The 144,179-nt window shown below is 40.8% G+C and overlaps 3 protein-coding genes across 3 annotated transcripts in view; 1 reads left to right on the forward strand and 2 right to left on the reverse strand.

Moving 5' to 3' along the window:
• Positions 1–31, reverse strand: part of Akap4 (A-kinase anchoring protein 4) — a 13,041-nt gene extending 13,010 nt beyond the window's left edge. Inside the window, exon 1 of the mRNA XM_038317320.1 lies at positions 5–31. Coding sequence (XP_038173248.1) covers positions 5–31 — 27 coding nt within the window. The remainder of the gene's footprint in view (positions 1–4) is intronic.
• Positions 32–38,491: 38,460 nt separating this feature from the next.
• Positions 38,492–91,580, forward strand: Ccnb3 (cyclin B3). Its single transcript, XM_042054307.1, has 17 exons — positions 38,492–38,587; positions 41,945–42,010; positions 43,445–43,568; positions 45,963–46,117; positions 47,462–47,545; positions 48,573–48,722; positions 55,432–55,541; positions 58,246–58,374; positions 67,041–67,356; positions 67,469–69,751; positions 72,362–72,475; positions 77,648–77,740; positions 80,329–80,466; positions 84,266–84,421; positions 85,663–85,812; positions 91,138–91,268; positions 91,499–91,580. Exons 1-17 carry the CDS (start codon positions 38,492–38,494, stop codon positions 91,578–91,580), a joined length of 4,377 nt encoding a protein of 1,458 aa, XP_041910241.1.
• Positions 91,581–133,852: 42,272 nt separating this feature from the next.
• The window catches only part of Dgkk (diacylglycerol kinase kappa), a 119,904-nt gene continuing 109,577 nt past the window's right edge, over positions 133,853–144,179 (reverse strand). The window contains exons 24-29 of the mRNA XM_042054308.1: positions 143,719–143,879; positions 142,813–142,954; positions 141,196–141,282; positions 137,465–137,575; positions 134,825–134,952; positions 133,853–133,928 (exon numbers count right to left, since the gene is read on the reverse strand). Of these exons, the coding sequence (XP_041910242.1) occupies positions 133,853–133,928; positions 134,825–134,952; positions 137,465–137,575; positions 141,196–141,282; positions 142,813–142,954; positions 143,719–143,879 (705 nt within the window). The remainder of the gene's footprint in view (positions 133,929–134,824; positions 134,953–137,464; positions 137,576–141,195; positions 141,283–142,812; positions 142,955–143,718; positions 143,880–144,179) is intronic.

The following is a 144,179-nucleotide window of genomic DNA, read 5'->3' on the forward strand; positions in this document are numbered from 1 at the left end:
CTACCTTGATAGTACCGCAGTAGGCAATCATTTGGGACCGTTGGGAGAATTTGGATGCTGCGATGACACTTCCAGTCTGCCTCAAGATGGTGTGGCCTTCCTCAACCCTCCATGCTCTCCTAAAGCCTTACTTGCCAGCTGGTATTAGAACTTCAATTTCATGACATCACTGTTTCTATAGAGAATAGTGGCAGTATAAAATGATGGCCTTTATTCTTAGGATTCTACTTGCTCCAAGAGGTCCAGGAAGTTTTGATATTCACGTTTATATCCTCAAACTATGAAAAACACTTAAGCACCACTTACTGCTCCCCATTCTGGCCAGGGTTTCATTGCTGGCTACAGTATGTTTTAGAGATGAACCATTATCCATTAAGATACCTCCTGTTTCAGCCAGTTTAAAAATATTAGCACCCACCAAAGGGCTCTCTTTTGTGTCTAAATCATACTTTATATTAATTTGTCCTTTCTCCGTGTGTCCCTTATTTCACCAATTGAATGTGAATGTACTTAACTCAATATCATTTGAGATGCTCCCCTCGATAGTAGAGTTGTATATTGTAGCTGTGTCTTCACTTTTTTCTTATTGCATGATTTTTTTTTCCTGAAAAGAATCAAGCAAATTTCTATTCAGTGCAGATAGGGCACCCATGACAGATCAGGGAAACAAACTCACCAAAGTCTAGTTCAGTGAACCAATGAGTTTATTGGGGTTGCATTTAGGAACATAGACGAGAGGTTGCGTGCAGGAGCATAGATGGCTGCTTAATGGTGGTTGCATCACCAGGAAGCTTACCATAGCACGGAACATGACGAATGGGCACTGTATTCCTGGAGCACCCTGAACAATTTGCAGATATTTTGGACAGTTGGAGAGTATCCTCTTCTCAGAAATTGTGTCCCAGGCTTTCAGTCTTGGGGGTGGGGTGGGTGTCCTTATAAATCTTGGAACTTTCGTGGGATTTCCTGAGGCTTCTAAATTTTGTTAGCATCCTGAGTCATAGGCACTGCTTTCCTCCCTCCAAGAAGGTGTGTTTCAATGTGGTGCAAAGAGATGCATACTGGTCAGTTCCCTTCTCTGACTTTTATGTTCGTTCCACCCTCTCCTGTGATGTTTTCTCAGCTTTGGAGAGGGTGATGTAGATGTCTGGTGCCATGTTTTCATTTTTGTCTGAGCACTGGACACTACTTCACAGCAACAGCCACTCCATCTCGGGAACGTAACTGGTTATGAGTGTCTGTAAAACACAGCCTGTTTCAAAACAAATAAGTTTCTTTCTATGACAGACTAAACCTGACAGTAATAGTAATAATATAGTACCTGGAAGTAGCTTTTTAAAAACCTATATGTAGCTGGGTGGTGGTGGTACACGCCTTTAATCCCAGCACTTGGGAGGTAGAGGCAGGCCTGGTCTACAAGAGCTAGTTCCAGGACAGGCTCCAAAGCTACAGAGAAACCCTGTCTCGAAACAAAACAAAACAAAAACCTATATGGTTTCTTTGTTTAACATCCTTAACTGATGTTTTCATTGTCCCTCCAAATGTTTCTGTAGATATATAGGGCACTCAAGAGTTACTAGCATTTAAGGAAACATTTTTACAAAGGGTGATTAGGATAGCTAAAGGCCCAAGATGATGGGCCGCTGAAAGTACGTACCAGTCAGAACTGGGCAGCTAGGAACGTACAAAAAGGACCTGTTAAAATGTCCGATACAGCAGAAAATGCTCCTATACTGGTTAGGTTTGAACAGCTTGAAACAAACCTAGACATATCTGGGAAAAAGAAAGCTTGGTCAAGGTATTGCCTCCATCAGATTAACCTAGAGGCCTGTGTCTTAGTTCTTGTTCTATTGCTGTGAAGAGGTACCATGGCCAAGGTAGCCTTGAAAGGAAAACATTTCATTGGGGGTTTGCTTTCAGGGTTTTTTTTTTGTTGTTGTTGCTCTGCATTTTTTTGCTTTTATTTTATTTTTTTGATTACTTAAAAAAAATACCAATCCAAATTCCCACTCCCTCCCCTCTTCCAGTCCCTTCCCTCTCCCTCCACAGACCCTCCCACCCACCCCCTCCAATCCTAAGAGAGGGCCATGCACCCTGCTCTGTGAAAAGTCTAAGGCCCTCCCTACTACATCTAGATTGAGCAAGGTTTACATCCAAAGAGAATAGGATCCCAAAAAGCCAGTACATGAAGTAGAGACACATCCCAGTGTCACTATCAGTGGCCCCTCAGTCTGCCCCAACTGTCAACCCCCTTCAAAGGGGCTTTGTTGTTCCCATGCTTGTTCACTCCCAGTCCGGTTGGAGTTGATGAGCTCCCATTAGCTCAAGAAAACTGTCTCAGTGGGTGAACCCCTCATAGTCTTGAATTCCTTGCTCATATTCTCACTCCTTCCACTCTTCAACTGGATCTTGGGAGCTCAGTCCAGTGCTCTGATTTTCAGTTTTACAGGGTTATTTTTTTCCATCATGGTGGGGAGTATGGCAGCAGACATGGTGCCTGAGTGGCAGCTGTAAGTTTACATTTTATCAGCAAGTTGGAGGGGGTGTCCAGGGTATAGCAAAGGAAGGAAAGAGGGACGGGGAGGGAGGAGGGAGAGAGAAACTGGGCCTGGAATTGGCATTTGAAATGTCAAGCCCAGCCCTAGTGACACACCACCTCCAACAAAGCCACACCTCCTAATCATCCCAACAGTCCACCAACTGTCAACCAAACATTCAAATACATGAGGCTATGTGGGCCATGTTCATTCAAACCACCACAATAAGTCCATAATTTTAATGATTTTCTTGGTTAATAATTGATGTGGGAGGGCCTAGCCTACCATCGCTGGTTCCACTTCTGGGTAGGAGGTCTTGGGAAAAGCAAAAAAAGGTAGCTGAACATAAGCCCAGGAAGAAAGCCAATAATCAGTATTCTTTCCTGGGTTCTGCTTCAGTTCATGCCTCCAGGCTCCTGACTTGGCTTTCTTCGATGATGGGCTATGTGGGGATGTATAAGCCAAGTTATCCCCTTCCTTCTGAAGTTGCTTTTGGTCATCATTTATCAAAGTAAATGGAAAGCAAGATGGGACACATCCCACCACTTTTATCAATTATTTTGTCAAAAATCCTGTTTTGTGCAGTATCATGGCTAGGAGACACTATTCCAAATAGCCATCTATAATGCACAGTCATTTTCTATGCACTGTCCAGTCTCCTCATTCTGGGCTGCTACCGCTGCTCTAGGTTTCCTATACCTTTGTCTACCCTGACAGTTGCTATTGAGCTAACATTTGCCATTCAACCCAGCTCAGGCTCAAGGGGAAGCAGGGCCACACTCCAGCCTGCCATGCTTGCTTCCGGGACTAGCGTTTTGGTTTTGACAGGCTTTGAGCCAGTACCACGACCCTTCCCTTTTCAACAGTCCTAACTGGCTACTGAAAAGGCCTCAGACTGAGTTGACAGTGTTCACTCCAAGTATACTTTCTTTCAGGGGTGAAAATGTACACACAGCATTTTGGGGAGAATAACAACCCAGTCCTAGGACAAGTTTAATATTTACTTACAGTGTTTTGTCGTTTATGTCCTCTGGGAACTGTCGCTCATCTTCTAAGCCTTTCAGAAATGCACTAATGCAGCATTTAGCTTTCTATCATCAGTTTTGTTCCCCAGAAATTCCACCTCAACACAAATCTTGCCACATTTGTCTGTGAGTGGCATAGAAAACTGATTGCTTGATAGCTTTAGGAATCCAATTTCCATGTGATTTAAACCATTTAGATGTGTCTATAGCCATGCTTCCTTGTGAAGATCTCATCCCACTATGGGGCTCAGCAATACCACTCAGCCAAACCTCATGCCATATTCATGGTATCTGCTCAATTAGCACCAGTCTTTCAAAGTCATTCATTTTTAACGAGGTCTACATATGTGTATCTATGTGTAGGCATGTGCACATATGAGTGCAGTGTCTCCAGAGCTCAGCTAGATTCGCAGGTGGGTATAAGCTACCCGATTCAGGTCCTCTGGAAGGGAAGCAAGCTTTCTTAGTCATGAAGCCAGCTCTCCAGTTCTCACCCTTTTTCTTAACTCTCCTGGGAAGACAGTTCTATCAGGCCTGGTGATGTAGGTTTTAAGCACTGTCTCTATTGTACCCAGGTCTCTTAGTAATGCCGCTTTCCCCTTTACTGTCTTTTAATTCCTGATGAGGACCTCAACCAGAGAAAGCCAAGTACTCCTCAACAGTTTGTATAAGCCAGTCTGTCAGAAACATCGGGGAGTATGATTTCTCTCCTATTTGCCTCAAATTATGCAGCCTTTGTCTCAAGGGAAGATGGTTAGTTACATTACTCCATTTCGATGGCATCTGAACTGGACCCACCCATCCTCACGCCCTACAACCTCCTAAGCTAAGCTAAGCTGTAAGGGGCTTTTGGCTTAAAACTTGTACCCTGTTCAAGCAGTTCGGATGCTGACTATTTCTCCTGTTAACACAGTTTCCTGTACTGAGCCAGTAAGCCCTCTATCTACATGCCAAACCATGGATTTTATTAAAAGTTTGGCTTGAGGAATATCTTCTAAAACTTCTACCTCACTTTCTCCTTCCTTGCTGCCCAATTCTTCTCACAGATTTCAGATTTTTGGAGCCCAGGATCACTAACAAATATCCAACGTATCCTCTCTTTCTCTTACATTCCTCCAGTGGTAAGAAATGGTGTGTCATTGCCTCCATCTTATGTTCTAGTCCCCTCAACCATTTCCCTGCAAAATTAAAGAGTAATATAACGTGGGAGATACCATACATCTTTTGTTCACTGTAATCTTCCCCTTCCATGAGCAAGTTCTTTCTGGACGGACACACCTGCTTCAGTTGCATGTCTTACCACTTACAGCCGAGACCACACAACAGCTGCCACCGCCTGTTTATATGAGCCCATTTCATGTATGAGATTTTAAGGTTGGAATGTATTACTGAACCCATCAATTATTCAGAAGCATCATTGTGCTCACAAGGTGGACCTCACTCATCAAGGAGGCTTGCCTTTCCACCTTCCTTCCAGAGAGGAAGATGGTCACTCTGTGATTCTCACCAAAGGATGCTCCACTCTGCGATGGATTGGTCTTGGTTGCTGCAAGGGTGCAGTGAAGTAACTAAACTGAGCTACTCCACGGGCAGAAATAAATGTTTCTCGGGGGTCAAAATGCCAAAGTTATCTCTCAGGAGGGAAGAGGGAAGCAGTATGTTGAAAAGGCAATCAGATTTTGTATGACAGTCAGTAAGGTGGAAGTCTTTGAACTGTTTGCATTTACTAGGAACTAGATGTCCTTGCCTGAGGAAGTTGAAATTTGGCGGTTGATTAAGGGAAGTCCTTGTAAACAGAAACCTGTCTTAGCAGATCTGCTTTCATGGTAAACAGAAACCCATCTTTCATAAGATCACTGAGGGTACTGAATTTAGGCCTCTGTTTATCCAATATCAACCCTCCTGTTTACCTGGTCAAAGAACTGCCATTTTAGGGGCCTACTTTGGACCTAACATCCCAGCCTTTTGTTGATGATAGAGTGATGATAGTCCTCTGGCTACTTCCTGCTGATTGGGGTCTTAAAAGGGGGGTCTGGAATGTTGGTCCAAGGGGTTTAAGCTGGCAGGTGATGGTAGGAGACCCCATGAAATACCATTAGAAACATCTGGTTTGCTGATTGTTGGATTATTTCATTAATTCTCTCCTAAAGGAACCAGAAGAGACAAGGAACAATCATTATGAGAAGATAAAGAAAAATGGGCTGAGTAGGGGTAGAAGCCAAAGCCCCAGAGAAGACCATGGCAGTTGGTCCCGGAAGGCTGTAGTTTGTAAGACAGTTTGTGTAAGCTTTTAATCCTTTATTCCATTCGGCAGATTGATCCACATAGTAGCAACGTCATTGGCAGTTGCAGGGCCAGAGGTTGATTCCTGGCTGGTACCCGCCAGCTTGGTGAAAATCTGTTGAGACAGATATAGGCTATGGAAAGAAGATAAAGTTAAGGAGCTTAAGAGGATCTTTGTCTTGAAACAGTTTGGGTGATAGGATCAGTAGAGGGTTGAGGGAGGACGAGATCAGCATGCTCCCAGAGAAGATGCCTAAACAGAGTGAAAGAAGGTACATAGTCATGGGGCTGGCTCCAGAGGAGGTCACTTTCCCCAAAGAAAAGAATGGCTATACAGTAACCCAGGTGGGCTTGGATGTTCAGTGTGTGGTCTGAATGCAAATTAGGGCTAGAGGTAGGCCGTTAAGTCCAAGGAAGCTAAGGTTCAGAAGACAATTTAGATAGATGTGTCTTAGTAAGTCCAATAGCTCTTTCTACCTTTCCTGAAGATGAATAGAGATGAATGGTAGGCCATTATCCATTAGGAAGTCCAGATCTGATAAAAAAAAATCATTCATGAGATGGAAATGTTGTGGGGTATCCCCCAGAGAAGATTCAGACATGGGTTTAAGCCAATAGAAAGTTTTTATTAGCTGGCCAGCTGCAACACTAGGTATTCAGGATCCCAATGTAACCCCAAGCCTTCCTCAGGGTGAGCTTTCAAGCATAAAAACCATGTTCTGGCTTGACATACTTCAGTTAACAAGAACAGCTAGTGAGAAGCCAAAAAGCAAGTTAGTACATTTAGAGACTTTCCTAGAACTATGGACTTTGATGGATTAGTCTTTGTTTTAGTTTTGACAGATGGTTCTGTCTACATGATGCGTTTTATGGCCTGAATGACATGTCCATCATGGAGTCAGTTATGCTAAAGTCTGAGGCCCTGCTACATTATACTCCGGTCTTAATGAATGAGTCAAATCATGAACTCATCCTGTTCTAAAAAGGTGTATGTGGTTCTAAGGACCACCAATTTTACTGAACTCATACATAATTGTACATGTAGTTCAGGGGCTCTCTGTTGAACCAATCAGAATGAGAATTAAAGGCACAGTCAGTGCTGACAGAGGAGCCAGGGGGACCAAGGGAACAGAGACTGGCATCTGATTTCTGGCTGGGAGTGATAAACTCTATCCCCAGGGTCCCTTCCTGTGGCATGGAGTCTGTTTCCCCAGGTTTTTCCTGTTTCCCAAAGGTCAGAATCTTTTTAAAGGAATTTTCAGGAAGCCTCAGTTTTACAACCCCAGTTTTTACAATGGAAACTGCCTTGTTTCTGGAAACTAGGGAGCCCAGCCACAAGGAATGCAGAGATTTGTAAACTCTGTATTCCTAGCTCAAAAGATAAACTCCCACATTATCTCTTTCTCCAATACAACCAAACAGTTAAAGTGGGCATCAGTAAGTAAAGATCAAGATGGAATATGGGTTTCTGGTCTGTAATCACACCAGCTAATACCTTCTCTGTATCTGTTTTCCTCAGCTGGACCATGTTTTCCCGACTGGACCATTCCCCTGTATTCATACCCACAGGGCAAAGCACAAGACTCAGGAAGGGGTAGAGGGGCAGGGAGTGGAAGGGCCTGGACCCAGTGAAACCTTAATTTCAAGGGGTCCATAGTCCAGAGACAGTCCATTTGGCATAATGGTCCATGACCTCTGCTCTCTTGACCTGAGTGTGTTAGAACCATGGTGTAATGCCAGTTACCTTCACAGCCATAGGAGTGGAGAGAGTCACTGTGTAGAATCCTTTCCAATTTGTACTTTGTCTGCCTTTTTGACCCAGAAGGATTATTAGACTCAAACAAAAGGAAACTGACAGTGGACTCTGAGCTTTGCTAGGTCTCTCAAATAGTCCAGTGAATAGTTTTTGTGGAGGACTGGAGGTCCTTTAGTGACTTGAGAAAGGAAAGATTAAGAAAGTTCTATCAACTGTTGGTCTCTGAGCCTGGAAAACAGTTGGGGAGGTCTTTCAAACATCTCATAGGAGATAGATCCCTCACAAAATGGGGTGCAGCAGGTTAAGCAAAGCAAAGGAAGGAGGCCTATCCATCCTTTGCTGGACTCTAATAAGAGTTTTGTTCAAGTTTGTTTTAATGTCCTGTTTACTTTTTCTACCCGCCCAGAACTGTGAGGTCTAGATACACAATGTTTTTAATCTATATCTAAAGCTTTAGCCATTGAGAGGTTTTAGCTATGAAAGCTGGGCTGTTGTTGGACCTCATTGCTAGGGGGAGGCCATTTCGGGGGACCAGTTTCTGGAGGAGCTTTTAAGCTACTATTTGAGCAGTTTCACTCCAGGTGGGTGACAGTTATAACTACCTAGGAAGGCTATAACAACTAGCAAATACTTTTATCCTCCCCCAGCAGGCCGGATCTAGGTGAAGTCAGTTTTCCCAGTATTTGCTGGGGTGTTGATCTCTCATTTGGGCCTTTCCTGGGTAAGGGCTTTCTGTTTTCAGTTCACATGAGCACAGACCTGGCATCTGCCTGAGACATCCACACTAGGCTGTCCAGTCTAGGAGTAACATACCTTGGTCTGAGCAACTCGGAAAGTTTTGTGGGCCCCAACTGAGTAGGTTAAAGTCAGTTACCAGAATCCTGACATTTGTGGGGAGAATCATCTTTCCCTCTGGTGTCCTCCATCACCCTGTGGGTTTGAGCTGTTCATTTCTTCTTTACCACGGAATCTCAGGCAGCTCTGGGTTGGGGAATATCATCAAAATATCAATAGGTCTCTCTGGTCTTAGGGCTGTTATTGGGCAACCAGATCAGTGGCCTGGCAGTGGAGGACAGCAATTTGTAGGGGAAGCCAAATAACCTCGAAGAGGACCAAGATTGTTTTTCTTTGTTTTTAATGTCCTTTCTACCATGGGTGAGAAACCCTCTTTCTCTAGTGGTCATACCATGGTCATGCGCAGTAGTAAAAGCATGATGATTGTCTGTGTATGTGGTGGTGGACTTTCCTTTTCCCTATATAAGAGCATGGGTCAGTTGATAAGTTCTGTTCTCTGGGCTGGAATACCTGGTTTGGGCCCAAATTACTTTAGTTAAAGTAGCTACTATAGCTTTCACGTGGCTGGTTCCACCTTTCATTTTGTCACAGGCATGGATGAGCACCTGTGGGTTGTCATCAGGCGAAAGAGTAGAAGGATTGATGGAGGTGGGTTTCTCAAACTGGCCTCGAGGGTGGCTCTGGAGTATGGCCTGGTACTGGGTCACACGGTCATTAGACAACCGTATTCTGGTGCTCCTCAGAGGAGGAGGGCCTCAGCCGTGTCATGGGGTGTTGTGACTATAAGATTGTGACCCAGAGCTAACTTGTTAGTTTATTTCAATAGACTAGCAGTAGCTGCCACAGCTCTCAGACAGGTGGGCCACCCTGCGGCTACAGAGTCAAATCGTTTGGACGGGCATGTTCCAGGACATTTCCAAGGTCCCAAAGTTTGGGCTAAAGCCCCCTTTGTCTTTTGCTTTGTCGACAAATAGATGAAAAGGGTTTGAGACATCTGGAAGAGGTAGGGCTGGAGCTGAAGTCAGAGCTGTTTCTAAAGCCTCAAATAAATGTCTTTTGTGTAGTATCAGTCCAGGTTAGGGGCTTGGTGCCCTTCTTTGTGTTGGTGTGTAGAGGCCTTGCTATTTGCAGAAACTCTGGTGTCCAGAGGCAGCAATATCCAGGGGCACCTAGGAACTCTTGACCCTGTCTCTTAGTCTATGGAGTTGGGATCTGAAGGACGGCAGCAATCCTACTCTGAGACAGGCTCCTTTTGCCTCCCCTTGTTGCATCCACAGGGGTTGTGCGAAGATGGGAACAGACCACCAATGTCTAATAACCCAGAAACAAACTTCATTCCAGGAAAAAAATAAAAATTAAAAAAATAAATCTCCATGGCGCACAAAAAGCTTATCAGCTAACTGAGACCACAGCCAGAGATGGATTTGTAAGGCTGTAGCCAAGGCCGGTTTTTGAACTCCTTTTATAATAAGCATTAGGCAATAACAAAAGAATTTTTACAATCTCAAGGTAAAACTCAGATACAAACTGTCCTTCTTTGCAATTTCAATTAACAGAGTTTTTCAGTTAAACTACTGTTTGTATTCAGTTCATTGTTTCCCCCTGCGTTCCCTGACAGTGTTTACCAAGGCTCTGCACCTCCCCTGACTTGGCCAGTTTCACACAGCAGGGAAGGGTAGGGGACAATATAAAACCAAAAGGTCAAAAGTCACGTACATCCCATCATTGAAAAGTTAACTCAGCTCACATCAATTTCTGATCATGAGTGGCCAGGGGAGGGGGGTATCTAAAAGCTGATCCTCAGTTTACAGAGCCACCCTAAGTTTGCAGAAGGCTGCTTCAGCTTTGCAAATAGAGCAATGGGTTGTAAAGCCAAGTATCCCACTGTTAATAGTTTATCCTTAAGCTGCTGAGAAAGTTGCTGATAGTCTGCTCTCATTCTCCCAGGTTTACAACAATCCCTCAGTGGTCCTTTCTCCCACCCCTGGAAAACCTCTGACAGAAGGCCAGGAGGTCAGCATTTAGTGTCTCATTAGAAAGGGTTAGAGAACTTCTAAATCCTCGTGGCAACCTGGTCAATGTAGACTGCCCCCTGTTACCTCCTACTGGGTCTGTACATTTAAAAGCAAAGATGGGTTGACTCACTCTGCCAATGGGAGAATGAAGAATGTGTTTTCTAGGTCCAACACAATGTCCATCCTTTTCTCTGGAAGAATCAGAAGAAGCAGAGAAGCAGAAGAAGCAGAAGAAGCAGAAGAAGCAGAAGAAGCAGAAGAAGCAGAAGAAGCAGAAGCAGAAGAAGCAGAAGCAGAAGCAGAAGCAGAAGAAGAAGAAGAAGAAGAAGAAGAAGAAGAAGAAGAAGAAGAAGAAGAAGAAGAAGAAGAAGAAGAAGAAGAAGAAGAAGAAGAAGAAGCAGAGGTTCCAGATTTCTTCACAGGTAGAAGAGGAACTGGCAGGGCACCCAGGATGCCTGTCTCTTCAAGCCAGGCAGTTTGGAATCAGTTTCCCCCTTTGAGTTCAGGATCAATGGGTATTGTTTAATATGGACAGGGTAGGATGAACTGAACTGGTAGGATGAACAATTATAAGAAGTTGGTGTTGGGCCAGTCCTGGTGGCTTGATTTCTGTCCATACCCCCAGGAATCTTCGTTGTCAGTCTGAGAGAGAGAGTTCAGTTGTATCATTTGATTGTAGGCAGAACTTTCAGCTAGGAGATATTCCTCTGACAAAGGGTAAGGCACCAAAATTTTGATGGGTATCTGTAGGTCTAACTGTCTCTCATCAACAGAGAAGGTGACGGCGGCTTTCAGTTTAGGCAAAAGGTCTCATTCCAATCAGTTCTCTGCTGTTAAACATCTTTTGAGCTATCTCTAGCAGTATCTTTAAATTTTTTAAAAAATGTTTTTCTGGATCCTGGGGTAGGTTGATTCCCAATTTTCTGAGAAACTGCCACACTGATTTCCAAAGTGGTTGCACCAAAGAAAGCCACTGATCAACACATGAAAACAGAACTGACAGAGACACATAGAAAGACACATAGAGACACACATACGCACACAGACACATAGGGAAGACAACCAAGAGTGGCCACCACCCCACATTCATACAACTGAACATGCAGAAGGAATCTGGTGACACTCACACAGGTTTCAGATACTAGATCAGTGGCTATGTCTGACCTCTCCTATGTGTCCAAACAGACGGTGCCTTAACAAGACTACCTCCAGAGGTGACAGACCAGGTGACTTTCTAATTTGTTTCCTTTCGGGGTGGGAGTGTCAGAATCCTCTGAAATATTAGCTAACAATTGATCAAAGGGAGTCTTGGGGACCTGGAACATCTCAGGTTATGAACCCCCTAGGAGATCCTTGTCAATCACACTCTTCTCTGCTCTGAGGGGCTCTGAGACCCCTGATGTCTTGAGGTCTGGTCTCCAGGGATCTTGCCAGGGCTTTCAGAAATGTTGTGGGGTAACCACCAGAGAAGGTACTCAGACACAGGTTTAAGCCAATATCAAGTCGTTGTTAACGAGCTAGCAACTACACTGGGTGTTTGGGATCCTAGTGTAGCCCTGAGCCTTTTTATGGTGAGTTTTTAAACAACCTGGGTTGCCATACTTCAGTTAGCAAAAGCAATTAGCCACAAGCAGAACTATGGGAGCCAAAAAGCAAGACTGGTACATTTAGAAACTTTTCCAGAACTATGGGCTTTGATGAATTAGCCTCGTTTTAGTTTTGTCAGGTGGTGGTGTCAATCTGCTGAGATTTACAGTCTGAATGGCACTTCCATCATGGAGTCAGTTGTGCTAAGGTCTGGGATAGAGTAAGGTCTGGGACCCTATTACTGAATCAGATCACTTCTGAAGTCTCAACAATAGTAGGAAAAGCTTCTCCACTTTCTGAGAATGTGTCTACCCTATTAAGAAGATATTTAGGTTTCTTGTTCAGAGGCAAAGGTGAAAATCTCTTATCTGTCAGTCTTCCCTCAGAAGATAACCCTGAAATTGGTATTGGTTGAAGGAAGAAAGGAGTCACGATTCCTGGTATGGGGAGGTTTTTGTGCAGGTGGAATGAACCTTTCTGAGTGATAGCCTTAGGAAAGGCAGAAAGGATGTGGTAGAAGAATAGATATTGAAGAAAATGGGAAAGAGGTTGAGACCCAGTGTGAAAGGACGTGCGAATAACTGTCAGGAAGAGCTTTGCTTTAGCTTCAGGTAGACAGCTCCTGTCTTGTAATCCAACCCTGACAGCCCATAAGGACTCCCATAGCCTAGAGAGCCTGTCCCTGGGACTCAGAGTTAAGAGTGGAGGAGCTGCCCCAAAGGAAGAATAAAATGAGGGTAAGGTTTTTGGCTGGCCCCTTAAGCAGTCTTGACAGTAAAAGTATTTTCTAAGGCTATATCATTTGTTCAGGCCTGGTGACCTGACAGTGAATAACTGCCATCTGCTTGGGAAGATAAGCGGCTTCTAGCAGCTTTAATATTAGAAGCCCGTTGGTAATCTGCATGCCTTTGGTGGTAAGAAAGTCCCTTTTCTGCCAAATGGAGGCGTAACGGCATAAAATGTGGAATGCATGTTTAGTGTCTGTATGTATGTTGGCAGGTTCATACTGTGCTAAGGGGAAGGCTCTAGTGAAAGCTATGAGCTCTGCCTTCTGATGAGAAGCCTGGCGGTAAAGGGGCAGACTCTATAATATATTCAGGGGACAGCCAGAGCAGGAGCCAGCAGAGCTGGGTGATGAGCTTCCATCCACAAGCTAAGTATCATCAGGCTGTGCCAGATGAGAAATGGAAAGCTTCAGATTTTTGTAGGGTTTCAAGTGACTGTAGCCAAGAATGGGTGAGGGTTGTGGCTTTGGCGAGGCGTCACTATAGCTGGGTTGAGAGGAGGAAGGGAATCAAGTGAGATAGCAAGGATGTCCTAAGAAGGTGATGTGAAAAAAGTTGCAGCTTAGAAGGGGCCAAAGTCAAGAGACTCTCGCATGATAGGAGATCCTTGAGCCAGTGTGAAGAAAGGGCACCGGGAGAAGCAAAGGCAAACTCAGGACTCCTCAGCCAGCAGGGAGGCTGCCACTGGCACTATAGGCAAGGTTGCTATCTCCTAACTGTTCTAACTGTCTGGAAAGATCGGCAACAGGGACAACGGTGGCTCCTCTCATTTGTCCCCAAACCCCATTTTTGATAGTATACAGGATAAAGGGTTGGTCAAAGGGTCTCAGAGGTGAGAGAAAGCAGGTATGAGGAGTGAGTCTCAAACCTGAGGGTCATGACCCCTTTGGAGGTCAAACAATCCTTTCCCAGGGGTCATATATCAGATAGCCTGCATTATCAGGTATTTTCATTACAATTCGTAACAGTAGCAAAATGACAGTTATGAAGTAGCAATGAAAATAATTTTACAGTTAAGGTCACCACAGAGGGACTGTATTAAAGGGTCACAGCATTGGGAAGGTTGAGAGCCACTGCTCTATAGGCTCAGTTACTGGGCCTTCGGCCGCTTCCTAGATGGAATGAGCATGAAGAGCAAAGTTCCTTGGTGGTTGGGAGTGTGGGGGAACCACAGTTACTGTCTGGAGTCAAGAGTGAGTTCATAACTGCTAGGGCACAGCAGAAAACCTAAGTACTTTACCGGAAAGGCAGAATGTTGAGCTTGGAGGGGGGGGACTCCCTATCATTTGTTTCCCAGAAAGTTAAGAGGCTGAGAAGTATATTGTGAGAGCGAGAGTGAGGGGCTGCATAGCAGAACGCCATTTACACATTAGATTAAGCAGATGGGAGACAGGTCAAAAGAAAGGTCAGTGCCCAGGAATGAGGGCTATCTCAGAACCCCTGGGTGGGGGAGGGGCAATTCAAGTAAGTCAAGACATTGTTCTGATGTCCGGGTCCTCCCAGGACAAAGAGGTCATATGGATCTGGACAAACTGTCCTAGAGTCTGTGGCAGTAAAGTGAGAAACAGAGAAGGGAATCCGAGAATACAGAGCATAGGGGTTGGGTACTATCAGGAATATAAGAAGGAAAACCACGTCAATAATCCTGATGGACCAGACTAGGGAATAGGAGTCAGTACATTTGAGGACAGGCAAGATAGAGGTGTTATAGGATGAGGGAGTGACCTTTGAGAACACCTTTATTAAGCAGGCCTTGTTTAATAGTTTTTAGGTTGTATCTATGCTTTAAGGAGATGTGGTATTGAGAATGACAGGAGTGGGAGGACATTAATGGGTCATGATGAGAAGCCACCAAAGGAGAGGTGTCCCATACGTTCGGGTCAACAAGGGGGTCTGGAAGAGAATATGGTAAAACATTAGTGTCAGCTGGTGGATAAGAAGGTTCTTGAGAGGCTAGAAGGCGAGGGAACACTCTGGAAGGAGTTGAATGAAAAGACACAAAGGAAAGTGGTGTGTAGCCATGATGTCCCTGCCAATAACAGACTTGGGCAATTAGACAGAACGAGGAAGGAGTGAGCAGTCAGGTGACCCCAGAGGGACCAGAGGAGTGGACCTGTAGCCCTGGACTTCCGAGGCAGGGTGACAGCACCCATCACGGTGATCTGAGTACAATAAGTTTTACCAGAGTAAGCAGGAACTACAAACAGTGTAACTCGCAAATCTGTTCAAAATGACAGAGACTTACCCCTTACTCGGACAGTCATCCCAGGCTCCTCTGAGATTGTTGGGGCAACATCAGTCTTTGGCCACTATGCCAAGAAACTTAAAAAGTCTTTCCATGGAGGAGGAGCTTGAGGGCCTGGACTATCTTGATCTAAAGCAGAAAGGGACAGTTGCTCCTCCAGGGTCTTGCCGGTCCATAGTTTGTGCAGGGTCCTGGTGGCAGGTAAGGTGTGGAGCAGTTCTTTGCCCATGGTTGTCACACTCAAAGCAAGCTCCAGATGGAGTCTGTTGATGCCTGTCTTTGTAGGTGGCCTCAGGGTTGCTGCCAGTAGCTAGTGTCTGTATCTATCATAGGAAACCCCTTCCATCTTTTTTGGCTCCTTCCTTCCATGAAATCTCTTAAATGCCATATTCAACAGATCTCGCTAGGGTATTTGTGACCCATCATCCAGTCTCTTAAGTTTTTTTTTTTAATATACCTGATTTTGAAAATTCTTTTACATTAAATGAACTTTAAGTTTACTATAAACTTATTTTCAGTTACTTGCATTGAGCTTAAATTTATCAGCGTATACAGAAGACTATATGATGTGAGATACAAATTGGACTCTTCCTCCAGCCTTGCTTCTGTAAATGAATTTCATTTGTACTTGACATGACTATAGACATAGTTCTGAGCACTTTAAATAATCTGATCATTTGTAAGGTGACTAACCATTAGCTTTTATGTCTTCAAAATAAACTTTAAACCATAAATACAGTTCATAGAGAGACGAGAAACCTCATTTTTCTGATCCTTTTATACTGTACTTTTACAAAATATTACAGCTTTTTAAAAAATGCCTCACCTTTCCCAAAGAACTAAAGCTTAACAAAGTTAGCAAAGACATACGTGGTTAGACATGTATCCTTTTTTTATTATTTAAAAAAATTTCCATCTCCTCCCCTCTTCCTCCCCCTTTTCAGGCCAAGGAGCCATCGGGGTTCCCTACTCTAAGACCAAGGTCCTCCCAACTCCCCCCAGGTCCAGGAAGGTGATCAACCAAGCTGAGAAGGCTCCCACAGAGCCCGTCCATGCAGAAGAATCAGAGCCCAACGCCATTGTCCTTTGCTTCTCAGTCAGCCCCCGCTGTTGGCCACATTCAGAGAGACGGGTTTGGTCGCATGATCCATCAGTCCCATTCCAACTGGAGTTGGTGATCTCCCGTTATTTCTGTCCCACCGTCTCCATGGGTGAACGCACCCCTCACGGTCCTGACTTTCTTTCTCATGTTCTCTCTCCTTCTGTTCCTCATCAGGACCTGTATCTTTAAGTAAAGACAGCTTCTATTAGCCTGAATATGACATTATAGACTTAGGGATTCATCAGCTTTAATCAAACAGATGCTGTCAGTTCGTGAATCTTACCTTGTTCATGTTGTTTTCTACTCCTAGGACAAGAATCATCCTTATCTGAAACATCATAGAGTTCTGATGTTGCCTAATTAGTCTAGGGAAAGAAAAATCAAACCATCTTATAAAAATATCATTTTTTAAACAAAAGTTGAATCCAAGTTCTCTAAACATATGGTAGGCCACAGCATTAAGATTACTATACAGAGATTTTAAACTACCAACCCTTCACTGCAAGTTTTAAGCTACCTTCTTCTCTGCTTGAGATTTAACAATTTTTTTAACTACCCTCTCACAATCTTACAAATCCTGAGATAAGAAAGTTTATGTTTTAACAAAAGTTTCAGATGTATCTATAACCTTTAATGGACAGACTTTAGTAGACAAAACCAAGAAAGGGGACCAAACCAAGAAAGGGGACCCTAAGATAAGCAGTTCTGTTGGAAAGCACTTCCCAGCTGCTTTCAAGTACAAAGTGTCTTTTTTTTTTTCTGGGATGTTTTGTTTTGGTCTCCTCCCTTTTTATAGAATCCGGTGGTCATCGTGACGCAAAACAGAAGCTTTGGAGGAAACCTTTAAACAAGCATGCTAGGGTCTAGGGTAGGCCAAAAGCCCATCTCCAGAGCCGGCTGTTTAGTCAAGTAAAGGGACGTGAGACAAATTTTCAATCTTATCCATACCCAAAACACATTTGTATAGTTTGTGGAAGACTGAATCCAGTGATCAGAGTGAGGGATGGGAGTGGAAAATCAAGAAGTCTTAGAAGGAATGGAATTTCAGAACACAAAATAAAACAAAGAAACAAAAAGCTTAGAAATAACGGGATTTTCGATTATTTGCTTATACACTGGAAGTTTTCACAATATGTGAGAATTTGGAAATTGGGTGTGCCGTGTTTGGTCATGAAGGTACTCTCAAATTTGTACTGAGGCTAAGTCATACTGCTGCAAAACTTAAGGTGGCAAGACTTGATGGAATTCCTAAGTCTGAGAAGGGAGAGAGACTTAAGAAGACAGGGTGAGGGGGACTGAAGAGATCAGTTTTCAGTGGGAAAGGTCATGGTTAGTTTGAGGAAGGAATGGAGACACCCTTAAGAGGATTGTAATCAAGAATTTCCAGGAACAGAACCAGAAGAAGGAGGGAGAGACTTAAGAAAGGGATTCAGAATTAGGAATCTCACCAGAAGGAGGATTGCAATGGCATAGGAGTAGAGATACAGGAAGGGAAACATTTGGTGTCATGGACACAGACTCTAAATCCAAGGGCAACCCCAAAGGGAAATAAACTTGTCAGAGAGATGCCCAGGACCTACTTTTTGTTGAGGTTCCAGCAAGCAGGAGGGACAGAGAAGGTAACTCCAAGAGGCAAGGAGATATGAGTGGGTACAACAGCTGGAGGAGAGAAATGGCTGAAGAGACGAGCCCTAAATTTTTTATTATCCAATATGGTGTGTGGAATCCACCAGGGAAGACTGCTTGGACATGGGTTTAAGCCAATAGAAAGTCTTTATTAGCTGGCTAACAATTACACTGGGTGTTCAGGAACCCAGCATAAACCTGGGCCATTCTCAGGGTGAGCTTTAAAGCGCAAAAGCCATGTCCTGGACTGACATACTTCAGTTAACAAGAACAGTTAGCCAGAAGCAGAACTACAGAAGCTAAAAGCAAGGTTAGTACATTTAGAGACTTTCCCAGCACTATATGGACCTTGATGGATTAGGTCTTTGTTCTTCATTTTGCAACTGGTGTTGCTGTTGTGCTGAGTTTTACAGCCTGAATGGCACTTCCATCATGGAGTCAGTTGTGCTAAGGTCTGCGGCTCTGATACCATTCCCCATTAGTCTTAGAGAATGAGTCAAATCTTGGACTCATCCTGCTCTAAAGAGCTAGAGTTGGTTCTAAGGACCATTAATTTTACTGAGCTCATACATAATAATTGGACATACAGTTTGCGATTCAGGGGCTCTCTGTTGAACCAATCAGAATGAGAATTAAGGTGCTGACAGAGGAGCCACAGAGACCAAGGGAACAGAGACCGGTATTAATTATTTGATTTATGCCTTTGGGTTTTTTTTGAGATTTTCCTTAACTATGATAAGCTTTTTAAAATTACTTCTGATCAAGTGGAAGTGCCTGGGTTAAAGATTTTGGATATTAGACAAGTTTCAGCCCCTTGTAAGTCCTCGAACTTTAATTTGGACTGAACCCAGTCACAGTGAGTTTTGTCAGTCAAAGGGTTGACAATAAAGGGGCCAGTTGTCTAAGCATAACCAACAGTCCTGCCCGATTTTTGGCTACGAGTGATTAACTCTATTCTATTCCTGTAGCATGGAGTCTGGTTTACCAGGTTTTTCCTGTTTCCCAAAGGCCAGAATATTTTCTAAGGAATTTTCAGGAAGCCTCAGTTTTACAACCCCAGTTTCTACAATGGAAACTCATTTGTTTCTGGAAATCAGGGGGCATGCATTGTAAACTCTGTACTCTTATCTCAGAAGATAATCTCCAACATCATTCATTTCTCCAACACAACCAGACACTTAAAGTGGTCATCAGTAAGTAAAGGCCAAGATGGAATATGGGTTGTTGGTAGGTAGTCACACTAACTAATACCTTCCCTGTATCTGTCTTCTTCACTTTCCAGTTCAGGCCTGAGGGCAGTGGGAGGTTGGACCATTAGCCTCTATTCATATCCATAGTTTAGAACATAAGACTCTGAAGAGGTAGAGGGGCAGGGATTGGGAGGGCCTGGAGCCCAATGAAACCTTAATTTCAATGGGCCAAATAGTCCAGAGACAGTCCGTTTGTCAGCAACGTCTGTGGCTTCTGCTTTCTTGACCTGGGTGTGGTGGATCTGTGGTGTGATGCCAGCTCCCTTCGCTGCAGTGGAGTGGAGGGAGTCACTGTGTAGGGTCCTTTCCAGGATAGTTTCCCTGCCCCTTTGGCTACTTGCTTGACCTAGACAGTCAGAGATGGCTGGATCTCTCAGGTAGCCTGTATGGAGAACTGGGGGGCCTGTAGTGACTTGAGAAAGGAATGGTTAGAGAGTTCTACCAACTGCTGCTCTCTGAGCCTGGGAAGCAGTGGGGGAGGTCTTCCAAACATCTCATGGGAGGTAAATCCCTCCCTAATGGGGTGTTGCAGGCTAAGCAAAGCAAAGGAAGGAGGCCTATCCATCCTTTGCTGGACTCTAATGAGAGTTTAATGTCCTGTTTATTTTCGTTAACCTGCCCAGAACTATGAGGTCTATATATTCAGTGGTTTTAATCTATGTCTAAAACTTTAGCCATTAAGTGAGAGGTTTTGGCTATAAAATCTGGGCCATTGTTGCTAGGAGGAGGCCAATTCAGGGACCAGTTCCTGGAGGAGCTTTTAAGCTTCTCTTTGAGCAGTTTCAGTCTGGATGGGGAATGATTTCACCAACCCTGAAAACTTATCTTTAAAAACTAGCAAGTACTTTTATCCTCCCCCAGCAGGCCGGATCTTGGTGATGTCAGGTTTCCCAATGTTTGCAGGGGTGTTGGTCTCTCATTTGGGCCTTTCCTAGGTAAGCGCTCTCTGCTTTGGATTCACTTGAGCACAAACCTGGCATCTGGCTGAGACATTGGCACTAGAGTGTCTAGTCTAAGTATAATATACCTTAGTCTGAGCACCAAAGACAGTTTTGTGGGCCCCAGATGAGTAGCCTGGTGAAGGTCAGTTACCAGAGTCCTGCCAGTTGTTTCTGGAGCATGATCTTTCTCTCTGGTGTCCTACATTCATCTGTGGGTTTGAGCTGTTCATTTCTTTTTTACCATGGAGTCTCAGGCAGCGCTGTCATCAGAATAGCAATAGGCCCCACTGATCTTAGGGCTCTTTGTTGGGCATCCAAGACAGAAGCCCTATAGTGGAGGACATCAGTTTGTAGGGGAAGCCAAACAGCATCTAGGAGGGTCAATATTTTTTAAAGTCCCCTTTCCCTGCAGTGAGGAACCCTCTTTTTCAACAGACACGCCCAGTAGTAAAAGCATACTGATTAAAAGTTCATGTATATGGTGGCAGACTTCTCTTTTCCCCATCTGAGATCCTGTGTCAGATCAATCGGTTTTGCTCTCTGGGCTGAGCTACCTTGCTTGGGTCCAAATTATTTCAGTTGAAGTAGCTACTGTAGTTCCCACATACCTGGTTTCATCTTTTATCTCCTGACAGTCCTGGAGGAGCACCTGTGTCATCAGATGGGGGAGGGGTAGCCAAACTGATGGCGGTGGCAGTTGGTTTCTCAAATCAGACTCAAGGATGTACTAGGAGTAGGGCCTAGTAGTGGGTAATGCAGTCAGTGAAACAGCCATTAAACAGCCAGTGTTCTGGGGTTCCTCAGAGGAGGGTCTCAACCATGCCATGGGGTGCTATGACTATAGGATCCTGACCCAGAGCTAACTTGCTTTCTTTTACTAAACTAGTAGTAGCCATCACAGCTCTTAGGTGGGCCATCCTGTGGCGACAGGGTCCAGTCATTTGGATAGGTATTTCCCATAGTGTTTCCATGGCCCCAAAGTTTGAGTTAAAACCCCATTTATCTTTTGTTTCATGTACAAACAGATGAAAAAGCTTTTAAGGTATTTGGAAGTGTTAGAGCTAGAGCCAAAGTCAGCTGTTTTAAAATCTTGAACGCCTTTGTTTAGTCTCAGTCCAGATTAGGAGCTTAGTAGCCCCCTTTGTGCTAGTGTATAGAAGTCACGCTATTTCCACAAACTCTGGTATCCAGAGGCGGCACAATATCCAGCTGCACCTAGGAACTCTTGACCCTGTATTTTAGTCTTTGGAGTCGGGATCTGAAGGATGGCAGCAATCCTACTCTGAGACAGGCTCCTTTTGCCTCCCCTCAGCTGGTAGCCAAGACCCTCAGTGGCCCTTTTATAATCTATTTTTCTAGGAAACATCTGATAGAAGGGCAGGAAGCCTGCATTTAGTGTCTTTAAATCCAGGGACAACCTGGTCCAGGTATATTACCTGCTGTAACTTACCTCTGGGTCTGTCCATTTAAAAGTAAAGATGGATTGACTCACATCCGCCCATGGGAGACTGAAAAATGCATCTTTCTGGTCCAAGACAGTGTACAGCTGTTTCTCTGGGAAAATAAGACTCATGAGAATCAGAGGTCCCAGGTGTCTTCAGAGGCAGGAGAGCTGTAGTCCAGGGTGACTGGAAGGGCACCAGGATCCCTGCCTCTTCAAGCCAGGCAATATAGATTGTCATTTCCCCTTTTGCATGGATGGTCACTGGTATTATTTAATCTGGACAGGGATTGTTTAACTAGTTAGTTGAATTATTGGTGCTTGGTGTTTGGCCAGCCCTGGGGGTCTTGGTTTCTGTCCATACCCCTGGGAATTTTTGTTGTCAATTTAGGAAATAGCTTAACTGTATCTTTTGCATGGAGGCAGAACTTTCAGCTAGGAGATATTCTTCTGATAGAGGGCAGGACACCAACATTTTCCTGGGTATCTGTAAGTCTGTGTCTCATCAGAGAAGGTGATGATGACTTTCAATTTATGCAAAATATCTTGTCCTAATCAGTTCTCTGTTGTTAAACACCCTTTTAGGTACCTCTACCAACTGGGACCTAATTATTTCTTTAAAATTTTTAAATTTTTATAACTCTTTTCCTAATATCTGTGGCTGAGTGAGTGTCAAAAGAGATATTTTTGGCAGTTGCCTTTTAATTTCTTAAAAGGGACCTAGAAAAAGTTGCTTTTTTGGTCAGTGTTCAGTTCAACAGAAGGGAAACTCTATCCTGTCTGGGCTGCATTGCCTGGCAGTGATTGCCCTGTTCCACCCCGAAGGGAGCTTATTTTGAAACTTTTTTCAGAGAATGGTGGGTTGTTGCAAGGAGAGGCTGCTTGTTCATCCTGGCCACCTGGCTAGCTTAGCCCCGAAATAACAACACAGAAACAGTATTATTTAAATCACTGCTTGGCCCATTAGTTCTAGTTTCTTCTTGGCTAATTCTTACATTTTAATTTCACCCATTTCTATTAATCTGCATATCGCCACATGGCAGTGGCTTACTGGGTAAAATTCCCAGTGTCTGTCTCTGGTGGATCCATGGCGTCTCTCTGACTCTGCTTTCTTCTTCCCAGAGTTCAGTTCTGTCTTTCCTGCCTCCCTAAGTTCTGCCCTATCAGGTCAAGGCAGTTTATTTATTCATTAACCAATGAAAGCAACATATAAAAAGGAGGGCCTGCTATACCAGTGGGTTTCATGGATCACTGTTTAAAAAGAAGACATAACTCATGAAAGAAAAAGGAGTGGAAATTTCTTCTTTCCTTCAGGCTCAGTCAAGCAGAACTTTTTCCCTTCCTCGGGTCTGTTTAGAGCAGGCACAGAGTGAAGGGAATGCTCACCTAGGAGAACTATTTCCCTCTTCCTGTATGTATTCCACTTAGGTGAAAGTGGCCTTGGTTAAGAGGCCTGGTCTCTCCCCACCAACCCTGTTCATGAGCAGGAGCCGAACATAACCAAAAGAAGCTGGGTCTAGGGGAGGGTTTCTTATCAAAGGAAACCACTGGCCAACACAGGAAAACAAAACTAACAGAAACACACACACACACACACACACACACACACACACACACACTAAAAACAACCAGTGGTGGCCACTATACATTCATACACTTAAACAGACATGGGGAGCTCATGATGTCTCACATGGATCCATGATACAGGATCAACAGCTGTGTCCAACCTCTCTCCTATATGTCCAAATAGAGGGCACCTTAACCAGACTCACCTCTGGGGGTAGCAGACCAGGAGACTTTCTAATTTGTTTCCTATGGTGGTGGAGGTGTCAGACCCTTCTGTAGCATTAGGCAGCTATCGATCAAAGGGAGCCCTGGGGCCTGGAACATCTCAGGCTGTGCACCCCCAGGAGTCCCCTGATCATTGCACTCTTCCTCACTCCAAGGGACTGAGACCCCAGTGTCTTGAGGTCTGGTCTCTGGGATCTCGGTGGAACCTCCTGAAATGTTGTGCGGTATTCACCAGAGAAGATTGCTCTGACATGGGTTTAAGTCAATAGAAAGTCTTTATTAGGGTGCCAACTACACTGGGTGTTTGGAGTCTCAGTGCTGTCCTGAACCTTTCTCAGAGTGATCTTTAAAGCACAAAAAACCCATCCTGGGTTGACATACTTGACTTGACAAGAGCGGTTAGCCAGAAGCAGAACTACAGAAGCCAAAAGCAAGGTTAGTACATTTTGAGTCTTTCCCAGAACTATATGGACCTTGATGGATTAGGTTTTTGCTTTCATTTTGGCAGGTGGTACTGTCTACATGCTGACTTTTATGACCTGACTGGTACTTCCATCATGGAGTCAGTTGTGCTAAGGTCTTGGGGCCTATTAAGTCTGGGACCCTGTTACAGCAGGATCCAGTATAACTAAATGATCTGCACCTGGGAAGGCCAAATCAGCTGTTTGCTTAGGAGGGGCCCTTTGGAAGGGGTCCTAGTGTTCTGATCTGAATTTCAGCATCAAATGTAAGTGAGGGCATATTGAAACCACCAAACTGAACTACTGAATATAAAGAAAGGTTTATTGGGGGACCAAATTGCCAAGGCTATCTCTTGGGGGGAGGCAAATGGTGAAAAATCAAGCAGGCTTTGATGATAATTAGCAAGGTTGGGGTCTTTGAGCTGATGCAGGCTGTTTACATTGACCAGGAACTAGATGCTCTTGCCCAAGGTAGTTAACCATGGGAGTGGATTAAAGGAAGTCCTGGTAAACAGAAACCTGAACTTTGGATTCCTTAGGAATGTTGTATTTAGGCTTCTGTTTCCCCCAGTAACAATCTTTCCATTTCCCTGGCCAGAGTATTTCTGCTTAGGATATTGTTGTCAGCACTGCCATTTTGTGGGCTCACTTTGGACCTTAAAGTTGTATGTTTTACCATTTATTGAGGGAACAAACCACTGCCATTGTAACAAATAAAGCAATCACCTAACTAACACTCATTAGGAAGAGAGGTAGCTATATCAGAATGGCTCCTACAGACCCCTCACCCTTAGACATATTAGCTTCGATGGAGAGGCCATGCAACCGCTCTTTTCCTCTTAAATTCTTCTTTAGTTCTGTTAGTTTCTGTTTTAAGTGCCAATCATGTTGTGTGGTTTTCTAGAGATGTGGAACCGCTATTTATCATACCAAGATAGGGTACCAATGATAGACCAAAGAAATAATTCCATCTAAGTATAGCTTGCTGAGTGGTATGTTTATTTTGGTTACTTACAGGAGCATGGGTGACTGGTTGCTTACAGAAACATTGTTGACACAAAGGCATCTGCATCACCCCCAGACACATCAGAATTTACAAAATCTTCAACCCTGGTGTGCCCTGCAGGACATGAGACAGCTTGGCTAGCCAGAGAGTCCCCAGATTCAGCAATTATTACTGCTTATGTTACCTTGTGAATCTTAAAATTCTCACCTTGGGAGCTTTTTAGTTGTTGTAAATTTCATTAGCTTCCTGAGCCTTGAAAGGTTTGTTGTCCTTCTTGACTCACTTCCTCTTTTAAGCCTCTCTCCTCAATATTGAGGTGGATGTTTCAATTTAGGGGAAAGAACTACATAATATTCTGATTGCCCTCTCAGACTCCATGTCTGAACGAGTTTTTATCTTGTTAGTTCACAGTGTCAACGTGAATTATAGCCAGATGTTTGATCCAGGGTAGAAAGACAGATTTTATTCGGGCTAGCACAGCAGAAGAGAGATTTCAGACGAATGAATAGAGCACAGCATCACCAAGACAAAAGCCAGCCCATCTTAAAAGTACTAAGTAACTTTGGAGGTGAGGTCAACCAATATGATTAGCACGCCTTTGTTTGCTGACTGGGGATAATGAGTTTGGCTTTTCCCATCTGTCTTAGTTTAGGTTTCCATTGCTGTGAAGAGATGCCATGACCACAGCAACTCTTACAAGAAAAAATTTATGTGAGGTGGCTCGCTTACAATTTCAGAGGTTCAGTCCATTATCATCATGGCAGGGAGCATAGTGGCATGCGTGCAGGCAGACATGGTGCTGGAGCCGAGAGTCCATACATTTTGACAGAAGGGCAACAGGAAGTTGACTGACTGTCACATTGAGGGAAGTTTGAGCAAAAGAGGCCTCAAAGTCTGCACCCACAGTAATACAATTTCTTCAACAAGGCCACATCTCCTAATAGTGACACTCCCTTTGGGGGCTATTTTCTTTCAAACCACCACACTTTCTCAAGGAGTCTGGGAGACTTTACCTTTTTCAATGATTACAGTTCAAAGGCAATGACTCTCAGGTCCTTGAGAAAGACTTTGCTATATTGTAGAAGATAACATCTCAATGAGATAGAGAAAGATTTTATAACTATAGTTTTCTAAAGTATATATTCTTGGGAAAGGGAGTTAGTGTCTGTAGTAAGATACAGAAGGAAGAAACAGTAAATTCCTTTGGTAGTATTAAGCTTTCTTAGGCAGGATTTTAGGGGACTTTGGTTTTCATTAAATTAGGAACATAGCTTTGTGCTTATTATAACAAATTATTTGTTCAAGCATCTCTCTCTCTCTCTTTCTCTCTCTCTCTCTCTCTCTCTCTCTCTCTCTCTCTCTCTCTCTCTCTCTCTCTCTCTCTCTCTCTCTCTGTGTGTGTGTGTGTGTGGTGTAGTAGTGAAATAATTTGTCCTGAAAGTTTCAGTTCTTATATATCAATGTTGAGGCCTACTTGAGGAGAGGCCTCAAAGGAGCCTGACTAAAAATTTGATCATGAAGAGAATCAGTATTGGTCAGTCAACATCCACAAACAGAACTGCCCCACCCCAATGGCATTATTTTCTTAGAGGGATTATTTTCTTACTAATCATTTCTTTATGCTAAAAGTATGTAAATGTTTTCTTCTAGTTTACTGAAATATATAATGTATTGTTGCTATCCATAGCCACCCTGTTGTACAATGGCATATCGGATCATTTTATTCCTGTTTGACTCTAACTTACTCCCCTTTATTTAATCTTCTTTATTCTTACCTCATCTAGTCGCTATGGTCTCTACCCTGAATTTCTATGAGAACAATTTTTTGGATTCCACATTAATGGGATTATACGGCACTTGTATTTCTATGCTTGGATTAGTTCCCTTAAATTAATATTCCACAGTCCCATCCATATCATACCAAATGACAGGATTTCATCTTTTCATGGCTAAGTAGTATCTCATGGTATATATGTACTTCTAATTTCTTTATTCATTCATTACCTGATAGACAGAGGTTTGTTTTCCATATCTTGGCTACTGTAATCTACTTGCATCTAAGAGGGGAGTACAGACTGCTCATCAACATGATGAATTCATTTCCTGTGGATATATACCCAGTAGTGGAATATCTGGATCATGGAGTAGTTCAATTTTTTTATTTTTGAAAGACCCCCCCATATAAATTTCCATAGAGACTGAATTATTTTACATTCCTATCAGCAGTGTGCTCTTCACCAGCACTTTAGATTTTTGTATTTATTATGATAATTATTTTGATTTGTATTTCTTTGATGAGTACTGATGTGCATTTTTATATGCTTGTTGGCCATTTATATATCTTGTTTTGAGAAATGTCTGTTTTAAGCAATGGTGCTGGTAAAATTGCCTATGTTATGCAGAAGAATGAAACAAGAACATTATCTCACACCAACTAGAAGAATATATTCCAAATTGATTAAATAACTAAATATAAGTCTGAAAAAAATGAAGTTAGAAGAATATATAACTGTTTCACAATATTGGAGTGGATAGGGACTTTCTTAGAGAAAGCTCAGAAAAGAAAAGTCAGCATGGGATTTAAAGGTTTAATGTGTAAGGGGTAAAGATACAAGCTACATAATAGGAGGAAATATTTAAATTACATATGTAACAAGAGTTTAATATGTAGATATACAGTGACTCCAAACAGAGAACTTTTGGTGATTAAACACAAAATTGGGTCTCCTATGTCTGTTCTTCTTTGTGGGATAAGAAACAAAGGCAGAAAATATTTATATGCTCTCTACATACAGCTATATATATGCACACACACACACACACACACACACACACACATATCCCTAAGAATAAAAATTGATGTCTTTTGGACCAGAAGAGGGAACCATCAGTATCTTTGTGTGGGCAATGTCTTATCAATTCCGCAATTGACAAGGAGAAGTGTAGACAATAGAGCGCTGTCCAATGATACCCTGAATCTGTCATCCTGGAGTCTAACTAGAAACAGACAATAACAGTATTTGAATATGAGACCAATAATGAAAGGGTAAGAAAAGAATCAATGCAAGTACTGCTTCTTCTTGACTGCTTGTCTGAAGTTGCTCAAGTTCTCAAAAAGGCTTGTACTGAAGATGGGGGGGGGGGTGCAGAAGGAGAGGAGATCTATTCAAAGACTAAAAATAAAGAATATGCTGTGTTAATGAATGAATACATGTGGGTAATATATACTTAAATAATACATCTATAATGCAAGTCTGGAAATCAAATTATTTGTGTTGTCTCCCTTGTATGTACCACAATTATAGGCATAAAATTGAGGATCAAGAAATAAACACAAGTTTTGAAATTTAGTCAGGAAGCATAATTGCAAAGCTACAGAGTCATGGGATCTGCAAAAAGTGATAAAATAAAGTTTGTTCATTTACCCAAGTGGGAAAAATTGTTCCCAGAACAATGAATGTCATACTTTAGGGCATATTAGAGTCATCTGGCAGCCACTTAGAACAAGATATTTCAGCTCCATTCCTGGCTTTCTAATTTTTAAAAATAGGCTTGTAACATCTACAAAACATTTATGCACCTAAGGCTCAGGAAACGCTGTGGAAGAGGGTCTGGAAAGATTGCAAGAGCCGAAAGATCAGGAAGTTTGCTGTGAGAGTATGTCTCCTAGTGACAGCAGAAGCTCCATCTATAGAGTCTCACCAGCATGAGCACCAAATGTGAGCTGAATAAGAATGCCACCAATGAGCATGGAAAACTGGATGAGGAAAAGCCCAGGAGGCCTCAACCATACACAAAGAACTCTAGGCAACTGAGGAGCTGGGAGCAGGAGAAGGGGTCTTCCCCAGGAAAGAGTAGCACACCGATTGGTTATCAAGTGCCAGACCATCAGCCCTGAAAACATGCATCCAGGCAGAATTATAGGTATCGAACAAGTTTATATTTAGGAATATATATGTTTATTCAAATACATATATGTATGCAATAACAATTAGTAAAAAAGAATGTATGTTATTATGTTATACATTATATACATCTGTCCTTGTCCATAATCAAGAGTCGAAGAAAAAAAATAAAGACTTAAATATTGAAGTGACTAAGGTATTACCACCTTGTTCTGACTTTATTTTGTGTCTATTTAGACACATCTAGGTCTCGCATCCCCCAGTAGTCACATCCGCCTTGGCAAGGATTTTGAGACTGTCTAGGACCCTGGTTATGGTCCTTCTGTGTTAGCCAAAGTAATTAATGCTTGTGTGAGCTAAAACAGAAAATAAAAATAATTAGAGAAAACGTAAATCAAAAATAATTGTCATGCTGTGTCTGGAAAATACTGCTAATCTTTGCAAAAAGACAGATGTCACAAGGTTGCTCCAGCCCCCTGGAACACTAATGTAATTGTGCTCTTAAAGGTTTTGTTTTGTTTTTGTCTTTTCAAGTGCTCAGAGCATTAACCTACTCTTGGTCTGGTCATTATTAAAGGGCTCTTATACTCTTAATTGACTTAATTAGCATGGTTGTCAGTAACTATCTAGCATGGGTCATTTCAATATCTCTAAACATTCTCATTTATAGTTTCAATTTTATAGGGAAACTGTTAAAGATAAACATAAATTCTCCATAGTCAGAGGCTCAATTAAACAACTAAGGACTGTTCTATTCCCTTGTAGACTTACAACTATTTTGGAGAGGCAGCTTTGGTTTGGCAGTAGAATTTGAAAGAGTGTGTCGAGGAGTATATGACAAGGTTTGCAGGGAGGAAAGGCAAAGGAAAATATTGTAATTATATTATAATTTCAAATAAATTGAGGCTTAGACCATTAATAAAGTAATAAACTCCTTATAAGAAAGAAAAAAGGAAGTCTTCTGGCCTAGGCTAAGGTTATGGGCTAGTTGTTGACCATCCTGGGATATTTAGGAAGACCTTGCCTTGAAAAAAATAAGTGTCATTTAAAAAAAAACCCACTCCCGAATGGTCTTGACAAGCTGTCTCATCTAGTCACGTGATTGTTCCAAAAAGTCATCTCTTGTAGTCACCTTCTTACTCAATATCATGCTATGATTTATTCTTCCTAATTGTAAATTGGCTAAAACAGCTATTATTTTATTCTGAAATATAGTCTGTCCCTTGGTAGTGTTGGGATTCGAAGCACGTCTCTCCTGGAGTTACGTCATCAGAGGCTTAACCTCCATTTTAAAACTGGAGGGCTAGCACGCTGACGGGGCGTGGGGGGGCGTGGTTTGTTTCTGGGCGCGTCCATTTTGTTGAAGCTGGCAGGAGTGTACTGGTGCGTTCGGAGATTCGTAAGTCTTTTATTTCCTCTTTTATTTCCTCTAGACTTTGGAGATTCCAGCCATAAATAATTTGACGAAACTTTAAAAACTCCCTGCTACGATCTTTTGACCCCATGGCTTGGTTTAAAGCCCTTGTGAGGGAAGCACGGACTCTGTGTTCCCCCCCCAAATCCCCGCGCCCTGGTTGCGCTGAAAATGGCGGGTAGTCGGCAGCTTTTCTTCGCGCCTCTTAGCAGTTGGTGACAGTTGGTGCCGGTTCCGCCGGTGCCACCATTGGTACCAGAAGGTCATCGAGGCGGTGATTCTCCCTGTCCAGGTAACCCCCCAACGTATTTTTAATTTCGGTTGAGGGTTCTCTCCCGCCATTTTCAATTTGTAGATGACGTGGGGTTTTTTTTTCTCCTCTACAGATTGGAACGTTCGCAGTGTTCCAGCGATCTATAGTTCTTTACCGTAGTAAAAATACTTGTCTTATTGTCTGTTAAAATCCCCTTACCTCACATTTTTATGAGTATATTTTGGTATCAGGGATTAAGACGCTGGAGGAGATTTTGGCTGACAGAACTAGCGATTTCATGGGTACGTTTTTCTGTCAGACCATCAAATTTGAACACCTGATAGGAGAAAAGGTTTTAAAAAGTACTTAGATGTGTTATTACTTGGTGTTAAAACCTTTATTTTCAGTCTATATAATGTCGTCTTTGTTAGCCGTAAGCGAGATCTTTAAGGGTAAAGCGTTTCGGGGGGGGGGGGGGGGGGGGGGAGGGGGGCTTAGTACTTCTGTCAGGCTCCATGGAACGTGGGCCCGGAAGATGGCCGCCAGGAAGATGGCCGCCAGCTTGCCTCAGGCCTTGACTGGTACTCCAATGGCGAGGTGACCTGTCAGCCATAGACCGCCCGGTGCTTGGCGCCCACAAATCAGGATCCTGGGTAGAGGCCTATGTGGTTACTAGAGTTAGCAGCTTTTAGAAAAATGTTTCCTCAAAGAGTACATTTTGAGGCGTTGCTCCTCGACGGGGTATTTGGTAATTCCTTCCTAATAGTATTTCCTATCCAGAAAACCGTAAATGTTGTATTTGCTAAATTTTCTTCGTTTTTCATTTTTTTAAAAAGAAATACAGATGGTTGAGTGAAGGCGTAATTTATCCAGCTTTGTAATAGAATTTAGCGCACCCTTAGTCCCCCAGCGATTCCTTATGGTAAGCTTTGAATGTACTTCATTGGCTAAGTTGATTCTTAATGATGCCATTGTAAATAGATTTTTTTTCTTAATTTAATTTTCAGATAATTCCCTGTAAGAGTATAGACATTTAATTGATGTGTTTGTTGACACTGTATCCCAAAACCTTAAACTTATTTGCTAGCGCTAATCATCTTTTCTGTGGGTTTCTTTTTAACCTATCTGTATATGTAGTAGTTTATATATATTTAATTTTTGGAATAAGTCTCATGTCCTTGTAATAAGCTCATTTGTTAGTGGTATTTTTGTTGTTGTATTTTTTGAGACAGGGTCTCTCTGTGTAACAGTCCTGGCTGTCCTGGAACTCACTTTGCAGACCAGGCCAGCCTGAACTCATGGAAATTGACCTGCCTCTGCCTCCAGAGTGCTGGGATTAAAGGCGAGTGTCACCACTGCCTGGCCAGTGGTATTTTTTAAATATATTGCTAAAATATATTTGCTACTATCTTAGGGATTTTGCTTCAATCACATGTTGGCCTGTAATTTTCTTTTGTGTGTTGTCTTTGAATTGTTTCAGTACCACCAAGTTGGGATGTTACCTCCTGAGGTTTTGTTTTTTTGAGATAAGCATAGAACTAATGTTAAATATTCTTTAAATGCTTAGTTTACCTCTCCATTTAAACTACCTGGGTCTGAAGATTAATTTTTAGAGTAATTATAAATTAAAATTTTAATTTTTAACTTGGGCTTACAGCCCTGTGCACATATTAAATATTTGCTTCTATTGTATGAGTGATGTTGGCCTGAAGTTTTCCTATTTTGTGCTTGTCTTTGGGTGGTTTTTGTATCGTTGAATTGTCATGTTACTTCCTGAGGGTGTTTTTTTTTTTATAGACATAGAACTAATGTTAACATAGGCAGCAGTAATTGGACTCAGGGAGTTATTAATAATAAAATTTAAAAACAGGATTTGGAACTTGCAGGGATAACAGATAGAAGAAGGACACTGGGGAGAGTTGGAAGGAGGTAGTGACAGGTTGGTCTGATCAGTAAACATTGTATAAATGTATTGAAATTTTCAAAAGGAAAATTGCTTTTAAAACTTCATTCAAATTGTTTCATATTGGGTATACTGTGGATATTTGTGATTTCCAAGGAATTGCTATGTTTTATTTGAGTTGACAGACTGTTTTCAAGTATTCACTGATACTTTTGATGTCAGTAGAGACTGTTGTGATATGCTCTGTTTGGTATCCCATTTTAAATAGTTTTATTAAAACATAATTAAAATGCAGGACCTTCAAATATTTAATATGCATTATTTGATAATTTAGTTATATGTAATATCTGTGATGACATCACTGCAATTTAGGTATTCTTTTTATTCTGGATGTTTTTATTTATTTTGTCTCTATCTCTCTTCTTCAACCCCTTGTTTATTTTTTGAGACAGGGTGCTATATATGTAGCCCAGCCTGGCTTTGAACTAACTATTCATTATAAGTGTACCCCACCATACCCTGGGCCACTGAGATCTACTTTCTTAAATTGGGAAGTTAGCAATATCTACCACATTATTGATTCTAGTCACTGTTGTATAGAATACCTCTATAATTTATGCCTGTCTCTACTTTTATTAAGTGTGAGAGTGCACACATGTGCACGTGTGCATTGCATGTATGCCATGTGAATACCTCTGGAGTCCAAAAGAGGGATGGATCCCTTGTAACTGGAATTACAGGCATTGTGAGCTGCCCAATATAGGGGCTGGAAACTGAGCGTGAGTTCTCTGTGAGAGCAACAGGTGCTCCTAACTGCTGTGCCATCTCTCTAGCGTGCCTCTGTGTCTTTTTAAATATTAAGTCCCCTTCTTCCTTGTCTGTCTTGCTAGAGCTTGTCAAATGTTTCAACTATCGAAGTTCAGCTTTTTGCTTTATATTTTTGCTAATTTGTTTTGTTTTGTTTTTCCTTTTTATTGTCAGGCACCCTGGAACTGGAGTTGCAAGCGGCTGTGAACTGCCATGTGCCTGTGTGCTCAGAACTGAACCCGGGTCCTCTGCGAGAGTAGTAAGCGCCCTTAACCCCCAAGCTAGCTCCCTAGCCCTGCATTAGTGCTCGCTCTCGTCATTGTTTTTCTTGGTGTTCCCGTACTCCCACTTTTACCTTTCTTGTTTTAAAAATTGTTTGTTTATTTGTTTTGCTATTCTATGAACATTCTGTTTGTAGATTATTGGTGACAGATTCTCTTGGTTTCCCATACTCTGAGAAACACTTGATTTTTCCCTTACTCCTAAAGTAGATTGTCTCTACCTATATATTTCTAAATTGGCAGACCTCTACCTTCAGTTATTGGGAAATGCTATGTCACTCCTTCTGGCCTCGTGGTTCCTGATGAGAAATCCATGGTCATTCACAAATTTTGACTTCCACTTGAAAGGTGCTAGTTCTCCTTTGGGGATTCTTTGCTGTTAATTTTAGAATTTTTCTCTAAAGTTATAAAAATATTCTTTCATTTTTATCTATACTCCCATGGCTTCATTTTCACATTTAAATCGTGGATCCATCCAGAATACATTTTAATGTGAAATAGATAATAGCTTTTTCTACTGGGCTTTAATGTAGCGTGTAGGGAGGGAAAGAAAGGACAGCTCATATTGCATGCCTGGGAGTGGTCTATTGGAAGATGAGGGAGTTAAGGGATATGGCCTCTTCCTCAATGTTCTTTTTGCTTACTCCCCTAAGGGAAGGTTAAATGAACTTGAGGCATGAGGCTAAGAGAAAAATTAATTTTTATGTTTCAGAAAGAGTCAATCATGGTGGTTCATTCCATTTTCATTTGAAAATGAGGTATGACTATCTTGAATTTGAAGCCAACTCAGGCTTTATAGTAAAGTTTTATGTCAAAACCAAAATGATATTTTTAAAAACACCTTTTACTAAGTTACTGTTTGTTTTGTTTTGTCTTATGATGAGCTAGAAGGCAATAGGTAAACCTGAATTACTTCTTTTGTGATTTTTATGTTGCTTTTGATCGGTGAGCCTTTTCTTCTGGTGACTGAGAACAGTGACTCATATGAATTTTTAATCCTTGTGGGACACAGTTATGCAGTGATGATGCTTGCAGGCTGTCATATGAATGGGAGATTATAAAAAGGAGAGGGCCTGGGATCATATTGATATTTTTAATGTGGACACTGAGAGAGGCTGTCAGGAATACTAATGAGGGTAGGGATGTGGTTCTGTGGTAGTATATACTTCCTGTATGCAGGTGAAGTCCAAGATTTGTCCCTAACATCCCTGTTTTCTCTTTGTCTCCTCAGAGGATTAGGTAGATGATAAATTCCATAAACTTTTTGTCAATTCCTCCTCCATACTTTCCAGTTTGGGGAATGAAGTCCCTGCTCTTTAAGTAATTTGTTAAGCAGCTACGTTAATATATAAATGAAATAAATGAGAACATCTGTATTGTAGATTGCCATGCCTCAGTGTAGCTTTGTGATACTGGGCACTTAGCAAGCTGCATTTTGTCATCTGTAAAATGGAAATAATAAAAATACCTATCTTTTTGTCCAGTAGTTAAAGCAATTAAAATTTTTCTAGCTGGTATAGCACTAGGACTGAATTAATTTTAATTTCTATTAGCTTTCTGCACTTTAGGTGCTCCTTCATAAAATAGGGGACACACTTTGTGTCCTGTTTCTCCTACAGAGGCATTTGTAAAGCCTCAGGTCTTTAATACTGCACTCTGTAAAGGTTGCTAAGTGTTTGAATTACCATGACACTACACTATTCAGGAGTTCTTTCCCCATCATCCAGGAGGACTGAAATATGTCTTTGCAGAGACACATTACTCCCTAAGCCTGATCTAACACAAAACCACAACCCAATGACAGGTCCATTAGCCCAGGAGTTCTTGTTTCCAGGGGATCATAGTAGCTGAGTATGCTGATTGGCACCCGGTTAACCAATCAGCATTTTGTTTCCTCCTGAAGCAAACCCTAGGTGGGCCCTATTAAAGGAAAGCTCAGGTCTGGTTGAGACAGGCTGGGTAGGTAAGGACACTTATCTTTATTCTTTCTAGTCTTCTTTCTTAATTTTTTAGAGACAGGGTTTCTCTGTAGCTTTGAAGCCTGTCCTGGAACTCACTCTGTAGACCAGGCTGGCCTCGAACTCACAGAGATCTGCCTGCCTCCCCAGTGCTAGGATTAAAGGCATGCACCACCACTGCCTGGCTCTTTATTACTTTTTCGTAGTCCTTCTTGCTATGTCTTTAATCATTGTGTGAGATAGATAGATACCTTTGGTTTACACTGTCAGTACAAGTATCTGGCACTGTTACCTGCTACTCTAACTACTTGTTACACCCTGTCTTTGCTTGTTGGAATGTACAGTATCCCTGTAAGGAAATATTGGTTTCCTGTCAGTTAAAACTCTTTGGAGTGAACCCTGCACAAAGTTGGGCAAGGAATGTTTAATGGGGAGTAGGTAGAAAAGCAGAAGTGCTATAAGATCTGCTGGATTCCTAAAACAGAATGATTCTTGAAAATGTGTTTGGAATTATAGATTACAGGGCAGAACTTGCCCCGGTACTGCCTCTTCCTCAGCCCTCTTCAACGCTGGTTTTCCTATGGATGTCTTCTGCTGAGATTCACTTAGAGTCTTTGAAGGTGAGAGGCCCAGGAACTGCAGAGTAGTGCCTCTTAAACTTTAAAATGCATGCCCGACACCTGGAGATGCTTAGTTGCATATGGGATTTTTTAACTCTCCCGGTTTTTGTTAATGCTGCATATCATCGATGACACTTTGAATAAGGAGACAGCCGTGGTCATGTTACCTTGTTTTATGAGTTGGAAAATCAAAGTTCAGATTGCCCAGTGTCATCCAAACAGTTACTGACAGGGTCAAAGCTACATTCAGCATTTTCCTACCCCAGTGCTGCTTTCACTGATACTGTGCTGTGCCCTTTCCAGTGTTTTGCTGCATCTAGCCACCTTTTATGTGAAATGATGCTGATACTCATTCCTGTAATCTGTTTAAATCAGACTCATTCTGCTACCCTTGTGTGGGTTAGAATATACAGTATAGAATCCAACAATTAGCAGCATAAAATTGGGGAGATGGACAATCTGGAAAGGGGAAAGTATTCGATTTTATTTTCCTCTAAAGAAGGTTTGAGGTTTTGTAGTTGGTAGAAATCAAGAGTACCCTTTCATGTTTTTATTTTATTTTCTGTACATACACATACACACACACACAAGTAAGAACAGAGATCAAAGTGCAAGTGCCTTCCTTAAGTAATCGCTGCTTTATTTTTTTGCAACAAGCTACTGAACATGGAACTCACAGACTGTTTAGACTGAATGGCCAAGGAGTGCCTAAGCTCTGGTTCCACCCTTCTCTTCCAGTTATGGGGTTATGGGCACGTGCCATTATGCCAGGCTTTTCCATGAGTAATATGGATCCAAACTCAGGTCTTGATACTTGTAGAACAAGTCCTTTACCCACTGAAGTATCTTCCCAGCCCCAAAGCATCCATTTATAAAAGAATGTTTTAGAGAATGTTGCTCCCTCTTTCTCTGTCTCTTGTGGGCTGGGGAATTAGTTTACTTAAGTGCATGTATGTAGCCCTCCAAGCAGATGCTTTGTATTCAGATAATGAGTATAGCCATCATCTGCATAGTTTTATTTTCCCTGGGGTTTAGTGTGTAGTAATCAACTGAGAATTTTTTAGTCTCTTGACTCCCTGTGTCTTCTTTCCTTTTGATGGGTTAAAGGTTTCATATCATAGGTCTCTTCTACGTGATAAATAATGCATTTGAAACAAGAATGATGATAGTGGTATAAGTGATTTCATACAGCATACTAAATAATAGGTGCTTCCAATATAACTTTATTGCTGCTTGGCTGAGTTTTTTTTTTGGGGGGGGGGTTGAGATAAAAATTGGTTTAGATTTGAGAAGAGAGTAGGATTTAACGTTTATCGACCACCTACCATCCATGCTTTATACGTATGGATTTCTATTTGAGCTGCATGATTCCCCTTTATGTAAGTAGCATTATAGATGTTTTGCAAACGAGGTCCCTGAGACTCACGGATAGTAAATTAGCTGATTTAGAAGCCTGATTACTCAAACTCTAAAACCTGTGTCTGTTCTACCTCTTTAATACTGCAACTTTTCAATTTTTTGAAATGCTTTTTAAACATGATCAGAAAGGCTTGATAGTACTTTAGAAAGTGCTTGGTTATCTGTGTTGCTTAATATTTTCCTTGGGGGTAGTCATTCACTTAACTCATTTGGTACTGTGAAATGGAAATTGAGTGTGAGTGGGTTTGCTAGGGCAGCTCTGTCAGAGTCTAAAGGATCTCTTGTGTAGCAAAGCAACAATTAATTTTAATAATAATGTACCCTCTTGTAAGGTTCATATGGGTATCTATTTTTTTTTAAAATTGATACAGTTTCTCTGTGTAGCCCTGGCTGTTCTGGAACTCACTCTGTAGACCAGGCTAGCCTCGAACTCAGAGATTTGCCTGCCTCTGCCTCCCTAGTGCTGGGATTAAAGCTGTGTGCCACCATTGTCCAGTTTATGTGTATCGTAACTACTGAGGATTCACAAACTAAAAGAACCTTCTAAACTATAAACTAAAATCCCATACTGATATTGGCAAAGCTAGAACTCTCCTAAGGGACTGTTAAATTCTTATCACAAATTATTTCCAATAATCCATTTCCTTCTGCTCTTATCTTTTCTATTTATTTTCTTACCTAGGTTCTAGACAAGATACCTAGATACAGAGTTATAGTGTCTTCTAATTAAATGCCAGCTTTGGCTACAGTCCTGCCTGTCATGCATACATGGCTATATGCAGTCATTCTCCTGTATTTTTGAGTAGTGTCATAATTCTGTGGCCAGGACTTTAAAAATATCATCAAGTCCACCAGGTAGTAACTATGCTGTATGAGCTGTCATGTATTTGATTGTTTCAGTGTGCAACTCTTATGTAAATTTGTGTATAGTATTCCCGAGTTTAAACTAGGGACTAAGCCACAGCCATGGCACTTATAGAAGGTGTCATGTCTCAGTTAAAAGATCCTGTAGCTAGAAATAAGTATAATTGCATCTTTTATAGGCAAGGCAGCTGAAGCCCAGGTTAAGTCATTTCCTCAGGGTTAATTGCGGTAGAACCAAGCTTTCTACCCAGATCTACTCAATCGTAAGGTATACATTTTCCTGGAGATGGCTATAGAAAAACAAAGTTTTCTTAGGAGTGTCTACAAAATTTTGTGGTACTTCTGGTGAGTGATATTATAAAGAATTTTTCTTCTGATTGCAGCTCTGCCGTGGATGAAACTCTGCTGAATCTGTACTAAGATGCCACGACCACCACTACCCAAAGGCTCCAGACTGGAGAGTAAGAAAGCCCAGGCTAGCATGATCATGCCCAGCGAGGAAGACCAACCTGAAAAGGTTCAAGCAAATTATCTCTTCCAATTGTGTCTCATGTAGTCTCTTTAGGTGCTTTGGTGCTTATCCTGACCTCTGAATATTTTATGGTGCTTGTCTTATTCTGAGAAAGTGGGTATTTCTAGCAATCTTTGTAGTTGAAGAATACCAGAAGTTGGAACATGGGGCTAGGAATTAAAATTTGGTTCAGGGTTAAACCCTTGCCTAACATGTGCAAGACCTTAGGTTTTGTTCCAACCATCAACCCTAAGTAACTTGAGCAAAAGGTATAAATTTCACCCATACTTCAATATATATGGACGAAGTCAAGGCCATTTTCTACATCTTTCAAAGCCAAACAATAGTTGAGTTTCCATTAGTGATCATGTCTATACTTTTATATTCTTTTAGAAGCTCCAGGAGGCTGTAGTACATTCTTGGTAGTACATTTTGTCAGTAAGAATATTATCACACTTTTTAAATATTCAGATTGAGAATCCCTAATTTGAAAATCCAATATTAAAAATTTTCAAAGTCTTTAAACTCTTCGAGTGCTGACCTAATTCTGCAAGCAGAAAATTCCATATTTAATCCCAGTCAATGGAGTTTACAGTCAGACTGCAGGCGATACTAATGGCCAGTGAGATTGTGCAGTGATGGAAGGAGTTGCAAGCACAAGGACCAGTTTGAAGACCTAGCATTCATGTAAATGCTGAGTGGGTATGACAGCTTGCCTGTAATTCTAGTACTCAGAAGGCAAAAACGGGGTCCATGGAGCAAGCTGGCTAGTCACACCAGATGTATAGGCTGGAGATGATGGTGACTTTGTCACTTGTGTGGGTGAGACCACAGGGGGTTGTCCTCCCAGGGCACACATCTGAGCCTCAGCCTCCTTGTGCATGTCCCATGGTCACAGCTCCTCCTGCCTCTTGCTCATCCTCACCTGAGCAACTTGCTTCATGAATCCCATGCCTCTGGTCTCCATGGGCACATGCAGTCATGTGCACATACCAAAGCATATGCAATACATATACATAATTAAAGTAGTAATAAATGTTTCAAAAAAGAATTCAAAAGAAAGATCCCTAGGTCTCATCCTGAAAATATTTAATTATGTATATGTCACTACTTCAAATGTGAAAAAACTAAAAACTAAGAAACATCTAGTCCCAAACATGTTAGATATAGGATACTCAAACAGTATTAAATTTTAAGAATGTACTGGTACACTTAAATTTTCCTGATTTAACATTGACATTCTGACCCTATTGTGTGCTATATTCATCACCATATATTTTAACAAGAGTTATATTAACAGTCGTAAATTTTCATCAAGAGAGAGTTTCTTGAAGCAGATAGCATTAGGCCTTATGCTTTCTTTGACTGTGCCAGCGCTTTTCTGTGTTCGACCTCTACCACTGCAGACTCTGGTGTTCTATATGTGCAGTGTTGGGAGCAGTGAACCCCCAGATCCTGAAACAACTTGTTTTCCCCTGATCTGAGTGCCCACAGCTGCTCTGAGCACGAGACGCTCAGAAGTTCCTGATGGCAGGAGAGTGGTTTCTGGTGGGTTTGGCTGGGGCGTGGCTATCAGTTAAGGATCCCTGTATAAGCTGCCCTGGAACACAATAAAGGGGGCATTCTTGGGGCGTTCCTATTTCAAGGATGATCCGTGTCTCTGTCTATGTGTGTGTGTTTCAATCTCCAGCCCCTTGCACAGCTCGGAAACTGTATGGCGGTGCATAGACGGGCGTCATGCGCTACACTGCAGATAAACAGTTTCTATTAATTTTTACTTTGTCTGAGTAAAATGATTTTTATGAGGGAATCATGGATTTTTCTCATGTTAATTTATCAGGAAAGATTTAATACCTTGATTGAGCTTTCATTTGCATCAAATGTTCTGATTGTAGTTATGACGTTGTATGTTTTCTTTTGTGGCTATTATTTTTTCCAACCCCAACTTTCTTTGGCCACAGTTTGTAAGGATGAGTTTTATTGAGTTCAGTTTCCATTGTTAATTTTATATGGAGGAGATTATTTCTAACAGTAATACTAAGTAAGAACTAGAAGACAAACTGACAATTTAAAAAAAACAGTTTGAAAGCCGGGCGGTGGTGGCGCAGGCCTTTAATCCCAGCACTTGGGAGGCAGAGGCAGGCGGATCTCTGAGTTCGAGGCCAGCCTGGTCTACAAGAGCTAGTTCCAGGACAGGCTCTAGAAACTACAGGGAAACCCTGTCTCGAAAAAAAAAAAAAAACAGCTTGAAAGAAAAGTACTGTTTTATTATTTGCTAATTATTTGTACTAGGATTATTTATCACAAGATAAAGATGAATGGTTTATTTTTTAACTGAAGTAATTCCTAGCTCCCCTAGACTTGCAGTCTTTTTCTGGAATGGTGTGTTGTGTCATGTATACAGTTCTCCAAGGTTTTGAACACTTATAGCATCATATACTGTTAATGATGTAGCTAGCACAAAGCAAGTGGTCCTATCCCAGTGTTCTGTTTAATAATTGTAAGAAATTTCTTCTATGGGTAAGACAGAGTTTGTTCTTAGAATTCTAAGAGAGAAATCTGACATTTGATAAATATTCACCAAATAGGAACTGTTAAAGGATAGAAAAAATTGCTACAAGAGTAATTTCTCTCAACTTCTAACTCCATGTTTAAGGGGACCCCCACACAGCAGGGACTTCCTCCTGGGCCCTGGATTAGGCACAAACCACGCCCAAACAAACACCTGTTTTCACAGAGCGATCCCTTATTAAAGCAGGGAAGAAAAGCTAAAGTGGCTGCTTTCTGACTCAGGCAGAAAAGAGCAGCCAATGACCTTGCAAGTGGAATTTTAAGAGGAGAAGGGGAGGTCTGTGTTAGAAGGGCCAGGATGCTGTGGTAAAGGAGATAGGGATGAGGGAGAAGGGAAAGGGCACAAGGGAAAGGGAGAAGTAGTATTTGTCTCAGAGGACAAAGGACTGCCTCTGGACAGAGGGGAGACAGACATGGCACATAGGCAAAAGGTGATTTATAAAGGTAAAGGGGGAAAGCCCGTGTTAGGATGAGGTATTTAATTGGGCATGTTAATTAGGTGAGCCAAAGGGGGCTTTTGATTGCTGGACTTTGGTAGTTAGCCTCGGGAGGAAGAAGTGGCCAAATAAGGGAATAGACCTTGGTGACTAGCTTCAGGAATATAATCTAATAGTATTTTAGCAAGGTAGAGGGAATGGGGGAGAAGGGAAAGACCTGCTGGAGTCACATGTTTAAGTGGACTAGTGTCCCTTCATTTCACCTTTTTGTTTTATTATTGGGTGGCTGGGTGTTGGGTAAATGGATGTCGTTCTCTCTAGCTGCTTCCTGCTGGCATTGGTGTGTCATTCTTAGGGAACCCAAGGAAGCTGGACTGTTGACCAAGGTCAGGAAGTTCAGGCTTTATCAGTTGATGTCCAGGTACTGTGGGAGCATCTGAGGCTAGGGAAGTGTAATCTGTGAGGCTGGACCAGGATGTAGGTGCCAAGGGAACAGCTGGTGCTAGTAATGGGGTGACTGGAGTACTCTGTAGTTGATTTGAAATCTGTTGGGACAGACAGACTAGGGACAGAAGTGAAGTTAAGGAGTTTAGAAAAAGAATTTCTCTTGGATGTACATTAGAAACTGTTAGGTTCGTGGTCCTTAGAAAAAATTTGTCTTGGCTGTTCATTAGAAACTGTTAGGTTCATGGTCCTGGTAGTTGGGGAGTCCCAAGACCAGGGCAAGGGGGTGAGGATCAATGAAATGTGGAGAGATAAAGGACTAGGGAAATGGGGAGAGATCCCACCCTTAGGAATAGGCAATAGGCAGGAAAACTTAGGTTGTTGGTTGGCAGGAGTACTTGCCTGGAGTTTGAGAGTTCTTGAGAGGAGCTGGGAAGATTTAGGTCGGCTGTATAAGGTTGGTCAGGTAACAACTGTTGTCTGAATGCAGGGTCTACTTTTGGAGGGGAGAATAAAACTGGAGAAGCTTTTGTCAAATGGAGAGAAGGATAGTCTAGAGCAGATTTTTGAAATTGGGTAGAGATGTTAGAGGATCTGTATTTGGGTCTCGAAGGGGAGTTCAGATGGCTGACCTGGGACAAATAATCACTAGTTGGGGAGGTTGGGCCTTGGTGACAGGAGCATCACCTGTGAGAGAAACTGTGGCCAGGGGAGAGGGTATTGGAGGGAGGCACTAAGAAAAACAGTGGGAGACACCGAAGGAGGTATCAATGAAATTGAGGAGAGAGTTTGATCAAGTGAAGCTTTGTCCATGAGTGTTTGTTGGAGAGGAGATAACTTGGGTTTAACCATGCCAAATTTGCAATTGGGAGTGTAGTATTTGTTCAGAGTGTTTGGTGTCTGAGGACACCTTGACCGTTAATGAATTTTTAGGGGAGTCAGTTGGTGGTATGTATTTGGCAATCATTTGAAGAGAAGAAAAATATGAGTATGAGAAGAGAGATAAGATTTATGGGGAATAGGTGATCTTGAGGGAACAGGAACCAGAGCATAAAGATGAATATCAATAATGATATTATAATTAATACTATTAATTATATTATATTATTTTAATTAAATAAATATAATATACTATTAATGGTCAATATGATGTGGCCATCTGACAGGAAGGGGCTGCCATCCACATAAAAAGTGTAAGCAGAAGCAGCTAGAGGACTCTCTTGTGTATCAGAGGGATGGGGGAGGAGGTCTTTGAGAGTTTTAGAGAGGTACGTGACAGGGGCAATGGTCAGTCCTAGAAAGAATTTATGTATTTTGGAAGTGTAAGGATGGAAAGCTTTGCCTCTTGGAGGCAGAGAGCTGGAGCTAAAAGGTGATGTTTTTGAGTTTAAGAAATGTCTGTTAATGGGAGGGAGAGGCTAGTGGGGAAGCAGAAGCAGCTAGGTATAGAGAATGTCCTAAGATTGAGTACTCAGGGATCCATGGGCGGAGGAAATTAGCCACGAGGGCAGAGATAAGAAGTGGAGATGGGCAAGGTTGTCTAAAGTGAGGTGTCTATGGGTTGGCATGAAAGAGAACTTAAGATCACTATCACTTGGGAGAGCAGAGTTGAGATTTGGAAGGTGAGAGCCTGGAAGTTTTGGAACTGGGGAAATTGAGAAGTGAGGCAGTGTTAGATCGACTGTTAGAGAGGGAAGGAGTGCAAAGGAGGTTATCTACATACTGAAGCAGGCAGGAGAGAAAGGGAGAAGGCAGGCCTGGTTTGTAATGAATGCCTGGCCAAAAAGGTGGGGACTGTCTCTGAACCCTGGAGAATGACGGTCTAGGTTAGTTGGGATTGTTGAGTGTCAGGATCTGTCTATACAAAGGCAAAAAGGTCTTGGAGTAGACATCCAGGGGTATTGAGAAGGAAGATTTAGTATTGAAAAAGTGAGTGGTGTTGTCAGGGATAATGGAGAGTATAGTCTAAGTGTTAGAGACTTAAGAGTATAAAGGGACAAGTTAATGGAGCTAAGGTCCTGGACTAGGTGGAAGTTTTCTTCAGTTTTTTTTTCTGTCAATATGGGAATATTGGAGGGTGAGGAGGGTGAGGAAGGGTGGCATAGAAATGATTGGTTTGAGGCCTCGGCAGAGAGGCTGGTTAAGAGTTTGGAGATGTGGGCAGATAAGTCTTTGAGCATGATAGAGAGGATTTACGATGTGCATCAAGAGAAGGAGACATGGTATCCCCTACAGTGAAATGGATTAGAGGGCAAGAAAGGTTTGGGGATTTTTGAGAGAGGGAAGAGGAGGGATGCAGGAATGTCCTGGGAGTTGTTGTCAGGATAAAAAGCAAAATTCATGTCAATTCTGGAGAAGACATCCTTTCCTAGTAAAGGAACAGGGCATGAGGGAATGAGGAGAAAAAAACCTTGAAAGGACCAAGTTAAGGGAGGAGTCTGGGAGGGTCTGGAGGACTGGGTGTGTATTCTGACTATGGGTGAGGAAGAGGGATTAGCATAGAGAGAAGGAAAGAAATCTAAAACAACTTTCTTTATATCTTAAATTATTTATTTGGACTTATATGTCCGAAAATGACTTATTTAAACCTTCATGACTTACTTCAAGTTTCATATCTTCAGAACTTAACACATTTTGAACTGTTGTAGCTTCTATTGTTTATTTTCCCTGACCTATAGAACTTACTTGTCTGTCCGTCATAACCTTTGGAAACTTTAAATCTTTGTTAGTGGAAAGCTTGTCAGCAAGGCAGACTGTACATATGAAATGGACTGACCAGGCAGCTGGGTGTTTGCTGTTAAAACTACAGTTAATCATCAGTGGCCTCAGAGAAAGATCATTTGAGTAGGACGTATAATTTAAATGGTTTCTCTATCAATTGAAATGACAGAGAGACGTACTGGCTACCTGGACAGTCACCTAGGTTCCTGCATGGTCACTGGGGGCAGAGGTCTCAGGGCAGCAGCAGTCTTTGGCTACTAGGTTCAGAGTGTCCAACAGACCTTCCTGTGGAGTAGGAGCTAGTGGGGGAGAGGAAACGGACCTACTTTGTCTAGGCAAAGAGGGGAGATGAACTCCCCAGTGTCCTGTTTGTCCAGAGTTTGGACAGGGTCATGGCAGCTGTTGAGGTGAAGGGCAGTTTTTCACCCAATGGTGGGCTGGCTTTGTCACATTTAATGTAAGCTCCAGGTGGAGTTCTTCTGTGCCCAAAGATTTCTTTGGAGGAGGTTAGGGGTACTGTCAGGAGCTGGCATGTTTATTACAAAAGCCTTTTTTAAGTTAAGTATTTTAAATGCCATATTTAGTAAATCTCTGAAGAGTTTGAGGACCATTATCTATTAAGTGTACCTGGATTAGCCAAAATTTGTTTGTAGTTACTTGTTTCAAAGGCTTAACTTTGAAAACATTATATATATATATATATATATATATATATATATATGTATCTCATATATATGAGACTAATTGAAGCTTATTTATATAATTAATCATGACTATCAATATAGTTATAAATATATTAAAGAATGATTATTTATGAGGTAACTGGCAATTAACTTGTATATTTTAATTATCTTTAACAATTTATAGGCAATGTCAGGACAGGAAAGGGTTAAAGTGAAAAGTGGCAGCAGCAGTAAACAGGTGCTATATAGCAAGGTCATGAATTGTATTGTAGCTCGGTTATCAACAGTGGAGAATTTGGCTCTAAGAAGGGAAGGGGAGTGTGGCTGAAATAGGTAAGGAGCTTTTTGGGTGAGAGGCTATTGGAGCATCAGTACAGCTGGAACAAGTGGTGAAGGAAGCAGGGGAAGGAGGTTTGTGGGGGTTACAGTATCCCTATATAGGCCTAGGAAACCTGTAGTTCTTTCCAGAGAAGCTGAGGGACATCGCAGCGGTCCAGAGGCTCTAAGGGAGTCTCTGTGGCCTAGACTTGGGACTAAGGGAACTGCAGCTCCTGGAGGGAGGAGAGTGGCCTGAGGTTAAGGGTTTTGGAGAGACTGATGTGCCCTGTGCAGGAGCACCAAGGAGCTCAGGTGGAATGGAAGAGAGTGGGGACTTGCAGCACCTGTGGGCAAAGGGGACTGTAACAGCTGCTGAAGTTCAGGCCTGAGGGCTGTGACCTGGAAAGCCCTGGGTTTGAGCTGGCTCATGCAGAGAAAGTGGGGGAGGGGGAAGTGGGAGCCAAGGATATAGAGGCTGGTCTGTCTAACCTTGGTGAAGTCTAGGTGGATGGAGGAGATTGTTGGGAAGGCAGCTGATGATGAGAAGCAGGGCTGGCTGCATGGGCAGCACAGCATTTGGTTGGCACAGAGTGCCTGACATACAGGGCTGGTGTCCCTTCACTTGTAGTCTTAATCACTTGGTAGTTGGGTAAGGCATGTACAGATATACATATCTAGAATGAAAACCCTTGTTGCTTAAAGTATGCAGCTCCCTCCTCTCTGTAGTCACATCTCTTCTCCCCCGTAAGTCTCACAGTTCAGATAACAGAGGTAATCTGGATTAACAAACTGTTTTCCTAAAATAAAAATTTTCTTGGGATGTTTAAAAAGCTTTCAGGATTACATAGTTGTGGTTTTTATTTTTCCGAGTCAGTAGCTTTGGAGCCTGTCCTAGAACTAGCTCTTGTAGCCCAGTCTGGCCTCGAACTCACAGAGATTCGTCTGCCTCTGCCTCCTGAGTGCTGGGATTAAAGGCGTGCGCCACCACCACCTGACTAGAACTACATGGTTTTAAAGTGATATTTCTTTCTATTTACAATTTATACAGACTGAAAAATGTATTTTATTGTAGAAAATTTACTTATGATATACAGGACTCTGGGTTTCATCGTTAGCACAGTTACAGCAAAACACTTTCAAAAGTATGTTCTCTTTTGTAATCCATAAAGTCTCTGTAATGTGGGTTATCATTCTAATTTCATTGATAATAAAATTGAGTCTCATAGATTGAATGACTTTTCCAAGGTCAATATTTACTAGAGAGCTGATTGTACACTATTGTCCTTATTGAATAAATATTAAACAAGTGCATTTAGTATAAGAGGCACTTACTTGGTTTATTTAACTAACTTACTTGGAAGTAGCCCTTTTGAAAGAAACACTTAGTAGTGTTGATAGTTAAACTTGAATTGTATAACCATAACTACAGGAAGAGAAAGAGAATAAATTAGCTTCACCAAGCTGTTTTACCCATTTTGAAATTTTTGCTGAGGCTCATCTAGTCTCTTTGTCGTTTGTCCCTATCATCAATGACTATATTCTTCAGTGACTGTGTAAACATCTTCATGTACCCAAAATAAACTTTCATTGTACATCATAAGATTTAGTATACATATTGTGGAGTTTATTCAAGCCCTGAATATGACCTAAAGTTCCAAAGGGATTATATACACTTGGCCATGCTTATTTGCCTCTTATTTTTACAGAGTGGGGAGGATGACCATACAACATTTTCACCTTCATCTCCAGACACAGAAAAAAAGAGATCAGCTTTTGAAGACCTCACTAATGTGAGTATGCTATTCCCATTCTTTTCTGTAGTTTTACATATTTTTACATAAAATTACATGTTTACATAAAATACATATTCTTTATTTTGAGCGATCTTTCTTGTTTACCGGCAGACCTTGACACTCTCAGAATGTTGACAGCAGAATTTATTTAGACACACAGTGACACAATTTCACAAACTATAGAAGCTCTTTTTACTCGAACATACCATTTAGGTCAATTTATATGTTCCCTGGAGACATTAAGCAGTGACTAGTATATGAATTGTAAATAACTATCAAAACTATGGGAGATTATATTTACCTAAAATCCAGAGATGGCTCCCTCGACTTTGGAAGTGTTATAATAGAATAATTGTAGTTCAGAGTAGCTTTACAAATTCAAGCACTGTGAAAGTTTTGGGTAAGACCATTTTTTCTTTTCTGTAAGGTTGACCTCACCCATCACTTCTGTATCCCAGGATTTAAATTCTATAATTAGCCTAGTCATAGTGACAATCAAAATTACCTCATGTCTATCAAACTTCAAAGGGTCAGACCTGTAGCTGCAGACTGGTGGAGCCAGCCATCAATACCCATCACAGAGATATGAGGAGGATAACTTATTGGAGTAAATTGAAAATATGGACCAAATGGCTTCCATAGCAATTAAAATGAGTCTTGCCCACTGTTGCACGAGTTCTAATTGGTCTTAATAATAAAAACCTGGAGCCAGATATCGAGGTAAATGCTGAAAGATCAGAGAGAGAAAGGAGCAAGCCACAGCTAACTCTTACCTTGCTAACTCCCCAGCTGAAAAAGGGCCAAACTACTGTCTCCTCCCACATTATATTTTTCTCTCTGCCCAGCCATATCACTTTCTGTCTGTCTGTACAGACCTCCAGACCTTTACGGTTAACTAGTGGCTAGCTCTGTCTTCTGATCTCCAGGCAAGCTTTATTTGTTAGAATATAAACAAGATATACCCACAGCCCACTATCTAACCAGTTACCCTAGGCTCCTCCATGGTAATTTTGATGATTTCCAGGGTATTACCAGTTTTCAGCCACCAGGCCCAGAAAACCTGAGAGATCTTCCTGTGGAGGAGGAGCTTGGAGGACTAACCTACTTTGATGAGACAAAGAGAGACAGTGTCCTGCATGTCCACAGTTTGGGGAGGGTTCTGGCAGAGGGTGAGGTGAGGTGCCAGTCTTCATCCAGTGACTGGTGTTGCCACATTTGAACCAGGTCTTGGGTGAAGGCTGTTGGTGCCAGTTTTTTTAGAAGTGGCCCCAGGGCTGCTTCCAGAAGCAGTTATTTCCATCTATGATTGGAAGCTTTCGGGGTCTTTCTTGCTCCTCCCTTTCATTAAACACCTTAAATGCCATATTTAGCCTATCTCTGGGAGGTTTGAGGACCATTTAAAAAATTTAAAATTTATTTTAAATTTATTTTCAGTTACTTGCTTCAGGCTTAACTTTGACAATATATATACAGAAGATTATATAATGGGAGCTAAAAATTGGTTTCTCCTTCCATGCTTGTGCTTGTAAACAAATTACATTTGTATTTAGCATGACTACAAACATGACTTTGAGCACATTAAAGAATTTAATCATTGGGCTGGAGAGATGGCTCAGTGGTAAGAGCACTGACTGCTCTTTCAGAAGTCCTGAGTTCAATTCCCAGCAACCACATGGTGGCTCACAACCATCTGTAATGAGGTCTGGTGCCCTCTTCTGGCAAGTAGGCATATATGCAGGCAGAACAGTGTATACATAATAAAAATTAAAAAAAGAATTTGATCATTTATAAGGTGATTGATCATTAATTTGTAAGTTTTAATTATCTTTGACAGTTTACAATATGTATCTTTTATAAGATTAGGATTTCATAATCTTTTCTTTATCAAGTTTGAGCCTTAAAATTTATAACATTTTAAAATGAAGATCCTTTAGTATGAAAATAAACTTTAAACAATAAATACATTTCAAAGAGAGACTAAGAACCTTGTTTTCCTGATACTTTTATAATGTATATTTACAAAATATTAGTTTTTTTTTGTTTTTCGAGACAGGGTTTCCCTGTAGTTTCTAGAGCCTGTCCTGGAACTAGCTCTTGTAGACCAGGCTGGTCTCAAACTCACAGAGATCCGCCTGCCTCTGCCTCCCGGGTGCTGGGATTAACGGCGTGCGCCACCACCGCCCGGCAAAATATTAGTTTTTATTACATGGTTTTTCTAAATAGCAAAAGCCTAACAAAGTTAGCAAAGATATAAGTAATTAGATGTATGTTTTTAAATCAGTTTCTGTTAAACTGAATAGACCATTATAATCTTAGGAAATTATAAACCTTAATCATCAAACATACGTTGTTCCTAAATCCTATTTTCTGTAACTCTAGTTCATGGTTTTGTCCTCATGTGTTGTTTTCCACTCTTAGGACAAAAATCATCATACAAAGTTCATCCTTAGCTGGGCAGTGGTGGCGCATGCCTTTAATACTGGAACTTTGGAGGCAGAGGCAGAGGGATCTCTGAGTTCAAGGCTAGCCTGGTCTACAGAACAAGTTCCAGGACAGCCAGGGTTACATAGAAAAACCCTGTCTCAAAAAAAACCCAAAAGGTTCATCCTTATGCAAAATATCTTAGAACCTGGTGTTGCCTCCTTAACCTAAGGAAAATAAAATAAAAACAAACCATCTTGGAGGCCTGGTATTGTCTCCTTAGTCTAATTTAAAAATCATTTTTCCTAAATAAAAGTTGAGTCTAAGTAACATCTGTGGTATGGTATAGCAAATTAAGATTACCTATACATAGATTTTTAATTATCAACCCTTTTTTGTTATAAGATTTAAGATACCTTTTGCTCTGCTGGGATTTTTACAGACTTTTAAAACCATACTCCCAATGATCTTACAGATCCCAGGATAAAGAAAGCTTACATTTCTGCAGAAGCTTCAAAGATATCCATGACTTTGCAGAACATTTTAAACAAAACCAAGAAAAGGGGAGTGGTATTCAGAGAGCTAAACGTGATTACATTTAATCATATTAATTTACAAATAAATTTATCTTGAGTAAAACATTTAAATACCATGGGATAAACAACAGTAACCTCTGCTGAATATAGTTTTTTTTTCTATTCTCAAGCACATAGTATCTCAGTTTTCCTGGTCTGTCCTGTTGTGGCTCTTTTCCCTGTCACAGGGTCAGAGGGCAGCCTGACCCAGGACAGGCCTTGGAGACAAACATGCTTGGTCTAAAGTGTGCGGGCCAAATCCGATTCCCACAGCCAGCTTATTAGTAGAGTAAAGCAGCATGTGAAACTATTTCAATATTATCCATACCCCAAAGGCATTCGAATCTCTGTAAGACTGAACCCAGTGATCAGAAGGAGAGAGGAGAGGGGGAAGCAAAGAAGACTTAGAGATAAATTATTTCAGACCAGCTGCTTGTTCCATGGTAGAAATTGTCACAATCTGTGAGAATTTAGAAATCCATTGTGCCATTTTCTTGCCATTGAGACTGGTATCCTGGTAAATAATGGCTCTAGGAATTTGGCTGAAACAAGGTCGGTACACAAATTAGAAAAGCATTCTGTCTTAGTGTAACTTCCCTTGGTCCTTTTCATTCAGAATCCCTAATGGGAATGTGTGGAATGGAACAATGTAGTTTTTTTTTCTCTTTGCTCTTTGGGGGCCCCACTGGTCAACTCCCAAATAAATACATGGAGACTTATATTTAGTAGTATTCCAGGCTACTTCTGGCTGGTTGGGGGCGCTGATAATCTTATGGGAACCTAAAGAAAATTTAGAATTATCAAGTCCTGACTGGAGTATCCAGTGAGTCTTGATTGATGGAGGAGAGTTATCTGTCTATATTACTTTCATTGGTTAATTAATAAAGAAAACTGCCTTGGCCCTTTAAGAGAACAGAAAATTAGGTAGGCGGAATAGACAGAACAGAATTCTGGGAGAGTTGGGGAGACGCTTCAGGCAGTCGCCATAATGAGTCTCCATGATTCTCCTCTCCGAGATGGACACAGGTTAAGATCTCTTCTGGTAAGCCACACCTCGTGGTGCTACACGGATTTCTAAATATGGGTTAAAAAAAGATGTGAGAATTAACCAATAAGAGGCTACAGATAATGGGCCAGGCAGTGTTTAAAAGAATACAGTTTCCGTGTAATTAGCTAGCCGGGTGGCGGGACACAGCCCGCCATTCCTTCTACACTTGATCACCTCAGGCAGCAGTCTTGAATCTGTTTTGGATGTAGAACTCTGATATTGGGCCATCTGTTCCTACCGGAGATTTCTCAGGTAGTCTTCCTTTATGAAACCTGATTTTTCTTAACTCAGAATGAATCCACAGCCTCTCATTTCCTGTGGAAACAAAAGCAAACTCTCTTCTCCAAGGTAACATATCTTCTGACTTCAATTTTGAAGTCAAGGTATTTTCAAAATATCTATCTTGGATTAATTCAGCACCATTTATAAGCAAATATCTTTTAGCAGCTGTTGCTCCTTCTTCAGCATTCAAAGAATCCAAAGAGAGCATAATAGCATACAGTATCAAGATTCTCTATGTATTTTCCATCTTTATGTGGCTTTACTTTAACCTCTATTTCTTTTATTTTTACTTTTAACTTTTGGCATTTTGAGACAGGTTCTCTGTGTATTTTTGTCCTGGAATTCATTCTATAGACCAGGCTGTCCTTGAACTCATAGAGGCCCGTCTGTCTCTGCCACCCCAGTGCTGGGATTAAAAGTGTCTGCCACCACTCCTTGAATTTACAGAGGTCTGTCTGCCTCTGCCTCCCAAGCTTTGGGATTAAAGGCCTGTGTGCTACCACACCTTGAACTCACAGAGATCTGTCTGCCTCTGCCTCCCAGGCATTGGGATTAAAGGTATGTACCACCACACCCAACAACTCTCGTTTTTTTTAAGGACTTTAACCTTTAGCCTGCATATATTTTTAACACATAGTAAACCATTTAGAGGTTTTCTTCATCTTTGAATCTATCTTTACTGTATCTCTCTCTCTTTTTCTGACCACATGAGCCTTTAATTTACTAAGCAATATCGGTAGGATTAAAGCCATGGCTTTGCCGGCTGGATCCAGCCCATTCCTTAGTTTTCTGTGATTCCAGCCTTGTGGCTGAGGTACCGGCCAGAGCTGTGTTCATTGCTACAACTCTACAGTGTTTCAAGGTCCCTGCCAGCAAGCAAGCTGCAGCATTCTGCTCACAGACCACACACATTCGAACTGCCTGCCTGAAAGAGTCAGAGTTTGCCCTGGCAGGATGGCCCAGAAAGCCGGCATTTTAAAACGGTGCAGCTTTTTTCCTTCTATGGTTGAAAACCGAAAAGCATGTGGTCAGATTTTCATCAACACTATTTAAGTGTTTCTTGGCAGGACCTCTTAAAAGCTAAAGCTGAGTCAGGAAGCTTCTCTTAGATTAGAGCGCTTGCTTGCCTCTAGCAAGCAGAGCAGACCTGAGAAATTTCTGCTACCAAGAAAACATGCTTTACTCTATTCTTTCCTAAGTTTTCTCAGGCTTTCTGTGGATGCAGTTATCCATGTGGGCGCCATTCTGAAGATGGATGCCCCAAAGGTACAAAAGAACTTTGGGTGATTGTACAGGTAACTAGTCTCTGTCATTTCTAGAGTTTTGGAAGTTGCTTACTTCTTGTTTACTTAGGTACTATTATATCCTTCTGGAGTCTTTGATGGAGTTGAAGAATGGTTAGTTACAGTTTTTTTGTTATGATTAAAGATAAAATAGATATAAATATTATAACTGTAATTCTTGCTTTATAACTGTTTTTGCTATATGTAATTTTACTATGTTAAAGTTAAAGCCTTTCTTTTTTGTTTAAACAGAAAAAGGGGAAATGGAGTAGGAGGGTTTTCTGTCTATGTATTACTTTCATTAGTTAAATAAAGAAACTGCCTAGGCCTTTTGATAGGACAGCAGCTTAGATAGGTGGAGTAGACAGAACAGAATGCTGGGAGAAAAAAGCAGAGTCAGGCAGACGCCATGGCTCTTCTCTCCGAGACAGATGTAGCTTAGACTCATCCAGGTAAGCCACAGTCACGTGGTGATATACAGATTATTAGAAATGGGTTAATTAAGATGTGAGAGTTAGCCAAGAAGAGGCTGGATATAATGGGCCAGGTAGTGTTTAAATGAATACAGTTTCCATGTAATTATTTTGGGAAAAGCTAGCAGGAAGCAGGGCAGCGGGAAGTGGCCCACTGCTCTTTTTACAACAGTGTATAGGTGTTTCATTTTCATGGTTATGTGGTGCCTGCAGAGGCCAGAAGAGGTTGTCACATACCCTGGAACTGGAGTTCAAACAGTATGAGCTGCCATGTGGGTACTGAGGATCTAACCCAGGTGCTCTGGAGAGCAGCATATGTTTTTACTCACTAATCCATCTCTCCAGCCCCAACATTAGAAATTCATTATGTACAGTTATAGAAGCTAGGAAATCCAAAATGAAGATGCCAGTAGATTTGGTATTGGGTTGGGGGCCATTCCTCATAGATGCTATTTTCTATTTGTGTCCTCGTATAGCAGAAAGGCAAGAAAATTCCCTATGATATCACAAATAAGGGCACTAATCCCAGTCATGAGTTCAGATCATCAAGACATTTACTCAACATTGTAATGCAGCAGTTTCAAAGCAGCACTTTCATATTTATGTCACAAAACAAAGCTAATAAACAGTTTTTCCTATTTATTCATTATATCCACTCCTTGGATATCCATCTTGACTGAGGATATATAGTCAAGAAATGTACTTATAAATTACTTGGATTAGTTGATTCTTGTATTTTTTTGTTTTTTTTCATTTAATGTAATTATAATAATAGTATTTATTTGAAATATAATTAGGCTCATTTGTAGATGGAAGTTTCTGTTCTGCCTGGCCCCACAGCCATTCAGTCCTAAATAAACAAATTAATATGAGTCTTATATTAATTATATAATTAATATAATTATTATTATATTATATAGGACAGCAGCTTATTATAAGCCTGTTGCTCAGGCTTATTATTAACTAGCTCTTACAACTCAAATTAACTCTTAATTCTTATATATGTTCAACCACGTGTCTTGGTACCTTTTCTCAGTCAGGCATTCTCATCTTGCTTCCTCTGTATGCATCTGCTTCTCTGCCTATCCTCTTCATAGAATTCTTCTATTCTTGTTGCCCCACCTATATTTCCTGCCTTGCTACTGGCCAATCAGGGTATTATTAAACCAATATGAGTGACAAATCTTTACAGTGCACAAGAGCATTATCCCACAGCACTTATTTTAAAGGCATAACCTTTAAGTTGACTTTTTACTGACATTATTCAGATTAATGATTTCTCCTACTGTTTAATAGAGTAGTCGAGATTAGTATAGGGCATATTCTTGAGAGACAAATATTAAATAAATTCCATTTGACAAAATAGAATGGTGGTATCATAAGTAGATGTGTGTTAAAGGTCTAGCCTGAGTAGCTAGTTGTTTTTGGCAAAACTAGACAATAAAATTAGTTGTATTTCTTGTGTCCTCTATACATTTTAAGTGAAAACATAAGACAAACTAAACTATCTTGTCAGTTATTCATGAGCCAGTATGCCTGGCATGGAAATCAGAATTGTGTTCTACATCTCTTGGGAACACTTGGGGGCTGCTATTTTTTATGTGTACCAGTATTATTGTACTTAGTGTAGCTCCCACTGTGGTTGGTTGGTTCAGTGCCATATGTTTTATGAAAATTTTAGATTGTGACTCCTGGGACTATCCAAATAAGCTGTCTAGGATGGCGAACCTGCCTTGAGTTTCTTATAAAAATCAATTATTTGATGATATGTGATTCTCTTAATTTGCTGTCTTTTTTGTAGACTTCTCAAAGTCAAACTGTGCAGTCAAAGAAGGAAGATGATACAGAGCATGGGAGCCATGTTTCCATGAGGATAAGCAAGAAAGTTGATAAAATTTCTCTGAGAAAAAGGTAAGATTCAACTGGCATTGTCTCATATTATAAAGGAGAGACTGTGACATCATTTTGTCTCCATTAAGAATATTTTTAGTGAGGCACAGTAGTGACTGCCACATTACCTCTTGGTGATGGTGGAAGACCATCTGTGGTTGAAGGAGTTATAGGCCTCTTCTTTCTTTCTTTTTCCATGGATTGCGTGTGTTAGTGCATAAATTGAAAATGCTATCATCATTGCAGAATTGAACAAAATCATATATTTGATTTAGCCCCTGTTTGAGATAGTCTCTGTGGGGGGAACATGGAATCAGCCTAACTTTTCATGAAATCTAAGCAGCTAGCTAATAGCACACAAGTTTGCTTATCCAATTAGAAACTTTGGGAGATATTCCTCTTGCTACTGGAGGGAAATTACTATCTCCTTGCACCCCAAACCTGTGCCTTCCAGCTATTAGAGGTTTTACAACTAGATTATAAAAAATAATTTACTTTTAGGAAAGCTTTGACTCAAAGAAGACTGAAAAGTCACTGTGAGGCCTTTCTACATTCTCTTCTTAGTCCTTCTTAATGTGGCTAGCAATAAAAATTTATTAAACACATATAGCTCCACTCCTGACTTTATACAATGTATCTTGTTTGTTTACACTGCCAGGACAGAGTTGATTATCAATTTTTCTTTGAAACTTGGGTTTTACTATGTTGCCCACACTTGAAGTCATGATCCTCCTGCCTCAGCCTCCCATATGTTGGCATTGCCAGTGTGGGCCACCATATCTGATATATATATGTATATATGTGTGTGTATGTATGTATGTATGTATATATGATATATATATATTCTTTGTTACTTACAGAAAAACTGTTGACTCCTTCCTATCAAAATTATTTGTTCTTGCTCTCTCCTAAATCTTCAAATGTGGTTGGGAATTTACAGTTATCATTTCACTGTTCTTTAATTTTATTTTTTAAGTAAACATACAAAGTAATTAGATTTCCTATGGTTTATTTATGCCTATGTGAGTATATTTTGTTCTAATTCATCAGCCTTACCCATTACCTTCCTTTGTGTCTCATGTGGTTTCAGGCTGCTTCTTTCCCTAACCAAGTAGGTCTCCCCTTCTGCTTTCATGTCACATATATTCATTACCCTTTCTTTCCTCCCCTCTCTTTAAGGGTTTCTCTTTATTCTAATTACATCTTTAGGGCTTGACAAATATGTACTTAAATAAATTAGACAGAGGACTGTAACAGAGCTAAGCATAATGAGTAAGGTAAAAAGCTGGACATTTCAGAAATTAACCAGCATAACACATGGGCACATTGTCATTCAACCAGTAAGGAGAAATAAAACTAATAGATTCACATTTATTCTTACTTAGTTTGTGGCTTAAATTAAATTCCTTGGGTGTGCCTACAATATTTGACCTTAATTCATTATGTCATTTTCTCTTGACTATCTTTTATTATTCCAACTTTACCAGGAAACAAACATTCTTCTTTTTCTTCAGGGGCTAGTGGAACAGACCTAATAATGATACTAGAATGTGTAATACCATTTGCTGAGACTTCCCTATAATCACATAGCATTCTATGTCTTTTATTTTTTTTATTTTAAGTAGAATATAATTATATCATTTCCCTCTTTCTCTCCCCCAAACCTTTCTATGCTCCACCTTTTCTTAAATTCATATCCTATTTTTCTTTGATTAGTATTGTTACATATATGCTGAACCCATGTAGTGTTGCTTATGTGTATGTAATTTGAGGGCTGACCACTTGGTATTGGATAACCAGTTAGGGGGCTCATCTCTGAGAAAGACGAATTCTCCCTCTCCCAGCGGTTAGTAATTGCCTGTAGTTCTTTGTGTAGGAGCGGGGCTTGTGAGATCCCCACTTCCACATTCGCATGTGTGTTGGCATTGCCATTGTTCAGGTTTTGTTGAAACAGCCACCACTGTTGAGATTTCATGGACACAGGTTTCCTGTCATTTCTAGGAGACACATCTCACAGCAGCTTTCCTGGTCCTCTGTCTCTTACAGCCTTTCTTTCCCTCCTCCCACAATATTCCCCAAACCTTATGTGCAGGATATATAGCTTTGTGCTATAGATATATCAGCTGGGGGTAGGCACCCTGTGATCATTTGATTTCTGCATCTTGACCTTTTATGGTTTTCTCTAATGCTCTCCACATGCTGCAAAGAGAAGCTTCTTAGATGGAAGGTGATAATTACACTGATCTGTGGGCATAAGGATAAGTTTTAGAGTGCAGTTAGGAATTATGCCAGTCTAGCAAAGCAGCATAGGTTCTTAGGTTCTTCTCTAAGATCAGTAACCTCGCTAGCTCTGGGAAGTTGGCTGGCTTTCCAGTAGCAGACATTATGTTCTTCCTGTTGAAGGGCCTTAAGTCTAATTAAACAGCTGTTGCTTACCACCAAGATAGGACTGCCTCTACTGTACTTTTAGGGATCTCATGCCATGCTGGTTGTTGTTTTGATTTACAGAAATCCTAGCTGGGTAGACTGTTGGGTGCTTCCCTCCTTTGGCAGTTTTCATGACACTTTCTAGTACCAGGAAAGCTAGACATGGGGAAGAAAGCTTTCAGTTCAGGCCCAGCTTGAATCCTTCAAGTCTTTGTCCAAGGTATGTGGTGTCTTCAGTGTAATGATTATTAAAAATTGCTGCGGATCCCCGAGTAGCTTGCTGCAGGATCTCCTGCAGGAAGGGGACAGCAGGTCCTGAGAGCAGCCAGTCCCAGGCAGGGCCAGGGCATGTGACCACACAGCAGGTCTCCGAAGGTGGTTGGTCCCTTGCAGCATTCCCAGTGATAGCCATGTGGGCGGCAGGTGGGTGAGAGACATTTAGGCACACCATGCAAAGTGAAATTGGATATTTATTAGATGGGTTATGGAGGGGAAGGGAAAGGGGGAGAAGAGGAGAGAGGAGTGAAGGGGAGAAAGAGGGAGAAGCTGTCTCCTCCAGAGGAAGATGGAGAAGAGAGACCAAGACTGCAAGCAGTGAGGGGGTGGGTGTGGCTTGCCTCTTAAAGAGACAGAACAACTATTACATTCCCATCTCTTTTTTATAATACAAGGGTGAGAGGTTAGGCACCCCAGGTTAAAGGAATTGGGGCAACAGATTCTCAAGGCTTCTTCCTGCTTATTTGTGGGTGTCGTCTTTGGGAGGAACCTGAGAAGGCTGGGTGCTGGTCACATCCTGGCATAGTCAGTCTCTTTGCTCCTGTCTGGTGTTTGTGGTATTGAAATGTCTGGTGTCTCTTATACCTGTTTAAGATATTGTCAGAACAGAGGACAAAGTTAAGGGAAAAAAATTAGGACCAGGGAATTGAGGGGGATGTATCATCTGACCTGTTTAAGGTGGATCCTTCAATTTGGCTCTCTGGAACTCACAAGAATTCTTTGGGTTTGTGAAAACAGAAGTTTTAGACACATACATTGTATAAACAGTAGCATATTTATGTCAGAATGACTGTGACAGATTTTTTGTGTACAATGAAAATTATTTTTAAGACTGTGGAAGGCAGCATGAGAAATATGTTAGATAACTTGTATTTGCCCTCATACCTTTATAACTTGCAGGTCTTGTATTTGTATTTTACTGAAATTTAAATTTGTTTGGTGAGGTTGTCCTTTTAACTGACAAAACCTTTCAGCTGTCAAACTGCATCAGAGATCTTTGAGAAGGATAAAATTTTACTTGAGTTACTGATTAAAAAAGACAGACAGCTTATTTGGTTGGCACCCAGAGCTACTCCTCCAGGCCCTCCATGGTTGCTGAAGGTCGCATTTGCCTTGTGCTGTTTAGTGCAGGGCCTGCCAGTCTCTAGAAGATCCTGTGGGCTGAGAAATCTGTGGGAAGACAAGCCTACCTTGACATGAGCAGCTGGGCTGTCAGTTCCAATGATTTTTGTCCATGTCAGGTGATCTTCAGTTTAAATAAAAGGCAGTTTTCCCCAGTGGTCAGCACTTGGCAGTTGAAGCGAATTGCAGATGGACCTTGTTCTGTGCCCATTTGTCTTCTTTGGAGGAAATAGAGTGCTGCTGCTAGGAGCCAACCTGTCTTATTGTTATGAAAAGTTTTTTTAATAATTAAATATTTAAATATCACATTACCCAGATCTCTGAGCAGTTGAGGGCTGTTTATCAGGTATAACTACAGTATAGAATCTGCCTGGAGAGCTGGCTCTGAGCTTGACCATACTGGCTCTCAACTTAACAGGTAAGATTTACACTCGTAAAAAGACAGAAAGAAGAAAAATCTGCTTGCAATAGAAGGTTAATGGCAGAACTAACAATAGCAGAGAACAGCTTAATATATTCTAAATGAGGGTTGGATTAAATATAAAGTATTTTTGCAAGAAACTTAAAAGTACATACCAGTTTAAAACATGATACTTGTTTTTGTAGTCTGAAATGAGATGCAATGAACAATTATAACATTAAGCATAGGTGCATTTAAGTTACATGTATGAATACATACACACAGAGTGAACAGGAATTGGGCAAAGTGGATGCTCTTGATGGGCCCTACCAAAGGCATGCCACTGCGCAAAACACATGTAACTAAGCCAACAAGAGGAATTTAATGAAAACTGGGGGACAAGGCAGGTATACTTCAGTAAAGATGGGAGAACCTGGTCACCTGACCTGGCTCGGCAGTAAGGTCACCCATGTAACAGAGTTAACACTGGAGAACCAGGCAGGGAATACCTCAGTAAAGATGGTGGAACTTGGTCACCTGACCTTTCTCTCAGCCGAGATAGTGGTGAAGTCACCTTACCCCAGTCAAAATGGCAGTGGTCACATGTTGTATGAAAAAGTCACAATTTTTGAGCTGCAGGGATTTTAAGCTTAATAAGGAGAGACCTAGAGGTGTGATCCACCCTGTGGCTGAGCCACCATGCCATAAGCCGCAGAGGGGAGCAAAAGGCTGGAACTGAAAAAGCTGCACCATGCCACAAACCAAGGTTGGGAGCAAAAGGCTGACATTGAATAAAGTCGCCTCGTGGATCCGACCAACCTTGTTGGCAGCAGTAACCATGGCAGGGTCCATTTGCCTGTGTGCTGACAGTAGTTAGAAAGCTCCCACTGACAGTAGTCAGAAAGCTCCCATAAAAGTGGAGCTGGTAGGACACCAGTGGAGTGAGGGTAAGAGCTGAAAAAGTAGGCTTGGGGTTTTTGGACCTCTAAAAGGCTTCCATCTCAGGGGGGACAGACATGGATGGCTTGCTACTTACTCAGCTGAAATTGTGAAAACCTGCCAAACACCAAAAGGCCTATAATGGGACATCTCCCCCTATAGGCAGGGTGCAAATAGGCATGAACACTGCATGACCCATGGCCGGGCGTCTCTTGATCCCAAGTGGGGTGCTATGGCCTGGCTGGATCCTGTCGGGGTGACTCAGAAGCCAGAGAGGCCAGAGGCAGTTCCGAGCAGCCTTTTACAGCAAGGGAAAAAAAGAAAAGAAAAAAAATGGAAAAAGAAGAATCTGAGGGACCTTGGGCCCCCAGTTGAATGCACTGCACAGAGTGTGCAGTGCTAGCATGGGCAGACTGACCCCCCCCCCCCCGGGTCAGTCCAAACACAATTTTAGCTAAGAGAAGCAACCATAGCAGAATGGGGAAAACTCACCACTCGAAGCCGGTGGTGTGAGTAGAAATCACACTGTAGAAATCTCACTCAGGCATATGGAACACATGGTTGTGGAGAAAAAAAAATATCTGGTTAAGGAGCCTGACCCTGGGAAGGGGTTTGAGCCAGGAGAGCCTCCCAAGTCTTGCCACACCAATGTAATGATTATTAAAAATTGCTGCGGATCCCCGAGTAGCTTGCTGTGGGATCCCCTGCAGGCAGGGGGCAGTGGGTCCTGAGAGCAGCCCAGCCAAGGCAGGGACGGGGCACAAGACCACACGGCAGGTCTCTGAAGGTGGCTGGTCCCCGGTAGCTAGCCATGTGGGCAGTGGGCAGTCGAGAGACAGACAGATAAGCACACCATGCAGAATGAAGTTGAATATTTATTAGGTTGGTTATAGAGGGGAAGGGAAAAGGGGAGAAGATGGATGGGGGATGGAGGCAGAAACTGCCTCCTCCAGAGGAAGATGGAGAAGAGAGACCAAGGCTGCAAGCAAAGAGGGAGTGGCCATGGCTTGTCTCCTAAAGAGACAGAACAACCATTACATTCAGCAATAGGGACTTACCATCAACCTCTGGGAGGCAGCCAAGGGTAAGAGCAGTAGCTTATATTGTTTGGGAGCATCTCTGCAGCTACCCTGACCAACATCTTGAAAGAAGGTTTCTCATACCTGGTTCTGTGTGGGTTTGTGGTTGTTGTTAGATAGTCTACAGCTTTGTCAGGGAGGAGGGGAACATCATAAGCCCAAGTGGCTTAACTTTAAGTAAATAGAAATTTTAGGTAAACATAAAATAATATGATTCCTCAAGGCTTTTGTAAATATCCTTAGTGGCATTTGCCTCTCCTCCCTCTTTTTCTTCTGTATTGATCTCCTTCTCCACTCCCAAACTCAAGACCCCTCCCCATTTTTCCTTTATCTCCTTCATATCACCTGTGTCCTGATATTTCCCTCTTTAACCTCACCGACAATGGGTTTTTCTCCCTTTTCTTGTTTCTGTGGTTACTTCAGGTTATTTATTCACATCTGATGATTTGGAGACATGAAGCACAGATGATAGAAAAGATACAGCATTGTTCTTTATGTGTCTGAGTTGCCTCAATCATCATAATATTTTCCAGTCTTGTCCATTTACCTCCAAATTTTCTGTACCATTATGTACATGTACTACATTTTCATCATTCATCTGTTGAAAGGCATTTAAGTTGCTTGTATTTCCTACTTATTGTGAACTAAGAACAAACATAACTGAGAAAGATCTGTGCAGTAGGATGTTGAGTCCTTTGGGTAAAGGAGTGGTACAACTGAGTTATATGGTGTACTTATTCTTTTTTTTATTTTTATTAAAAATTTCTGCCTCCTCCCCGCCTCCCATTTACCCGCCTCCCTTAGTACCATATTATTTGTAGCACTATAGCTGTACAATAGATCTTCATATCTGGAATGGTAAGTCCTCTAATCTTTATGTATTGTCCTGAAATCTCGCTTAACTTATCTATTAGTTACAACTTTTGTATTATTAATTTTGATAATTTGCTTCTAGTAGGGATATCTTTATTTATTTAATTTGATATATAATTGCCTTAGCGAGGATACTGGCAAAATAAGACTTGGTCATTCTTGCCGTTTTGACCAATGTTAGGAGGAAGGCATTATTGTGTCACTATTAAATATGATAACTTTAGAGTTTATATTTGTCTTTTATCAGGTTCAAGAATCTCATTTCCTCTTTTAAATGTATTTTTGAGAATTTAATGCATAAGTGTACCATATTTGCATCTTTTCTAGCCCTTCTATCAAACTCCTTATGAATTCCATCTTCCCAACTATCTAGAATTCATGATCTTTTTATCTGTCTGTCTGTTACCTATCTATCCATCTATTCATTGGTCCATCCATCTGTCTTCTTTCAGTCTGTGTCTATTGGTCAGTCTATCTTTCCCTATGTTTGTCTAGATAAACACACACATAAACACACACAAACAATTGCACACAAAAACCTTTTGATTCCAATTAGTGTTTGCTCTTTCCCTTAATTTTTTCACATTTGCACAAGTATGTATGTATGTGTGTATATATTCATCCCAGTGATTAAACTCAGGTCATCAGGCTGAGAAGCAAGCACCTTTACCTATTTAGCCATCTTGCCAGCTCAAGAATCTCATTTCTGTTTACAGTTTGCGGAATGGTTTTTATTATGAAAAGTGTTGAGTTTTGTCAAATGATTTTTATGGATCTATTGATAATAATATCATTGTTTTTGTACTATTAGTACAGTATAATATTTGAATTTTGGATGTTAAAATAACTTTGCACTACTAGGGTATCTACTTGATTATGTTGGATGATCCTTTAAAATGCATTTCTGTATTTGTTATTCTAGTATTTTGTTGGGGGATTTTTACATCTATAGCCATAAAAGGTAATAGTTTATAGTTTTCTTGTCCTGCAATACTATTGTTCTTTGGGTGTCATAATACCTCTGCCCTTAAAGTGTGAGTTGGAAATTTCACCTTTCTTATTTTTTAAGAAAGTTTATGAGGAACTGGTTTCCATCTCTCTTTAATCTTTTGGTAGAATTCACCAGTGAAGCCATCTGAGCCTGAACTCTTTTTTGTGGTTAGTTTATTTAGTTGCTAATTCAATTCCTTTACGTGATAGAAGTCTAATTAAATTTTTATTTTCTTCTTTAATGAACTTTGATAGTTTATTACTTTCTACAAATTTGTTCATTTTATCTAAATTATATAATTCCAGTGATCTGTTATGCAATTCTGTTGAGCTGTTCTTAACATTTCCTTAAGTATCATTAGCATACTATTTTGTCAAATCTTCACAACAAGCTTATTAAAGAGATATTACTTTTATCCTCAGTTTATAGGTAGGAAACCTAAAACACTGACTTAATTTGCCCAAGATTACCTAGGTCCTAAATGAGGATACAGGATTTGAATCTTGACAAGCTAGCTCTTGACAATGTATGTTCTTATTGTACCTAGATTATCTGAAGACCTGGAGATAACTTCTAAATGTCCTCATTAGAAAAGCCTGTTTTTGTTTTTGTTTGTTAAGACCGGTTTCTCTGTTTAACAGCCCTAGCTGTCCTGAAACTCACTCTGTAGGCCAGGCTGGCCTCCAACCCACAGAGATCCACCTACCTTTGTCTCCCGAGTGCTGGGATTAAAAGGCGTGTGTCACCACCTCCCTACATGAAAACCTGTTTTGTCAAACAGAATCTTTTTTTATTTTTTTATTTTATTATTTTATTTTTTTAAATAATTTCTGCCTCCTCCCCGCCTCCCATTTACCTCCCCATCCCCACTTCTACTCCCCCCATCTCCTGTCCAAAGAGCAGTAAGGGTTCCTTGCCCTGTAGGAAGTTCAAGGTCCTCCCCCTCCATCCAGGTCTAGGAAGGTGAGCATCCAAACAGGCTAGGCCTCCCCAAAGCCAGTATATGTAGTAGGATCTAAATCCAGTGCCATTGTCCTTGGCTTCTCAGCAGCCCTCAATGTCCGCCATGTTCAGGGAGTCCGGTTTTATCCCATGCTTTTTCAGTTCCAGTCCAGCTGGCCTTGGTGAGCTCCAATTAGATCAGCCCCATCATCTCGGTGGGTGGGTGCACCCCTCGTGGTCCTGACTTCGTTGCTCATGATCTCCCTCCTTTTGCTCCTCATTTGGACCTTGGGAGCTCAGTCCGGTGCTCCAATGTGGGGCTCTGTCTTCATCTCCATCCATTGCCAGATGAAGGTTCTATGGTGATATGTAAGATATTCATCAGTATCGCTATAGGATCTGGCCATTTCTGGCTCCCTCTCCTCAGCTGCCCAAGGAACTAGCTGGGGGCATCTTCCTGGACACCTGAGAACCCCTCTAGAGTCAAGTCTCTGCCAACCCTAGAATGGCTCCCTTAATTAAAATATATATTTCCATGTTCCCACATCCACCCTTCCTATATCCCAACCATCCCATTCCCCCAAGCTCTCCCCATCCTCCCCTTCACACTTTTCTCTCCCCATCCCCCCACATCCCCATCCCACCCTACCCCCAAGTTCCCAATTTTTGCCCAGCAATCTTGTCTACTTCCAATATCCAGGAGGATAACTATATGTTTTTCTTTGGATTCACCTTCTTATTTAGCTTCTCTAGGATCACGAATTATAGGCTCAATGTCCTTTATTATGGCTAGAAACCAATTATGAGTGAGTACATCCCATGTTCATTTATTTGGGCCTGGGTTACCTCACTCAGGTTCAAGATGTCATTGTTTTTTACCGCTTAGTAGTACTCTAATATGTATATATTCCACACTTTCTTCATCCATTCTTCCACTGAAGGGCATCTAGGTTGTTTCCAGGTTCTGGCTATTACAAATAATGCTGCTATGAACATAGTTGAACAAATGCTTTTGTAATATGCTAGGGCATCTCTTGGGTATATTCCAAAGAGTGGAATTGCTGGGTCCTGGGGTAAGTTAATCCTGAATTTCCTGAGAAACCGCCACACTGCTTTCCAAAGTGGTTGCACAAGTTTGCATTCCCACCAGCAATGGATGAGTGTACCCCTTACTCCACAACCTCTCCAGCAAAGGCTATCATTGGTGTTTTTGATTTTAGCTAATCTGACAGGTGTAAGATGGTATCTCAAAGTTGTTTTGATTTGCATTTCCCTGATTGCTAAGGAGGTTGAGCATGCCCTTAAGTGTCTTTTGGCCATTTGAACTTCTTCTGTTGAGAATTCTCTCAAAAAGAATTTTATAAGATATTTCTTTTTAATTAATTGTTATCTTTTATAATACAGTGGTTTAAAAAATGATTCTAGAGCAGAGCTATTACCACTTTGTAACTTTAAAAGGTGTCAACACCTTCAAGACAAACAATATCTAGAAGTTTACTTTCTAACTCTTCCTACACCAGTGGTTTGCAGCCTTCCTAATGCCATGACCATTTAATACAGTTCCTCATGTTGTGGGCACCCCAAACCATGCAACTGTTTTGTTGCTACTCTATAACTGTAATTTTGTTACTGTTATGAATAATAATGTAAATATCTATGTTTTCTAATGGTCTTAGGTGACCCCCGTCAAACAATTGTTCAATACCCAAAGAGGCCAACCAATGAGTTGAGAATCACTGCCCTACAGCCTAGAATCCTATTTCATGTGAATTGAATTGTATGATATGTAATCTTTGGAAGCATTTATATCTGGTGTTCAGGATGGTGGTTTTACCTCCCTTTAGTTCTTATTTTTACTTGTATTCTTTGAATGACTTGATTATGCTGAGTTAATCACTGTCATTAATCATGAAGCCCTATTCAAAGCAGAGCTTTAGATCTGACATCCGTGACATGTTTCTGTTTTGATCTTACTATTCCCTTCTTTGAGAAAACATCTTCTGAATACTCCTTGGCACAGAGAATGTTGTTATATATCATCAATGTTAATTACCAGCTTTCATCTCTCATTAACCTTCAAACAATAATAATTTCAACCTGCATTTTGTCAAAGGCATGGTGCTGATAGACAAAGAGAAATAACTAGTGAGAGTGATCATGCATGTGCAGGTAACTCATCCAATAAGCATTATAATAGAAACTTTGTATATGAATAATGATAGTAAATCATATGTGAGAAAGTATGACATGGATCTTATGGGAAAAGTAGAAAAGTGTAGGAATGTAGGCATAGGAAATATATGGTGTGCTATTAACTTGATTTCGTATGGTGTGCATCTTTTTGGTACCCTCTGTGCAATCTTGGGGTTGAATGTCTTTGTCTTTCTTTAGTTAATGGGGCAGCAGAATGGAATGATGTGTGAGGACTTAGGAGTTGTATTCTTCTTACCCACACTTTGTTTCCTTTACAGTTCCAAAGTTGGACTTGTCACCTCACTGTCAAACGTGGAGAAACAGTTTATTCTGGATATACCCACCAAGTCTAAAACACTAACTACTAAGGAACCATCTGTCTTTCAAAAGACATTAGTTTTAAATAAGGAACCTGTTACCGAGGAGACAAGATTTTTAAAGAAGACATTACAGAGCCGTGCATGCCATCAGAAGACATTTCTAGCGGAGAAGCCACTAATCTTGCTGGAGGAGACTGAAGACTACAATGAGTTTGATGCAGAGCCCATGACGACTTCTAAAAAGAATCCAGAAGAAGCAGACATCACTGAGAAGGTAGTATCCTTAGGAAATCAGATCTTTTTTTAGATAAATATTTTTAGAAATGCAGCTTCACCAGAAGGTATTGTTTAGGAAAGACTAAAATTTTAATTATTTCCATTTACAGATGATTGATTTAAATATGCCTCTCAGGAAGTTGACTGTCACCTTGAGTCCATTGCCTTTAAAGAATAAATATATTATACAAGAGAAGTATACTGTTCAGGGGAAGAGTTCAGTCAGGGAGAAATCATTAGCATTAAAGGTGCCGGCTACTAGAGAGAAGTCAGTAATTAGAAAACCATTTTTCAAGAAAAAGAATCCTACCACCGAGATGAAGTCTTTGTTACAGGAGCCGTCTTTACTGCAAGAGAAATGTAACGCTCAAGGAGGGGAGTCAAGCATCTTGAAGAAGCCATGGGTGTTGCGAGAGAATACAAATAATAAAGATGATGCTTTAGCAGAGCCAGTTACTTCTAAGGGAAAACATAGTACCAAAGAAGCAACCAACACAAAACAGCTATCCTCTTTTAAAAATAACCATGACACTCAGGGGAAAGGCACCCGTGAACATGAGCCATTGTCCTATAAGAACTCCAACACCAAGAAAGATTCCCATTTCCAGGGGCCATCTGCATTGCAAAAGAGGCACAGTAGTCCTGGGGTATTGTCCAAGTCGAAGAAGCTCTGTGGTTCACAAAAGCGGCACATTGAGAAGTCACATGTTCAGTTAGCTTCAGCCTTTAAGAAACAGCGCATCATGGAGGAACCAGCCTCCACTCTGAAGCCTTTAACTTCAGAGATGCAGCAGACTTTTACTCAAGGGACAGTGTTCCATTTTCAAAACCCACGAGTATTATTGACAGACATTTTAAGATCAGAGTCACTAAGAAAGGAGCTACTGCCCTTTAAGAAAGAAAATATAGCTTTACCGAAAAAAAAGTGCACTACTCCTATAATCCCCCTCTGGCCAGCACAGTCAGAGTGGCTGGAAAAAATTGATGAAACTAGGAACTTTCTCCCTAAAAAGCCTAGATCACTTAGGAATGAAACCATAACTAGGTTCCAACAGAATCCATCTTCACCAAATGAAAAGTACTCCATTCCTCAGAAACTATGCCCTGCAATGCCATCTGTCTCAGAGGAGAAGACCACCAGTCAAGAAGGGGCACATAGTACTGAATCAGTGACTTTAAATGATGATAAGGAATTCTTCTCCCCAGAGCTATTTTCTCCTTATGGTTCTGCTGATGAAGATACATTGAAAGTCCAGAAGTCTTTGGACTTTCAAGAAAAGACTGATAGAAAAAATGACACACACACAAACCTGCTTGCCTCCCAGGACAGTGTTTCAGATGAAGAGTTGTTTTTAAGAAAGCTCTTTTGTAAGGATAGATACCCTTCCTCTACGGAATTGAGCCAACAGAAGGCTGCTGCTCTAGAGCAGGAATTTGTCTTAAGGCAAGTGTTGGATGAGAGCAGCAGTGGTGGCGTTGACAAGTCTCTTAGTAATCAGTCACTGTGCTTTCCAAACTATTCCAGCACTAAGGAGGAGGCCTCTGAGGAACCTTTAAACATGCCGGAAAATATGGCTGTCCATATGGAGTCATCGATCACACAAGGTAATTCTATTCAAGAGGCTGCTGTCAAGAAGCACACCACTGATGCAGAAACTCAGTCCAAAAAGTTCTTGACCTTGCAGGAGACAACCAGCATTGAGGAGGTAACTCTGAAAGAGCTCGTAGCTTCACAGGAGAAGCCCAGAGCTGAGATGGTAACTGTTCTGAAGGAGCTACTGGTCGTTGTGAAGAATCCCAGTGTAGAGAAGATATCCTTGATCACTCAGGAGAAACAACTCAGTAATGTAGAGGATCTCTTGAGTGAAGTATTGGAATTGGTGGAGAAACCTACTGTAAAAGAATCTACTCTGGAGGAGCCCTTGGTCTTGCAGGAGAACCCTAGCACTAAAACAGAGGCTAGCCTGAAGGAAGCATTGGCCTTGAAAGAGAATCCCAGCATTGAGAAGGCAAACTGTAAGGCGTCTTTGACCTTTGATCATAAGCCTGACATTGAGAAGGATGATGTAACCAGAGAGACACTAACTGTTGAGGAGTCCGCAGTGCCATTGGCATTGAATGAGGGACTCACTGCTGCAGACGAATTGTCCTTCTCGGATCTACCAGCTTTGGAAGACACTACTGTTATTGACAGCGAGGATTTTTCCAAATCATTCCTTATCTTTCCACCTGACACTAGCCCTAATATGTCCAGCAATGCTTTAGCATCCAAACAAGACAATTCCAGTGCTGCCATGGCCTGTGTAGAGAACTTCATTCCTCTCATGAATTCCAGTCCATATGACTCTGACTCCGAAGACTTTCAGTCAGCTCAGGGCATAAGACTTCCTGAGGTATTTATTTCTCTATTTCCTTAAATTAGATAAGGTATTTTATCTAATTTAGGTAAGGTGCTTTATATAATTTGAGAAAAACTATCTTTTTGAAAGATAGTATTTTATTTGGTTTTGGATATTGAAACTAGGACAAAGCACATGCTCTGCCATAAGTTCACAACCCTAACCCCCAAAGGGATTATTTTTTTTTCTTTTTTTTTCTTTTTTTGGTTTTTCGAGACAGGGTTTCTCTGCAGCTTTTTTAGAGCCTGTCCTGGAACTAGCTCTTGTAGACCAGGCTGGCCTCGAACTCACAGAGATCCGCCTGCCTCTGCCTCCCGAGTGCTGGGATTAAAGGCGTGCACCACCACCGCCCGGCTCCCAAAGGGATTATTTAAGAAAATATTCTAATAAAGTGTATGTGTGTATGTGTCTGTCTGTCTGTCTGTCTATGCATGTGACCTCACTTGCCTGTATAAGCCAGAGGCATTGAAAACCCCTCGAGTTGGAGTTATAGTCAGTTGTGAACTGCCCAGAATGGGTGCTGAGAACTGAACTCGGGTTCTTTGCAAGAGCAGTGGATGCTTTTAGCCACTGTGCCATCATTCAAATACCTCAAAAGTCTTCTTTTTAAGTGCTGCTTAAGCAGCTAAGCAGTGTGTACTGTGTTGGGGAAGGAGCCTCTGCTCACTGAGAGATGATATTTCTTTGATTACCTTCTGATTTTATTTAATGAGAGGTAATACATAATCTCCTATTTCTCATCTTTCATACCCTGAGGTTACTCATGAAATGGAAAAAAATTGCTAGGCACTTTGAAATTTTCCTCTTATATGAAATTGATATTGTAGAATATCTTTAATTTCCAATTTTATAGTTATGAAGCTTAGCAGTAAGAAAGTACTTATGCTTATTAAGACCAAGAATATTGAAATATATATCCCAAGGAAGGAAATATTTAAGTTATAAATTACAAGAAAGAAAGAAAGTTGATGGAGAAACATCCCCTATTTAGAAGCAAAGCAACTTAGATAAAGGTTTAGATGCAGGAAAAAAGCTATTAAGATGAGTCAGAGGAGATCAAAGTATTGGGGCATAACATGAGATGTTAAAAGGCAGTTGACATAGCTGAAATAATAAAACTGTCATAAGAGAGGCTTGCATTGGGGCTAGAGAGGTGGCTCAGTAGTTAAGAGTACTTGCTGCTTCTGTAGAGGACTCAGGTTTGGTTCCCAGCACCTACATGGCTTGCTTCTTACAACTGTTATCCCAAGTCCAGGAAGATCTAATGCCTTCTGGCCTCCACAGACACTGCATGTACATGGTGCACATACACAGCATTCAGGTAAAACCCAGATATAAAATAAATAAGAGACTCGAAGCCATATGTAAAGAGGATACATATGCCTGTGGAGAACAGGCATATACTAGGCAAATATTGATTGCTGGACAGTATGCAGATTGCAGGGCTAAGACATGATCTGTGATAGTCCAAAACACTTGGAACTTGGGGAACAATGGTAGAAGACAGTGAAGCAAAATGAGTATATATGAACTAAGCTTTCTTTTAACTCTTTCCTAATGTCCTTTAGAGGATTTCTTCTTTTTAAAAATTATTTATTATTATTATGTATACCCTAACTGCTGTCTCCTCTCCCCTCTTTCCTCCCAGTTTCTGCTCCCACCTCCCCTATACCCCCTTATCCACTCCTCCTCAGTTTCTATTCAGAAAATATCAGGCCTCCCAAAAATATCAATGAGACATACTATATCATGTTGCATGTCAACTAGGCACCTCGTCTCCTGTTGAGGCTGAACAAGGCAACACAGTAGAAAGGAAGGGTCCCAAAAGCAAGCAAAAGAGTCAGAGACAGCCCCTGCTTCCACTGTTAGAAGTCCCACAAGAAGACCAAGGTACACAACTGTAACATGTGCAGAGGGCCTAGGTCAGACCCGCGCAGGCTCCGTGGTTGTTGGTTCAGTCTCTGTGAACCCAGGTTAGTTGATTCTGTGGGTTTTCTTGTGATGTCCTTGATCCCTCTGGCTCCCATAATCCTTCCTCCGCTCTTCTGCAGGATTCCCCCCAGCTCTGCCTAGTGTTTGGCTGTGAATCTCTGCTTCTGTTTCCATTAGTTGCTGGGTAAAGCCTCTCTGATGACAGTTGGGTTAGGCACCAATCTATGAGTATAGCAAAATATCATTAGGCATCATTACATTGACATTTTTTCTAGTCATGTTTGATTCTATCCTAGGTCTCTGGGTCACCCAGCCTCTGGGTCCTGGTACTCCAGGCAGTGTCAGAAGTGGGTTCTCTCTCATGGCATGGGTATCTGGCTGGACCAGTCACTGGTTATCCACTCCCAGAATTTCTGTGCCATCTTTACTCCAGCACATCTTGTAGGCAGGGATGAAGGAGAGCATTTTTAAGCTAAAATTGATATAGAGTAAAAATGCACAAATCATCAATACAAACAAATACATTAACATACACAAAACATTTTCACTATCTACCCCTAGAAAGTTCCCTCTGACCCTTTTTAGTCTCCTGCCAAAATAATCATGGTTGAATGCCTGATAGATGGAACCATAGAACATGTGCTCAAAATGTTTGCCTTTTGTTCTAAATAGATAATCACATTGGATGACAGTGACTCATTGGAAAGTATTGAAAGGGAAGACAGGAATCCGGCATGCAACTCTGTATATATCAAGGAAATCTTCTCTTACTTGAAGAAGAGAGAGGTGGGTCTGTAGGTTTCTGGAGGTGGACAGTGATTTCTATTTCTCATTTCCTTCTCATTCTCCCCTTCAGCATATAAATTGAAGTGGGGGCTGATAATGATGTTGAAAATGACAATATCTGTGAATAACATCTATTGGTAGCTTATTGTAAGTTGATCATTACAGTAAAGAATTTGTAGACATTATCTTAACTCTTCCAAAATTTCTTGATGGTAGAGATTATTATCTCCTTTTAGAAATTTAAGAGAAACAACCCAGAGTCATCCATATTACATAGTAGAATTGAAATAGAAACAAATGTCTGATTACCATGAAGACCATGACCTTGCAACATCTAACTGCTGATCAGTCTAAGATAAAAATCATAAGTAGCTTATCTCTGAGTAACTTCTGTAAGAGATCTTTTTTCCTTGTTTGTCCGTGTTTCTGACATTATATGTAATAATCACACCCCTCATTTACACAGTAATGCACCAACTCCATACGTCAAATGTAGACAAGGTATGCAGGATGCCCATATTTCTACCCATTTGATAACAAATTTCACATTTCCCAGGATTTCTCATACTATTTATTGGATCTAGAATGCTCCACAAAAGGTTCAGTCCCTAACTTGAAATGATACTGTGAGGTAGCATAACCTTTAGGAGATTCATTCTAAGATGAGATTCAGTGTCTAACACAAATGCCTCTTCTTATGGGAAACTTGCCCCATGATGCAAAAGAACACAGGTCTCACTTTGCTGTTGCTTTGTAGAATTATCAGTCTTTCCTGGGACCCTGTAGGTTCTATGAAAGCAATGAAAAGTCTGTCTTATTTTTGTTCTCTGTGATAGGGCCCAGCATATTGTGTTGCTGAGCAAATGTTGGTTGAATGAGCCTCATTTCCGTGTATCTAAGGCTTATGAAGCTAAGTAAAAAGACATTAGTAAGACCTGACTGCTGAAACTGAGAGGGAGGAAAGCATCCTTGCAAAGGGAATAGGATGGATGGAAGTCAAGAAAAATCCTAAAGACTAAAGCTGGAAAGCATAAAGGAAAGGACTGGGCATGATACTAATGCTGTGTGGTATGATGATGTCACTGCTGTGACACTAGCCACAGACAGTGGTTAAGATAGATACAGTATACTATATGTAAGTCTCGGAATGATCTCTCTAGTTATAACACACTTTCCTGTCCTTTAATGGTCAGTTTCCATATTTCATTCCATGAGGGGCTGTTATCCAATTGGGAGATGTGCATTATTTATAATTTTTTTATTTTTGTTTTATTGGTGTAACTGTTTGCATGCATGCAAGTGCATGGTGTGTGTGCAGTGCCTGCCAAGCCAGAAGCAGGCGTTGGATCCCTTGGAGCTGGACTTATTTATAGGATTGTGAGCCACCATCACGCAGGTGCTGAGAATGGAACCTGAGTCTTCTGCAAGAGTAATAATTGCTCTTAAACACTGACAATAGCTCCAACCTCAAGATCCAAACTGTCTATTGTTTTTTTCATTGGATATTGCTGTAGGCTGTTACCAGAACCTGGTATTGTACTATCTTTTCATTGTTCCTAATTGTAAAAAATCATACATTAAAAAATCCTTCAGTTACACTTTCTGCTCTTTATACAACTCATAAGCTTTTTTCTTTTTTAAAAAAGAACACTTAGCAATGATGATTCATTTAGAATTATGATGCAGTGGAAAAAGTACAAATTTCTCGGTGTTTTCAAATTCTTAGTATGTTATTCTGAGATTGCGGGACAATAAATAAGTATTCTAAGATTAAAAAAAGAAGATGAGATTCAGTTATCAAAAGAATGCTTGTAGAGGGCATTTTGGGACCATAGCCCCTTGGGTCTCTGTGCTTCCAGGCTGCGATATGTTCCTGGCATCATGGACTACTTTACCATGTCAACCATACTTCTTACAGTATATTCTGGTCATGGTTTTCCCTCCATCATTTACTCCCAGGTCCTTCCTGCCTCCCTACCAACTCCATGCCTTCTTTCTCTTTCTCTGGATTTTTTTAAATTTTAGATATTTTATTATTTGAGAATTTCTTTTTTTCTGTTTTAAAGGTTTTTATTATTTCAGAATTCCATGCATGCTATAATGTATTTTTTAAAACAATCTTTTCTAATTTTACATACCAATCTCAGTTTCCCCTCACCTCCTCCCATTCCCCCCACTTTCTCCCCACCACACATCCATCCACTCCTCAGAGAGGGTAAAGCTTCCCATGGGGAGTCAACAAAGTCTGGTACATCACTTTGAGGCAGGACCGAGACCCTCCTTCCTATATTTGGAGCCAAAGAGAATGAGCTCCAAAAAGCCAGTTCAAGCACTAGGGATAAATGGCCCCACTGCTAGTGTGGCCCCACAGACTACCTAAGCCACACAACTGTCACCCACATTCAGAGGACCTAGTTGGGTCCTATGCAGGGTCCCCCGCTGTCAGTCCAGAGTCAGTCAGTGCGTTTTGATCATATTCACACTCCTTCCCAGCTCCTCCTAGATCCGTCCCTACCTCCATAAGCACCAACTTTGTGTCTTCTTTTTCTGAGCCCATCAAGTCCCGTATGTGTTGCCCTAATATTATTTCTTGACCACTCGTGGAGCGTAGTTGATATACCAAGAATCACATTCTTAAGAAAATTGACATTCCCTCCTCCAGAAGCTATAGGTTGTCAATAGTTCCTCAGCTGAGGTGGAATTTCATGCCCACTTCCTGCCTCCATGCTGGGGTTTTATCTGGGTAGAGCTTGTGCAGGCCTTCTGCATGCCACCACAACCACTATGAATAGCTATTAGGCCAGGAAAACACTGTTTCAATCATCTCTGAGTCTTACAGTCTTTCTACCCTCTTTCCCTCCCTCCCTCCCTCCCTCCCTCCCTCCCTCCCTCCCTCCTCTCTGTCTGTTCGTCTTCTTTTTTCTTCTTCTTTCTTTCTTTCTTTCTTTCTTTCTTTCTTTCTTTCTTTCTTTCTGTCCATCTGTCCTCCCTCCCTCCTTCCTTCCTTCCTTCCTTCCTTCCTTCCTTCCTCTCTCTCTCTCTCTCTCTTTCTTTCTCTCTTTCTCTCTCTTTTTCTTTCTCTCTCTCCCTTCCTTCCTTCCTTCCTTCCTTCCTTCCTTCCTTTCTCTCTCTTTCTCTCTCTTTCTTTTTCTCTCTCTTTCTCTTTCTTTCTTTCTTTCTTTCTTTCTTTCTTTCTTTCTTTCTTTCTTTCTTTCTTTCTTTCTTTCTTTCTTTCGACAAGGTTTCTCTGTAGTTTTTGGAGCCTGTCCTGGAACTAGCTCTTGTAGACCAGGCAGTCCTCGAACACATAGAGATCTGCCTGCCTCTGCCTCCTAAGTGCTGGAATTAAAGGCATGTGCCACCACCACTTGGCTTCTACCCCCTTTTCACCAAGTATCTCTGAGCCATTTGGGACTGAGTATTCCACGGTGTTTTATTTTGGGCACATTGACCAGTTGTGGGTTTCAGTTAATTGCCTTCTACTAAAGGAAGAAACTTCTCTGATGAGGGTTGAGAGATGTATATAATCTATGGATGTAGTAGTAAGTCCATCCCCTGGTTTTTGGCCCCAAATAATGGTGCCAAGTATGGCTTCTGACTTGTGGAGCAGGTTTTAAAACCAATCAGAGTATGTTTGGTTACTTCCATAACATCCAGTTCACTATTGGGCCAGGTGAGATATCTTGCTATTATTATTATGGCTTGCAAGGTTCTCAGCTGGGTAAGACTGATGATTAATTTTCTTCCCTGGTAATAGGCACACCACTTTCCAGAACTAGGAAAGCTGGCCAGTAGGGATTAAGCTTTAAGGTCACGATTTTTTCATCTTCTATTATTACAGTGTGAGGTTTTTTGTTTGTTTGTTTTTGTGATGTGACCTAGGTATCTGGAATTAAATGTTGGTGGTTTTTCTTTGTAGAGATAACAGGCTCTTACCTTTGTTGTGTGGGTATTTATTGCTACTACAATTTATCAGGTTATGGTTCAGCTGAGTGGTGTTTGGAGCTCAGTATTGGAGCAACTCTGTTGATGTTTAAATGGGATGTCATAAGCAGTCCCATTTAAAGTAGCATAGGTATAACTTCTGAGCCCAGGAGAAGACCATCTGTAGCTAGAAGATTCTTATGGCTGATCTTTAGAAGTCTATGAGAGCTCACTCATCCAGTTCTACATGTTGTCCTTGGGTAGAAGAAACTGGGATCTCAATGGTAGTGGAAGGTGCTCCCTGAAGGTAGGATACAGAATGTTATGCCATCTTTGCGTGGAGGTGGGTAGGATGTAGGCTGGACTAAAGTTCTATACCTGGGGCTGTACTCACAGGAGTCATGACATCTCTAGGTAGCACAGTGGGCAGGGTGGCTCATAGACTAGCTCTGTGGTTCATGCCTGAGTTTGAGCTCATAGGGTACCACATAATCCACAGAATTGCCAGTGGGGTGGCTGAGGGGTCAGGCAGGTAGGTAGATTGGCTCTGGTGGGTTTCATTGGAAATCTTGACATAAATGTAGACACCAAGCTTAGTTTTCTAAATTAAAATATGGAGCTTTACAAGACATTTGAGTAAGTCCTACATATGTATATCAAAGTTGAAAAGCATTGGTCTGCACGACATGGTATTGTGTTTTAGACTGAATTGCAAAGAAGTGTTGCAACTCTTTTAGTATTCCTTGGCAACCAAGGGTGGGTTCCTCTTTATCTCTTCTGACACTTAATATCTTTTTATTTTATTTTATTTTTCTTTATTTTACATTCTAACCACAGTTATACCTCCTACTTCTCCTCCCGCCCACTCCCATCCACTCCTCCCAACAGGTAAGGGCTCCCATGGGTGGTGAAGCTTGGACAATCTGAGGGGCCCCTGGCAGTAGGACCAGGAACTATTCCTAGTGCATGAACTAGCCTGTTGGAGCCCATTCCCTATGGTGGAAGGCCATATTCAGCCTTAATGCAGTAGGGAGGTGGTGGTCCTACCTTGACTTAATGTGCTAGACACTTAAATATCTTATATGTCCATTTCCCAAAGATAGCTTGAACTTGTTCAGAAAAGAATACTCTAATGTGCTCACATCTGATACCAGTTGAAAGTAGTGCATTAGAATCATGAAAATGAGTTAATTGTTAAAATTTTGAAATATAAGAATAGTTTATTAACAATTTTTTCAACAATGCCAGGAAAAGTTCATAGTTGGAAAATACATGGAGCAGCAGATGGAGCTCACCAGTACGATGAGAGCCATTGTTGTGGACTGGCTGGTGGAAGTACAGGTACGCCTGATAGCTGCTGCCTTGAGAAGCTGCTGTTCTCTTTTTCAGTTCAAATCAAACATGCTAAAAACTTACTGCATCTGTAGAGCTGAAGAAACCGTAGTTCCTGAGTTCTAGAAATTTATTATGTAGATGCAAAATAAGACACAAAAACAAGTAAATACAATATAAAATCTGATAGCTGCTACTAGTATTTGGCTTATATGTTCATGATTTGGTAGATCAGCTTCTGATTGACTGTAAATTCAGCATCTTTGATTGACTGATACTCAGTTTGGTTACAAGGTGGGGTTACAACATTTACAGGTTGTAGTTCACTATACAGAGAGTCTGCTTTAGCTAAACATGTTCAAATACAGAGGCTGGATTAAGGCCAATTACTTTGTTTCAGTAGTCTCTAGGAGTAACAAGTATATGTTATTTGAAGTGTATCTTTCTAGACCATTTTCTGTATATTTTGTGGTTAAGGTTCTGCTGTCTCTTGTTTATGTCAATAATACACATTCAGCCTCAAACCTTAAATCCTTCTGCCTCAGCTTTCTGAGTATTGAGATCACAGGCCTGTGCTACTATATATACACCTGTGTTTCTTAAAAACAAGCACATCCCACGCTTAATGTTGTGGTACAAGCCTGTGGTCCCTATATTTGGGAGGTGGAGGCAGCACATCAAGAGAGTAATGCCATCCTCAGCTTCACAGCAAGTTTGAAGTTAGTGTGTGCTATATAAGACCCCACCTCAAAACAGTTTCTCTCTCTCCCTCTCTCTCTCTCTCTCTCTCTCTCTCTCTCACACACACACACACACACACACACACACACGTAATCCAAGTAATCTTTTCCTATAAATATAGATCTATTGTGCTCTTTTTAAAGGCTCTATGATTCTCCCATCTATATAAAATCTTCATTTAGCTAACTAGTCTTTTAACATAACTGATCTAATAACTTCTCCTAAGATAGGATTAAATAGTTAATATGTTTTAATTCACTTCTTTCTGCTTCTAATTTTAAAAATCTAAATGTTTAGGTCTATATTAGTCTTATCTAGTGTGTTGTATTACTTTTGAATTAAAAAGTCTCTGTATAGCTCTTAATTCTATAATTATCTTGTAATATTGCAAGACCTTTAAGTCTAAATGTTTAGTCTTTGGCTCCAAGAATTTTTATCTTTTTTTCTACCTTTTTTCTTTTGCTTTCTTGTTTAAAACCCTTGCATTAATATCTGACTTTGAAGAAGCTGAAGAAAGCAATCAGCTCTGCTACCTATTAAACTCTATCAGAAGCAGATTATCTGCAAATGGCTTAGCACCAGGTTTCATGGTGGAGCCAGCAGGAACTGAGCAGGAAAGAACTTGCTTTCACCTTCTGTTACACCCCATTTCCTGAGATAGAAGGCTAGTAAATCCAAACATGAGCACCCAAGTGGAACCCCAGCCTGCACACAAAAGGCTGAGCACAATAGTATAGAATGTCTGTAATCCCAGCACCAAAAGGGTAAGGAATGACAGATCTCTGTAGCTCACTGGTTACCTGGCCTAGCAGAATCAGCGAGCTGCAAATCCCATTGAGAGATTGTCTGAAAGACTAAGGTAGATGGCACCTGAGGACAATACCTGAGGTTGACCTCTGTCCTCTACATGTGTACACATTGCACTACCTACATATGCACTCATGCATATATGTGAAAACACACAGGACTATCATTCATATATTACCCATGTATTTATTTGTTGCCATTTAATACCAGCATGCAGGAACAGGTATGTACACAGGGAAGCATTGGCTGTGCCTTTTTCTCACAGAGACATTATCTTTAGATACTGCTTCCCATTTCTGTCATCATTTATTTATTTGTGATTATCTGGTTTCAGTTTGCTACTTAAGAATGTAGCCATTACTTTTCACCTAGATGAGCTCTTCCCATACCTATCTTAAGACATTCATTTGGATACTGTGGACAGCAAAATAAAATGCTCATGTCAAAATCCCTAGAATATGTGAAAATGTTAAAGTTGCTAATCAGTTGAATTTAAGATAGGCTGATGATCTCAGATTATTAGAGTGAACCTAATGTATTTTCGGGTGCCCTTAAACATGGAACAGGGAGATTGGGTGATATAATATGAGAAAGATTTGTCTGGTTATTCATAGGTTTGGGAGATAAAGGGGGCAACAGACCAAAAATTGTGAGTTGCTTCTACAAACTAGAAAAGAAAGACAATATATTCTTTACTAGAACTAATAGAAAGAAAGATAGACCTGTTACAAACTTGACTTTTAGCCCTGTATGTGTATTAGAGATCAAGTAAGAAGAGGGTATTTGGAGTCAAGACACTCACAGCCACTGTCTAGCTTCTTAGGTTTATTATCTATCTGAAGGATAATTACAGATAATTGCAAGGTCCTTAAAGAGGTTAGACAGCAGTATATGTCAGTACCTTTCTAAAGTAGTTTCCACATTCCTAGCAGAGTACAAACTGGCTAGGGCTGTCCTTGATGCTCCAGACAGTCAAGGTTTCTAGATCTATCTGGAGATGGCTGTTTGTTTGGAAAATATGCAAATTCCTATCTTATTTGTTCCTTCAGACATCCTTTCAGATGAGTAATGAGACCCTGTATTTGGCAGTGAAGCTAATGGATTGCTACCTAATGAAGGCACAATGCAAGAAGAATAGACTACAGTTCCTTGCTTCCACTGTCTACATGATTGCAACCAAATTTGAGGTGACTCTGAATCTTTAAGGTCTGAGGGGGAACTTATCAAATATCCATCCTAAACAGAGAATGAGTATGTATGTATGTATGTATATATATGTATACATATATATGTGTGTGTGTACATACATAAGTAAACTTGTGTATATGCATCTCTATAAATTTATTTATATGTGTATATAAATTATATGTGTGTATGTATGCAGATACTTTTCTTACCAAATGTTTATCTCTTTCCTCAACTCTGGAAAGTTCTTGGTTGTCTCTGGTGGTATATTTGCCCTGGGAGCAGCAAGGTTCACTTGTTTAGGCTTTAAAGATACCTTATGGGCACAGGTACCTAATTTAATAGATAGTTCTGTTACAAACTTCCTGCTCAGTCATGATTTTCTGCCCTCTTCCCAAGCTTTTCTTGTTCTACCAGCTATATCCTTGTCTAGGGAAATCTATCTGCATCTCTAATAAAACAAAGTAGAGTTTTATTAGACTAGTCTAGGAAGCAATCAATGTAAAATGGTTTGGTATAGATTATAGTGAGTCTAAAATGGTTTAGGTGAAATAGTTATTTTTGAAGTAACAGTATAAAGATAACTGGCCTTTTCTTCATGACCATAATACATCTAGTTAACCTCACTAATTCTTTCTTTTATTTTGGAGGTAGCAATTTCTGTTAAAAGGTTCAAAACTTTGGAACTATTTTTTTTTTCTTTTGGTGTGTCTGTTGCCCCCCTTTCATTTTTGTGCATCTGCTCCCTCTCCTTCATTTTCCTAGCTACCTACTTCCTTTTCTTCCTTCTCTGTCCCTCCCTCCCTATCTCATTTCTTTCCTGCTATAAGCACCCCTTAGTACTTACCATTAGAGATACTGTCCTGCACCTTATTTTCAAAGCCTGGGCCTAGGTAGAGTAAGAATAAAGGCAAAGGGGAACAGCTTACTTTACCAAGCTTTGGAACCAGAAGTACCCCTCTTCCTGTTGTCAGAACAGAAGGCATCAACTAAGGCCAATGGAAGAAGGGTGTCTTCCTCTTAAAGCATTTAGAAATATTGGAAGATTTTTACAAAGGATTTATTTCTATTTCCTAATAATCTATATATGTCTGTATGGGAGGCTGCACATGTGAGACAGGAATCCAGGGAATCAATGGTGTCATATGTCTTTGAAACTGAGTTTACACGCAACTGTGAGCTGGTTGATGTGAATACTAAGAACCAAACCTGGATCTTCTGGAATAGCAGTTGGCACTCTTAACTGCTGTGCCATTTTTTTTCTACCCCTGAAAGTGTTTTCAATTATAAAAATTGAATTGAAATGTAACATTATTTATCCACTCCCTTTTCTTCCTTAATCCCTCCAAACCCCTTTACTCCATTTCAAATTCATGTTATCTTTTCCTTTGATTATTATTCTTTATATGCATATATGCACAAATATAAAAATACAGCCTGCTGATTCCATTTAATATTGTTTGTATGCATGTGATTTCAGAGCTGACCACTTGGTATTGGATAACCAGTTAGGGGGCTCATCTCTGAGAAAGACGAATTCTCCCTCTCCCAGGGGTTAGTAATTGCCTGTAGTTCTTTGTGTAGGAGTGGGGCTTGTGAGATTCCCACTTCCACATTTGCATGTGTGTTGGCATTGCCATTGTTCAGGTTTTGTTGAGGCAGCCACCACTGTTGAGATTTCATGGACACAGGTTTCCTGTCATTTCTAGGAGACACATCTCACAGCAGCTTTCCTGGTCCTCTGTCTCTTACAGCCTTTCTTTCCCTCCTCCCACAATATTCCCCAAACCTTATGTGCAGGATATATAGCTTTGTGCTATAGATATATCAGCTGGGGGTAGGCACCCCGTGATCATTTGATTTCTGCATCTTGACCATTTGGTGATAATTATACTGATCTGTGAGCATAAGGATAAGTTTTAGAGTGCAGTTAGGAATTATGCCAGTCTAGCAAAGCAGCATAGGTTCTTAGGTTCTTCTCTAAGATCAGTAACCTCGCTAGCTCTGGGAAGTTGGCTGGCTTTCCAGTAGCAGACATTATGTTTTTCCTGTTGAAGGGCCTTAAGTCTAATTAAACAGCTGTTGCTTACCACCAAGATAGGACTGCCACTGCTGTACTTTTAGGGATCTCATGCCATGCTGGTTGTTGTTTTGGTTTACAGAAATCCTAACTGGGTAGACTGTTGGGTGCTTCCCTCCTTTGGCAGCTTGCATACCTCCTAGTACTATGAAAGCTCGACCTCAGGGAGGAAGCTTTCGGGTCAAATACAGCTCAGATTCTTCCTCCAGAGTTGTGTGTGTCCAAAATATGTGGTGTCTTCAGCAACAGGGATGTTATTTCAGTCTCTGGGAGGCGGCCAAGGTTAACAGCAGTAGTTTGTGTTGACTTGGGAGTTTTCTGGATTACCCTGACCAACAGCTTGATGAAAGGTGGTTCTGGGAGATTTGATAGATGGTCTGTGGCTGTCGGGGAAGCATTACAAAACCACTGACAATAAATGCTAGTAAGGATGTGGAAAGGGGAACCCCAGTTCACTGTTAATGAGAAGGCAAACTAGTACAACAATTCTAGAATTAAGCTGGGACAATCCTCAAATTGCTAAAAATAAGTGAACCATATGACTCACCTATAATGCTCCTTGGCATATATGCAAAGAAATTTACATTCCTACTTCACAAATAATGTGTTCTGCAACATATATTGTGTCTCTATTCAAAATAGTTAAGAAATGGAAACAACCTAAATGTCTTTCAATAGATGAATAGATACTGAAAATATAGTATGTATACACAATGGAATACTATTCAGCTGTAAAGAAAAAGTGAAATCATGAAATTTGAGGGTAAACAGATGGGACTAGAAAATAGTAAATTGAGTGAGGTAATCCACACCAAGAAAGATGAATGCCACATATTCTCCGATTTGTGAGTTTCAGCTCTAAATCTTCAACTGTGAGCATATCCTGGAGTAACTGCAAAAATCAGGAATGTAAAAATTGACCATGGGAGGAGGGAATATCATGATACAGGTGACCTGAAGGAGTTTTTAAGGGAGATGTGGGAATGAGATAGTTGTGGAAGAAAGGGACAAGTGACATGGGAATATGCAAACCTGATGAAGTCATAAGCGGAGGAGGAATAGAGGGAACAGGAAAAAAACAGGAGGGAAGGACAGTAAGGAGGTAGAGAGGATAGTATGTCTGGAGTGGACAGTGAGCTCTAGGTTAAGTAAAAACATTGAAGCGTCTTTCTATATACTCATGATTTTCCAAACCATTGTTCAACCTTTAGAGAACAGATGGCGGGAGGTATTGCTCTAGAGAACAGATGGCGGGAGGTATTCCCAGCACAGCATTTCGAACTCTTAGCTCCTCTTCATCCTACTATGAATATTTTCTCTAGCTCTAGCTCATTTTTCTTTGACTTCCTTCTGTTCCTTTCCCATAGCAAGATTTAGATATCTCTATTCTCATTCCTGATTCCTACCCATCCTGATCTCAGAAGTTGTGTCATGTTAGGCTGCTTTTCGCATTGTAAGAGATCATAACATTTAGCCCCATCATCTGCCTAATGTTGATACAGTTTAGGGACAAGCAACTATTCTCACTTTTTATATTTGTTTTTTCTTTCTGTTGAGAAATTCAAATAAACACTGAGTCTCAGATCTGCCCTGAAGGTCTCTGTCTGGAAATGTGACTCCTACTTCTCCTTCCTTCACTTTCCTCCCCGCCATCCTTTTTATCATAAGCAGAGATGAAACAGATGTCCACATGGATGATTGTGTCTCCTTTTTATTTGCAGGAATCCTATCCACCTACTCTGCCAGAGTTCCTTTATCTTTGTGAAGATGTTTATGAGCCGTGTGATATGGCTTCCTTGGAAATGAACATCCTAGAAACTCTCGACTTTGACATCAATATTCCCACTGCATATCATTTTCTTCGTAGATATACTACGGTAACAGGACTGGGGTGGGGGAACATAGCTTAGTTATTTTAACTTCTGGATTAATCTTTTATCCAGAGTAGCTGACAGACTTCTTGGTGAAAGGTTGTTTATCAGATACCTGAGGTGGGACAAGCTATAAATTTCTGTGGTATACCTTTAAGATTTGGGGATAAGGGTGACATAGGGATGAGGTAAAAATATTCTTTGATCAGGAGAAGATGCATATGCTTTGGGGAAATGTCAAATATTCTTTTTCTTAGTTATGGTTATGCTGGAAATCACATTTTAATCATTCATTGTTCCCTACAATTGTTTTATATATGTTTTATGTGTGTTTTAAGTTAACTTTTTGAACATAAGAAAGAAGGGAATGTTTTGGAACATGAAGCATCTCCTAGAGTAGGACTATGTGCAGATCACGGTTGGGAGACTTTGACCCTTCCAAGGATGATTACTCCAGTGAAGAGAGTCAAAGGGTACACACTTGGTAAGTTAGGAGACCTGAAGATGGCCAGTCTCCATGCCAGTATCATAATCTTCTCTCCGAGTGCCTGCACCTTTTGTAGGCAGTGTAAGTGGTGGAGCTCTTAAGGGAAAGGCTTCTTCCATGTAAGTGCCACAGCTCTGAGGGGAAAGGCTTCTTCCACGTAAGTGTCAAAGCTCTGAGGGGAAAAGCTTCCTCAGTAAAAGCTCTACTCTAGTTGGGGAAGGGTTTCCTCAAAGTGTTACAGTTCTGAAGGAAAAGGTATCCTGGCAGTCTGGAGCCAAGGAATACTGAAAAGTCACACCATACAACAAACCTCACACAAGAGATTTATTGGGAGGGAAAAACCCAGGAGGGTGGCCGCCTCTACTCAGGTGAGAAGCAGCAGCATATGGAGCAGAAGGTAGGGTTTATATAACGTTTCTTGGGCAGGGGAAGTTTTCCAGGGTGGGTATTGGTGGGTTTTCAAGTACAGAGCTTGGGTTTTTTACTCCATAGTGCGGGGGCTGAGACTGGCTATTAGGGCAATTAAGAGTGTTCTGTGGGTTAGAACCTGGCAGTTGGAGGTCCTCAAGGGAGGGACCTAGCTACTTGTGTGCCTCAAGGGGCTTACAGGCAGGAGTCTGTAAAAGGGGTCATGAAAGCAGAAGTACTTTGTTTAAGCAGAGAACCATGTGGATTAGGGATGAGACAGCTTGAAAGGGATTCTTCTGCCTGATACTCTTTTTCTGAATTGATTGTTAACCTGTCTTCTTATTTCCTTTAGTGCACCCATGCTAGCATGAAGACACTAACTTTGTCCCGCTTCATCTGTGAGATAACCCTGCTGGACTACGAATTTATCCAAGAGAGGCCATCAAAGCTAGCTGCAGCCTGCCTTGCCTTGGCCCTCTATATGAGGAATCTCGACAATTGTGTAAATGGATGGGGATGGGGTTGCTCAGTTGCTAAGAGCATGATGTTCTAAGTTCATATCCCCAGTACTCATGTAAAAATCTACTCATAGCCATTTTTGATTGTACCGCTAGTCTGTGGACTGGCTGGGAGAGGTCGGAGTTATCAACACAAGAGAATCATTGGGAACTTGCTGGCTGCCAACATGACTCTAGGTTCAGTGAGAAACTCTGCCTCAAAGAATAAGGTAGACAGTGTAGCACAAGACAACCAGACATTTTCCTCTGGCCTGTGCATGTACATGCACAGGTACATACATACATACATACATACATACATACATACATACATACATGTAAATGAATGTGCGCACACCCCAAAACTACTCATGATGGGTGGAGATGGAAATTAGCACTGTAGGAAGTTCTTGTAACAAAACTGCTATGTTCCTGTAGCTATGGTTTCTTGATCACTTGCACAATGTATGGACAAGATTTTCTACAGTGATTGCTTAGTTTTTCTTAGCCACAATACTGTAGCACTTTTTGTTTTTAAAGAAAGCCTCCCAGAAAAGCCAAAATTGCAAAACAGACCAATATGAAGTCACTTTGATTATCATAAGTGCTATTGTGGGCTCACTTCCTATCCTTTACCCATTCCATTCCTGTTCCTTGCAGTCTCCTTAGTAGAACTGACCTCTTAAGGATCTTGTTGGACTAGGGTTTGAGAAACACTGACCCAGAAACTACAGACTAGTGAAAGGATCTGTTTGTGTGTGTGTAACAGGGCATGCCTGTAGTGCTATCATCTGAAGTAAAGTTTCCTATAATTAAAATTCATATTTGATACTTTCCTCAATTTTATAAGATATTGTAGAGAAAAGCAACTGTAGAGAACATTTAATTCTTACTGATGTGTAACATATAATCAAATTAGAGACAATGTGGTAACAATGCCCTTGTTAAGCCATTTCTAAGGCCTCTTTATCTAGAAATTCTGAGCCACCCTTGGTGAGCAAACCTGAATATTGAGGAAGTACCACACAGACACTTAGGTGAACCTGTGCTAATTGTGTTTATTTTTTCTAGCAGTTTCAGTATTTCAGGTTTATGTTGATCTTTTGCATTCTGTCTTGGATAAGATGGAATCTCAAAGTTTTATGTGCATTTTCCTAATGACTAGGGATGCTGAGCATTTTTGGAAGCATTCCTTACCCATGTTTTTTTCTTTTGAGAACTCTCTGTTCAGGTCCTAAGTGCAATTTGTGAATGAGTCATTTGTTTTTTACTATTTGTTTTTTTTTTTTGCTTCTTTATATATTCTGGATATTAATCTGTTAGATGTATAGCCGGCAAAGATTCTCTCCCATTCTGTAGATTTCCTCTCCTTCCAGGTGATTATTTCTTTAGCTGTGCAGAAGCTTTTTAGCTTTCTGAACCACCACTTGTCAATTGTTGGCCTTAATTCTTGGGCAAATGCAGTCCTATTTAGGAAGTCCTTTCCTACACACCTATAACATGTAAGGCATTACATATGTTTTCTTCTAGAAGTTTCAGTGTTCTAGGTTTCATGTTTAGATCTTTGATCCATTTGGAGTTAGCTTTTGGTCAAGGTGGTGGGTGGTGTCTTTACCTAGGGTTCCTAGATTCAACTTGGCCACTGGTAGTCTTCCAAAGTAGTAGGCTGGGATATGGAACCCGGGATGGGGAGTGCAATCTAGGGTTCTTGGATCACTTAAAGAGGTTTAGCAGGTGGTGTTCAGTGTCTTACCTGGGGTCCCTAGGACCATTGTGGCCTCCAGTAAGCTGCTGGAGCTGTGGAAATTTTAAGTTTTATTCCATTGTGATCAGATAGGCTACAAGGAATGATTCCAGTCTTTTTGAAGTTTTAAAGATTTGTGTTGTGTTTCAGGATGTGGCCTATTTCAGAGAAGCTTCCGTGTGCTGCTGAGTAGAATGGATATTCTTTTGTGTTTGGGTAGAGTATTCTGTAGATAACTGTATTTGATGTGTGATGTCACTTATTTCTAATGATTTTCTATTTAATTTTTGTCCAGATGATTAGTCTATTAGAGAAAGTGTAATATTGAAGACACATATTATTATTAGGTTGAAGTTAATCTGTGTCTTTACATACAATAGTATTTTTTAATGAAGTTGTACAGCCCAGAGTTTGGTGCATATATTTTTAGGAAAGTAATGCCTTTGTAGTTAACTATTCCCTTAATTAGAATGAATTGTTCCCCTTTATCTCCTTTGATTACTTTTAGTGTGGAGTCTGTTTTCTTAGCTATTAGGAGAGCGATGTCTCCTTGCTTTATGGTCCAACTTGATTAGAGTACTTTTGTCCATCTTTACTTTAAGGTGGTGACTGTCTTTCAATATAAAATGTGTTTCTTGAAAACAACAGATGGGTGGAGTTTCTTGTTCTGTTCAGCAAGCCAGTTTCTTTTAATTGGAAAATTGAAGCCATTAATATTTAAACTTATTTTTGAAATGTGTATGAGTTAATTATGGTTTATCGTTGATTTTGGCATTGTTGTTTGTATTCTAAGTGCTACTTTGTATCTATCTTATTATTTATTCCTTTCTATTTGTTTTCTTGGTTTCTTGGCTATGCTCATTATTCTCTTCACCCCAAAGCATTGCTTCCTAGGTTTTCTTTAGATTTTGTTTGTTGAAAAAAAGATTAAGACACTTATATCTTGGAAATTCTATCTCGCTCCTTAAACTATAGCAGATATTTTTGCTGGGTATATTAATCAAGATTGGTCATGGTCTTTCAGGAACTGCAATGTATTACTCCAGGCTCTTCTTGTTTTCAAATTTTCATTGAGAAGTCAGCTGTTACTCTCATGGGTTTTCCTTTATATATGACTTTAGCTTTTGTTTTCCTTGCAGCTTTTAATATTCATTCTTCGTACTTTATACTTAGTATTTTAGCTATGATAACTGTAAGGATTTTCTTTTCTGGTATTGTCTATTTGCTGTTATGTGTGTTTCTTATATCTATGAGAACATATTTCCTTATTTGGGGAGTGTTTTCTTCTGTGATCTTGCTGAAGAGCTAGCCTATGCCATTGACTTGGGATTCTTCTCCTTTATTATGCCTGTAATTCAAAGGTTTTATTTTTCATGTTGTTTCACATTTTCTGTCTCTTCCTTTCCTGTGTTCAAAGTATTTTTTCATATTCCTTGTTTATTTGGTTTACGTGTTCTACTTTATCTTAAAGTCCGATACTTTATTTTTCTGCTTTATTCATTGTATTTCTAAGGCTTTCCTTTGAATTTTCTAGTGGATTTATTGAGCTTTTTCAATTCTATCTTCATTTCAGCTTGGGTCTTCTTCAGTATTTCTATATCTTTGTTGAAGTCCATTTTTAAATCTTGGATTGTCTTTGTCATTTCTCTAAGTTTTGTGTTTTTATTTTCTTGGGAATTACTTGGTGAAACATCTCAATAAAATTAGTATCTTTAAGCTCTTTGAATTCTTTGATGAAGACTATGATTTGTTCTTTTAATTCTGTGTCCTGAAGTTCTCCTAGATAATTCTCAATAGCAACATTTCTACAGGATTGCTAAGTTTTGGAGGGGAGATAATGGCCTGATCTTTCATATTGTTTGCATTTTTCCTATAAGATATAATCATGTGAATTTCTTTTGCTAGTGTTGTGTCTAATACAGGGACTGCAGGTTGGGGAAGAAGAGAAGATGTGGGGGTGGATTTGTCCTAGAGGTTGGAAATGGCTTAGATGAGATGAGGTTAGATGGGCATAGAGGAATGAACTGTTTTGCTGGGTGTGCTTCCCTGTTCAAGTCTGGAGGATAGGGGTATATCCGGCTGGGTGAAAAGATTGGATGTGTATGGTAGGAGCCTATGGTTTGGAGGGCAGTCAGGGCAGGTCCTGGCAAAAGCTTAGGTGCTTGTTTTTGATCAGACAGGAGTGGGCAGACTAAGCAAGAGCACTGGATGTTGGATTTAGGCTATATCTAGAAAGCTGGGTAGGTTGTGTAGAGGGGAGGGTCAAACAGATTCACTGTTAGACCCTGGAAAAGTATATGCAGGATCTGGCTAGGTGGAGCGATTGGATGCCAAAACATAAATATTTAGAAGGCAATTTAACATTGCATTTATTTAGCAAACAATAGTAGCAAGTTTCCCACTAGGGCCTTTAACCTCCCCATCAATGGACTTTTGACCAGGGTTATAGTGGTGGTTTGTGGAGCCTCAAATTTAATAGGAAAGTAGTTCATTTTTACCTCTATAACAATCATGTCACTAATATACCAGTAGGTACATCTTGATGGCAGATCACTATTATAACATTCAGGGTCCTCTACTGGGTGAGTCTGCTGATATTTTTTCTTCCTAATTAGCCTGTGCAGTACCTTATGGCACTACGAAAACTAGCCAGCAGGAAGGAAGCTAGTAGTTCAGTTCCAACTCATTTTCTTTATGTGCTACAAGCAAAGTGTGTTGAGTCTTCAGTAGTAGGCTCTTACCATCGAATTTTTGTGGGCAAAGAAAAAGCAATGGCAATAGCCCATATTGATTTGGAGGCATCTGAGGCCTCCCTGACCAACAATTTAGAAGGAGGTATCCCACAGCTGGCACTGGCATTTTTGCTCACTAGCCTATGACTTCTAGAAGAAGCAGTATCCACTCATGCAGGATATCCCTGTTCAAACTTTTTATTATTATTATTATTATTATTATTATTATTATTATTATTATATTTGAAAATTAGCTCACAAAATAGTGGATTTCTATATGGCTCCTTCATATGTTATTTGTTGTGATTAACTCATTCACCTTTGCTTTCCTGCAACCACTACTCCCGTTCTCAATGAAAGCTTCCCACCCCCAGTATCCCTCCAATCCACTTTCATATTGTATGTTTCAGTATCCCACCCATACCCCAGAGGAGGTCATTTTAAAGTTCAGCCTTGAAAGAAAAGTAGAACTTGTGAGAAGGAATACTTGATGTGGGCAAAGTAGTAACTGAAAGATGTGAAGGTACTAAAGGAAAGAGTACAGTGTGTTTGGGGTAAAATTCTAAAAGTAGTCCAATTCCTCAGGTCTTTAGTGGATTTTAGCATACATGAACACCTATAGCTAGGGCTAACATAAAAATGATAATACTTGGACATAATCGTCTTACAAGTTTGTGTTTGAAACTTGAAACTTAATCTTTTAGGTGCTACCCTATAATTATTAGTATCTGTACTGCATTAGTCTTTGAAATGTTTTGAGTGTCTCCCCTGGGATGCTTGGACTTGAGTAGCATAGTTGGAGGCAAGGATATATTTTCAATAATAGAAGTTGCTGGTCATTCTTCTTTTTTCAGATTCCTTTACTGGAACATTACACTCACTACAAGATTAGGGAGCTTTGCGCCTTGGTCCTGAAGCTAAACAGTTTGGTGACTTTTCAACCTAATAATTCCCTCAAGAATGTGTATGAGAAGTATTCTGAAGAGTAAGTACCAAACTCCACTTAGAGTTTATGTTCATTCATGAAAATCTTTCAAATAGTGGGCCGAGAAAAATCTCACTTAAAAAAAAAAGAGGATTCAGAAACTTTACACCTTCCTTTCTCTATAGTTAAAGCCAGATAGGAAACCAAGGGCGCTAATGTGTCATTTCCTCTGTGGAACCTCTTTTGCTTTGGCTTATTTTCCTCTAAGCACACCACATTTCCTTTTGCAGGAACTTCTTTGAAGTTGCCAAAATACCTCCTTTGGACATGAACTATCTAGAGGAGATTTTACACTGTGCATTATTGAGCTGAAGCCCTCAGGGAACAGCTGCTGGGACAGGCACACACATAGGCTGCATTCATTCGTTTCTCTTATGTTTGAAATTTCATTAATGTTTTTCCTCTCTTTGTATTTTCCTGAACTGATAGTGTTGTGAATATTTACATGTTTTAAATTGCTTTTTATGAAAGAAAAGAAACTGTTTGTTATATTTGTTTTTTAAAAATTAATAAAAATGCAATGATTTCTAGAATGGCTCATGTCCCCTTTCATTGCTGAGGCACCCCACGTGTGGTCAATAAGGCTGTTCTCCCAGTGAAGCCTGTTTCAGGATCTAACTTATCCAGTTTCCTTGTCCTTTTAGAGGTTTTCTCCTTAGAGGAAGAGGAATCCATCTGGTGTAAGCTGATAAATGAGTCTATGGCAGGATGCTCCTGAAGAGTAGTACCTAATTCAAGAAGGGCCCCAGTTCTCCCCAAGGCAGGCCTCAGCAGTGCAGAGCCAGAGCAGCTAATAGGGAATATAGGACAACTCTTAGTAGTTCCAATCTCAGATTCTTTATTTACTTTTTTCTTCAATGGGGAAAGGTGGAGAAATAAGCCCCCGCAAGGCAGCTCTTGACAGTCTAAATTTAAAAATGAAAACAACTTGTAAGGCTCATTAAAATCTTTTCTGAACCTTATTGTCTACCAAAAAAGACATTTCTAGTTATAAAATCAAGATTTTTCCATAAATGCAAGCACCAAGTTATTCAATCTTTTTTGCATATAACCACAAGAAGTTCATTTTTCTCTTGCCTTATCTCTGAGGTAATGTGTACTGAAATAGTTACTTCATTTGCTAGGAAAGGAATTAAAAACCCCCTATGCCAAGAGCCTTTTTCTCAGTCTCTAGGGATTCCCCAAGTCTATCAAGAAGTATCTGCCACAGCAGATGACTACTCGGACTCTCATCTTTCTTTTTTTTCTTTCCTTTTTTGGTGGTACTAGGGATTGAACTTAAGGTTTCATATAAGTTAGGCAAGTATGCCACCATTGAACTATATTTCTAGCCCTTATTTTATGTTTTGTTTGCCCTTTATTTAACCTTTGTTGATTTCCTACATAAGTACTTCAACTTCCCTCTCCTATCCTACAGGATGTATGCTAGACACCTCCTCGCATACCCCCTCCCACCTTCATGTCTTCTCTCTATTTTGTAACCCAGTTAGTCCAATTAGTCTTGCCTATTGGACTGTTGACTGATTGTATTGGCTCAACTTTGTGCAGGTTTGTGCAGATAACTACGGCTGCTCTAAGTTCAGGAGTGTAATGGCCATGTCACGTTCAGAAGTCAGCGTTTCATAGTACTCCTCTCCATCACTTTCTCTTCTGCAATGTTCCCTGAGCCTTAAGAGGCTTGGAATAGATGTCCCATTTAGGGCTGAACATTTAGTGGCAACTTATTCTTAGAACTTTGACCAGTTGTGAGTCACTGCATGAACTGCTATCCATGACAGAAAGAAGCTTTTCTACCTAAGGTTAAGAGCAACACTAACCTATTGTTATAAGCATGAATGTTTAGAAGTCATTTTGACACCTAGCAAAGTAACAGTAATAAGTTTCCCCACTAGACACTATGACTCCCTCATTCAGGAATTTTTGACGAGGTTTATAGTATTAAGTATGAGTTCCTATATATCAGACCTCCAATTTAATAAGAAAGTAGTTGCTTATTCTGGTAACAGTCACGCCACTATTGCGCTAGTGAGCACATATTGACTGGAAGGTTGATATTGTAGCACTTAGGGTTTAGCAGTGATACCATTGATGACTTTTCTAGTCATCCTCCAGTACTATGAAAGTTAACTAGCAGAGAGGACGTTTTCAGATCAGTCCTAGATTATTTCTCTATGCCATACAACTGAAGTATGTAGTGTCTTAAGCAAAAGGGTCTCAACATCTAGTTATGAGAGGTAACCAAGAACGATGGCAATACCTGTATTGGTGTAGATAACTCTGGAGACTCTCTGAACAATAGCTCATAGGTAGGCATCCTTCACATGGCACTGGGATTTTAATTTAATGATTTATGTATTCTGGGGTAAGTACTGTCAATCCATACAGGGAACATGTGTTCCAAACTCCTCCATTCCATTATATTTTAAATTAGTTTTCACAGTAGTGTGTTTCTATAAGAGGTTTTCCTACATCCACAGTTTAGTTAACCCAACCCTGTGGCGTCTGCACTACGGGACAGTAGGCAGTCCGGGAAAGGGGCTGGAGATTTAAACACATACACACAGAGAGACACAGGGACATGGGTCATCCTTGAAACAAGAATGCCAACTTTATTGTGCTCCAGGGAATCTTATATAGGGATCCTTGACTGATAGCCACGCCCTAGCTCCTGGGATTTTCAGCTGTAAAAACCCACCAGAAACCACTCTCCTGCCATCAGGAACTCATGAGGGTCTCGTGCTCAGAGCAGCTGCAAGCACAGGAGAACAAGTTGTTTACTCCATTCACTCCAGCAGGCAAAGGGTTTGAAGCAGACAGAGAAAGTTAAGGGGCCAGAGGTCTGCAGCCCCAACAACCCTACTTCCTACTCTCCTCTATCCTACCACCAATCTCCATTTAAACGTTTAACTCTTCACTATTAATCCCAGCTTTCATATCACATGTGTTCTACTATCATGTCACCTTGAAATGATTTATTTTATTTTGTATTAATTAAATTTATTTAATTTTATATCCCAGCCAAAGTTTTCCCTCCCTCCTTTCTTCCCAGTCCCTCCCACCACTTCCATTTTGCCACCCCCAATGTACCCTCTCCTCTGTTTCTGTTGAGAAAGGGGCAGGCCTCCCATGTATATCAACAAAGCATGGCATATCAAGTTGCAGTAAGACTGAGCACCTCCCCTGTATTAAGACTGGGCAAGGCAAACCAGTATAGGAATGGGTCACAAAATCCAGCCAAAACATCAGGGACAGTTCCTGCTCCCACTGCTAGGAGTTCCATAAATAGGCAAATCTACACAACTGTCACATATATGTAGAGGGCCTAGGTCTGTCCCATGCAGGCTCCCTGGTTATCAGTTTAGACTCTGAGCTCCTATGAGAAACTATGAGGTGAGTTGGTTCTTTGGATTTTCTTGTTATGTCCTTGACACCTCTGGCTTATACACTCCTTCCTCCCACTCTTCAATAGGATTTCTGAGCTCTGCCTACTGTTTCACTATGGGCCTGTGCCGTGCCAGTGCAGCCTGGATGCCGAGACTGGCAGAGTGCTGGGATTGAGACACGGAGGCTTCTTTTCAGGTGGAAGAACAGCAACCTTTATTTTGTCCCAAGCTAAAGCCTTTAATACCTGTACTGCTTCTGTGGAAAACCACTGGCCAGAAAGAACACAAACATCCTTGTCAATTACAGACCACAAGGAAGTTCCACTGTCAGTCAGGGGGAGTGAAGGCAGCTAAATCACAACAACTCCTCCCATTTTATTTTATAAAATAAATGGTGCCTGTCTTGTTACTTTGGGTGGAATACCTTGCCTGTCGTCGGGAATAGCCCTCTAATATTCCCAGCCTTAGGTAGCATCCTGCCCCCAATTATTGCCTTTCCGTGGCTACCCAGACACATAGCCCTAAACCAAGTATCCCCAGGACTGACAGCACCAATGAGCCAGACCAGCGCTGCAACCACATAGCATGCACTAACTGGGTAGTAAAATTAACAAAAGCAGTATTCCAAAGCCCTCCTCATATGATGGTTGAGTTCCATAACAGTAGCAGAAGCATGCAATACTGATGTGGGAAAGTCTTCTGTTTGTGTTGATTTCATTCATTAATAAAGAAACTGCCTTGGCCCATTTAATAGGCCAGCCCTTAGGTGGGTGGAGTAGACAGAACCGGAAGAAGAAAGTGAGGTAGATGCCTCGGGCAATCGCCATGCCTCGCCTCTCTGAGCCAGTCGCCATGAAGCCAGCCACCAGGTCAGACATGATGAATCTTTTCCAGTAAGACACCACTTCGTGGTGCTGCACAGATTATTAGAAATGGGTCAATCAAGATGTGAGAATTAGACAATAAGAGGCTGGAACTAATGGGCCAGGCAGTGTTTAAATGAATACAGTTTGTGTGTTGTTATTTCTGGGGCTAAGCTAGTCAGGCGGCCAGGAGCAGGGCGGGACGAAAAGCAGGCCCGCTCCCATCACTACACAATACAGTGTCAGGAGTAATGCACATAACATGATAAAAGCTAGAACATGTTAGTCATTGAAAAGTCCAAAGATAGTCCACTTACTCCTGAACCAGAGTCCCTTGTTTGTTCAAGGTCAATATGCCCAATTGAATATGTCCATTAAGATCATTTTGAATGTCCAAAACATTGCTGACTTTCAGCCAGGTGGTGACAGTCTCAGCCGTCTGCACAGTCTGGGAGAGAGCAATTCCAGCAGCAGTATCTGTGGTGGCAGAGATAGCAATAACAACAATCACAGTTGCAGTGATTCCAAGGTCTCTCTTCTGCTGATCTTCTATGGTTGCCATATTTGCTGATACTCTCAACACCGCCTTGGTGTTCCCCAGGCTGGGCACTGACTGGGCCAGGGCAACATGCCTTTCACTGCAGCCACCTATTAAAGCTCTGCTCCAGCTGCCTTCTGGCCCCAGATGCACTCTCTCCAAACTACTGCATGGAGCAGAGCAGAACTCAGGGAAGCAGGCTCGCTGCTTCTGATCCTGAACCACTGAAGGGGCCCCACTTTAACAATCTTTTAGGGAATTTGGGTGTCATCAATCTGGCTACTTCCTGCTGAGCGGGGGTGCTGCATTCTTGGGGATATTTTACATTAACATTTCAGGGGTCTCGATGAATAAAAACCACATAGATTTGCAATGAATCCACAGGTTCTTATCCTCTGTGGAGACAAAAGCAAAACCTCTTTTCCAAAGCATCAAATCCTTAGGCCCATATTTTAAAGTCAAAATACCTTTCTTAGCAGTTCCCAGAATCAAATGTCTTTCTCCAGTCCAGAACACAAAAGACAACACAATCAACATACTAACATACATCTGTACATATTCTATCTTTTTGCGGCCCTCAATTCACCCTCCTGCCTCCTCTTTATTACTTCCCTACTGGCCAGTCTTCCAGAGGGCATCCCTCAGAGTTTCTCTGGGATGGAAGAAACACATACTCCTTTTAATCTGGCTTGGCTTATTCCCAGTCTGGAACATTTAAACCCCCCTCTCATAATAAACCAGGGGTTAACTTGAATTATTGTTTTACAAAATCTTTGGCTGTCTTCCTCATTATTTCTGTGCCTTATTGCTTTAAGAGTTTCAGTTAGATTTTGAGGCCTTCAATTCACCCTCCCACCTCTTCTTTATACTTGCTACTCTTTTGGAGGGTGTCGCTCAGAGTATCTCTGGGGATGAAAGAAACACATTACCTTCCTCAATACGCTCCTCGATTTAGCTGGTGGATGGAGCAACCCTGTTCACAAATCCCCACTTTCCAGATCTCATTAGAATCTCCACTTGCCTCACAGCCTGAATGCCAAGACCGGTCGGGGGGGGGGGTGTGCCAGGATTGAGACATGGAGGCTTCTTTTCAGATGGAAGAACAGCAACCTTTATTTTTCCCTGAGCTAAAGCCTTTTATACCTCTACTGCTTCTGTAGAAAACCACCAGCCAGAAAGAACACAAGCATCCTTACAGACCACAAGGAAGTTCCGCTGTGGGTCAGGGGGTGTGAGGGCAGCTAGATCGCAACAGGCCTGAATATGTTTCCATTAGTTGCTGTATGAAGTCTCTTTGATGATAATTGGGCTAGGTACTAATCTGAGTATAGCAGAATATCATTAGACATTATTATTTTGATACTGTATTCTCCAATCATGTGTGGTTCACTCTTAGGTCTCTGGACCATCCTGCTTCTGGGTCCTGGCACTCCAAGCAGTGTGTAGACACTCTCTTGGTATAAGTCTCAGGCTGGACCAGTCATTGTTTAGCCACTCCCACAATCTCTGCATCACACTAACCCTAGCACATCCTGTAGGTAGGACAGACTGTAGATTGAAGTATATGTGACTGGGTGGAAGTCCCAATCCACCTACTGTAAGTCTTGCCTGATCACAGGAGATGGCCAGTTCATGCTACGTATCCACAGAAATCTTAGCCGAGGTCACCCTTGTAGATTCCTGGGAGTTTCCCTTGCACTAGCTTTCTCCCTGACCTCCAAATGCCCCCCCTTCTAGTCATTTCTTTTAGTACCCTTCCCACATTTCTGAAAGACTGCCATATTGTTTTCCATAGTGGCTCACATGCAATAGAGAGAGTATTCCCCTTGCTCCATATTTTTCCAGCATAACCTGCCATTTGTATTTTTAATCTTTGCCATTCTGACAGGTCTAAGACGGAATCTCAGAGTTGTCTTGATTTGCATTTCCCTGATGGCTAAGGATATTGAACACCTTCTTTAAGTGTTTCTCAGCCATTTGAGATTCTACTACTGAGAATTCTGTTTAGGTCTGTATTCTGTTATTAATTGGATTATTTGGTTTGTTGATGTCTAGTTTCTTGAGTTCCTTATATATTTTGGAAATCAGCCCTCTGTCTGATGTGGGGTTGGTGAAGATCTTTTCCCATTCTGTAGACTGCAGTTTTGTCCTATTGACAGCGTCCTTTGCCTTACATTTTAATAAGGTCCCATTTATTAACTGTGTTGGTGCTACTGGTGTTCTATTCAGGAAGTTGTCTCATGCACCAATCTGTTCAAGGCTATTTCCCACTTTCTCTTCCATCAGGTTCATTGTAACTGGGTTTATGTTGATGTCTTTGATCCACTTGAACTTGAGTTTTGTGCAGGGTGATAGATGTGGGTATATTCGCATTCTTCTACATGCTGACATCCAGTTATGCCAGCACCATTTGTTGAAGATGCTTCCTTTTTCTCCATTATATAATTTTAGTTTCTTTCAAAAATCAGGGAGTCATAGGTGTGAGGATTTATGTCATGGACTTTGATTCAATTCCATTGATCCATTTGTCTGTTTTTATGCTAAGAAGATGCTTTTTTGTTACTATAGCTCTATAGTAGAGATTGAAACCAGGAGTTGTTTTATTGTACAGGATTGTTTTAGCTATCCTGGGGTTTTGTTTGTTTGTTTTTCCATATGAAGTTGAGTATTGTTTTTTCAAGGTCTGTAAAGAATTGTGTTGGGATTTTGATGGGGATTGCATTGAATATGTAGATTGTTTTTAGTGGGATGGCCATTTTTTATTGTTAATCTTACCAATCCATGAGCATGGGAGATCTTTCCATCTTCTGATAGCATCTTCAATTTTCTTCTTCAAAGACTTGAAGTTATTGTCATACAGAGCTTTCACTTGTTTGGTTAGAGTTACACCAAGATATTTTATATTGTTTGTGGATATTGTGACGGTACTGTTTCCCTGATTTCTTTCTCAGCCCATTTATTGTTTGTATATAAGAGGGCTACTGATTTTTTTCTATCTAGCCAGTTCACTTAAGCTGTTTATCAGCTGTAGTTCCCTGATAGAGTTATTAGTATACTATCATATCATCTGCAAATAGTGATTATTTGACGTCTTCCTTTCCAATTTGTAGCCCTTTGATCTCCTTTAAGTGTCTTATTTCTCTAACTAGAACTTCAAGTACTATATTGAATAGATATGGAGAGAGTGGACAGTGTTGTCTTATTCCTGATTTTGGTGGAATTTCTCTGTTTCTCTTCACTTAATTTGATATTGGTTGTTGGCTTGCTATATATTGCTTTTATTATTTTATGTATTTCCCCTGTATCCCTGATCTCCCCAAGACTCTTATCATGAAGGAATGTTAGATTTTGTCAAGGACATTTTCAGAATTTAATGAGATGATCGTGTGGGCTTTTTCTTTCAGTTTGTTTATATGGTGGATTACATAGACATATTTTCATACACTGAACCATCAATTTATCTCTGGGATGAAGCCTATGAAGCATGCTCGGTCATGGTGGATGGTCTTTTTGATGTGTTCTGAGATTCAGTTTGCTAGTATTTTGTTGAGTATTTTACATCAATGTTCATGAGAGAAATTGGATTGTAATTCTCTTTCTTTGTTGAGTCATTGTGTGGTTTGAGTATCAAGGTGGCTGTGGCCTTATAAAATGAATTTGGCAATGTTCTTTCTGTTTCTATTTTGTGGAATAATTTGAGGAGTATTGTTCTTCTTTGAAAGTCTGATAAAATTCTGTGTTAAAACTGTCTGGCCCTGGGCTTTTTTTTTTTTTTTGGTTGGGAGACTTTTAATGACTGCTTCTATTTCCTTAGGGGTTTGGGTCTATTTAAATTGTTCATCTGATCTTGATTTAATTTTGGTATGTGTCTACTCCTTTTAGATTTTCCAATTTTGTGGAGTATAGTTTATTGAAGTATGACCTAGTGATTCTCTGTATTTCCTCAATGTCTGTTGTTATGTTCCTCTTTTTGTTTCTAATTTTGTTAATTTGGATATTATCTTTCTTTGCCTTTTATTTAGTTTGGATAGGCGTTTATCTATTTTGTTGATTTTTGGAAAGAATCAACTCTGTTTCATTTATTATTTGTATTGTTCTCTTTGTTTCTACTTCATTGATTTTAGCCCTCAGTTTGAGTATTTTCTGCCATCTACTTCTCTTGAGTGAGTTTGCTTCTTTCATTTCCTAGAGCTTGCAGGTGTGCTGTTAAGTTGCTAGTGTGAGATGTCTCCAAATTCTTTATGTAGGTAGAGCCTACATAAAGTGCTGTGAACTTTCCTCTTAGCACCGCTTTCATTGTGTCTCATACATTTAGGTATGTTGTGCATTGGTTTCCATTGACTTCTAGGAAGTCTTCAATTTCTTTCTTATTTCTTCCTTGACATAATGGTATTTCCATTTTAAGAATTGTTAAGTTTCCTTCGGTTTATAGGCTTTCTGTAGTTTCTCTTGTTGAACTGCAGCTTTAATTAATGGCAAACTGATAAGATAAAGGGGTTATTTCAATTCTTTGTTGAGACTTGTTTTGTGAGTATATTGGTCAATTTTGGAGAAGGTTCCATGAGGCACTGAGAAGAAAGTATAGTCTTTTGTGTTTGGGTAAAATATTCTGTAGATATCTATTAGGTCCATTTAAGCCATAACATCTGTTAGTTCCATTATTTGTTCATTTAGTTTCTGTCTGCATAGTCTGTTTAATGGTGAGAGTGGGGTGTTAAGGTCTCTCCCTATTGTTGTGTGGGATTCTATGTGTGATTTAAGCTTTAGTAATGTTTCTTTTACAAATGTGTGTTCTGTTGCTTTTGGGGCATAGATATTCAGAATTGAGACATCATCATCTTGGTGGATTTTTCCTTTGATGAAATATCCTTTTCTATCTCTTTTGATTAATTTTGGCTTGAAACCTATTTTGTTAGATATTAGAATAGCTACACCAGCTTGCTTCTTAGGTCTGTTTGATTGGAAAACCTTTTTCCAACCTCTTTTCATATCAATTATCTTAGCCTTTGTCTTTTTATTGTTGAACTGAGTACACTGATATTGAGAGAGATTAATGACCCAGTTATTGCTAATTTCTGCTAACTTCTGTTATTTTGTTGTCATTGGTGGTGGTGGAAGTGTGTGTGTGTGTGTGTGTGTGTGTGTGTGTGTGTGTGTGAGAGAGAGAGAGAGAGAGAGAGAGAGAGAGAGAGAGAGAGAGAGAGAGAGAGAGAGACAGAGAGAGTTTCTTCTTTGGGTTTTGCTGGTTTGAGGTGTGAGATTTTCTATTGCCTGTGTTTTCATGGATGTAGCTAACATCTTTAGTTGGAGTCTTTCTTCTAGTACCGTATATAAGATTGGATTTGTGGATAGATATTGTTTAAATTTTACTTTGTTGTGAAACAGCGTTTCTTTCTTCCATTTATGGTGGTTGAAAGTTGCTGGGTATTGTAGTCTGGGCTGGCATCTGTTGTCTCTTAGAGTCTGTAAGACATCTGTCTAGACCCTTCTGGCTTTTAGAGTCCCTATTGAGAAGTCAGGTCTAATTCTGATAGGTCTGCCTTTATATGTTACTTGACACTTTTCCTTTGCAGCTCTTAATATTCTTTCTTTATTCTGTATGTTTAGTGTTCTGATTATGTGGTGAGGGGACATTTTTTCTGGCCCAGTCTAGTTGGTGTTCTGTAAGTTTCATGTAACTTTATAGTCATCTCCTTCTTTAGTTTTGGAGATTTTTCTTCTATAATTTTGTTGAATATATTTCCTGGGCCTTTGAGCTGGGATTCTTCTTCAATTTCTATTATTCTTAGGATTTTTTCATACTGTCTCATATTTCTTGGATGTTTTGTGTTTACAAATTTTTTGTTTTAACATTTTCTTTGACTGATGACTCTATTTCCTCTATCATGTTTTCTTGAAATTCTGTCTTCCATCTCTTGCATTCTGTTGGTGATGCTTGCATGTGTAGTTCATGATCATTTACCTATATTTTCCATTTCCATAATTCGCTGAGTTTGTGTTTTCTTTATTGCTTCTATTTCTGCTTTCAGGTTTTGAACCATTCCTATCACCTGTTTTTTTTTTCTTCTTCTTCTTTAATTTCAGGTCTTTCTTTTAAGGGATTTATTGATTTCTTCCATTTTTTTGTTTGTCTTCTCTTCAATTTGTTTAAGGCATTTTTCATTTCTTCTCTGAAGTCCTATATCACCTTCATAAAGTTATTTTTAAGGCCATTTTCTTGTGCTTTAGCTGTGTTGGATTATTCATGCCTTGCTGTCATAAGATAGCTGGACTCTTCTGGTGCCATATTGCCCTTTCTGTTATTGATTGTGTTCTTACACTGATGTTTAGGCATCTGAATTTGTGATGCTTATAGTTCTAGATGTTGCTTTCTGTGTTTGTCTTTGTTGGGTGGGTATTTTGTTCCTTGGTTTCTGTTTTCTGTCTGGTCTTCTGGCCTAAGTGGCTAAGGGTTCTGGTGACTAGCAAGTCTTCAGGTCCAGTAGTGTATCTCCCCTGGGGCTTTGGGGATCATGGATCCCTAGGTTAGGCCTGGCCTCTAGTAAAGCCAAAGTCTTCTTTCAAAGATGTAGACAGAATTATGGACCACAAGGGAGGGAGTGCAGTCTGGGGTTGTTGGATAGGCTTTAAGAAATGTTAGTGGGTAGTGGGAGGTGTTTTACCTGGATTCCCTAAGACCAACCTGGCCTCCAGTGAAGCTGCTGGGGCTGTGGAGTGGGATATGGAGCCGGGTGGGGGAGGGGGGTGGTACAGTCTAAGATTCTTGGGCGGACTTTAAGGAGTGTTAGCCAGTAGCAAGGGGCATCTTACCTTGGGGCCCTATATCTGACCTGACCTCTTATAAAGCCTAACTCTTCTTCCAAAGTGTAGTCAGGAATATGGAGCCTCAGAGAGGTGATATTGTGTCACCTCTAATAAAACCCTAGCTAATGTGCCCTTTCTAGCTTTTTTCTTTTTTCTTTTTATTATTATTGTTATTACAAATTTTCACCTCCTCCCCTCCTCCCATTTCCCTCCCCCTCCCCCATCCCCTCTTCCTCTCCCTCTCTAGTCCTAAGAGCAGTCAGGGTTCCCTGACCTGTGGGAAGTCCAAGGTCCTCCCCCCTCCATCCAGGTCTAGGAAGGTGAGCATCCAAACAGACTAGGTTCCCATAAAGCCAGTACATGGAGTAGAATCAAAACCCAGTGCCATTGTCCCTGGCTTCTCTGTCAGCCCTCCATGTAAGCCATGTTCAGAGAGTCTGGTTTGATCACATGCTCCATCAGACCCAGTCCAGCTGGCCTTGGTGAGTTCCCATTAGATCGGCCCCACCGTCACAGTGGGTGACCCCCCTCACGGCCCTGACTTCCTTGCTCGTGTTCTCTCTCCTTCTGCTCCTCATTTGGACCTTGGGAGCTCAGTCCAGTGCTCCAATATCCATCTCCAGATGAAGGTTCTATGGTGGTATACAAGATATTCATTCAGAGTGGCTATAGTATAGGGCCAGTTCAAGCACCCTCTCCTCAGCTGCTCAAGGAACAAGCTGGGGACATCTCCTTGGACACCTGGGATCCCCTCTAGAGACCGGTCTCTAGCTTTTTAACCTCTACAGACACTTCAAATTAAACACAAATCTAAAAAGGAAAATCAAAGCTAGCATTCACATATAAGGGATAACATGAAACATTTATCTTTCTGGGCCTGGATTAACTCATTAGTATGTCTTGCAATTCTATCCATTTCTTGAAAATTTCATAAATTTATACTTCTTTACAACTGAATAAAATTCCATTATGTATAGGTACTACATATTTATTATCCATTCATCAGTTAATAGGTATCCAGGCTGATTCCATTTTCTGGCTACTATGAATAGAGAAGCAATATGTGCAGGAAGATATGGAGTCCTTGGGTATGTGCCCAGGATTTATATAGAAGGATTATGAGGCAATTGTTTTTTATTTTTTTGAGAAACCTCTACTTGATTTCCCTGATGGTTATACCAAGTGTTCTTCTTACTTACATCCATGCCTACACTTGTTGTTATTTGTTTTCTTGATGACAACCATTCTGATATGGGTGAGATGGACTCTTACATAGTTTAAATGTGCATTTTCCTGATGGCTAATTGTGGTGAATATTTTTAAATTTTTTACTAGCTATTTATATTTCTTCTTTCTAAAACTGTTCAGTTGTGCAACCCATTTTTGATTATATTGTTTCTTTTCATGACTTTGAGTTATTTTATATTCTCTGTGTTAATCCTCTACCAGATATATAGTTGGCATGCATTTTCTCCCATTCTGGCTGCCTTGGTTTTTCTGAGGGGATATTTTTGTCATTGAGGAGAAGGATCAAGAGACCCCTTGGATCTAAGGTCTGGATGGGAACAGAAGTGTCTACAGCCTTCACCTGCAGGTGAAGGGTGGCTTTTAGAGGGAGGCCCTTACCATTAGCTAACCATCTGAGGGCACAAGTTTGCTTTCCCCAGTTTGGAAGGTTTTGAAATTTGATTATGCATACTATCTCTTGCTTTTTCTGGTCTGCATCCTGATAGATATTCAGGGGATTCTGGCTATTGATTCAGTATTGGAGGTCCCAAACCATCCACCAGTGGAACCATACACCAGTGGGAGGCAAAAGTGTCTCAAGATTGGTGCAACAGAAAGGGCTGTGACAGGCAGGTGTTGACAGTTGCCAGCAGCAGGGCAGCTACTTAACTGTTGCAGGACTGGAGAGTATTGTTTGAGGAATGCGAGCAGAGTCTGGTGGAAAGAAAGCATACGTGGGTAAAAACTTTGTGAAGAAGGGAAGGAACCTGGGGCACCTGAGTTTCTAGTTCTTTCTTACCTCTTGAGATCCAGGTGTGAGAAAGTAGCTTTCATGGTCCATATTATTATCTAGAGAGATGTACTGTCTATCCTTTTGGTGTCCCCTACAGTGTGCTATTGAGACTGTAGTAGGTAGCAAGGCTGCCTCTAGGAGTTTCTGAGTGGTATTGGCAATGGTTGTTCCTCTTTGTGTTAGGAGCCCCTCTGTTTCTGATTAGGATGTTGGAGTTGGAGTGGATAATGTTAGAGGCATACTTGGAGTCAGTATAAATGTTAACTTGTTTATTTTTTGGTTAGGGTGAGGGCTCTTGTTAGAGCTGTCAGTTCTGCCTGTGGAGAAGTGGTTTTCTGAGAAGGGCTGCTATCTCCCTCAGTGTAGGCAAGCTCAGCTATGGTGAACATAATAAGGAAGTAGGCAGAACAGCCATCCCTCTTACCACCTCCCTCAAGGGGGACATGTGTCCTTATCAAGTGTGTATGAGAAAAAAGGACCAAGGCCTCCGGGGACATAGGGAGAGTCAAGAATGGAGGTGGAGAAAGACACTCTCCTGAAATAGTAGAGGGAGTAGGTACAGGTGATATATAAGGGGAGGGAGAGATGGGGGTCTGTGGAGGAGCAGTGGAACTGGTAGAAGATCTATAGGATGCTTATATGGTGTAGGATCATATGCAGGGTTGGAACTGGAGGGGAGGGGCATTTTGGAGGGGGGTGGTTACAACCAAGATTTCAGTGGCTGTGGTAGTTTAGAAGAAAATAGCCCCCAAAGGGAATAGCCCTATTAGGAGATGTGACCTTGATGGAATAGGTGTGGTCTTGTTGGGGGAAGTGTGTCACTGTGGAGGCAGGATCTGAGGTCTCATATATGCTCAAGCCATGTCCAGTGAGACAGACCACTTCCTGTTGGTTGCCAATCAAGATGGAGGACTTTCTTCCCCAACATCATGTCTGCCTGCATGCCGCCATGTTCCACTATGATGATAATAGACTAAACCCCTGAAATTGTAAGCGGCCCCATTAAAGATTTTTCCTTTATAAGAGTTACTGTGGTCATGGTGTCTCTTCACAACAATATAAACCCCAACTAAGTCAGTGGTAGAAGAAAAGTTGATAAGCAGAGCAAGAGTTACAGAGATAGGGTCAGTTCAGAGAGCAAAAAACCATGTACATAAGGGGCTTCAGACTATTTTCCATCCAGTTTTATGAAGCTATCTATATCAATTAAGATACTAAAACAAGGAGACACTTCAGGCAGTGGCCATATGGAGTCGCCATGCTTCTCCTCTCCAAGATGGACACAGGTTAAGATCTCTCCTGGTTGACATCCAGTTGTGCCAGCTCCATTTGTTAAGGATGCTTTCTTTCTTCCATTGTGTACTTTTGGCACCTTTGTCAAACATCAGGTGTCCGTGGGTTTGTGGGTTAAGATCCGGGTCTTCTGTTTGATTCCATTGGTCGACTTCTCTGTTTTTATGCCAGTACCAGGCTGTTTTCAATACTGTAGCTCTGTGGTAGAGTTTGAGGTCAGGGATGGTAATGCCTCCAGAAGTTCCTTTATTGTATAGGATTGTTTTGGCTATCCTGGATCTTGAGAGGAAAGCTTAGATTCTTAAGTGCTTAGTGATTTAAAAGCACAAAACAAAAGTGCTTCTGGATAGTAAAAAAATTACAGATTCAAAATAGGACAGATTCAGACATATGAATGTACGTAGGCTTGAGAGAGAGAAGAAAAAAATATAAAAAATAAAGTTAATGCCTTAAAAAAGGGTAAAGTCTTTAAAGAGACAGAGTACAGATAGTTATAGATTAAAAGAAGTAAAGTGATATAGTAAAAATAAGCCACGTAAAAATGGAAAATTCACAGAGAGTCTGGATTATGTATTTTGTTGTGTTTTCTTTGATTTTTTTTGACTGTAAAGGAGCTAAGTACAGAGAGACATTTCATTATATGGGCTGCCAGGCTAGACCAGAATGGACATCTTATCGGTATGACTTCAGAATTTGGATCTAAGAACATGATGCTTTGGAAAAGAGGGTCTTCTTTTGTTTTCACAGAGGATGACACCTTGTGGATTGCTTCTATGTTATGATAGACCACGCCCTCCTGAAAGGTTGCTGTGAACACCCTCAAAAATTACTTCACTCAACTGCCGCCTGAGATGAACCTGGCACACAGGTTACACCATAAAAGATCTGATTAACAGCGCCCCCTTTCATCAGGAAGCAGTTTGGAGAGAAATAACTGTGCCCATATTCCCAAATATTGTTTATAAATGTTCTTTTACATTTAAAGGGGGAGATAATATAGATATGAATAATTTGCATTGGTATAGATTTTAAGGTCAATTTTGTTATATGTATATGTATTTCTGATCTTCATTAAGCTATTGTGATTGTGTAGTTCATTTAAAAATGTAATGTATAATTAGGAAATATAGGTTGTTAATGGATAATCATCGATAATAGTGAAGCTTGTAGTCATGTTAGTTATATTTTCTAGATGTGCATAGATATATTTCAGATAGGCATTCTTCATATCTTTCAAAGACTGCAGAATATGGCATTTAATGTTTTAATAACTTAGGGTTTTTCATGACAATGAGACACATCTGCTCCTGGCAGCACCAATCTACTTCAAGAGGAGGATGGCTATCGAAGAGGCTCCTTATGGAGTTTGATAGCCATTTGGGCAAGAAACTGCACTTGCCCGGACTGTTGCATAAACTGGACACAAAGAACCCACAGAGGGAGTACTGCTGAACTTGCCTAAAGGTGAGATGGTCTTTCGGGGTTCCTGATTCATGAAAGAGTCTGTGAGACATTCTGCAGGACACAGCAGAAAGTGACTGAACTGTCTTTGCAATTTCCTGCTTCATGGAAATGTCTGCTGGACACTATGGGCCTGAAGGCCAAAGATGGATGCCTCACCGGTACAGAGGAACTTTGGGTGACTGTCCAGGCAGCGAGTTGTCTCTGTCACTTCTAGAGTTTAAAAGTTACTTATTTCTTGTTTACTTAGGTAGTATTATATCCTTATGGAGTCTTTGATGGAGATGAAGAATAAATAGGTAGTTATAGTTTTCCTTAGTTATTATAAAAGATAAAGTAGACATAAATATTGTAACTATAATTCTTGCTTGATAACTGTTATGCTATATGTAATTTTACTATGTTAAAATGAAAGCCTTTCTTTTTTGTTTAAACAGAAAAAGGGGAAATGATGGAGGAGAGTTATGTCTATATTACTTTCATTGGTTAATTAATAAAGAATCTGCCTTGGCCCTTTAAGAGACAGAAAATTAGGTAGGCAAAGTAAACAGAACAGAATGCTGGGTAGAGGGCAGTGGGACAGACACTTCAGGCAGTCGCCATAGTGAGTCACCATGCCTCTCTTCTCAGAGATGGACGCAGGTTAAGATCTCTTCTGGTAAGTGACTACCTCGTGGTGCTACACAGATTACTAAATATGGGTTAAAGGAAGATGTAAAAAATTAGCCAATAAGAGGCTACAGATAATGGGCCAGGCAGTGTTTAAAAGAAAAAAAAAAAGATACTAAAACAAAATTCTGAATTCCGGGCAACAAGATTTGCACTGAAAGGTGAAGCAAAGTTACCAGTCTCAATTCTCCTAATTGGAGTTCCTTTAAGTTATCCCTCAAACAGTTTAAGGAGTGTCTTAGCATAGACAGTTTGAAACCCATAGCAGGTATGGAATCAAGATAAAGACATAGGGCCCAAATCAGGACTTCTGGGGTATCCCTTGAGCTTGGGATTGACAGAACAAGCCTGGAAAGTAGGAGTAGGATCCCTAAAGTCATCCTTTCCAGAAGCCAAGAGACCATGGGACCCTGTAAAGTTCCTGGAACTCTTGATTGAGCACATCTGAAGGTGAGATGGAGGGGGATTTCCTGGAGTCCCTGACCTGAGTGAGTCTCAAGACAAGAAAGAGGGGAGCTCCCTCACCACTGAGACCTAACCAGGGCACTTTCAAGTCAGGTTTCACAAATTTCTTTGTTCTGACATTTCACGAATTTCTTTGTTCTGACATTTCATGAATTCCTTTGTTCTGACATTTGACTACGTTAGATGTATGCTCTGTGTTAGCTGTGGAGAACTGGCCTCTTATCTGGAGGTCAGACTATGTCAGAACAAAACAGAGAGATGTGGGAAAAGAAAATGTGAATGTTTTATAAGAAAAGGAGATATGATGGAGGATATATGTTAGCAAGAGTGGTGGATGGCCTGCTCTGTTAGTCAGGTGGGCTGGAAGGGGTTCAGCTAAGGTACTAGACAATCCTGGTTGCCAGAGCCAGAACCACCAGTCTCTCAATGGCTTGACTACCAGGACAGGCCCCAAAGTTGGAACAAGACAGAGAAAGGTGTGAGGAGAGAGGAAGATGAATGGATAACTGCCTGGGGGAGAGGAATGGCCCTGGCAAACCCATTTAGGACCCAAACTAGGTTTATTTTTTAAAAAAATCCTGCTCAAACATGTTTATTGCTTCTCTCTTCATGATAGTCAGAAACTGGAAACAAGATAGATGTCCCTCAGCAGAAGAATGAATAAAGAAAATGTGGTTCCTTTACACAATGGAGTATTACTCAGCTATTAAAAATGGCACCATGGAATTTGCAGACAAATGAATGGAACTAAAAAAAATTATCCTGAGTGAGGTAACCCAGGCAAAGATAAATATGGTATCTATTCATTTATGTGTAGATATTAGCCATTAAATATGTGATAGCCAGTTTACAATCCGTAGACCCAGAGAAGTTAGGTATAGAGTAAGGGACTGGGGAGCACATGGGTCCTTCTCAGAAGGGGAAATAGAATAGATTTTTATGGGTGGGGTTTGAAAGAGGGAATGTATGGAGAGACAGTTGAATTTGAGGGGCAGTTGAGGGATGGTATGGAAACAGTGCAGTGGAAACTTTCTGAAATATATGAAGATAGTCCTATTGAGATCTAATGATGGAGAAGACAGCTTTCCAGTTGCCTCATTTGATGACAAGAGATGGCATCCAATTGAGTTTTTCATCAAGGGACTCCCATGGAAATCCCCAAACAATCCAGGCTATTGCCAAGACTATATATAGGCTTCCCTACACAAACTGAAAGGTGGACCCTATTACTGAGGACAACACCCACACAACTCATGGAACATGGACAAGTCAAGCAGGTGCCTACCTGGAGTCTTAGCCTCTACATTCTAGTGTCTTCGGTAGGGAAGGTACTCTGCAAGCTGCTAAAAGAAAAACATAAATGCCAACCCAGCCACAAAACCTTTGACCTACAATCTGTCCTGCTTGCAAGATAAGCTAAGACAATGGTGGCACAAAACTCCTGGGAATAGCTAATTGATGTCTGATTTGACATAAGGCTTACTCCACAAAACAGAACCTATACCTGATACTGTGACTGAGAACCAGAGACTAGATACCGAGAGACCTAGGGTAAAACCAAATACTGCTGGTCTAATAGAGTATCACTAAAATGACTTCTACTGGCATTCTGCTGTACTCATAGATCCATGCTTTACTCAGGCTTCATCAGAGAAGCTTCCTCCTGCAGCAGATGGGAGCAGATTTGAGACACACAGCCACAGCAAGACATTACACAGAGAGCCCTCAGAACACAGAGCTCTAAATGGGATGTCTTTATCAAATCCCTTCCCTCAAAGCTCAGGGAAGCCAATGGAAAAGGAGTCAGAAAGAGTATAAGAGACAGAGGGGATGGAAGATACCAGGAAAACATGGTCCACTAAATCAACTGAGCAAAGTTCATCTGAACTCACAGAGACTGAGGCAGCTTGCACAGGGCTGTGTCTGCACCAGGTGTTTTGCATATATACTATAGCTATCAGCTGTATTTTACTGAACTCAGTGTGTGAATGAATGGGTCCCTGAATCTTGGGGGCCCTTTTCCTTCTGTTGGATTGCCTTGTCCAGCTTTGATGTGATGGTTTCTGTTTTATATTTTATTCAGTTGTATTTTGTTATCTCTTAGAAGCCTGGTTTTTTTTTTGAAAGAGACAGAAAGGGAGTGTATCCAGATGGGAGGAGAGGTGGGGAGGGATTGAAAGGAGTAGGGGAAAGGAAAACTGTGATCAGGATATGCTGTATGAGAAAATAATCTATTTCCAATAAAAGGGGGGGAAGAACTCCAATAAAGCCCCAAGATCCAAAAGTCTCATCCATAGGACCTGCAACACTCACAGAGGCAAAGGCCACAAAGACCAGGCATTCCAGGTAGAATGGTGGCTGTTTAGCGTGTATAGTGAATTCCTGAAAGAACAGGTCCCAAGAGTAGACAAGGATGAGAAGAAAGCAAACAGGTCCGAGAGAGAGAGAGAGAGAGAGAGAGAGAGAGAGAGAGAGAGAGAGAGAGAGAGAGAGAGAGAGAGAGAGAGAGAGAGAGAGAGAGTATAGAGCCGCCCCATCTATGGGGCAGGAACCCCAGATGCTCTCTGGTTTCAGCACAAAACGTTAGCTTTCTGGGACAATTAAAGAGACAGAAGGCAGAAAAGAGTCAGATTCCTGACTTCAACAGACAGGATTATTTGAAAGAAAGAAGGACAGACACTTTTCTGTGGGAAAAGGAGTGTCTGTAAGGGGAGAAGGTTGGCTGCAACCCTTTATAGGGTCAGCGTGAGGGGCTTGAGGATGGGGAAGTTGTCGCAGCCAGTGGTCTACTTGCAGTTCTGTAGGCTTTCCTGGAATTGTCTGCTTCCCTCAAGACAGGTCATCTTGGGAGATAGGTTACTGATGTAGGTGTGTCTTCTATCTATCGGATGATTTCATTGGTTAATTAATAAAGAAACCGCTTGGCCTGATAGGTTAGAACAGAAGTGGGTGGAGTAGACAGAACAGAATGCTGGGAAGAAGTGACGTGAGGCAGATGCCTCAAGCAGTCGCCATGCCTCTCCTCTCCAAGACAGACACAGGTTAAGATCTCTCCTGGTAAGCTACTCCTTGTGGTCCTACACAGATTACTAAATATGAGTTGAAGCAAAATGTGAGAATTAGTCAATAAGAGGCTAGAGCTAATGGGCCAAGCAGTGTTTAAATGAATACAGTTTGTGTGTTGTTATTTCGGGTTTTAAGCTAGCCAAGCAGGAGCCAGGCAGGATGAAAAGAAGCAGACCTGCCTGCAGCTCCCACTACAGGTTATCACTGTAAATATTTCTCTCTGGGCTGACCAAGCATCTGGAACGTTGAAGAGATCTTGTGAATACTGTTTTACAACTGAGCACTCTATCACCAGGTTTTTCATTTATAGCATTTAAGTTTGGGTTCTCTTTAGTGTTCTCCTTTGTTGAATTTCTCTCTTCATATCTCACCACCTTTCTTATCTCATTCAGCTGTTTGCTTGTGTTCTTTACCAAGAGCTGATTTTCTTTCATTTCTTTGAACAAACTTATAATCATTTGTGAGGGCTAGAGTTTTGTTTTAAATTTAAATTTCTGTGCTTAGGAGATCTATGAAATGAAAATGTTTCTTGCCTGTAAGCCCCACTTGCCCTAGGACAGATAACTTCCTGAAATACTGAGGGCTGTTGTTCAGGTACGCTAACAAGCCACATGTTTTCACTTCTGTAAGCAAGGTTAGTTGTCCTAACTGCACAGGATGTGCTTGATCACACATAGGAGGGAGGTAAGAAGGTGTGAAGTACACAGCCTTATGGGTTTTGCCTTTGAAAGCACCTGACTAACATAATTCTCAGCTATTCTCTGGGAATTCTTGGCATGGGCCTGGCCAATGTCCATCGTCCTGGTCAGTATTTTAAAAAGCTTGCTTCAAATTTGTCTCAAAACTTGTGGTAGTGGTCTTATTTTCACCTGCTGGGATTAACACATTCTTTTGAATTCTTTGTCTAGGATTTCATCTGACCATCAATCACTATATATCATTACTGTAGGATTAGTAAGTTTCAGAGGAGTTATGTTGCCTTGGTTTTTCATTTTTGTTATACTAATGCATCGGGATTTATGCTTCTTGTATTCTTTGTTTGGTTCTTATTTTTTAAATCAGATGTGTGTGTATGTCTGTTTCACCTGAGGAATTTGCAATGTTCAGTGGAACTTGAATGTTGTTTTTATCTAAGTCTCTACTGTTCTTTTTTATCAATAAAGACCTGGGGGGTCAGATGCTGAGGTAAAAACCTGCTAGCCTAGAGCGGCAGAGAAATCACCCAGCTGTTTTCTCCTCTGCTGTCATTCCAGAAAGAAATCTTTCTTCTAGCCTTCCCAAACAAAACTCAAAATAAATGTCCTTCCCTTCTACTTCCTGTGCCCCCCTTACCTATCCTCTTGACTTCCTTCTGTTCACTATAGCTTTTTACTGACAACTGGTTGCTTACTCTGCCTCTTGACCTGAGGTTGATTTTATTTAATCATGTTTAAACTATTCAAGCCAAAAGCTCTTGGATTACAGGTGTGTGCTAAGGCTGAGCCACACCACAGCTAGAAGCAGGGTTTTTTCATAGTAAATAACAAGAAGCAGGTTTTTCTAGTAAATAACACATTCTCAGGCTTCACAGTGTGATCAAATATCCTGCAACACTTGGGTATGATAGAGTTGAATGTGTAGTTTGAAGTTTGGAAAATGGTTCCTTAGAACTAGAACTCAAGGTATTTGGTATAAACTAAATATTATTCCCTGTTTAGAATGTTGTCTGCTTGAGAAACCAGAACTGCTTCATATTACCCTATTCAGATATCATACTAGCCAAGTAATTCAGTGACCCCTTTGAATTCAATAAAAGTTGGAGTACAAATAATGAACTACAGTGTGTAGCAAACTCACCATATTTTAGTTAATAACAGTAGAACATAGTGTGGTTAAGTATAAGGATTATGCATTAGTTAGTTTTCTGTTGCTGTGTTAAATCCATGACCAAAAGCAACTTATAGAAGAAAAATAGGGATGGAGGCATAGTAGCAAATTATAGGCATGGTGGCAGGAGCAGGAAGCAGAGTGATCACATCTTCATCTATATCGAGAAAGCAGAGAGAGAAAACTCACATTAGGATGAGGCTATGAATTCTTAAAACTTGTTTCCAGGGATATACTTCTCCAGCAAGGCTATACCATGCCCCCAAGCAATGCTACTATTTGGGGACCAAGTGTTCAAATAGCTGACCCTAAGAGAGACAGTCTCATTCAATCCATCATATTCTACTCACTAACTCTCCCCCCATGGGCTCATGACCACATCATGATGCAAATTACATTTAGTCTACCTTCAGAGTCCTGATACTTTTTCACAGTCTCAACACTGTTTAAAAGTCTGAAGTGCACGGGTAATGGTGACACAAAGCTTGTGGGAGTAACCAACTAACTCTAAATTTGACTTAAGGCTCATTCCATGAGATGGAACCCATACCTGACATGACTTGTGTGACCAAGAACCAGATACTAGAAAGTCCTGGAACTTAAGGTAAAAACAAATACTACTGGCCTAAAATCAATCAATCAAACAACAACAACAACAAAACAAAAAATCTATAGTGATAAAAACCTCTGTCAGGTCCCAAAAAAAGCTAACAAATCTCACTCAGTACCTGCTGTCCCTCCCAACACCTCTCACCCAACCCCCTACCCTGAACCTCTCCATTCTAGATTCTGGGCTTTGTTTTTCTTCCCCCAGCTTCTTATTCCTATATAACTCAGCAATTTCAGCTGTGTGCTCTCTGGCTTCCCATGTGTTCTTTTGATGCTCTTGGTCTCCTCTTTCCTCTCTTTTCTCAACCTCTCTGTCTCTCTGTGGGAGAATTGTCTGTATTCTGTCAATCATGTTTTAAATAAACATTGATTGGCCAGGAAGGAAGTATAGGCGGGAAAACCAGACAGGAAGTAGAAATGATGCAATGAGGACAGGAGAATTCTGGGAAGGAGGAAGTTGATTCCTTCTACTCCTGCCCAGACCACTGAAGAAGCAACATGTGATCTGCCAGCTGAAAAAGGTACCGAACCATATGACAAAAATAGATCAGAATAATGGGTTAATATAAGCTACAAGATCTAATAAGTAGCCTGAGCTAATGGGCCAATCAGCTTTATAATTTATAGAGGTCTCTGTATGATTTTCTTTGGGGCTTGTCGGCTGTAGGGTACCAGGCGGGACAGAAACCCCAACAAGCAGGCCCCATTCATGTTACAAATGGTGCCCAAGAGGATAAGTGCATCCACAGAAAGCCTGAGAAAGCTTGGGAAAGACTAGAGTAAAGCATTTTGGTTTTCAGCCATAGCAGGAAAAAAAACTGCACTGTTTTAAAATGCCTGCTTTCTGGGCAATCCTGCCAGGGAAAACTGTGACTCTTTCAAGTAGGCGGTCCAGACTATGGAGCTATGGACACACTGTTGCAGCTTGCTTCCTGGCAAGGACCTTGAAACACCATAGGAGCTTTTGAGTGTTGTTATGGACACACTGTTGCAGCTTCCTTGCTGGCAAGGACCTTGAAACACCATAGAGTTGTGGCAAAAAAAATTCATAGAGCTAAGGAATGGGCTGGATCTAGTCATCAAAGTCACGGCTTTAATCTTCTCCATATTCCTTAGCAAATTAAAGATCCATGTGGTCATAAAAAGAGAGATATACAGTAAAGAGAGATTCAAAGAGGAAGAAAACCTCTAAATGGTTTACAATGTGTTAAAATTATAAATGTGTTAAAATTACAATGTGTTAAAATTATACAGGCTAAAGGTTAAAGTTCTCAAAGTAAAAAAAAAAAAAAAGAAGGAAGAAAGAAAGAAATAGAGTAGTGGGTTGTGGTGGCACAGCCCAGTAGGATTTGCCTGGGATGCAGAGACAGACGGATCTCTGTGAGTTCAATGATAGCCTGGTTTATAGAGGGAGTTCCAGGACAAAGATACACAGAGAACCTGTCTCAAAAAGTAAAAGTAAAAATAAAAGAAAAAGAGGTTAAAATAAAGCCACGTAAAGATGGAAAATACACAGAGAATCTTGATACTGTATGCTATTATGCTCTCTTTAAATTGTTTGAATTGCAGAGGAAGGAGCAACAGCTGCTAAAAGATATTTGCTTATAAATGCTGCAGAATTAATCCAAGATAGGTATTTTGAAAATACCTTGGCTTCAAAATTGAAGTCAAAAGGTATGTTACTTTGGAGAAGAGATTTTGCTTTTGTTCCCACAGAAAACAAGAGGCTCTGAATTTATTCAGAGTTAAAAAAAATCAGCTTTGATCAAGGAAGACCACCTGAGAAATCTCCGACAGAAATAGATGGCCCAGATGTTTGAGTTCTTCATTCAGAACATGTTCAAGACTGCTGCCTGAGATGATCAAGACTCATAGGACTTGATAATAACTCTAAATTTTTTAGGTCCCCATAAGATTATCAGTGTCCCCAACCAGCTGGAAGTATCCTGGAATACTATGCCCACATTCCCAAAAAATGGACTATGGATATTTTCCTTTGTTTTTTTTTTTTTTTTTTTGAGGGGGAAGTGGTGTGGGAAAATTGTCTGTATTCTGTCAATCATGTTTTAAATAAACATTGATTGGCCAGGAAGGAGGTATCGGTGGGAAAACCAGACAGGAAGTAGAAATGATGCAATGAGAACAGAATTCTGGGAAGGAGGAAGTTGATTCCTCCACTCCTGTCCAGATCACCGAAGAAACAGGATGTGATCTGCCAGCTGAAAAAGGTACCGAACCATATGACAAAAATAGATCAGAATAATGGGTTAATATAAGCTACAAGATCTAATAAGTAGCCTGAGCTAATGGGCCAATCAGCTTTATAACTTATAGAGATCTCTGTATGATTTTCTTTGGGGCTTGCCAGCTGTGGGATACCGGGTGGGATAGAAACCCCAACAAGCAGGCCCCGTTCATGTTACATCTCTCCCCCTCTCTTCCTCCTTTCATGGCCCCAGTATATAACTGACCATGTTCAGTGTGGACTCTTCCAGATGCCTCTGACTGTTTTCTCCCTCTTTCTAAAATAAAACTTTTCTCCTCAGCCATACCCAGGAGTGGATATATCTTCATTTTCATTTATCTGGTGCTGAAACCCAGGAGTGGCATATAAGGACTCTCTTTCAAGAGGCTCAGCCTCCCTGAACCAAAACTGATTTGACTTTTCTAAGGTCTATATGGAATTGGTCACTGCCATCTACCATATTTAAATTGCAAATGCTATAGTCCACCTCTTCAGCCACCTCCTCTCCTCACCTGCTCCATCTCTGGTCACCTACTGGGTAAGTATCCTCTCTCCGGCTCCTGGAGTGTCCTATACCCTCCATAGCGCCACCACATGGCAACTACCCACTAAGAGGCTGTGCCCTCTGCTTCATTTGTTCTCAGCTCCTTCCTGGAGCTTTCTTGCTTCCAGCTAGGAACTCCATGCCCGCAACTTCTCTACTCCCCTCATGGCCTCTATGATATTCGAATTCTTCCTCAGGTAGAGCTATTTATCCTTATCCTTATCCCTCAGGGTGAGATTGTTCTCTGTCTCTCAGCTCCTGCTTGGAGCTTATGGAACTTTCTCTCCTGAAGAGTTTTATTTTTGAGAACCTTTCTTCTTTTATCTTCAAACTCAGAGTTCATTGAAGTTTCACTCTATTGCTATAAATGGCTTGGCCTCAGCACATCTCAGTGGACAAAAATGACACACTTGATTTCCAAGTTCCTAAATATTGTAATAACTTCTTGCTCCACACAAGCAAATGATTTCAAAGTCACTTATTGCTAAGATTTTTCAAATTTTCACTCTTTCAAATCTTTTATCTCTACAGTTTCTCTGTGCTCTACTCTCAAGAAATCTTTGAAGACTATTGTGTAAACAATCTTTACCTCAGAATTTATAAATTCAATGAGTGTGGTTGAAGAATCTGTAAAATCTGTAACCAAAAATTAGCTTAAAATTTGTAACAAAATGTTGAATCTTTTATTTGCTGTATGTTATTCAACTCTTATTTAGAAAAGTTGATCTACTTACTGTATATATAACTTGAACTCAACTCTAGTTTAGGAAAATAGATGTTTTTAAATATCAACTATGTGACTTGCCTGCATCTTGGCTGATGATCTCATCAGGATGGAAGCAACCATGTGGATGGAAGTTATATTTAATAAAGTTAAAAAAGAGTACATGCAATATAACTCTACTACCATTCTTAGTAAGGTGACCACAATGCGTAAATAATTAAGGCAACAATCAAAAAACTTCTTTGTTTTTCAAGACAGGGTTTCTCTGTTACTTTGGAACCTGTCCTGAAACTAGCTCTTGTAGACCAGGCTGGTCTCTAACTCACAGAGATCCACCTGCCTCCCGAGTGCTGGGATTAAAGGCATGCATCAGCAACAATCTTAAAATGTCTTTATCATCGTATATCCTTTTTAGACTAAAGAGACAACTGGAGGTTTCAAATATTTTGGATTAGGATGGATTTTTGTGTGATGATAAATTCTTTTTCTAATTTTTTATTTTTATTTTGTGTGCATTGGCATTTTGCCATGGGTGTTAGGTCCCCGGAACTGGAATTAAAGACAGTTGGAATTGCCTTGTGGGTGCTATGAATTGAACCTGGGTCCTCTGGAAGAGCAGCCAGTGCTCTTAATGACTGAGCTATCTCTCCAACCCTGTGATGATAAATTCTTAATGTTATAAAAATATACTGAGGTTGACAGAAAATGATATAGAGGAGAATGTCTAGCTTCTTATGTCTCTAGTAACTGCAGAAAACCAGGCTTCTAGAAAAAATTTAAATAAGAAACACCGTAAGATATATTCAATAAATAAGGTTTACAAATTCCTAAGGCCTACTCAGGTTAACACCACATTTCCCTTTGTTTGTCTAAAATAAAAAAGAAGGCTATAACTAATATTAGAAAAACTATATGCAATAAGTACAATAACTATATACAATATATAGAGGCAATATTACATTAACAATGCCTAGTCCATTAGCATTTGACAAATTCAGAGAAAATACTCTATTTTATCTATCCTATTTTGTTGATTCCAAAAGGTTTTATCTAATTCATTTTCTATTCTAACTTGCTCCACACCTGGGTCAAGGAAGAAATAAAGAAAGAAATTAAAGTCTTTCTTGAATTTAATGAAAAGAAAGACACAACATACTCAAACCTATGGGACACAATGAAAGCAGTGCTAAGAGGAAAGTTCATAGCACTAAGTGCCCACTTAAAGAAAACGGAGAAAGCACTCATTGGAGACTTAACAGCACACCTGAAAGCTCTAGAAAAAAAAGAAGCAGACTCACCTAAGAGGCAAACTGAGGGCAGAAATCAACAAAATAGAAACACAGAAAACAATCCAAAGAATCAATGAAACAAAAAGCTGGTTCTTGGAGAAAATCAACAAGATTGACAAACCCCTAGCCAAACTAATCAAACGGCAGAGAGAGAACACGCAAATTAATAAGATCAGAAATGAAAAGGAGCACATAACCACAGATACAGAGGAAATTCAGAGAATCATTAGATCTTACTACAAAAGCCTGTATGCCACAAAATTGGAAAATGTAAAAGAAATGGGCATTTTTTTAGATAAGTACCACATACCAAAGTTAAACCAGGACCAGGTGAACAATATAAATACTCCTGTTAGTCACGAAGAATTAGAAACTGTTATCAAAAACCTCCCTACCAAAAAAGCCCAGGACCTGATGGTTTCAATGCAGAATTCTACCAAAACTTCCAAGAAGACCTAATACCTATACTCCTTAAGGTATTTCATAATATAGGAACAGAACAGTCATTGCCAAATTCCTTTTATGAGGCTACAGTTACCCTGATACCTAAACCACACAAAGACTCAACCAAGAAAGAGAATTACAGGCCAATCTCACTCATGAACATCGATGCAAAAATTCTCAATAAAATACTGGCAAACTGAATCCAAGAACACATTAGAAAAATTATCCACTACAATCAAGTAGGCTTCATCCCAGAGATGCAGGGCTGGTTCAACATATGAAAATCTATCAATGTAATCCATCATATAAATAAACTGAAGGAAAAAAACCATATGATCGTCTCATTAGATGCTGAAAAAGCATTTGACAAAATTCAACACCCCTTTACGATAAAGGTCTTGGAGAGATTAGGGATACAAAGGTCATTCCTAAATATAATAAAGGCTATTTACAGCAAGCCGACAGCTAACATCAAATTAAACGGAGAGAAACTCAAGGCCATCCCACTAAGTTCAGGAACATGACAAGGCTGTCCACTATCTCCTTATCTCTTCAATATGGTGCTTGAGGTTCTAGCAATAGCAATAAGACAACATAAGGGGATCAAGGGGATTCGAATTGGAAAGGAAGAAGTTAAACTTTCGTTATTTGCAGATGATATGATAGTGTACATAAGTGACCCGAAAAACTTCACCAAAGAACTTCTACAGCTGATAAACTCCTTCAGTTTGCTAACTTTATTAAGGTTTAGCTATTTGGATAAACTTAACGTGGTAGCTTGAATGAAATTGGCCCCCACAATCTCATAGAGGAGCACTATTGCAGGCATGGCTTTGTTAGAGGACATGTGCCATTGTGGGGGTGGGCTTTGACGTTTCCTACGTCCAAGACACAGCCCAGTGTCTCAGTTAACTTCTCGTCACCTTCAAGATGTAGGATACTCAGCTACTACTCCAGCATCACATCTGCCTGCATGCCACCATACCCCCTGTTAAGATGACAAGGGCCTGGACCTCTGAAACTGTAAATGAACCACTTCAAATCAACATTTTCTTTTATAAGAGTTGCTGTGATTGTGGTATCTTTCATCAGCAATAGAAACTAAGATGCTGAGTCTTATAAGAAACTGATGTTCTGTAATGGTACACTATAAAAGGATCAGGGAATAAAGTTCCTAGTCTCTCTGCAGACAGTATTTATGGTTTTATAAATTTCCCAGTTTCTTTGTAGACTTTTATTTATGGTTTGAAGTTTTATTTTGATGCTAAAGGATCTTTGATTAAACCTTCAAATCAAAAATTTAAGGTTCAAGGTTAACAGGGATAAAATTATAAATTCATAATCTAAAAGCTACTGACTTGTAAACTGTTAAAGATAATTAAGACATGAAAGTAACTGGTCAGTCACATTATAAATGATCAAATTTTTGATGTGCCCAGAAATCAAAATGTAATTAATTTACAGGGACAAGCTCTATTTAGTGTATTCAGTAAGTTTCTATTGCTGTGAAGAGACACTATGACCATGGCAACTCTTATGAAGGAAAGCATTTAATTGGTGTTGACTTAAAGTTCAGAGGTTTAGTCCATTATCATCATGGTGGGGCATGGTGGAATGCAGGCACACATGGTGCTGGAACTGAGAGTTCTACATCTTGATTGGAAGGCAACAGGAAGAGGTCTGCTTCCCTGGGTGTGGATTGAGCATATATAAGACCTCAAAGCCTGTCTTCACAGTGACATACTTCTTCCAACAAGACCACACCTAGTACAACAAGGCCATACCTCCTAATAGTGCCACTCCATCTAAGCCTATGGGGGCCATTTTCTTTTAAACCACCACATTTAGCCTCCTGTATATGTCTTCAAGGTTAAGACTAAAACAAGAAACTAAAAGCAAATAAGATTATTTTTAGCTCAGGTATATTTAATAGATAATGGTCCTCAAACTATTCAGAGATCTGCCAAATATGGCTTTTAAAGTGTTTAATGAAAAAAAATTCCTGTAATAGACAGAAATGCCAGCTCCTATTAGTGACCCTAGGGTCTCCAATGAAGATGCTGGGACACAAACCACTCTACCTAGATTTGGTGATGCTAACTACTGGGCAAAGAAGTGCCCCATGGCTCACCTGCTGCCTGAACCCTAGACAAACTATGGACACCATTGACTTGACTGCCCTACCCTGCCTCATCAAGATATATCAGTTTCCTCAAGTTCCCCCACCACAGGAAAATCTCTCAAACCTTCTTTGTTTGGTAGCCGAAAGCCAATGCTGTCCTATGCAGCAGGTAAAGATATAATGCTATCTCGTATGACTGTGGGACAGCCAAAGACCTATGGCCTCTGCCTGCCACACCCTCCATGAAGCCAGTGAGACCATGGGAACCTAGGGTAACCATCCCCAAGTCTCTATCATTTTAATTGATGCATAGGCTATTGGGGTTCTACTCTCTGCTATAATTAATCCTTCTCAGATCTCTAAAGGCACCGATGACTTGCTGTGGAACAATGGTCTTTTATCCTGTCACTTACATTTTTTTAAATAAAATGATGATTGGCCAGTAGCCAGGCAGAAAGTAGAGGCAAGGAAACCAGAACAGGAGAATTCTGGAAAGAGGAAAGTCAGTGTGCAGTCATCACCCATATTCAGAGGACACAAGATGAGAATGCCTCACTGATAAAGGTACCAAGCCACATGGCTAACATAGACAAGAAAAAATGGGCTAATATAAGATGTAAGGAAGAGATAATAAGAAGCCTGACCTAATGGGCCAACCAGTTTATGATTAATGTAGACCTCTGTTTGTTTCTTTGTGACTGAATGGCTGTGGGACCAGAGGGGACAAAATCCTCAGTCAACAATGACTAACTGTCATTTTGCCAGTTTGGTTGCAGCAGGCACCTAACTCCTAACCCCAAAGCTATAGCTGCTTGGTCAATTCCTTTAATATGTAAAAATCAAGCCTCACTTTAAAGCTACTAGGTCTCCAGCTGAGAAAGGCATACATAGTTTTCCTTGCCTGCAGACTTCATGCTAAAAGAGATAAACTCACAAAGCAGGTTTTAATGTAACTTTTAATTATTCCTTTAAGAAACTTTCTTTGCAATGACTGCTCTCAATAATCAACCACTTGTGTCATATTGCAAATAACTGGATGGAAAGAAAATATTTGTAATGGAGCTTTACTGACTTGCCTCCTTTTTCTCTCATACACTCTCCCAATCTATTATCTACTGCTTTTTAAAATCCCAAGCTTCACATAAGGAGAAAAAATAACTAATTGAATTATTTCCTCCATTTTCCAACTCCATCCTTTAGAGGTGCTAATGAAGCCATCAGTTATCTTTTTGCTGTTACAAATGCCTTATAATTAATTTTAAGATTAATTATTACTTCAAAATTAGCATAGCTTTTATAACTGGATCTTGTTATTTTGGCCCTTATTAAAGAAACACGGTCATTTCTTTATCAAGGACTAGCTTTCATATTTTGATGACTCTATCAATAATGTTCTGTGTAAGCCCATGGAACAGTTACACTAAGATATTTCACATATCCTGTAATGTATGTAGATAAAGTGTGTGTATGTGATTTTTGGGGGGGGGGTATTCACATACTGGTACACCCTTTATCACTATGTGATTCTGAAACATTTTTATCAGCCTCAAAGAAACTCAGAATTGATTAACAGTCAGTCTTTATCTCCCACTCCCACTTTCAGTGAGCTTTGGGCAGTCAATTTACTTTCTGTCTCTACTGGAAAATTTTCCTGTCTGGAAATTTCATATAAATTGAATCATACAATATGTGGCCTTTCACATCTAATTTTTTTTCACTGAGCATGATGTTGTCAAGGTTCATCTGTGTTGTAACATTTCCTCTTATTGCCAAGTATTTCATAGTATGAATATATAACATTTTGTTTATTTGTCATTGATTGTTGGACACTGGGTTGTTTGCACTTTTAGGCAATCATAAATTTAATTTTGAACTTATAATTTTGTGTGAGATTACTAAGTGTCTCCTATATTTTGTCTCCTGCTGAATTCAGTAAGACCTGGAAAGAACACATGGTGTAGCTATCTGTCTGGGGATCTCAAAGTTAACATTAGCCAGCCTATTAAAGAAGAGTCAGAATTTGAATAAGCAACAAACTAGTAATGGCATTCCTATTCTTTTTGATTCTTGGATTTATCTAATCTGAAATTAATACAGTTAGGAAACTGAAAGTGAACACTATGGCACAAACAAATACTTCCAGTAGAAATCCAGTTCTGGCTTGAGAAAGGATAGAGATACTTCCTCAAGATTAGAAGAGGGGGAATCCAACTTATTCTTTTATATATCCCACCCTCTAATCATTCAGTGGCAACAGCACTAATAACCGTAGAAGCCTTTCAGTCTTTCAGCCTTTCAGAATCAGTACTCTCAGGGACAGGATCCTTAATTTCTATGTTATTAACCACAACAAAGGAGAGTCACACACCATTGCTTTTAAATTTCTCTGCTCTCCCACCACTCATCTTAAGAGTTAAACAACTGTAGAAGGAAACAGTTTTTAATTAGGCAGCAAAGACAAAGCACCAGGAACTGGGAGGAATGTGGAGAGGAAAGAACATCAGAAAACAACCTCATAAATGTCAATTTTTAACCAATTAAAAAATGACTGAAATTAATGCACACTGTGCTTTATAATCACAATGAAATCAAACTAGAAACCAATACCAAAAAAATAATGGTAAAACCTTGAAACACTTGGAAAACAGCACATTTCTATTTTTTCTTTGTTGTTTTCAATATCTGGAGCTTGTAGCTGGCAAATAATTTCCTAAGGAACAAATAATTCATTACAACTTGGAAAAACCAGAAAAGCATTATGCTGAGTTTATGCTAAGTTAATTAATCCTGTCTCAAAGGTTACATATTAGTTGACAGTTTCAAATGTCAAAAACCATGAAAAATTAGCCAGTGGTTAGGGACAGGGTTGGGGTGTGATTACAAATGAATAATATGAAAAGCATGCATGAAAAAGTAGAAACCATTCTATATCCCAATAATGTTGGGGAAGAGTCTATATATCTCTATCTGTCTGTCTGTCTGTCTGTCTGTCTATTATATATGAACAGTCCTGGTAAAGAATATATAATACAGCCTGCACCAAAAGGGACAGAATTTTATTAAAGGGCAATTTAATTTTTTCTTTTGTTTAAAATTATAATCCTCTGCTTTATGTAAACGGAGACTGGAGACCACTCGTTTCTTTCCCAGCTGCCCAGATCTGAATAATCACACAGAAACTATATTAGTTACAGCACTGCTTGACCAATAGTTTAGGCATATCCTTGGCTAATGCTTAAATCTTAAATTAACCCATTTCTATTAATCTGTGTATTGCCACAAGGCTGTGGCTTACTAGTGCCAGCATGTTACTCCTTTGGCAGTTACATGGTGTCTCCTTGACTCTGCCTACTCTCTCTCTCTGTATCTCTGTTCTGATTTTCTGTCTGGCTTTACTCTGCTAAGCCATTGGCCCAAACAGATTTATTCATCAACCAATAAAAGCAATACATAGCAATACATATACACAAGGACATCCACATCAGCTTATATTATAGCTTCCAGTTTAGTGTTTTTCTGTTTTTTTTTTTTGTTTTCTGGGTTTTTTTTTGTTTTTTGAGACAGGGTTTCTCTGTGTTGCTTTGGAGCCTGTCCTGGGACTAGCTTTTATAAACCAGGCTGGCCTCAAACTCACAGAGATCCGCCTGCCTCTGCCTCCCAAGTGCTGGGATTAAAGGCGTGCGCCACCACCGCCCAGCCTTCTGGGGTTCTTGAGTGTGTGAATGAGTGGGTCTCTGTTTCTTGTGTTTTCTCTTGGGCTCTTTTTCTTCTGTTTACCTTGTCCATCTTTGATGTGATAGTTTTTGTTTTATTATATTTTATTTTGTTTTTTTTTTTTAAATGAAAGGATGAATGAATGAATGTAAACCTAGCTACTAGGGTAAAGGTTAACAACTGAGCTATCACTTATACCTGTTGGGAGAAGGAAAATCAGTTTTCACCAATGATATATGATGTGAGATGTCCTTTTGTATATATGCTGCTTTTATTGGTTAATAAAGAAGCTGTTTTGGCCTATGGCAGAGCAAGATAAAGCCAGGCAGAAAATCTGAACAGAAATATAGTTAGAGAGTAGGCAGAGTCAGAGAGATGCCATGTAGCTGTCAAAGGAGAAATATGCCCAGAACCTTTACAGGTAAGCCACACCCTTGTGGCAATATACAGATTAATAGAGATGGGTTAATTTAAGATGCAAGAGCTAGCTAGAAACACACCTAAGCCATTGACCAAACAATGAATGTTGTAATTAATATAGTTTCTGTGTGATTATTTGGGTCTGGGCAGCCAAAACCAAACAAGCAATCTTGGCTTACAGATATACTGGTATACAGTATATACAGATATACAGATATATCAACCACTCCAGGGCAGATCTCATACTTTAGGAGTAATTGACCAATAAATAATGAACTCCACACAGTTACTTTGGTATGCTTAATTATTTGCTTACAGTTTAGTCTCTCCCTCTTTTTGGGTGATACTGTATTTTATTTCCTAGGATTTGGGCATTTTATTTTGTTCTTGGTTTCTTTTTTGAGAAAGAACATAAAGTTGGATGGGTAGGGAGGAGAGAGAGGATCTGGATAAACTTGGAGGAGGGGAAGAATGTGATCAAAACAGATTTAAATTTAAAAATTGTTTTAAATAATAAAAAATAAAATAAATGAGATTAGAGCAATTTTATTTAATTAAAATATCATCCATGACATATTTTTCTTTAATTATTAGATATATAAATACTGTGTATATGTTTGTATGCATAAATGGAAAATGCTGAGTCTGTTTAGTGTTTCTTGTGTGTATATGTTTTGTATGTATAAATCTTGTATGTATATGCATATATTGGATAACCAACTAGGGGTCTCATCCCTGGGGAAGACAGGTTCTTTTTCTTTCTCAGAAGTCATCTATCCAGGCAGTGGTGGTGCACACCTTTGATCCCAGCACTTGGAAGGCAGAGACAGGTGGATCTCTGTGAGTTCGAGGCCAACCAGGTCTACAAGAGCTAGTTCCAGGACAGTTAGGAATGTTACACTGAGAAATCCTGTCTTGAAAAACCAAAACAAAGAAGTCATCTAGGGGTGGGGTCCCATGCAATTTCCCCTATGTGTGTTGACATGTGCATTGGTATTATTATTGTTCAGGTCTTATTTAGGCAGTCCTGTTGTTGAGATTTCATGAATGTTGTTATGTCATATCTAAAAGATAAAATCCTGCAGCAGACTTCTTGGCCTTGTATCCCTTACAGGCTTCCATTCCCCATTTCTACATTGTTTCCTGAGCCTTAGCTATAGAGGTTGTATTGGAAATGCATCAACTGGAGAACACCACAGTCACTTCTCTGAATTTTGACCTGTTGTGGCTTTCTGTAATGGTCTCTGTCGGCTTCAAAGAGAAGCTTCTTTGATAAGGGTTGAGAGCTGCACTTTTCTGTCAGTATAAGAGTGTACATTTAGAATGTAGTTAGGAATTATACTGCTTTTGTAACATGAGGGGACTGCTTGTGGGGTTTCTGTCCCGCCCTGTACCCCACCGCCGGCAAGCCCCAAAGAAAATCACACAGAGATCTCTATAAGTTATAAAACTGATTGGCCATTAGCTCAGGCTACTTATTAGCTCTTGTAGCTTATATTAACCCATTATTCTCATCTATTTTTGCCATATGGCTCGGTACCTTTTTCAGCTGGCAGATCACATCCTGTTTCCTTGGTGATCTGCCCAGGGCTGGGAGGAATCAACTTCCTCCTTCCCAGAATTCTCCTGTTCTCATTGTATCATTTCTACTTCCTGTCTGGTTTTCCCACCTATACTTCCTGCCTGACCAATCAGTGTTTATATAAAACATAATTGACAGATTATAGACAATTCTCCTGCACCATGCTTTAGTAAATTGGTAATATTAGGTTGTCTTCTAAGGTCCATGACCTCAGCAGCCATGAGTAGTGGCCGAAGTTGATAGTACTAGGCATAAATTACCTTCTGTTGAATAGTCATTAAGTCCAATTAGCCCTTATTGTACCTTGTGGTTGTTTCAATGAGTATAGCTCCCATAGGCTCATATATTTGGATGCTTGGTTCCCAGTTGGTGGACTGTTGGAAAAGATTAAGAGGTATGGCTTTGTTGGAAGAGGTGTGTCTTTGAGGTTTCGAGAACCCACACCAGGCAGGGTCTATCTTTACCTGCTGATCAGGAAAGAAAGGTCTCAGCTATTTCTCCAGTGCCGTGTCTGTCTATTTCCCACTACGATGATCCTGGACTAAGCCTCTGAAGTGTAAGCAAGCTCCCAATTAAATTCTTCTTTTATGAGTTGTTTAGTCATGGTGTTTCTTCACAGCAATGTAAGAATCACCTTTTGACAGGACAGGCTCTAGAAACTACAGGGAAACCCTGTCTCGAAAAACCCAAAAAAAAAAAAAAAAAAAAGATTCACCTTTTGAGGTAACTTGCTGAGCTTGTCATTGTTGTGGTTCATAGGCATTACATTGTGCAGGAGTATTAACTGTAGTGTGCATATCACCTTCTGGTACTATAAAAGCTAGTCCTCAAGGAAGGGGGTTTCAGGGCAAAGCCAACTTGCATCCTGAGTCCTATGCATGGTATTTTCAGCAATAAGGACTTAAATTCAACTACTGGGTATAGATAACTGGGAGGTAAGCAAAGGCAACAGCAGTAGCCTAAATTGTTTTCTCTTGGACATCCCTCGCCAAAAACTTGAAAGGAAGCTTCTTGTGCCTGGTACTCTCTTTGTCACATAGTTTATGGCTCTTGGGGACAGCATTATCATCCCAAGTAGCATAACTTCATTTAAACTATGTGTTTATATCCACATATTTATATGTTATATGTAATTTTAGCTAAAATGAATGACTATCTCTGACTATTTTAGACACCCATAGCGTTATCTATCCTTTCCTCCCTTTCCTTTGTATTATCTCCCTCCCTCATACCCAATTAAACTCCACTCTTATTTTGTCTGTTTTCCTCTGTATATCACCTGCAACCTTCATCTCACTCTCTTGAGCTCTTTTTCCACCCATAATCTCTTTTTACTTCAATGGTTTATGTGGTTATTCTAGTTTATATCTAGTTGCCAAAGATTGGGACATAGGGATCACAGTGGAGAGAGAAAGGCAGTATATGTCTTTCTGGGGTTTGATTGTCTCCCTCAGTATAATTTATTCTAGTTTCACCTGTTTACCCAGGAAGTTCATGACTTCCTTTTTCTATACAGCTGAATGGTATTCCATTGTGTATATGTACCACATTTTCAGTATTTATTTATCACTTGAAGGACATTTAGACTGGTTCCATTTTCTAGCTATTGTGAACAGGGCAGCTATGAACAAGTATCTGTGGAGTATGATGTCGAATCCTTTGGGCATATGCCAAGGAGTGGAATAGTTGAAATCACTCTCCACAGTGATTTCAGACTACCTTGACTAGTTTTCTGTCCCAACAAAGGTGAATGAGGGTCCCTGGCCCCCATCCTTGCCAACATTTTTTTTTCAGTTGTTTTGTTGGTCTTGGCTCTTCTGACTGTGATGAGATGTCCGATTATAATAGTGTTTTAATAGTCTGCTATATGCAGAACAAAAGTCTTAATATGGTCACAGGGTCTAGCCTGCTATATCCTCCACAGCAGAACTGTTTACCACCCACCCCCAAAGCCCAGGAGTTTAGATTTTTATAAGGATAGCCTGAAATGTGGTCCTGTTAAAAATGCATTGTCTCCAAATGAGAAATCATTTTTAGCATTTGGCAAGTTAAGGATTTATGACTTGAATTCTTACCCTTACTTTATGTGAAATCCTGGTCTGCTATATCCCTAGTTGCCTGTGCAGTAAATGTAATTAACATCTGAATTCCCAAGATGACTGCAACTATGTGCCAGGAATTAAAGCATTTTTTATTAGTGTGTGTGTGTGCGTGCGTGCGTGCGTGCGTGTGCACGGTGAAGCACATGTGTCTGATCAGAGGATAACATATGGGAGTCGTGTGTTCTAGAGACTGAACTCAGATCATCAGACTTGGCAGCAAGCCCCTTTACCTGCCATTCCATCTCAGTGACCCTAAACTATTTTCAGTTGTGGTTCTGAAGAGAATCCTTCCAACTTTAAACACCTTTGGAGGGGAGAGAAGCATTTATTGTTTGTGTTAGAAGCACACACTGCATTTTAAAGTGCTTTCAAGCTGTCTTTGACTTCTTTATAGCAGCCTAGGGTATACTTCTTCATCTTACTCTGCTCCTGCACTACCTAACTTTCCTGACATCTGTCTGTGTATCGCAGAGAACTGGCATCTAGAGCAATAATAGTGGCCCATATTTCCCCCACAGAAATATGCTACTTTGCAGCTAGGTTTTATAACCAGTTTCAGCAGCACCTTTAGGGCCAGTCTTGCTTTGTGTTTTGCTGCCTGGTCTTTCCTTCCACTGGTACCTGTAGGTGACCTATTGAGAACTTGAAGGACCACCCCAATCCACTAACTCACATCAAGCCCCATCCAACTGCTCCCCTACCCTGTTGAAAGAAATGATGAGATGTAGATATTGATGATATTTATCCATTTATTAAAATACTTCAAGAAGCAATCACTGAATTGACTTTGAGGACTGGTGTTCCATTTGATGAGGAGGGCTAAGAGGAATAGGCACGCTTTGTGGATCTTTTCCTTTTGTGTTTTCTTTTCTGTTATTCCAGGACTATTCCAGCTTCCCCCCTTGACCAGGCCCTCGCCCTGCTACTATTTGCAGGGCTTCTGAGAAAACACAGAACACATAATAGTAAACAACAATGTGTTACAGATTAGCAAACAAATGCAACTCCACAAACCAGATAGCCAATCAAGTCCCTTATTCAGTGGAAAGATGTGAATGGGGCCTGATTTCTTTGGTACTAGTTTCTGTCTGTTATACAACTAAAATTCTACTGTGTCTGAAGGGAGGATGATGTCGATCCCCAGTTGTTTCTTCTGGTCAACATTTAGTATTATTCCCTTGCCCTTTTGGGTGTAGTAGAGGACCTTGATGGATAGCGTTAGGCCTCTTACAGTACTGATGCCAGGAGTTGGGGACAACTTAACTCTATTCAGATTTTTCCTTTTCTGCTGTCCTTCTGGCCAAGAATTAGACACTCAATCAATTCTACAGACAGTGCTACCAAAGTTACAACCAAACCCCAGAACTTTGATTCTTAACAGAACTTTGATTACTGTGGTGGATACTTGGTGTCGCGTCCTACCACCTAAGCAACTCTATTACTTCAAATAGTTAACAATGAAATCCTGAAAGGAGCCCATGTTCTCAAGGGCTAAGGAAACAAGAGAGAGAGAGAGAGAGAGAGAGAGAGAGAGAGAGAGAGAGAGAGAGAGAGAGAGAGAGAGAGAGAGAGAGAGAGAGAGAGAGAGAGAATGGGAGAGAAAGGGAGAATGGGAGAGAGAGAGGGAGAATGGAGGAGAGAGGGAAGGAGGGGGAGGGAGAGAGGGAGGATGGGAGAGGGAGAGAGACATACACAGAGAGATCTCTTCTTGTTTTGTTTCCAAGTAGATGTGTGAACAAGTTCTTAGTATGCCAGCTTCCTTTTCAGGAAACAATTAGTAATAAACAATTTCGATGGTATCTGGACCATTTTAAGAAGCCACACTTCCTCCTTATCAGTTTTGCTCCACATTTGCTTCTAGTCCCCATCCTATAGGTGTCCTTCAATATTATTCTGACTCAAATGGGAGGACAGGGTGGGAAATGAGTGGGACTAGAGATGGTACAACAGAGCAGCAGCATCACAGTATGCAAAAACCTACAGCACTTCAGCAAAATAAGCAGAGATGGATTCCTATTATGTTTGAATATAAAATTCAACACGGTTCCCAACTGTGTGAGTGTACGTGCGCAGGCATTAGTTCCTGCTGCCAAGGAGGAACAATGACCTTGGTGGTTTGATCTGATACCTCCTCTTCCGAAGGAAGAGTGGTAAGAGAAAACCAGACATTGCAACTGCACACTCCACTTAAATATATACACTGTCACCACATTACACATTCTGAGATTTAAGTTTGAAATGTTTTTTGTCATCTTTTCCCATTGAGTTTCTTCTCTAGCTGTATAGCTAGGACAGTTTTGTTTGGCAAAGCTATCAGACATTGGAGGAATACCCCGTTGTTAATCTCTTTTTTCCACCCTTGAAGAGGTGGAACACAGGCAGCTGGTTTAAGAGGGTTAGGCTGGTGGAATTCTAGAAAGTTGAGAACCAGTGATCGGAGTCTGGATTGTGCACCTCAGTGAACCAGCCATTGGACTGAGTCAGATAATTGAGCACACTAAGTTTGATTGAGCAGTGAGAAGAGGGCAGTTGTCTAGATTTTTCTTGAGAAGTGGGAAGGGACACTTTCCAAAAGGTATGACTTGAGGGTGGGGTGAGCGGCAGGCCCAGGAGATTCTCTCTGAGCACTGGACTTTCATTAGATTTACCTGACTGAGACTGTACACTTAAAAAGATTCAAATTAAGATTTGGAGCCATTTAGGCCTACTATGTTTTCATGAAAAACTTGGAAGCAGAACAGTAGGGAAGCTGAGGCTTTTAGCCTTTGATTCCCCAGATCCATCTTCCTTCCAGTCACCCTGACTGTTCTTTTTCTATTCAGGGGGAAAGGGAGCAAGACATGAGATTATGAAAGTAATTTAAAGAGTGACCCAACAGCCTACCCAATAGCTGCAGGCCCAAATTAAGCTTATGGGGAAGGGCATGGGTTGTGGTGGGTTAGTAGGCCTTAACTTAGATATCTGATGGGTTGAGCTCTTTGAAATTATTTTTACTGGGGAAGGGGGCAATAAAACTTGGGCAGTTGCTGATACAGAGCCAGGAGAAACAGAGCAAATGGCAGCATGCCAGCTTGGCCCCTCTGCAGGACATTGGTGTTTTTGTTCCCTTTCTGTGACCTGGCTCAGTATTTTAAGTGGATGTCAGAATTAGCCGGACTATCTGTAGACTCCAGCTACTTCTAAGACACTACTAATGCACCAAAAGATTAGAAGCTCCACCGAGAACTAGGGCAGTTGGTGGAGCTGTGTATTTGTGTAGGGTAATAGGGAAGGGGAGGGATTACTGGGCTATCACAATAAATTAGAGGGTCACATAGGTCGAGTTGTATTTTCAGTTCCTAAAAATATATATATGTACATCTTTATGTCTCTGTATATAATCTATACTGTGGCACAACGGCAAAACATTTAGTTAAAAAATCCAGCGAGAATGCAGGCAAGCACTCCATGGAGACATGCAGGCTATGATCAAGGTAAAAGGACAAGAGCCTGTATGGTTGCCATGAGGGGTGAGTTCCAACCAGTGGGCCCACCCAGCCATGAGAGCACCACCTCGACATGTGCGAAGACATATATGTACACATGGAAAAACACGAAGAGTCTATGGGGAAAGGGGAGGAAGCAGAAGTAGAGGAGAAGAAGGGGAGAGAGGGGAAACAAAGTAGGATGGAAGGTTAGTGAGGAAGAGAAGAAGAAAGGAGAGAAAATGAGAGGAAAGAGGAGAGGTGAGAAAAGAGAGGGGAGGGGAAGAGAAGAGAGGAGAGGAGAGAGAAGCTCATATCTACAAGGAAATGTTCACATGATAATTTTAACATACAAATGGATAAGCCTCCAGGACCTTGTTCTCATCTTCTTGAGCCAACTAGGAGCCATCTTTTGAAATTTCCAGTTGCATTCAGCAGGGATTGGAGGAGAAACACAACCAAGCCTGAATGCCCTGCCCCTTCATCTTTCTGAGAGTTGGTTACTCATTTCATTCCTTGGTGTCAGGAGTTTCTCTGCTAGTGAAAGAAACCCATTCCAACACTCCCTAAAGAGGTGTACTCCCACAATACTTATCGGTCCCGGGCTGTTCATAAGAATCTATCCCTAATAAACAGTGTAGTTTCTCAAGGTACACAAAGAGAAGGAGAACTGAACAAAACAACTCGGAACAAGAATCTTTAGCCAACAAGAAAAATATGTAACCCTCTAAGGAGATCTGATTAAGTCCAGGGAAAATATATTAGTATAAGGATTTGGAGGGTCTTTCTTGGTGGTGCTCATTTTTGTTCTGATATAATATAGGCCAGTCTTTCTTGAGGTTTTGAGAGTTTTTAGTAAAATTCTCTGTTGAGAGTTCTCCTTCCAGCTTTCAAGGACTACACCTGAGAACTTGAAGGTGTTGGAGAGTCATCATTTGTTGCTTCATTGCCACGATTTCTGCGACGCCATAACCTGCCTTCAGAGCCAAAAAGGGGGGGGGGGGGTAAGAGAAATAATGAAGTTAGTACTTTGCCAAATGCTTAAATGTTCACACCCTAGAGGGGGCAGGGTAGTAGGAGACATACTAGTTTGTTCCTACTGTAGCTACCATCTCTGAATCAAAGAGGAAGCCACTGGAGGCCATACAAACTAAATGCAAATAGTTCTTAGAACACAATTATCTATGGAACTACTATGGACTCATACCAGAGATTTCCAATCGTCAGATTCTTAAGGAATCAAACCAGTTGGACCATACCCAAGAAAAGATATAGTTAGGTCCAAAAGATTTTCTCTTGACATCAGAAAAAAAATAATCCTATTCATTAAAACTAAAACTGTTTTCACATGTCTGCTAATGCTGTATCTTTGAAGCTTCCATGTTGCCTAAGCACATCAGAATTGGGACAACTGACAATTCTAGTAGAGTCTTCTTTTGAGTCCCATTCACATTTCTTCTCATGGTACTTTCCCATTCACAGTACTTCAGACCAGTAATAAATAGAATGGCATAAAAAACAAAATTTATATAGTAGGAGATTTGCATATCCAGGGACTCTAACAGGGAGAAGGGATTTTTGACAGGGCAAAAAGCCTTTCCCTAACATATTAGGGATGTTAGGGATGAATGGGTCAAGCAGTCTGAATGCGGTTTTCCTTTTCCAGCCCACACAGCACCACTCCTTCTCAGGTTCACCCCTTACTAGCCAGTATCCATCTCATTCTCTAACTTACTTGGCATTATCTAATACTGGCTTCTTCCCAGAGCCTCCCTCTCTGACACACCCATGAACACTTCTGAGGGTACTTTCAGGTCTCTTGGAGGTATCCAAGCTGTTGTTCATGCCCTCTGTGTGTGTGTAATTGACTTACTGAGAAAACCAGGGAGTCTTGGCTTTGATTTCGACTTTTCTCCCCCTTCTCGTTTCTTCTTCCCCAACCTGGGGAATCTGACTCTCAACCTGCGAGCGAGACTGCTGCGGTCAGAAGAGTTCCCCTGGGAAAGCATAGCAAGAGTCAGGACAGAATGTTAGGTGACCTTCTGAAAGCATTTCTATGGGCTCTCAAATGTGATGGAGAAGGAGGACTTCAGAAAGCAGGCGGAGCTCCTCTCAGCTCAGGTAGGAGAGCTGTCCCTCCTCACTAGTCATACGTCCTAATAAAGAGATTCAGCAAGCACCCACTCTGGGCCTTCTGCCTTTCTGGATATATCAATAAATGCTCCTTCCACAAACTCAAAACAACCTGGAAAATGGATACTATCACTCCTGGATTAGAAAAGCAGCAAATACTGAGAGTTAAGGCATGGCTGTGCAAACAGGGGTAGGGGAGAAGGAGGAGGAAGAGGAGGAGGAGGAGGAGGAGGAGGAGGAGGAGGAAGAGGAGGAGGAGGCAAACAAAGATGTACACTCTTCCAAGTTTGTTGAGAAAAAAAAGGAAATACTTTTTGGTTCAGAGCTTGACCTTTGTATGTGAGGTCACCTGGATTGTTGAGGTCACTGTTGCTCGTATGGCTGTTCTTTATAAATTAGGAAATGTATTCCATTTTTCCCACCTCTAGTTGAGAGCCCCTATTTGTCCCTCAGCCCAGCCTCCTCATATAGGGAAGACACTGCCTCACAGGCGACCTGTTTTTCTGGCTGAAATGCAGAGGATTCGCTAAACAAACTTACTAATTTTTGAATGTGAGTTCTTTTGTGCAGACAACACAGGCTTTGTAATTCCAGTTCATTCTCCAACTTATATCTTGTTTCTGTAAAAGCATTCTTATTTTACTTCTGTTGCTAGCAAAATGATCCTGAAGTTGATTAATTGCCAGAAAATCTAGCCAAACACATTACAAGAAATAGGTTTTGGAGTCATCTTCCTTTGAGGATTAGTTATGCCTCCAGTACCTTCCATCGGGGAAAGAGTCCAAATTTATCTTCCTCCTCTTTCTGCACTGACTGCCTTGCTTCTCTATTGCTGCTCCCAGCTGTGTACCCTGACGTCCAGAACTGTCCTGTATTAACAGCTTCAAGAACGAGCGCAGGCCCTTACCCTCAGTTAAAGTCTTGAAAAGACCAATAATTGACTCTTGTCCTGATCTCCCCCCAAAAATGTGGGTCTGAACCTTCTCTAATCTCAAGGTAAGGGTATTTAGTGTGAACAACATCTCCTTGGCTTCTGTTTAGTCTGCTTCCTTTCTCCAGGGCTTTGCTTCTCTGAAAATACTGGAGCTCAGAAAGGAGCTTTCTGTCCCAGGTGAGGAAGATTCACAGGGAAATTGGGACCCCAGGGTATAGGTTGAATGTGTCTCATTTCTCTCACTATCCAGCCAGTTTGCTTAGGTCAGGAGCTTAGTGGGAGATAGCGGAGGCAGGTAGTAATGGAAAGGAGAGTGAGAATTTGCTTTGCTTGTTGTCTAACCGAATTTCTTCCTTCCCCAGAAAGTTACTGATAAAAACCTGAAGTACACCAGGCCTTGTAATCACCAAAGATTGGTAAACCTTTTAAGATAACGAGTGGTTCTCAGCCTTCCTAATGCTGTGACCCTTAAAAAGTTTCCTCAGTTTATGGTGACCACCAACCATAAAAATATTTCTTTGCTACTTCATGAACTGTAATTTTGCTACTGCTATAAATCATAATGTAAACAGCTGTGTTTTCTAATGGGTTCTGTGGCCCTGACCCACAGGTTGAGAACCAGTTTTAAGACTTGAATTTGCATATGAATTTCCTTCTGCAATAGGGGCCTTGTATCTGCACCATTCCAAACATGCCTGTGACTGAATTCAACTGGCATTTGGATTCATAAAATAGATGTGAGAAGGCAGGCAGGGATCCTAAAATTTGAGATGAATGTTTCTACAGTGCAAAATTTTTGAGACAATCTCTGTCAGATCATGAAGGGAATACTTTACTTTGTTATAGGTGGCTATCTTTGGGATATTTGGCTTATGAGTGAGTATGAAAGTTTCCAATCTTAGAAGAGTACTAAAAAGAAGTCCAAAATTGATAGCATCTCTGAAACTATTATATCTGTGGCAATGTTTGATTTTCTTTTTATGCCACATATTAAATGTGAAATGCAATGGGGGTCAGGCAGCAACAGGAAGATGAGGTGTTTGGAAGATTCAACTACCAGTATGGCCCAGATGTCAACCATTTACAACAGCTCTCCGGAAACACCTGCTGTGTCTATGCTAGTATGTACCAGACACGGTTTAGTTCTGGCAGCAGACACTGAGCAGGGAGAGCTTGTAGCCTAGACAGCAACATGAGCTTTCTCTATTTTTTTTCTTGCTTTAGCATGGTCTTCTTCCCGGTTATTTTTCCATGGTCACCTACTTGTTCACTTTTGCTGCCTTGTTCTGTCCATTTATGGTGAGGGTATGGAGAGGAGGATGGTTCATTAATGCGGAAGCTAAAGGTCGCTGCATCAGGATGGGCCTCTGCGACATCCGTCCCACGCACTGACCCAATACTATGATTTTATACCAGAAAGTCCCATTCCCCAGGATACGCACCTCTGCAAGAAGGATTTGACCCAACCAGTCAATTGCCAATATCCTTTGCAGCTCCGTATTCATGGCATCCAGGACAGTTTTTAGGGCGGCCTCATCCACAGCATCTCTCAACTGGCATAGACAGGGAGAACAGTGAGTGCACATTTCTTAGCACTTTGCCTTACACTCCACTTTGAGTCCACGCTAGTGACCAAGAGATCATACAGGTAACAACACACTTAGAATGCTGACAAATTATAGCTCATTTGGCCTACAATCAGATTGTTTACTGATCAAAAATAGCTTTAGACAGCTCTCTTTTCAACAAGAAGGCCCAGGAAATAGTCAGATGGCAGAGGTCTCTTTGGAGCTGGGCATGCTCGGTTTCACAAGTGAAGGTCTTTTCTCCAGCATGAATTAGCACCGTGACTTCTGCTTGAGCTTAATGTCTACAACAAGGGTCCCACTCTTGACTTCCAGTCTCTGAAGCCATATCGGCATCCTCCTAAGTAAGAGCTACCACTAAGTTCTGAGCACACTGTGTATATCAGGTACTGTGAATACATAATTCCTCTTACTCTCCCCAATAGTCCCGCAATACCTTGCAAGGGATGCTTTTTCTTATTTCATAGGCAAGAAAGCATAATCAAAGAAGTTTAGCGTTCAAGATTACATGACGAATGTTTGGTGGATAGCCCTGGGAGGCCTGCCCTTTTCTCAAGGGAAATGGAGGAGGAGAGAAAGGAGAGTGGGAAGGGACAGGGAGGAGAGGAGGAAGGGGAAACCATGGTTGGGATGTAATATTTGAAAGGCTAAATTAGTCTAAAAAAAAGGATTCCAGGGATAGACAGAATCTGTCTAACTTAGTAGCCTCCCTTTTATACAATGCTGTCCTGCAGGGTATGTAGAATATCTGGATGCAAGAGGGAATAGTTATTAGATGTTATACTTTAAAAGTTTGTAAATCAAGGTGAGAAGGTTAGGGAAAGCCTGCCTCAACTTTTCCCTTCCAGGTAGAGGGTCTGCCTTTCTAGGTTGTTCTGGAGCTTCCAGTTATTTCCATGATTAAGAAACATGTTTGCAGACAGCTTGCCCTGTATGTTTAAAACTCAAAACCTAAATGGTTCCTGATAATAACCTCCCAGCACACACAAGATAAACTCTGTGCGGTGCATGGGAGACAAGATTCTTTGGCGACCACCTCCACATTCTAAATCGGCAGTACAGGGAGACCATTCCTATTCCACCAGGGAACAGTCTGGGCACATGGAAGCACACTGGTGTGCATAGCCTTGAAAGCACACAGCAATCCAACCTGGACTCACCACTCATCTCTAGCATGCACTCTACTTCCAGTTTGGCCTGTCTGTTGTGGTCTCTTTCTATTTATGGGAAGCTTACTGCTGTAGCAATAGCTAGTGCCAGAAACGTGTGGCAATTGGGTGGGTAGAGAGTGGGATGGGAGGTTATGGCCAGGCAGAACACGATGTAAGACAGAAATGAATCAACACTAACAAATAATTTGTCCATTCTTACAACTTAAGACAATACAGCATGACTCAAATGTATGTGCCAAACACGTGCCACATAAGGGAAGAGGGAATGACTGAATGGGATTCACATCATTCTTTTTTTAAAAAAAAAGCAATATCCCTCTTACATTTTACCTAGAATGTTCTCTAAAGGCCCAGGTGTTATAGGCTTAAGTCTCAGACTGCTGCTATTGGGAAGTGGTGGAACATTTAAGAGGTGTACCCCAGTCAGAAGTATTCTGGTCATTGTGACCATGCTTTTGAGAGAAACAGTGGGGTCTTAGTCACCCCTTTTCACTCCTAGCCATGGGCTGATGAGCAGCTTTAATTGGCCACATGATTTTCACCACAATGTGCTGCTTTGCCACACACTGAAAGCAAAGGACCAAACCTTCATGGTTGAGCCAAAACAAAGCTTTCTCTTTGGATGTTGATTATCTTGGGTGTTCATTACAGTAAAGGGAAGCTAATAGAGCTCCTCTGCCGAAACTACTCTTTTTTACTGCCATACCTTCTCAAGAGGAGGAGTAATCCCCAAATGAAACATGATTTGTATCCATTGCATGTCCGTGAAAGCCTTCCTAGAGATGCACGGTCATTCTGTGCATTGTACCTGCTACCCTCATTTGGATGTGCACACAGATGTGGAGCCTCACAGGTCCCATAGAAAGGAAGCCTTCTGAGAGCCTCACTTCATGGTAGAGTATGTTCAAGTTGGGCTGCTGCCTAGCACGGCCCAATTTTCAATCTATGAGCTTCAAGAAAGCCTAAATAGCCACAAGAGGCCAACTTCCCATATTTACTGATGGTGGAATTGAGAATGACATCCAGTTCAGAATTCCAATTGAAATTGTCTAAAGCTAAAAGACCCGAGGCTTGCGGCCCAGATGATGGAACGATGTGGTCTGAGTGTTTTAGCCATTCTGCTTCTGAGGCAGTGCGACAATTAGATATGTAAAGGAAAAAGGCAGTGGGTCTTCCTGCAATTTCAACCCAGAAGTCCTTCTTCAAATTAAACTTTAATTAGATCAAAAGCAAGTACAACACCTGCCTCAGGGACAACATCAAAGCGAGACAGTTATGAGCAGTTGATTTTATCAGAGTACCATTCCCTTCTGCCCATGCATGAACATAACATGAGAAACATGCAACTAATGCAGCCCTCAGAGTCATGGTTCATAACCCCCAGCCCATCTTTTGAGCCACAGTTATGTGCCGAGTACTGCTAGGCACTTAAGGTACAATACTTTGTTGTTCATATAAATCCTCTAAACAAACTCTAAAGGTTCTAATTCCTATCTTATCTTGGAGACAGGAAACAAATGCAAAGAGGCACAGCTACACTGTGAATGTTGTGGGTTGTGTTGTGTTCTTCTCAAGAGATATATTAAAATCCTACTCTTCGCTACTTCAGAATGCACACTTATGTGAAATTATAGTCATTGAATTTATAACTCACTACTAATTTGAGGTCACATTAGACAGGGCAGGCCTTAGTCCATCACTGTCAGTGACCCTGGCAGAACATGGCCATGTGAAGACCGACATTGAAGATAGAGAACAAGACAAGAGTGGCGCACTCATAAGGTAAGGATCAACAAAGATTTCCAGAAACAAATGGCCAGTGCTAAGAAAAAGCAAAGCAAGTTTCCTCTTGGGTTTTTAGAGGGATCATGAGCCTGCTTACAATCTGGGTTTGAATGCTGGAGTTTCCAGAATGATGAGATAGTAAGATTCTGTTATTTCAAGTCATATAGTACTTGGTACTTACCCATGGCAGCCTTAGGGAGATAATGTGGTAGGTAGCTAATTTGTATTTGAGCTCAGAGCCCTTAAAACTTCCCCTACTTCCTGCTACTTTCTCCATGGAGAAGGTGACACTTACAGACCTGAGAGAAGAGCATCTCTGAGGAGCTCACTTGAAGCTTTATCAGGTATAATGAGAGCACCCTGCATCTGGTGGGCCTAGTCTTTACCCAGGAGACACTGACCAATTTCATCTAAAATATGGTAGTCCCTATGGGTCGACATAACACAAACAGTAACACATTCAGATAACAAATACTGGATGACAGCAATCACAACCAGAATGACTGGAATCACCAGGCAAGCACCTACTTACAATGACCATAAACCTCTAGCACCATGGAACCCAATACAGAATGTGATCATATTCAAAAGAGATGTTTTCCCTCCCATGCTCCAGCCCCCTGCACTCACCAATTTTTCATCCAGGAAAGCTTTGGTGTCATCGTAGAGCCCTTTAAGACTAAATGTAACATCTACTGCATCAGTTCTGCTTAGAGTCTGAGAGGAGAAGAGAGGAAAAGGAGCAGAAGGGAAAGGACAAGATAGAGAGGAGCCGGTTAGTGAGCATGCAGCTGGCTTCTCCACGGGAAGGTAGGAGCAGACCAGCAAGACACGCCTGGAGGTGGAAACGTCTTATTAAAAATACAGCATGGCTGGCCCAGCATGAGCACCAACCAATCCGAACTGACCCCAGCTGTCAGTGGTCAACTGTCAACAATGTAGCTCTATTGCTATGCCCTGCAAAGTGGGCATCACTGATTGGGTACAGTGGGTAATGGGAAAATAAGGAATTTGCAAACCAGAGGGAAGTTTGCAAATCAGGAGACTTGTCCCTAGGTTAAAAGTGCCTTTCCCATGGCACGTAGAAATAAATCTAATCATACACATCTCTTCTTGAAACTCATGGCCTTGACCTCCTCTGACTAGGTAGGACCTGGCCTAAAATAAAGTTAACTCATATTTTAACACATCCTGATCCTATTGTATTTTTACCTATTAATGAAGTTCTACTCATCTTCCTTCACCTCCCTTCTCTCCCTCCATCTCCCTACCTCTCTCTTCATCCTTTCCTCCACTCCTTCCTTCCCTGTCCCTCCTGTATGTGTGTGTGTGTGTGTGTGTGTGTGTGTGTGTGTGCCTGTGTGTCTCTGTGTGCATGTATATATTTACATATACCAAGGATCACACCCAAGGCCATTCTCTGTCACTAAGGTACATCTCCAAACCTAAAGTTACATTTTAAAAGCAACACCCAAATCTTATGGCAGTGAGTATTGGCATAGGATGGCACATTTAATAGTAAATGTCTGATCTGGACCTGTCAAAAGGGAATTAAAAGCATCTTGGATCTCTGGTTCCAATGACAGGTATAACCTTAGATGATTATACAGGAAGTCACCTGGCATTAGGAAGGCCCAAGACGATGCTTCTTTCCATTTATTAACTTTGAGTCTGATGTGAGGGCTAGCTACCAGGAACAATACTGTTTCTCAAGACGATAAAATTTGTCATGGCCTTTCCCCAGCAGCCACCTTGGCCTTGTAACAATCGAAGGACTGCCCGCATTCTTATCCAGCATATCACTTCAGTTTTCAATTTTTGTGTGGTTACGTGTGTGCGTGTGCGTTCCGGTGGAGGCCAGAGATGGGTGTGAGGTGTGTTTTTCAATTACCGTCCACCTTACACTTTTGAGACAGGGTCTGCCACTGGGGCTGGGACTCACTGATATGGGCTAGACTGGCTGACTAGAGAGCCTCCAAGACCCTTCCGTCTCTGCTTCAGGTAGAGGGATTAAGATGCTCGCTGCCATGCCTGACGGTCAAGGTGGCCGCTTGGGGTATAATTCAGCTATTCATGCTTGCATGGCAAACATTTTACCTAGGAATCCATGGCCCCAATCCTTCTATCCTATCACTTGCATATGCTCCTCATTTAATCTCATTTAACTTTGTTTCACTTTCCTTTTAACCCCCTTTCCTTTAAAGTTTGGCTTCTTTATTTCATTTGCTTCTCCCCACCCCCCCTTACCTCAATGGGAATACAGGAAGCTGCACCCTCCTCATTAGCACTGTCATGACTATAGAAGACATCGTTCAGGATGTTAGCACTGGCATTCACAGAATCCAGGAGGACAGACACATGCTGGTGGACCTTGCTCAGGTCATTAAGTCTGTAAGAGAGCAAAAGCAGATGAGCTTGTTGCTATGGATTTATGGTGTGAGGAGCTGGTAGATTGGGATAAGAATCGAAACCAAAACCCTGGGTACTGGATTTGAACTCTTTCTTCTCTCTTGCTATTTCTGTTCTTCATTAGGTATCCAGTGAAGGAAATGCTGCTAATCCTCTCTAAGTATTCACCTTTGTTCATGTTTGTTTAACTTGGATTTAGATAGTGCTAGATTGAATAGAGCGAGATTTTAAAATAGAGGAGCGTGCCTGACTCTTGTTGAAGCTTCGAGGTCTTTCTACTAATAGTTAAGGGCAAGAGTAAACTTTTGTTTGTTTGTGTATATTTGTACATATATGCCAGTGTGTGTGTGTGTATGTGTGTAAGTGTGTAAGTTGCAGGAGTTGGCTCTATCTCTGTTTCTATCATGTGGGGCCCTAAGGATCAAACTTAGATGGCCAGGCTTGATGAGAAGCACCTCACTTCCTGAACCATTTTACTGGCCCAGAATAAACATCCTTATTCCTGCTGGGTCTTGGAAAACAGAGGGAAATAAAAATTCACCTCTGGCTTGAATGTGGAGTGTGAAAACTGCCTTATTGTTAATCACAAAGAATACTTCTTGCACAGACTGTCAGGGCCCTAATTTTAAACACTTAGATTCCTTTCTGAGGCTAAGCTCCCCAGGAGTCAATAGCCACCAGCTGACTGTGTCGCCCTATCCATTTTTAGGTTTCTCAACCCCGTTTTAAGTTCAGTTCTCTTACCTGCTAATGAGGTTTTCTGCATGCCGAGCCAAGTGCTGCATCTGAGCATACTCGCTATCAGAGAGGCTATCTTGAGATTCCTGGAAGTCCAGGTGGGGTGGTGGGACAGCTTGGGTTTCAGAATGCTTACATTCCCATGTTTTCATTGAGTTCTCAAAGTCCTAGAGAAGAATATAACGTCAAATCGTAAAGCAAAATGGAGCTTTGAGGACATGTGGCAGATTTGTCTATGAGTATGGCATTCTGTAGGTATCATGGGGTATATATAGGTGGTAAGGGGAAGTGAAGACATCCCTATCCATTCCCTTTACACACCTATTTATATACTTTCTTGTCTTTCTAGTCAGTGTATCTTCTTTATAAGGCAGTTTCATTTTTATTGTTAGTACACTGGCTCGTGGGACACCAGTCTTGAATGAAGCAAAATATTTGCCTTCTAGAAGCTATGAGAACATGGTGAT

This window comes from Arvicola amphibius, chromosome X, assembly GCF_903992535.2.
Source record: "Arvicola amphibius chromosome X, mArvAmp1.2, whole genome shotgun sequence".
Taxonomy (NCBI): domain Eukaryota; kingdom Metazoa; phylum Chordata; class Mammalia; order Rodentia; family Cricetidae; genus Arvicola; species Arvicola amphibius.

What these genes read in the sequence shown, in the direction of transcription:
- Ccnb3 (XM_042054307.1), top strand. Translation starts at nt 38,492, where the DNA reads ATGCCACGACCACCACTACCCAAAGGCTCCAGACTGGAGAGTAAGAAA. An exon ending in CTTTTGAAGACCTCACTAAT is followed by an intron (nt 47,546 to 48,572) that starts GTGAGTATGCTA and finishes GATGATTTCCAG; the next exon opens with GGTATTACCAGTTTTCAGCC. An exon ending in ACTGGCTGGTGGAAGTACAG is followed by an intron (nt 77,741 to 80,328) that starts GTACGCCTGATA and finishes TTGTTCCTTCAG; the next exon opens with ACATCCTTTCAGATGAGTAA.